Source organism: Anopheles nili, chromosome X, assembly GCF_943737925.1.
Source record: "Anopheles nili chromosome X, idAnoNiliSN_F5_01, whole genome shotgun sequence".
Lineage (NCBI taxonomy): Eukaryota > Metazoa > Arthropoda > Insecta > Diptera > Culicidae > Anopheles > Anopheles nili.
The window spans coordinates 2,936,606-3,072,297 of NC_071293.1; the positions used below are offsets into that span (position 1 = coordinate 2,936,606).

The following is a 135,692-nucleotide window of genomic DNA, read 5'->3' on the forward strand; positions in this document are numbered from 1 at the left end:
AAGGAAATAAAGCAGAAGAAAAACAAAACCGATCTGTGAGAGCAGGAAGCGTGTTCAGGAGCATGCGTTTCAGTGTATTCTACATTACTGTGTATATATGCATATGCGCCCCGGCATATGTATGTATAGACTAGTATATATATTAAAAAATACTATAAATATAATAATGCATTATGGTTTACACTGGCATGAGTTATCGATTATGCCCTCGTTCGTTGGCGGTTGGCTTTATATTATTTGCCTATATATTCGGATTACCTTTGCAGGTATATTAATGCTGATGCGAACTACTATTTCATGGCAAGATATTTTATTAAGGGCACCTTAGGTACCTCGTCTAATAGCAGCATTAATCTAATTTTCTCTGTCATAATTTAACATCTATATTATTCTGCTCTGTTGCGTTTGAATGCCTATGCTCTCTACAATTCCATCGAAATTCGGCCTAATCGAAATCGATTTGTCGAAAGAAAAACAAGTGAATTTACTGGAAGGAATAATAAGGTGTAGGCGCACGTGGAATTCATACGTCCTTTCCGTCGCTATCACGTGGTCTTTGGCTGTGAGGCAGGGCAAAAAAGTCCAGCTCACGCTCTACAATGGCGCTGATCTCTTTTTGAAGCAATTCGTGCAGCGTAACTCCATCGTGTCGATACAGCCAGTATCCTTCGTTGAGTGTGCGCTTGTCAGGGATGAAATCATACCGCTTTGGGCCGCTAGTTGGTGAGCTGAGCCAAATCTGGCGGTTCGGTGACTGTCGGTTAATCACATAGGTACCGTGTGGTTCTCCAAAGCTTACCGTCAACACGCCATCCTGAAAAATTGAACAGAGAAATCAGTGGTTCATGAACAGAAATCTAAGCTCCCATTTTCTTACGCTGTACGTCACGTCCGGATTGCGCAATGTGCTCGTTTCATCTACAATCTGCTCGAAATAGTCCACTAGCGATTCAAGTGTGTCGGAGCAAACTGTCACGAAAGTGACCGAGTCGATGAGTGAACTGGCGATAAAATCGTTCGGATTCATTGAACTGAATGTGCGTGAATTGGAGAATCGTCCTGGTTTCGTCGGTTCGGTAGAAGGAACTGTGGCTACAAATCGCGGCATCTGACTGTAGATGGGCTTTGCAGTACGTAATCGTTGTGGAATAACAAGATGACCACAACGGCCTGTCGCTCGGCTTATAAGACTCATTTTCTTCAGAAAGCCACACCAAAAATGATGAAAAATTGTTGTTCCAGGAATAGTTTTAAATTCCAACACCTGCAAAATTTGTCTAAAAGAAAATCGTTTTGTTTACATTATCACTATACTGTACCAAACAATTTATGCTTATATCATTTAGAGAGATATTACTCTCTTGTGTTGAGAGTTAAACACTTGTTATATGAAAAAAACTGCGGGAGACCGTGTTGAGTTTACCAGGATGCCCAATGATATAAATACTATCTTCTTGTTATTTTTGTAAGTAGTTAAGTTACACTATGAAACAAGGAACGAACCTTCTCGAGGCTATAAGAAAATCTATCGATAAACACATACAGTACCTGCACACTGTGTCCGCTCTATTGAAAACTTACTTGATGATACGAAAAGATCAACGTGCAAGCGTATTTAAAACTGGTATGTTTTGACAGTCATTAGGTAAACAATTCCGAGCTCTCAGTAGCATGCTGTGTTTATAGCTACACATTTTGTTACTCTTTTTTCATGAATATCATTGCCCAAAACATTCAATTTGGATTGAAAATCAAGCTACATAGATAAAACGATCAAATCTTAGAAAAATAAAGCAATATATTGCTCATATAGTAACATAATTTTAAACTTTATCTGGTACACGTTTTGGAATACTTCCGCTTAGAATGAGGATCATTAGATTATAGTTCTGCTATCAACTGTTGCATGGCGCTAGTGTTACAAAACGCTTGTTGCTTGGATGAATCATCCAGTACTGGTTTAACCCCTTGCGTGCCAAGCGTTTTTTTAGGAAAGTGCACAAAATGCCACGATTCAAGCGATTCTTGCTCATACGTCAGAGCCTCGGTAGCATTGGCTCTAATTCTTAACGTTCTACGTTTGTGATGAATTTTTGGTTTTCTTTGCATTCATTCGTATTTTTATTCGGTCACAAATGCGATAAGTGAGAATAATAGCTGTTCTAAATATTCAAAAATTGAATTTTAAAATGATGCGTTTTTGCCGTAACCCAAAAATGGGTGACATGGCGTTTTGTAAAAATTTACATCACCCACTTTTTGGGTGATGTGGCACTCAAGGTGTTAATGTATTACCATTAAATGGGCATTTATTTAATTTAAATCAATTTTATCTCATGTAACTAGCTCAAATGATGCGATGAAAAATTTAATACTCAACTGTCGGAAGGGCTGCCATCCTCGTGAGAGTGAGGGGTTTATTTCTTAGTAACGAAATCTCTCCCGTAAACTTGAAGTACGCTGTCACAAGGAAGCTGCTCAGCAACGCGTCAAAGTGCAGGCCTTTGCGTGGGGCATCACAATCGTTGTAATATTCTGTGTGAATTTAGGTTAATTGTAAGTTAAAATCTAGCGTTAGTCACACGGTGCGAACCACAGCGCGGTTGTGTCGTTGTTCCAGTGTTGCAGCTTTCCGGTCGCCCCAGTTACGTGGACATGTGCGCGGGTGGGTCCCGGAAGCTGAATTCCTGTACCGTATCGTGTTGTAACGCTGGAACGGTGTAAGAATAAGTAGAAGAGCGTGTAGGGTGTGCGTCTTGTTGGCGGGTGGAGTTATCGTAGGCGTTGGTGCGGTCAGGTGCGGTTATCTGCTGTCGGTTGTGCGTCGTTCCGGTTAAATCAGGTGCGTTTTAGACAGTTTAGTGGCAACAACTGCAGCTGGAAAACCCGCTGTGTCTTGTGCACCGAGTGCAATACGCCCTGTTGTAGGAGTCGACGGAGTGCATTAGGAAGAAAAGCGTGTCCACACACACACGCACCAACGTACAACACACAATAGGTGGTGGGTATTAATCGTAACAGCCCAGGGTTTTATAGCACCAATCAAAAAGGTGAAGCAAAATCACAAAAATTTGCAGCTATCAACACACAACCGGTTCTTCTACATTGGGCAACTCATCCTCCGGTGGGTTTGAAAATATGATTTATGCTCCGGTATCCGATCTCGACCCTCGGGACCGCCTCTTTGTATGGGGGTCCGTGCCATGGAGCATGATTTCGGGCGGATAAATCTTGGGAACGAAAAGCGTGGTTTATGGGCCCCCCGAAGGTTGTTTAAACAAGTTTTTTTTCTTCCCCTACTGCTGCCCCCTGGGAGGGTTGACGTTGGCGTGTGTATTGGTACGCACCCAATCCTCTGCTTGCGTACGCTTCGCGGAAACCCCCTTCATTTTTGGCCCTGCGCTGGTCAACGCCTTGTCTCATGCCGGTTCCGTTTCCTGCTTGGAGAAGCGGAAACAAAAGATGGATGAAAAAGGGCACAACCTTGCTTCTTCGTCATGGCACGCCGTTTGCGTTTGGAAAATCATCCCTCTCGATGGCGAAGAAAATTGTTGCTACTGCTCTCGGCGCAAATGGCGTACAAAGCCACCCTTTCCATTGCTTCCAGCCAGGCTGTAAAAGGGTCGTCGGTGGGTTGAAAGGAGTGTGCATCCAGGTGGAAGGGATGAGGGGGAAAATATGAAGGCGTTGGCGGCGTGCGTACACACTGCACAGCCGTAACAGCGAACGCACACCCGCACAATGAGTACGCGATGCGTATTCCGATGCTCTAGCCCAGGTATGTCAAACTGGCGGCAACCAGGCCCTTTATGCCTCCGTATGCAGCCCTTGGGTATTTCTAAACTCAACGCCCTGTTCTGCATTGAACTCCTCTCACATCCAGAAGGAAATCTTAATTAAAAAAAACACGCATATGTAGGAAATTTCTTCCATTTTTCGAGAGTAAATTTTAAAACATAGATGTCCTTTCGTGGGCGACAAAAAGCTGACAGGAACTCCCAAAAGGACCTGCCAGTGAGATGAGTTTGACATACCTGCCCTACCCGCATGCCAGCGGGCGTTTCGAGTGCAAGCGTGTGCGTGCATCGCTGAACGGCGGCCTCGCCATTACGCTAGACGCGCCGATGCTTTTCCCAGCGCCCTACGCCCAGCGGCTGCTGTACGCGCACGCACACACCATCGCCCAGCGCGAGCCCTTTGCAGGGCCGTGATGCACGAGATTCGTTTGGGCGACGATCCGCCTTTTGGGTCGCCGGGTTTGCTGGAGAAGGAGATTTTCTTGCGTTTTCTCTTCTCGTGCGCGCCCGAAAGGCCATCGAAGAGCACGCGCGAATCAGGCCGCTGGCGAACCAGTCCCGGCTGTGCTGTAAATGCGAATTTACATAAATTGTTACCCAACCACCCACCTCAACCCAACCGAAAAAAAACACCCCTGGGACTGGATTTTTTAACGGTAGATTCCATAATTGCGTCCCGCGAGCTCACGCCGCGATTTGCGGTTAATTTATTTTATTGCACTCCTGGTTTCGATTTGTGACGATCGATTTGTGCAACATTTACCGTAACCGAAGTCAATTGGCACGGGGCAGAAGGATAAAAATACATTTGCTCATGAGCGACTCGCCGTAGCGTTTGCCGTTTAAAATGATAGAGCAAAAATTGCTTGATTTTCCGTTCGTTGCGCTTATGCAAATGAAACATTTCAATTCAAATGGAGGGCGACACAGAAAGGGCATTTCCCGAGCATTCCCCTGCCCGTAGGAAGCAGAAATGCCTCATGCGCGCTTGTGTAAATGCAATATTCAGCGGCAAGGCTTTGATTCGAACTCACGTTTCCGGTTGCTGTGGCTCAAGCACCCCAAGAGACCTTTGGTAGGGGTTTCCAGAAACCCGCGAACCGATCCTTCCGTTAGGCCACACTTGTTGACGTACAGTTCGAACAGACCATCGTTCAAAAAAAGGGCCTCAAAACGAAAACCGCAACCAAAACGGCGTGGGCCGCGAACCTGGCGAGAAAAATCAGAGCATGCGAAAGAGGAACGAAAGCGCGCGTCTTCATCGTTAGCGGGTCTTTTTCTTCTTCGCTTTTCCCGAGCGGTACTTTTCTAACGGCTTGCCGCACGCATGCACACCCCCGTTTTGAAAGTAGGGTGGAAAGGTTTTCCTCGCGAGAGTTGGCGCGCATGCCACTGTCCGCGCTGCAGCAACGCGTGTGCGTACGGGTCTTCGGTGGAAAATTCATCCCGCCGGCTGGATGATGGAAAGAAAAACGCACCCGAAGCGGTCGTGTCGAGTCTGGGCGTGTTTTTCCCTTCGCTTTTGCTGCCATTCCAGAGGCCGTCTCTTTGGGATGATGAAAGTGAGGGAGAGGAGGTGCGGGGGTGGGCAGCCAAGGAGCAAAAAAGGACATCTCTCTACATGCACTAGCGGATATTTTTTTTGAATCCATCCTTGACTTTAGGTTGTGTAAAACTCGTTTTTATGATGCCGTTTTTGCGATTGCCGTCAGGTTTTGCTCTAACAATGCTAGCAAAAAAAAAACAACCGGTAAAAGTTTCAAACAAATCCAAAAAAAGGATCACGAACAAGAAGAAAAAGAAAACAAAAAAGAAATCCCTAACCAAGCGCAGCAATAAAGCGTGTAGCAAATCAAACCGTAAGACCGAGCCTGAATCCGGTTTTTTTTACGACTCCCGGCCGGACGAAGCCTCGAGATTTCGAAACCTGCGCTTGTATGTGGGTGCCGCTGGCGTGTGCGTGTGCATGTATGTGTGTGCATGTGCAGCTAGCAGGAAGTAATACCCACCCAGGGCGGCGAGTGTGCGCTCTCCTGCGGCGTCGTCATCGTTCCGCGGATCGTCATCGAAAGCGACGCCTCGCAGCATCAAAACCCAGGCAGTCTCTTCCCTCTCCCACCCTCCTGCAACTCACTGGTCCGCTTTTCAACCCTCAACCACCGCAGTGGTGGCATCGTTCCCTAAAATGACGGTGGGCTTGCGATGGTTCCGTCAGTCTGCGGCGGTCTTTGGCACAGAACGACAGTGACAGGTGACGCTTTCTCGTGCTTGAGGCCGTCTGTCTGTTCTGAGGCTGACTAAGTACTTCATCTCAACACCTTTAAGGTCCTCCCACCTGACTGAGCAAACTCCTCCAAACCGCTTGCATCGATTAATACCACGCAACCGCCCGGAAAGGTAATCACCTCGTAGATGCACACGGTTCATTTTGACAGCTAATCGCACCGAAATCATCACTTGTCATGATAAAGCAGTTACAACCGGCTGTGGGGGTGTTTGTCGCCAGCATCACGTGTGTTTTGGGTTGCGCCATCATCCATCGAGCCGGCTTGTGGCAGCTTTTTGAACGTCCTGCCCGACTCGATCCGCCTTTGTAAACCCCTCGCAAAGTGTGTTGTATAACCCGCCGATCGTCACTGTGACTGTGTGTGGGCGCGAGATCGAAGCGAGATGTGTGCAGGGGGTCAGCCTCCACTAGACTCTCCCCCAAAGCCGACCATCACCAAGCGTGTGTGTTTGTATTTGCTCTGTGCTCCTCTCGTCATGCGCCTCGTTTTCCCCTAGTTTTCATCCCACGGTCAGCTGCATCTTACTGTGTTTTGTTTCTATTTCTTTTGCAGAATTTAACCCACGTTCGTTGCTGACTGGGTGTATGTGTGCCTGTTGTTCCGACGTCAATAAAAATCGACATAGACGAGAAGACGAAAAAGAGAGAGAGAGAGAGAGAGAGAGAGAGAGAGAGAGAGAGAGAGCGAGCGAGCGAGCGAGAGAACCTGAACCTGATGTCCTACGTCGTGAAGGTTTAGGGAAGCCCTGCTGAGAAACCATCCAGGAGACATTCCCTCCGTGTGTGTTCCTGTCAATCCGGGTCTCACGTGGCCACAAAAAGAGCAGTTCATCAGCAGCAGGACCTCTCGAACAGCCACCGAGATCGGCACGTGTCGACGACGAGAGAACGCTAATTTGTCTCCGGATGGCTAATTTCTCCGGTGGAACCGGTGCAGGGTCCAGCGGAACCGGGAGTGGTGGCGGTGGAATTGAGGACACCGGTAGTGGAGGACCCCAGCCGTCTTCCTCCCTGTCGTCGGCGTCTTTACGGCGATTTGCGTTTGGCCAAGCTGGACCGATTTCGCTGGATGTCGCCACAACGACTGGTGGAAATTTTTCGCTCATCGTTGATAGCGAACAAACGGTCGAGCAGTTGAAGAAGATCATATCGAAAAAGCTGAAGGTGTCGAAGGATCGCATATGTCTGTTGCATCGTGAAAGGTAACAGGATTTTGAATCCTTCTTGACCCGAGACATCTTTCATCATTTTGAGCAATTTATTTCGATTTCAGAGAGCTTAACGATGGCACGCTTCGCGAAAATGGTCTTATCGACGGTTCCAAAATCATCCTCACGCCGAACGTCGAAACGGGTCTGCTGGTAAGTTAAGCTAAGGTTCCTTTTTTTTTGTTGCAGCATTACATGTGATTGTAGTCACCACATGCAACTGATAAACTGCGAACGATACACCATCGTACCTATCTATTTTCGTAACAATAAGCGTCTATAAGGAAAACCCTTGAACGTTCTTTTCGTTCATTTTCGTAGGCTCAACGGGCAGAAAACACGGTCATGCAGGCGCTGGAATCGCTGAATGACAATCAAGTGAATGATTTTTTGAGCGGCAAATGCCCGCTCAATCTGAACGTGCGCCTCGGTGATCACATGATGTTGATTCAGCTGCAGCTTAGCACACTCAATCCATCCGCCCAGGCAGCCACGACCGGCAACAGCAGCACCAGCACCAGCACCTCTTCCCACAACATCAGCAATAATCCCAACGTATCCACGAGCAACAACGCGAACGTAATGAACCTCAACACCGGCGGGATAGCAGGTGTACCCGGTGCGGTTCGCATAAAACCATCCACAACACACCAACTGCAGCAACAACCTCGTCAACATTTCCATCGCCATCATCGTCATCACCGTCATCATCATCATCAACACCATCATCCTGGGCAGCAGGTCGGTGCTACCGAGACAAATCGCGGGCAAAACGACGAGTCTGCGCTTCCAAGAGGTCTTAAGCTGATCAATGCTGGAATGCCTACCATCATCATTAGGAAGCCACCAGCAGCGAACGAGTGGGAGATCATTTATCCATCACAAGCTCAACAGCAGCAAACCGAATCACAGGCAACACCAGCTGCGTCAACATCAAGCAACGACAGGACCTCTAATCAACCGCAATCTACCGGTGCCGTGGCTGCGAAGATGAAAAAAACGGTCGTTATTGCGACCAACAACATTCCGCAGCAGTTATCATCAGCACCGGTTCCCGCTTCCCGGGCCGTCTTTTGTCAGGATAAACCTCCGCAACAACCACAGCCAACAGAGCCACAGCAATCGCTTCAGCAACAACAACCGACTTCGGCTGCCAGCACTTCGAAAACGTACGTCTTTACTATGGCGGATTGTAACAACCAAAGACCGTGGAAGTATCTCCGTAATGGGGCGCCTCTGAAGCGACCGCATTGGCATACGGAATCAACTCCAGAAGCCGCTAGCAATCCGGCTCCGAGCACCGCCGTAAATACCGAAACCGATGTTCAGAACAACGAGCCGGGGGCTCAGAACAGTAACCGTAGCGAAAACGGAGGTGGTGGAGATGCAGTGGTTGAAAATAAACCCGTACAATTCATTATAGGCGACAACGAAATGCTGCTAACACGCCGAGGCAAGATGGCACAGCTTATCGATTTGAAGCGGAAACCTGAATATATACGGAATATTACTCCCGGCGTTTACCGTGTGCCTGCGACGACTAAACCCGACGAGGCATCACCGATTTTATCCCTATCGAACATGGTGTCCACCCGGCTGGTCGCTGGTGGAACGGACACAGGTGCCAATGATGCAACGGAAGGATCGGATGAAAGTTCGGTAGCTGTGACGAGTGATGCCGCTGCCAGTTCCGGCTGTTCCGATCCTATATCAGCTAATCTTACGTCATGTCTCTGTCAGCGCTTTGATGGTGCAGATGCTGAGGTGGATGCTAATGGGGAGGCTAACAAAGCTACCGCTTCGGATGAAGCCAACGTAGCTACGAATATGGTTCTAAACGCCTGTCCGGAAGATACGGTAACAGGAGGATCAGCCGAGGCTAATCGGCTGCATTGCACGGCGCAGAATCCAATCACACGCCACAAAGCCAAAGCACACAACATCCGGAAGCTTATTGTTGGCGATGGAAAGATAAAAACTTCCCTCGAAACCATAGCCGGGTGTCCGTCAACCGGCGTTGTGCGGCCTTTAGTGCGTGTGGCATCCCAGAAGCTGGCTCAACAGCAAGCTCAGGGTCAGGAGCAGTCCTTGCAAGGGCAACCACGTCCGTTACAACCAAACCTTCCTGAAATGGTGGTTTTCCCGAGTGGTATAGCGATGCAGCGTGTGAACTTTGCGCTGGGTGATCAACAGCAAAAGCAGCAGCAGAAACAACAGCCGGCCACACAACCACAAGCTGGTGATCCGACTCCGATGGACATGGATAGCAATGTTAGCTCGCTGGAGAATCCTGCCCTCGCTGAGGCATCTCGCAACCTAACCCAGACGTTGCGTAAATTATCAAAGAGCGTGTTCACAAATAAAGTGATGCAGGATGTGGCAGCTTCATCCTCGTCTCAATCTCCACTTACCGAGCCAACGTCCTCCTCATCCAGTGGATCGACACCAAGCTCGGTGGCGTCATCCGGACGAGGTGTTAGTTCAGGCGCTATAATCGAATCGATGAAGCACCACGGTAAAGGTATATATTCGGGCACCTTCTCTGGTACGCTCAATCCCGCTCTGCAAGACAAATTCGGTCGTCCAAAGCGCGACATTTCGACCATCATACACATTTTGAACGATCTGCTTAGCGCAGCGCCTCAGTGTGCTCGCAACACATCGGAAGCCGTTGCTAAAGCCAGCGCAATGAATGCATCCACGGCTACAACCAGCACTGGAGCCAATCCTCCCGCAAATACGGTCGGATCTTCCGGTTCCGGTACGAAGATCTTTTTTCTGGAACCAACGGCGGCAGCTGCGGCGACGTCGTCTTCAAGTTCAGGAGGCAATGGTATTGCGCTCTTAGCAGGACCCACGGCTAATGCTCAGCAGTCGCAGCCGCAATCAAGCAATCAATCCGATCTGAATGCAGGTGACAGTCCACCAACACCAAATTTACAACAGACGGCCACGCCAACGATGTCGAAAAATGTAAGTTAAAACAATCATTAGCGATTGAAAATATTTGCGCTATGTGGTCAATGAACTACATCATTGTACACAGGAATATTCTACTCCATTTTGTCTGCTATATATTACAAATTTATTTATTCACTTAGTTGTGTATTTCGCATGAAATCCAGAAACCGCATTACATATCAATTTTTTAACATTTTCCATGTATTTCATATCATGTCCTTGTTGTTTTACCATGAACACTATCAGAAAACTTCTCTAAACCATTGCTTCCTTTTTTTCGCTTTAGATTGGCGGTCTGACACAGCTCAAGTACCCGATGGCGATGGTTTCCTGCGGCTGTAACGAATCCGTGCAAATCAATGACAACTCTGAATGCAAGGCACCAAACATAGGCATCACCACACATGGCCATGCAAAGGGTCCTCATTCCATGGCAAGCTGTAATGCAGCTGGAAGTCGTCGACCGTTACTGCTCTCATCAGGTGCTGGTTCCGCTGGTCAGAAAATCATTACTGTCGTCGCACCGACGGCGACTACTTCTGGATCTCCGGTAGTTCTATGCCAATGTGGTGCTGCCATGCTTGCCAGCGGTTCTTCATCTGCTGAGGAGCAACACCCACGGTGCAAGATGTGTGCGCTGAAAGCACTGGAGCTAGAGAACTCTAAAACCAAGCTGAAACTCGACAACTTGCGCAAGATTATGCAGAAAAAGAAGGAACGTCGTGAGGCGCGTCGTCAGCAAGCGGCACCGTACAACACTTCCACGGTGTTGATGCCGGTCAGCCAGAACTATAGCCCTGATCATGTGTCCCTCACTGCCGATGTCACGAATAACGGAAAAATTAGCATGCCCATCGGATCGACGCTGATCGATGGGGCACAAGAGTCACAGAGCTCAGAGCAGCCACAACCGTCGGCTATGCAGATAGAATCGGAAGTGGAACCTCACAGTCAACCACCGGTGACCACTACAGCGCAACCGCAAGTTCAGAATGGTGGTGCGAGCAGCGAATCATCAGTCTTGGAAGAAGTAGTTCAACAAAAGCTGCTCCAACAGCAGGAGATGGAAGTGATGGAATCAGACCAACCTGAAGCAGATACCGGTGATGTTTTGTGCCAAACCGAACGATCTTCTCCGACCGATCCGGTAGAGACAGATTCAGAGCCGGGTGGTGGAACGACTGCAGCTAATAGTTCTACATCCCCGTCGGCAACGGGAACCATTTGCACATCGTCGTCTGCCTCGGCGGCCGCATCATCCCCACCGACCGGAGCTTCCACCTCCGAAGCGACGACCAGCACTACTGCCCACCTGGTAGAGGAGGTGGACACCGTCGCTTAGAGCCACTGCCAACAACACCGGAAACAACAATGAGAGTAATGTAGGCTTGTAGCGTTCAAAGTGTAAAATAGGCTATACCAGCAGCACGTCGAAGGACGAAACAACATAATCGAAAGAGGGGAAAAACAAACTTTATTAAGGTTAGATCGCATTTGCGATGCTAGTGAGCAATATTGTGGTAACATTCATGGTTTGTACAAGATAGCGATATCAGCGATGTCACGATATGGTTTGGTTCTCCTTTGCGCGATAGACATCTCTTTGTAACGCGTATAAAAAAGCACACATTAATGGCACACATCCTTTGTTACATTTGTGTACGTAAGCTAAACATTTTTTGTTAGTGTCGTCTAGCTTAGTTTTCTGTTAAAATGATGTTGTTTTTATGGTTTGTTCTAAGTCTAATTGCTAAGATCAAAGAGTGCACTTTATGTGCCCGTGGTTTCTCGATCAAAAACAGCTCAGAAAAGGTGAATCGATCCGTTCATGTGTTGGGTTGATTGGATGTTCCCGATGTAACATTCTTAGGAAAAAATTTAAACACGTGACTTAGAGTATCCGTGTAAAGTTTAGCATTTGTAAAGATTTGTTAGTTGGTTCCATTCCAAGAAAGCCCTAAAATAGATCCCCAAATTATACAAAACAATCGCTATCGAGCAAAATAGGCAAATCGAACATTCAAATCATTATATTCAAGCTAATCACTTCCCAATTTAATCTAAATTGTTAATAGAACGGCGGTTCTTTGTTCTAATTTACTTATAGCCAATTTTTGTCAACTCGCAGCGCATTGAAACAAACATTAAATTGAAATGATAGATATAGGGTGATACGGATAGGGTGTGCAATAATAATTCATAGTAGTAACTTTTAGTAAATACGCACTAATAGATGATTACCATGAAAATATGGCCCCTTAAGCAGCTTGTCCACTGGGAGCGGGTTTTCGGCGAGTCGTAATGTTCTTTATTTGTTTGATTTGTTTATGTGTTTTTGTTTCATTCGCTCGAATCGTACTCGAGGTAAAAATAAGATAGAAATAAATGTTAACAGGCGGGAATAAGTAGGTACGATAATGTGTGTATGTGAGAGAAAACCAGTAAGGCAAATAGAAAGGGGTTTCATGCGAATAGAATACATTAGCGTTTTCGTTATTTTATTTTCGTTTCTTAAATCCTTTTGATACGCTGTTTAGTTTTAAGTCCCTATAAAAGCTAGTTCATAAGATGCTTTTCAATCAAAAGGACATTCGGCAACGGCCGCAGCGCTCCCATCCGAGTTTCCTTGCGTTAGACTGAGTCTGGACCAATTGTGCGCACATAACTTACACGTAATGAAGATCATCATCGATATTGGATAGCGGAGTACAGTTAGTAGATAGGTTATGCACTCTCCTGTGGCAGACTGCAGTAGCAATAGTTATTCCACATAGGCAATTTATTTACTTCTGTTTATACGAGAAATCAGAGACAGGCCTACATGGTGATGTTGGGCTGGAGATTTGATCATTTCAGCGAATCTTAAATTATTAGTTTCTTGCAGACGTTTAGCAGCGGCAAGTACAATATTCATTATATACGAGCCCAAGAGAGTGTAGCTATTAGCTAAAGGTTCCATTCATTATTTTTGGAGACTAAAAATCAGGCGCGTGGTCAATATGGCTTACCCTGGGTTACGACATTATTGCACTGATTTAAATATAATATAATAGAAAACCCGAGTAAACGCCCCAGGGATGCAAATAAACATTAAATATGGGAAAAATAGAAAAAATTATAGTAATTGCAAATAGAGAAAAAAAAGTCTTCAAGCGTAATAAATACCACATCAAAAATAAAACGCCATGATTTTTTTTCATTTATGTTTCGAACTTAAAACGGATTCTCATTCGCTTTTTATGGCTTCATATTGAATACTTATTAAATTACGCCTCTAAACCATGGAGATCTAAACTAATTCTCCCCTTACTATTTAATCAGTATAGCTTCAGCGTTGATTTCACTTATGAAGGTAGTAGTAAATGAGACTACGATTTTAACTACTGGGAACGATAAACACACTGCTAGAAATGCAGCTTTCGATGAACAAGATGCTATAAGAGATTTTCCGCGATTTCTCGAGCTCATTCGCTGTTTCTTTCATTCCTGTTGCTTATGTGCTTCGCCAGCTGGGGTGTTCGAACAGCACAGACATTTTTTTGTGCACAAGGACTGCTTATAAGCATCGCTAATCGTTCATGCACTTGTTTCGTTAAAAACAGGCGCTCGGCGCTTTCAGGCACTCGCAGTTTAGTGTGATATTACGTGTACTCCTCGTAATATCACCTCGATTGTGAGCATTATCCCTCAAACAAAAAGCCATCGCGCTATGGTGCAGCCATAGAGCGACTTGCAGCCGCTTGCGATCTGCATTGGCTGTTTTGATGCTGCAATACTATCCGTTCAGGAGATCGTTCTGCCGCTGGAAAATAATTTTTTTGTGTATTTTTAGAGAGACTTTGAGCCAGCGAAGCTACATTCGCCTCTAACTATGAATAACATGAAAAAATGTTAGCGAATCATGGTGTGTTTTATATATAGGAAAAAACATGCCACGCTAGCGATGTCTAGACACATCTGATGTGCAATACATTGTTTGTATTCTTTCCTCTCTTCTCTCAGTTATAAACCACGACATAAGCTGAAAGATGCACGCCTGGGATGCGTCATCATCTCATTGCCCTTCCATCGCTTTTGCGTGTTAAGCAAACTAACTGCGCGCTTCAAGTGTGCGTGAGCGCATCCAAATGCACTTTGTCTCTCTCTCTGCATCACGATTTCTCAACTGTTGTGCTTCATTTGAAAGCTTCTTTCGGTGTTTTGTTTGTAAAACTCCAGCGCTTCGTCCACTGCTGCACTCGCTGATTACGGTGGGTTTAAACGTCACAGTCGCGGCTCACAAACAAAGAGCCATAGTTCAACGTTACAACCAGCGAAAAGCAACATACTTCTCGAGTTCTGTATCGCATGTATTGTTTTTGCATTATGGCCTTTCAGGAGATCGTCACGATCGTTTAAACTCATGGATAAATCTAATAGCGACACAGCGAGTGTCTATTTCCCTATTTATTCATTCCTATATACAACTAACAATCACAATGAGAAGGAAGATACATTTGCTTACGTATGGAGCGGTAGTAAGGAAAAAAAATATATTTATCACTGAACTTGCATGCGCCTGCTAGATTATAAGCTACAGCTTTGTTCGTTACTGCACTCACAACTTGCCATAATCTTGGGTTGGGGTAATACTATGGCAGATGTGAGTCAAATTCAAAAACTAAAATATATACGGAGTGAATAGTAATTCATATTTTTATTAATCAAGAAAGCCTGTTTGATGAATGCCAAGCAGCAAAGATCGCAAGCGGCTGCAAGTCGCTCTATGGCTATACCACAGCGCGAATTGAAATGAATTTTTATAATTTAAGGCAAAAATAAGCAATGGTAAATGAATTTTTATAATTTAAGGCAAATTTTTTAATTTGCCTAAAATTATAGAAAATAATTTACAATAAAGGAAACAAATTTTATCAAAAATGATTTTTCATTTTCGATAATTTAACTTTTATATAAATGGCAAATTGTAGCAATGGAGACGCATGGTACCTGGTGGTATGTTGACATAATGAAATATCAATCGTGATTCATAAAAGCTTTGACTTGAATTTTATATTGTAAATACAAATAAATGTTGATACGTACAAAAATGCACATTATATATATATATATATATATATATATATATATATATATACATATAGATATATTAATATAGTTATATATAAATATATACATACATACATATATATATATATATATATATATATATATATATATATATATATAAATATATATATATTTATATTTTATATTTATAAATTTATAAACATTTATTATATTTATAAATATTTATATATTTAAATATTTATATATTTACATATAAATATATTTACATACATGCCATAAATAAACATGCCATATTCTTATCCCATGTAAATTGTGGGTCACAAACAACGAGCCATCGATCAACGTCACAACCAGCGAAAAGCAACATGCTTCTCGCGATCTGTATCGCATGTTTTGCATTATGGCCCTTCAGGAGATCGTCACGATCATGCAAACACATGGATGAATCTAATAGCGATACTATCTAATCTAATAGCGAAAAAATTCATCGCTAAATTTGCATGCGCCTCCTACATTTTAAGCTAGCTTATAGCGGGTTTCTACACTCGCATTTGTCTATGACTTTAGGTGCGCTAATGTCGAGGCAGATGCGAGTCTTTTCTAAAACACAAAAAGCCATTGTGCTATGGTGCAGCCACAGACAGCCATAGTGCGACTTGCGATCTGCATTGGCTGTTTTGATGCTGCAATACGATCGGTTCAGGAGATCGTTCTGCCGCTGGAAAACATTTTTTTGTGTATTTTTAGAGAGACTTTGAGCCAGCGAAGCTACATTCGCCTCTAACTTTGAAAAACATGGAAAAATGTCAGCGAAACATGGTGTGTTTTATATATGGGAAAAAGCATGCCACGCTAGCGATGTCTAGACACATCTGACGTGCAATACATCGTTTGTACTCTTTCCTCTCTTCTCTCAGTTATCAAGAACAACATGACTTGGAAGATGCACACCTGGGATGCGTCATCATCTCATTGCCCTTCCATCGCTTTTGTGTGTTGAGCAAACTAAGTGCATCGAATACATGCGCGCTTCAAGTGTGCGTGAGCGCATCCAAATGCACTTTGTCACTCTCTTCATCACGATATCTCAACTGTTGTGCATCATCTTAAAACTGCTTTCGGTGCTTTCAAAGCTGAAGCATCAATTGTACCCTTTTCCTTATACTCCCAGCTTTCAAGCACAAGTGCGTCATCTAAAAGCTCCTTTCAGTGTTTTAAAAGCTTGAAATCAAAGTTTTGTTTTATGGCACAGTTTTATGAAAATTCGGTGTATTGCTTATCATAGGTGTGATATATAAGGATCACACCAAATGCGAATATCAATTTCAAGATACTCAGAGAACTGCAACCAACGGTATTGATGCAACTGCATTCGAGTTGTAACTAAATATTTAACGTATAGCCGTATGTAGAATATAGAAATGGGTTATCCCTATAAACAATATGTGATATGATCATTTGAAAAACACTTTATGCCTGCTACATTTTATTACGAATGATAGACAATACAGCAAAAGGTATGCATCCCACAAAGTATTAACGGTTAGCTTGGTAAAAAAGTATACAAATTCCGTAAATGAAGCTCTCAACGCTAGAAATAAACGTAATAAGATCATTATAATATTATAGAACTTCGATAAACCACACAGTTTCTTATAACAACATTGATTTTTATTATTCATCTACCATATTCTGACTGTATTCACTCTTTCCTTAGATCATACTATTAGTCAGGCTATGAAAGTCGAAACAATCACTTGCATGTGCGCAAACACCTTTAGAATATTTATTATATCCTTGTCCCATCCTTGACGCACAAATATATGTAATGTGCACGTGAGAGGGAGCGTTGAAATGTATGTACATCTCCTCATGTGGCGTGAGCCTTACTAACTGTTACTTGTAGTTGCCCAGAGCGCTCGCATTATCCGGGGGATCTACTACTTCGGTGGCTGTGGTTGTGTGGTGGCTCCTTGCTCATCCCCCCATAGGGGGATTTCTACAAATGCCATGTGTGTAAAAAAAAATACAAAACCTGATCCGTTCGACCCGGGTCGATCGGTTGGTGTAGTGAAACATCGAACCGGTTCCTACAGATCCGACTCGACCCCACTGTCGAGAAAATCGCGCAACAGCGTGCCCACTTTCAGCGGGAACACCCTGATAATAGTGTTCAGGTACAGCAGGTACTTCGGGATCGATACGTCAACCAAACCACGTCGCTGGCCATCGATAATGGCGGCGGCTGCTTCCTCTGGCTTGACCAAACGCATCATGTTCGGGAAACGCATGTGTGGCTTTTTGCACAGTCCGGTGTCAACCATGTACGGGTAGACAGTGGTGAACTTGATGTTCGGTTTACGCGCATCCTGACGTAGTTCTTCTGCGAGCGCCTCCATGATTCCACGCACGGCAAACTTGCTACCACAGTACGGCACAAGATTGTTCAATCCGCACAACCCAGCCACAGATGACATGGCCACGATATAGCCACGGTTCTTCTCGAGCATTCCAGGCAGGTAACTCTGGAGCAGCTGCAAGCACACAGTAGAGAAGCCACAGTAAACGTTGAGTACAGGGTAATGAGTCCCGATCATTCTGGTTTCCCCCAGATGCTTACCCAGAAGTGCGCCATAACGTTGATCTCAAACGTTTTGCGAATCTCAGCCTCAGTCTGCTGCAATAGTGGATGAGTCGGCATGATACCGGCGTTGTTCACAAGGATCGTGACCGTGCCCACCTCCTGCTGGACTTTCTTCGCTGTTTCGTTGATTTGTTGCCGGTTCGTAACGTCACAGCTGTGGAGGTGAAAGAGGAAAATGTGAGACCACAAAAGAGCAAGTGATGATACTCGGTGCAACATCCTTGAACTAAAAGCTCCTTGAGCCAGAGAACACACTTACACGTAGCCGAATGCGTTGCCTTTCTGCTGCCGGATAGCGGCAACCGTTTCACCGTTCATCTTGTCATTGATGTCGACGCAAACGACTGTGGCTCCAAGTTGGGCATACTGTAGCGCCATACACCGGCCCATACCGTGGCCAGCGCCAGTGATGAGCACAATATCGTTGTGCACGGTGTCTGCCGCCGGTGGAACCACCAGCCGATACAGCGACTCAAGCGTGTGGAAAATCCATCGTACCAACATGGCGATGATGTCGATGATGAGGATCACGAGATTGTACATCTTCACGCCGGCATTCGGTGTTGCGTTTTGGCTACACGAGAGAAGGAACGATACATCATTGAACATGAGGTTGATGGTGGTTAGTGACGACCAAAAGTTGTCTGAGAAAGAGCTTTGTTTCATGGATTTATAAAACCCATATGATGCACTATAAAAGAGTTGTCAATATCAATCATCAAATAAGAAACGCAGCCCTCCCGTGATTTTGTTATTTCCCTTTGGTTTATTCCTCAACAACTATACTAAAACAGTAAGCAGAGCAGAAGTAGGAAGCTGTTCGATCCCATTCCTAGGCCCTTTACAAGTCCGACTGGAGACCGGTGTCGAGCAGATCGCCAAACTCCTGCCCAACGCGCAGTGGCAGGTTGCGGAACCAGGTGTTCAGGTATAGCAGGTACTTCGGAATGGACGCCTCAATAAGACCACGTCGCTGTGCGTCAATAATGGCAGCTGCCGCTTCGTCTGGCTTCACCATCTTCAGAAGGCTCGGGAAGCGTGTGTACGGTCGCTTGCACAAGCCCGTGTCAACCATGTACGGGTAGATGGTCGTGAACTTGATGTTCGGTTTGGCCGGATCCGCGCGCAACTCCTCGGACAGCGCCTCCATGATACCACGTACGGCAAACTTCGTGCCACAGTACGGCACCAGGTATTTGAATCCGATCATACCGGCGATCGACGACAACACCACAATATGGCCGCGGTTCTGCTTCAGCATGTCTGGCAGCAGCGATTGAATGAACTGGGCGTGTGCATGAGAATAGGTACGCATGTTAGTAAGTGACAAGAACGGCAGACTGACAGGTGACCTAACAGCTAACGCCATCGACCTACCCAGAAGTGCGCCAGCACGTTGATGTCAAACGTCTTACGGATCTCGTTCTCAGTCTGTTGCAGCAATGAGTGGGTCGGCATGATACCGGCATTGTTGATCAGAATGCTAACGATGCCGACCTGGTCGCGGATCTTCTTGCACGTATCGATCACCTGCTGACGGTTGGTGACGTCGCAGCTGAAAACATACACGCTGTAGAACCAGCTGCAAAGCTACTCACTCGTAACGTTCGCTTACGTGTAGCCAAAGGCCTTGCCACCTTTCGCCTTGATAGCAGCGACAGTGTCCCCGTTCATCTTCTCGTTGATATCGACACACACGACAGTGGTGCCGAGTTGGGCGTACTGGAGTGACAGATTCTTGCCCATACCGTGGCCGGCACCGGTGATGAGCACGATGTCACCGCTGACATCCCGGGCTGGAGGCAAAACCACCATCTCGATCAGACCACGAATGACCACGTAGATCGATTTGGCGAGGAACACCAGCACGTCGAACAGCACCAACACCGCGTTGTACGCCATCACCGCCGGGTTGCTCGACGATTCGCTGCGAGTGTGAGGAGAGCGTTCGGTTTTGGCTTTGGAAATGGTCCACCGGTTCTGTCACTAGGCAGGCGCAGGCCAGTTTTCCGGCTGGACGAGCTGAGATGAACGAGCACATGCTGGAGCGGAACGCAGGACATGCCACGGACAAGTAAGCACACCAGATTAAACACTAATGGGGTTCGCGATTGTAGACGAGCACAATTAAACGAACATTAATGAGCAATGAGGTACATGCACCTCACCTTCTCGCACAAGCACAAACACAAAACGTGTAATTAACAGCAAGTGAAGTTGAAGAAGTTTAATAGATCCCCTGCGAAATGCGATGAAAATGATGATGGGTGACTTGCATAAGATTAGCCCTCCCTATCCCCCATCCAGCCCAGAATCGCACCCTTCAAATCCGTCATCTGATATCGCACGGCATTAAGTACATTGAGCAGGTGCCCATTATCGGGTGGTCGTAATCTCCAACCCTGCCGCTTTTTAAACCTCAATCGCACGATAGCATATCTAGCACCGTTCCGATACTGCTGGTGCTGTAAACATGAACTTGAACCTTTGCTTCAAAATGCGACCTAGAGTCTGTAGAGTTGTTTGTCGTTAAGGGTGATACGGTAATCGGTGAATTTTGGGGGGATTTGTGGATATCTTCCGTGAGGACTAGAAGGTGTGGGATGTAATAAGCATCCATTGCACCAACTTCTAAAGGAAGTACAGACTTTGGGACGTGTGGGGGGCATTCCGGGACAACTCATGGAGCTAGGTTAAGCGATTGGACAAGCTGTTCTATATAATGAGCCCCAGAACGTTACAAGGAGCGACCCAGAACTCAATTGGGGCCTGATAAGAAATCGAGCACATTGTAGAGATGCAGTGTTTCGCTATCTCGACAACGTCCTTCGAACGCAGCATGCAATTTAGAGCACATTTAACATTTACACATTGACAGGATACATTTAAGCTTGACAGAAAGCACATAAACACGCACGTGGGAGAATACAGGTGACAGAACGGGACGTCTCGAGGTTTATTCACACTTACTCTTGCTGAGGCATCGTTGTTTCCGAGCTATTCGTGTTGATTTACAAACAGGGGGTTGAGAGCAGACCGTTCGGGTTTCGTTTGATTGAGCGGGGTCGGTTTTCCACAGCCGGAAATCCTCAGGACACAACGACACCGCACCGGAACAGGTTCAGAGTTCAACTGAGCACCGTCGACCGAGAGACGGGCACGTTTATTTGGCTCGTAAGGGTCCACGCCACCAACGGATTGCTGGTATCAGGTCGTCGATGCACGCTATCACTGTTCTGTCAATACCGACACATACACTGGCAAGCGGTCGATGCAAACACACACACACACGGTCCCACTCGGCACTTGGGCGATTAGAAGGTGGCTCTGACTGGCACTCACACGAGACAATCAGACACAGGCCACGGAGGTCTTATCAGTAGGCTTCGCGTTGATCCGCGTGTGCTTATCAGGGTTCTGATATATAGACCGCGCGTTACAAGGGCTTCGGGGCTTGGTGATGACCCAGCAGAAGGCAGCTCAAAATTTGACCGACAGTAAGAATTCGCGTCACGGTGCAAAGGTCATCGGGCGGATGGGCCACTCCCTTACAGGTCCTTTTGACCAGTTTACCAAGGATGGTTCCAATATGGCGTGTTCGTGTGCAATTCTGCCGTTGGGAAATGAAAAACCGGGTGTTGTGTTTTCGTGAGTTTTCCGTTCGGGATTTTTTTCCCCAAAGCTCGTTGCGATGCTTCGCTGAAAATCGCCACCCAAAACACTCGCTCGTTCGTCACGCTGGCCAACCGCACACTGAAGTCTAGCTGAACGAACCGGTGCGGTTTTAAGCTTCACCACACAGGTGCTCACCACAAAGCCGATCCGTGATAGCCGGTGGCCTTCCGTATGGGCCACACGAAAGCCAGAGGGAGATCGACCACCTCGAGATCGCCTCGAAGAGGCCGGCGGCTTTCGAGCAAGTACGCGTGGAGGGGGACTAGGAAATGAGCACAAGAACAGGACCGTCTACCTCCAGAACGGTGATCCCGTGGTGGGAATGAGAAGACCGCGAGGTGACCGAAGTCCCCCACCAGCAGTTCCAGACCTCTGTCCTGTTCAGATCCCCTGAGGGCGCACAAGACGTATCTCGTTCAGATCAGCGAGCGCAGGAGAAACGAGTTTTTGTGCTCAAGAAGAATCGCAATTATCATCGTCCATGCTCGTCTCCAAGTTGTCCAGGTTGTTGTTGTAGACCCCGCCTGAGGGCGTGCTGCCCCTCTTCGCACGTGGATGCCCCTACGCAAAAAACGCGGGAACTTTTGAACCTCAGTGGACTATTGAGTGTGCAAAAAATGAGTAGCTGGAAAAAAACAGTTCTAGAACGCGATGGTGGAGGTTTTTGTTTCCGCTCCGAAACGGGGTCGCAGAATCTCTCGATTATTCTGGAACGTGCAGAGGATGAAATGTAAAAAAAACGCAAGCAGCAAAAAGAACATCAATGCGAGATCTTGCCGTCCTGTCATGTGGTGGCGCAAAAACGATCTCTTCTTAAGCATGCTGTGGAAAGCACGCCAACACACACCTTCAACCTGCCAATCTGACAGTTGATTGACCTTTACCGGTGTCCCAAGGCCTTCGCCGAAGGTTAGGACGCAAATCGCACGGTTAGGTCAACAGCTCGAACCTCAGCGGTCGAACGAACGTAACAAACGGCAACTCCCGAAAGGTCACTCGCGTGGGCTCGAAACAAATCCCCAAGTCTCCAAAAAAGCGTTTCTTTTATCAACAAGGGTTGCGGCTGGTTATCGGCGAGACCTTCGACATACCTCCCCGGTTGAAGGTCGACGGTTTCGCGCCTCTACGGACATGATCGCTGTCACCGCGGTGACCTTGCGGTGGTTTCTGCACCACCCCAACGGCAAAGGATCGCGAGGGTCAAAGCGAAAACAAGCGAAAGTTGCATCGTCGACCACCGATCGGTGATATTGACCTAGGGCACTGGGCTGGGCGATGCAAATGCTGCCATGAGGGCCACGATTGTGGCCCTGTTTCGCATCAGTGAGGGCGCTGGCCATCTTTGAAACCGGTTTCAAACCAGTTCACCGGCCCCGAAATGGCTCGCAAATCCGCCGCGCGTGGTCGCTAAAGTGTGACCTGAGCCCAGACTGCCTCGAGGACGCGACTTTGCGCGCCCTGGTGGGCTTAACACACGCTGTTCATTATGGCGCTGTTTCGGTGGTCGTGTGAGTGCGTCAGTTGATGCCCCATTTTGCAGACGACTTGTGTCAAGTGTGCTCTCGCATTGATACCGATTTGATCAAAGATCTTTTTGCAGTTTTTTGACTGAGGATAATAAAGTTTAAGCCCTTCGCTAATGGCCTAATTAACAATCGGGCTAACAATCGGGGTTTTATACACCATCACGTCAATGTTAAAAACTGCTATTTACGCGAGATTACATGGATAACGCAACATCCAGTCCAGTCGCAAGTCACCGAATGAATGCTTAACATACCGGCTACGTAAAAAGGGCCATCAACTAGATATCAATGACGACCTACAGATAAATATAAAACCCCACAGATCATGGAGGGCACTCCGGCAGCTTTACGCTCTTTCGGTAACTTCATGATGTGTTAACGCTACCACTCGTTGTTGTTGGCATTCGCATTCCGTATCGTTCGTCCACCGAAACGGATGACGGACCAAAAAAAGCACACACGAAAAGACAAAGCAGAACACATCCCCTCAACACGCTCGGCCGGTGTTTCGATGGTTTGCCATCCAAATCCCCAGACAAGCTCCAGCAGGGAGCTCCAAGGGCAATGATCAAATAATTGACCGCCGGCGTTGCGCAAACGTGCGCATGTCGGTACCCTCTTTCGAAGGGTAGCTAGCGAACAGTGGGGGTGTGAGCATGTCGATTAATTTACCATATGACACTAGAACTTCCCCCCGTCAGCTGATGAACCAGCTCGATTTCGGGGTCACGATGCGGATCACGTCTCACTTGACAGCTGGTTTTGGGGTTCTGGATGGGTTTTGCCATGCCTCTACGCACGATGTTGCGGTGCTTCTGTGCTGTTGTGACTTCTTCAGTAGACAACTTGTTTGTGCTACCGGTTGTCAACTGCACGCACCACGTCCAACTGCCTGCTTGCTTGCAATTAACACCCCTTTGCGCGGGAAAATGTCAATGCCAGGCCGTTAACCGAACAACGCGCCGTCTTCCCGTCCTATCGGAGATCCATCAGCCCCTCCATTGGGGTGATTTGTTGACTTACCGTCGGTCGTCGGTGTTGGGGTGGCCACCGGTGGTGTCTCTCAGAGGCCGGGGAGGAATGCCAGTGCTTGAATTATCGATGAACTGCCTGTGAGGGTGCAAGACGGGAGAGGAAAATCAATAAAACTGAGCAGGGAAAAAATAAATGCAGCTGGCGGGCGTGTTGCACAAGATTGTTATGTTCGGAGTTCGAGTACCGTGGGACCTCCGACATATCGAAGGAGTCCGTAAACACCCAACATTGGTGTGTTCTTCATTCTGACAACGACACCTTTGCCGGATGACCTCGAGCTGGCGGCAGCGTGATTCCAGCGAGGTTTCAGAAGGCCTTGCGAGCTTCTTCGGAGCTCCGGAACGTCTCTCTACTTCGGACACGGAAGTCCAGAAGTCATTGGTCAGTACGTTGGGGTGGGGAGCGTACAAAAGAGTAGTAATAATAAACCGAAAGCAACTTCAAGCGCACGTGGTTGTTCGTTGTGTACATGCGTGCCGTTGGTAATTACAGTCCTTGAAGTTGTTTCACTCATTTCGTTTCGCTTTTTTTTTCTTGTTCAACTTTCATGCACACCAACATGTCGCGTTTTGTTCGGCACGATCCGTTTCAGACGGCTCGCCAGATTCTAGAGCTCTGCGTGCTTCAAAGTTAAGAGTATAGAACGTCCAAACATTCTAGAACTAGCCCTACCGATCTGTTTTGACACTAAAGCAGGTGAGCTTTACTGTGGAGAATGCTCTGGAGAAGGTCATCAGATCCCGAGGGCATTTCCGGGGAACGCATGGTGACTAGCTCCAGCCTAACACGACGTCTACTCGTGATGCTTATCGCACCTCGAACGCCTGCATGTCGCCTGCGAAACGTGCATGGGATGCACTCGTGGTGTTTCGTTTTAGTTTCATTAACAAACTAACGTCCACCCTCCGCTCCAATGGACCGGAACGTGTGTGCGGCGATGGACGACAAAAATGGCGAAAAAATAAAACTACACACATGCTAGATTGATTGCAGGTTACACAAGATCAGATCGACCTAGCGAGTGCACCTCGGAACTGGTGACACCCGGTTTAGGGGACATGAGACCTCATAGGGGGGTGTCTGAGCGAACTACCTGCTATTTCTGGTTGGTTCTAGTGTATCACCATCCCATCCCCAACGCACCTGTCACTCCGGAACACCGACAGCGCGTTGTCGATGTTGTCGTCCTGTAGCATGTTCATGTTTAGCTGTCTTAAGGCTGGTCGATGTTGCTGGCCAGGGTTTATAGACGTCTTCCTCGATGCACCTGGTTGATGGTCTGCAAAATTCCACTACTCGAATCTAACCCTGGAGTCTTTCTGGACCAATAGGTGGTTTGAAACCCGCGAGTTCGTGATTACCTACAACAACCCTACACAACAATCGGGCACGTTTTACTTCCACTCAAACTCAGTTTCCGTTCCACACCCGCTAGCGGCTCGATGGCGACTAAACTGACCGAGCTTCCAGTGGAAACCTCGCATGCGCACACACGCACACTCACACACACACACACACACACACACACACACACACACCTACTCGGAAAGCACACTCCGAAAGCACTTCGGAAAGCGCGTCGCGTCCTCGGCGTCGCAAGCGGATCGCCGGCGTGACCCTTCCACTCTGTACTCCTTCTCTTTCATGGTCTGTCTCCCCACTTCACGAACGGGAGCAATTTGTCCAAACAAAAAACCACCCCACTCGCCGACCTGGGAGGGTTCATTTTGTTGCCCTGTTTTTCCCACCACCCTCAGCTCGAGCCGCCATCAACGTGCAGCACTGACAACGGGGGTAATTAGATGGTAGATCACCAACAACTGCGTGCCAATTGGTGCACGTTTGCGAATGTCAACCCGAGCGTTTTGTAGGCCGCCTTTTTTCTGACCACGCTCACGACCTTTTCAGGCCCACTGTGCTATGGAAGTTGAGACCGTCGATGTACCACACCCACTCGCGATGCAGCTAGACAGAGTGAATCCAAAACGTCGGTTAGCCTTGGTGTTCAAAAAAAAAAAACGATCCCCAATTCATTCACATTTGGTCTCTCAACCGACCATAGTGATGCACGGCGTGAAATCATCAGCCAGTAATGACCACTGTCACTAGGGAGCAGCGAGGCAGTTAAAAAAAATGATACATTCCGACCATGAGACATACCCGGTCACTTCCATCTCGAAGCATAACGGGCTGACACGAGATTGTGGCGCCGATAGACAAACCTGACGATGGGGAGATGAAGCCACCGACAGAGAAAGAGAGAAGGGACCGAAACAATTTGCCGCACAACCTCTGGGGTGACCTCGGACCGGCGAGGCGTCGATAGGCCAAAACCGTTCGAGAGACACACGCGAGAGTCAAGAGAAAGAAAAAAAATTAATAAAACACCAGCTAACCAGTGTTGACCTCTAAAAGCACGTCCACGAGGTGTGCAAGCCGCCATTAAGTGGTTCGCACGATACGTTACAATTCGCTTCCAGTGTTGATGTTGTTTTTGAATTTTTTTAATTTCTTTTTTTTCTGTTTTGTTTTCGTCCACCTTCACTCAGCTGTTCAGCAGGCAGGCCGGTGGGTCATTTATATGTACGCATTTCAGGGTTACCATCTCTCAACCCCTTTTGCAAGGAGAACCGAATGCGAGAAGACCTCGAATCGGTTCACGTTCGAGTGGATTTCAAATGCCTAAGCCGGAGCTGGCTGATCTGGAATTTGGACAATGTATGCAAACCGGCTAGCATCCGGTGTCTCATCACATGTTGGGAATCAACCGACTCGAACATGATGGATTGAGTTTTGACGTCTTTTGGCCCAGCTCCAACACAGGATAGAACATCTGACCCGCTTCTGGACGAGATCCCCAAAACGTCAAAGCATTGTTTCTCTGAACGACTTCAGCTTGGACATAGCCACTCGATTTCAACCGATCCAGTCATCTAATTACGACCACCTGGATCCCGGTCATGGTCCTAACCATGGTAGGAATGGCACGGTTCCGAGACCGTAAAATTTCCACCTCCACGCAAGAAGTTATCAATCCACGCTGTAGCTCAGAAAATGGGGTCATCGTGACATGGTACATGCGGGGGGCCGAGTTTGCCGATTCCAAACCGGTGTAGACGTCGCAGATAAGTGAAGGAGTCGACAACCAAAGCGAGGTGAGATGGAACGACAACAAGCAATCATACTAAAAAGGGGGCCATTAGCACGTCGATCAAGCCATCGATTTATGCTGAATGGGCAGGCGCTAATGGGAAGCTAGACGCAGATGGAAACCCTTTAGAGTGATGGTAGGTAAAAAGCTGAGGAAGGTACATTTACCACAATATTTATGATACATTTGTTTCTTCAAATTAAACAGGACTGCTGCTGCTACTACTCCAAAAAGGAGATGAAACTATGCTACGTAGAAATAGAAGAAACTCCTGCACGCAAACTCGTACACGCCATTGACGACCCTTGATGTAATCTTCAACTTCACTAATGCTAATGCTCGTAGAAATCTGATATGGATTTTCCGGTTCTCTTTCTTCGCTATTTCACAGCCTTTTAGCGTGAGCTGTATGCATAATCGTGGATTAAAACCAAGCATGAGTAGATGGTGGGTTTATCTTCAGATATAATCTAAGAACCATAACATGCACGAAAAAAGAAAGCCTTAAAACAAAGCGTAGCGTATGTAGTAGTTTTTTAGGTACTGAATTGTGCTATATTTTACGGAGCAGATTTATTAGGGCACATTTGCTAGCAGGCGCTCGATTCATAATAATGTACAAACAGTGTGTAAAAGCCCTTTTCCATTGCCGCTACAGTATTGCTGTACAGGTGTCCTCTATTTTGACTGTTCGCAAAGCTTGCAAAATGGACGAAAAATGGAAGAAAAAAAACGCCATTCCTTCCCTGCTTTGGCTGCCACTAATTGCTAACTGCTAATTCTTATCCGGTCCAAAACGTCCCACGGCTGACTGGCGCTGGTGTTAGAAATCAGCCCCTTATGCCTAGACCGAACCACCCCACGAAGGGTTCACGCTTTCCCACCCCCTAGTAGCAGCTTTTCCTTTTTCGGTGGCATCCGATATGCGTTGCGTCGTTTCGCTAGTTTACCGCGCGTGGAAATTGCGCCACACCCGGCCGGAAATGGATCCCGGCCACGTGCGGCCTTCGATTCCGGCCGCGCGACGCAATAGCCCACTGATGGCAAGGCCGGCTTGTACCGGTATTGGAGGCGCCCCCGCAGGGCTTTCGTTCGATTTTCCGCGGTTCAGCTTTCCTGGGCATTCGCACCTCCCTCGTGAACCAAAACCGGTTTCTGTTCGATTGATAACGCGAAGGTGACAATTGGCTGCAGGAGAAAGCGAGCAGCTTGAATGAATAAGCATGAACTAGAAGTCCAATGTTCGTCTGTGGAGAGCTTACCTTGTTGTTTTTCATCTCTCTGGCAGCCATTTTCGTTCGACTTCCGGTGACCCGAAACCACTTCCTGCTCCTATCACAGCGCACAGTCCGTTGGTTGTTTGCTTTATAAACCTTCGATTTCTCAGTTGGAATCCTCTTGCCTACGGTTATCAGACGACACACGGTCGCGATAGAAGCAAAGAAGAGCAATTAGTAACGACTTCTGCCTTGGGCAGCTCTTGATCTGCTGGTGGTGATGTGTGGGTGTGCATGCCCATGTCACCGCAGTGGTTGAGATGGGTGACCTGGGGGCAGATGGTTTTGACAGCTACTCAACAGATTGCGATAATTAGTGTCACATTCAGCAAACAGAGCGAGGAAGAGCGACAGTCAGTGAGAGAGAGAGAAAGAAACAGACAGACAGGAAGCGATCTTTAAGCGACGGTATCGTTAAAAGCGATCGCAGAGCGACCGATCGAGAATCGATCAGCAGTGTTCAGCAAATTCGTTATCGAGTACTTCGAGTGCACGTGTGCGTGGGATCTTCGAAATGTCACCGAAATGCGTTATCAGAGTACAGGCGGCCATGATCTATCGTTTAGTTCGGGCCAGGCTCGCTAGTGGTGGATGGGAATTATTTACAAAATGATAGCTAAGCCAAGACACGATCACTCGATATTAGCTTCTCTCCCGCGGGCTATTTACAGAGGCTCTAGATCAAGCAAACAACGCGTCGTACACCTGATCTTGAGCTGGGAGGGTGCTGAACGATTCATTAGCGTGCCACAAACGGGTCGGCCGAAGCATGAAAAAAAAACTCCGAACGAACATCGAAAATTCCCAAAGTAGGAGCAAAACATGACTCGCTAAAGCCAAGGTGTATGCAACACGCAACAAGTCACCCCATCCTAAGAGGCAACCTGGACCTCGAGCAGCACGAGGGTGGAGGACAAAAAAAAGCCCTTTTTTGCGCACCGTAAACCTCCACGGCTGCCTCGTGACCCGTGGAAACGTCTTTCCACACGTTTTATAGCGCCAATATAGCGTCGTGAAAACGGTAATGACAGAAGGCCCCCCGTAATGGGTGCATTGAGCGGGTTTTAGGGTGGCAGGATCGGCGAATGGGCACAGCTAGTGTGTGGCAAGCGGCAGCACAGTACGTGGCGGGACGAAACATTCGCATGCAAAAGAGCTGGAACCGAAGCCGGTCGATACTTTGTACATGCTGGAAAAGAGGGTAGTGGCTGGCAGCAGGCAGCAGGCAGCAAAAAGGTTGTCATAATGTATGCTCGACGAGCTGGTTTTACCTCGATCCTTGCGAGAGTAGGTGGGGTTTTGGGATGCCACCGTGAAAAGGGCTCGCATCCCTCGTTCAGCGTTTCAGCGCGAATGGAAATGGTTCGGAATGGGTGGGAATGCTGGAAAGGATGAAATGAATGACATGGTAGTGACATTTACGCTTGCAGTGTTGACAGAAAGGACATCGTGGCACGATCCGACGGCAAGCACTGCCCGAAGGCCTCCAGGAGCAGTGGTTCTTCTGCGATCGCCTCCTGATAGTCCTGAAACGAGATCTTTTGCACAAAAGTCATCGGTCAGCCTGAAAGTCATGCGGTCACATCAAATCATTCACCCCAACTACTCACCTTCCCATCCTTGTCCATGTCTAGCTTACGAAGAGCGATCTCGACCAGATCCTTGACGCCCTCATCAGGATCTTCATCCTGTGGCTGCTTGATCAGACAATTGCGCAACAACGCGAACATCTCGTCCTTGGTAATAAACCCGTCGCTGTTGAGGTCATACACACGGAAACAGAACGCAGTTTTCTCCGCCTGAGAACCCTTCAGAAAGGTAGACAACCCCATCAACCAGCCCTCGAGCCGGATCGGTAAACCTTCGTAGCCCTTTTCCCACGCACAGAAGATGCGTTCCATCAACGTTTCCTCCGTCACGATATCGAAGGTGCTGTGGAGTAGCTCACGGAACACCGACCGGTCGATTCCATCCATTGAAGAACCAGCCTTCGCTATCACACCCGGGTTGCTCGCGGCTAGTGCCTTCGAATTTAAACTCGCGTTGGCGACCAGCTTGCGGTAGATCTTGCATAGTGCCTCCACTTCGACCCTGTTCGAAAGACACACACAGGTGGTGATGATCAGTTTTGGGCAACAGCGCTCAAGGACGTCTACTTTTTGCAGGTCCCATCCACCTCTGAATGGGCACGATTAGGATCGCATTGTGCTTCGCTTACGGCGCCAAAGTTGCGCTAATGTCGCTAACGACACTTACCACGCAATAAAATGCACATTAATTTGCACGACATGCAGCAACATGCGTCTCAGAGCACATCGAGCGAGCCGTTTTTGATTGAACTCCAATCACGTAAGCCTGACACGGCAGGGCAAAACACCCGACCAGAGCCAGTAACGGGCCTGAACCTGGACGATATAAACGACCGCAATGGGCCACTGAGGCCGCGATGTATCGCATGTCAGGCGCCGGTCTTCACGTAGCGATAAAAAGGACATCGATGTTGTATCGAATCATAAATGATAAACAAATCAATAACATGAAAATTTATGCATTCCACCCTCAGGGTGGAGCAACCCTCAGGTCGACGATCTGATGTACTACACGTTTGACGACGGAGGCTATGGGAACAAAACATCTGAATCAACTGAGAGTGGTTTGGGATCCGTCAGGAGTGGCAGTAAATCATGTGACGAAAGTGTGTCCCAACTTACTCGAACGTTGGGCAAAGGAACAGGCTGCTGTTAGTGTTTTCTAAAACCAATTAAAACACCCCCAACCCAGCGGACGACCTGCGATAGAACATCGCTTTCTTCAGGGTTGGCTCAGTTTGCTTCGTTTACATTAGTTTGGTGCTGGAACAGTTACACTAGAGTAAGAAATCTAGAGTAGAAATAGTAACCCTTCTTAATAGGTGTAGCTCAAACATCCTTCTTAGATCTCATTGCTTAAGATGACTTAATGTTCCTGAGTAAAGTCAGTTATAACCTAATCTGAAATGGGCTGGCTAAATTTGGGAACTCCAATATATACTCCTACATGAGCAACTTAAGGTATCTGAAAGTACTGATTGCAGGAATTGATCAGGGATTGGCTTAGCTCACACAAGAGAAGCTGCAATCGATGCACTTAGCACTTGAGATCCACGCGCTAGAACGCGTCCAGTCACACTGCCTTTACCCAAAATATCAACCTAACATCTGCAACATCCACTCCACTTACTTGGAAAAGTGCGTCCGCCGTTTGTACATCTCCAGCATCTTCGGGTTAAGCTTCCCGTTGAGTTCGTCCATCCTGGCAAGGATTCTTCGGTTGTCTCGCGAGATCGCAGTACGTGACGTGCCCGTTTGGTCCTTCGCGTTTGAATCGGACGTCCCACGTGGCTGAGCACTACCAGGACCGTTCCCAGCCTGATCTCTCGACTGGGCCGAGGCTCGCCTGCCACTGGCCAGAAAGATGGAAACGCTTTTCATTATCATCGCCCCACCCTTCGTGTTGTTGTCGAACGCGGCCACGAGACCCTTCCCGGTGGCTCCGTCCTTCGCGGGTTTCCTGTTCATCATGCCGTCAGGGTGGTGGGTCCTTTCGTCCTTCGTTCGGCAATATTCGGCTCGCTAGCAACCTGCGGCTAGCAACTGGCAAAGGGCGGTAGCGATAACACACAGCTTGGTGTGCGTGTGTGTGGTTTTATTTTTCGTTTACGGCCAATTTCGGGAGTCGTAGCCGGGTGTCCTAGGTGGAGCCAGTGAAGCAGGTAGTTGGTTGGGGGCGTTGGATTGGAGAGTGACTCTGCAACACGTACCGCCGATGGAGGCATTCTGTTTGGAAATGCGGGCGTCAATATTGGACAAATAAAACCCCCTTCCATCGTTCCCAATGGGTGGTGCTTTTTTTTTTGTTCATAACGTTGCAGAAGTTCGTGCAAAGTCGGTATTATTAAAAGCACATCAAACAACTCACGTGCATACGTGTATTTCGAACCCAAAACCAATCGAAAGAAAATGGTGTAGTGAAAAGTAAATATATCACGTAACAAACGCTGAAATGGCACACATTACACAAGTTACACGTTAAAGCGAATAAATTAAAATGCTTATAAAAATCCTTAAAATGTTCTTAAACAGATAAATACCATAAAAAAAGAAACATAAAAACTAAACCAATTGACCATTAAATGAAATTGAAAGGAAAAAGTAAACAGCACGAGTTAGAGCATTTGAGAACAAACGAGCGCAAATCCTGAAATTTAATCAATAGAACGAGAAGCAAACGACGTAAAGCCGGTTTCGAGGAGACGTTTTGTCAATGTTTCGTTTGTTTAAATACTTAAATCTTCCGGCATAAATTAAAACCCCAACATCGCAGCCCTGCGCGCGCCATTTCTACACGCACCAAGGCAGTTTGTAAGAAAAGTTGCTCAGTTTATTTGTTTTCTTTTAAGAATCCTTCCACCGGAGCTCGTGGCAGTTCAGCTCGCATGTCGGCGTAGTGTTCCTTATTGTGATGTCGACCGAAAACCCAGCGAACGACCTCTTCCGAGGCACATCATGACCTTCGAAGCACGCCAGAAACAACGAAAAAAAAAACAAGTTCCCAAAAGCACCTCCCAAACAGGGGTGATTATAATTGCCTCGAGCGGGAGACGTTTTCAGCCCGCCAAACTCGGTGTCAATCAATAGCCGGCGGTGTCGAAGCTGGCCTCTGGGGTTGGGGCGAGTGATAAAGCAGGTTTGGGTGGAAAATTCGAAACACCCAGCGGAAAAACGCCACCCAGCACGTCAAACTTTTCACCAACTTCGCCCGGTGGGGAGGGCGCCTTATCAACGCATGGGCATCGCATTTTGCAGCCCTACAACGAGCGTTGGTTGAAAGAAAAAACAGCCCTTTTTCGCGGGCCGCTCGTAACACGAAACAAACAAACAATCACCCAAGAAATCCGTGGCGAATTCGCGCGCCAAACCACCGTTCGAGCCCTTCGCAATCGACGAAAACTTGCACGGAAAATTAGCACCACCCAAGGGCGGCACCCTTCGACAGGGCCGATGTGAAGGCTAATTTGCATTTGCTTGCTGGTGTGGCGCTCAACGACAGTGGTTTCCATTCAGCATAATTGTCACCACACACAGTTACACAGGTGGGTTCGTTGCGGTGCAGGTGTAGGCCAGCTAGCACAAGAAACTCAAAACACGAGGTCCTTCGCGACAGGAGTTGGGGCATTCTACGGAAACCCTAATGAATGGACGGTAACCTACCAACCCCGAGCCAGGATGCAGCCGGCACAGGTGAACCTGGAGGGTTTCAGAAGTTTCACACTCTCGGACGTACGGTACCGAACTTTGCACGATTGTGGCAGCTGATGGCCAGGCCGTTCGTGTTGGCCATTACTAGTGACTGGTAAGCTCCACCCGTGACCATCCCGGGTGATTGATTTTTTTGTTTGTTACCCTTTTTTTCCTCTACATCGACCCTGTTCTCGTTTTTTTTTTTCACCATCCAGAACGTCCTCAAGGCGTTAGCCTGCAGAGGGCGCACAAGCCGGAAGCTTGTTTATTTGCCGTTGTCCTTGGTGATGCGGCGTAACACCTGCAAACGCAACCCACACCAGAGGAGGCGTGATTGATTTTTCCTCGCGACCCAGAATTTTCCTTCGCGAGCCAAAACCCACGCCCAACGGTGGCACGAGCGGTTGATAGCAGAACAGCGGTTGTTTGCGTTTTTGGGAAAGGTTTACTTTATTCGAGTCCGAAGCAGCGCCCCCTGGTGGTGCGCGTGTTTGCGTGGGTGTACGGTTGCGGTGATTCCGCACTACCATTTGACGCTTAGTCCTTCTTCACGCTAGCCTTGATCAGCGACAGGTTGTTCTGCTGGAAGCACTGGAATCCACGGAACGCCCAGTGGCACACGTTACCATCGGTGTTGGTACCAGCGCACTTGACGATCTCCGTACGGACTTCATCAGCGTCCCGACCGTGCGCCAACTGCACTACCAGGTTGTCGACGAGCGGACCGGTGGTGTCATCGAACAACTGCATCTTGTTGAAGATGCACTTAATATAGCACTGCGTGGTGTCGTCCTCCGGGAAGTTCCACGACTTGTACTTCTCCACCAGGTCGTCCGACACGCCCAGTGACTGGACGCACTCCGCACGGTACTTCAGCAGGTCGTCGCGCGTCTGCACCACGAACTCTGCGCTTACCTGGTAGAGTAGAGTATAGTGGGTTGATCATCACCGCCATCATCGTCTGGGTCTTTGCTTTTTTGATCAACTTACCACAGCGCTGAGCGCCACCATTGCGATCACGAACAACTTCAGCATCTTCAGACCTACGGTGTTTACTACTGGACGTTCGGTTTTGTTCTGACTCTGGTTACCTTTCCCGGTTGGACACGCGCGTACGGAATGGTTTCGTTGCGACCGTACCGGCTGCTTTTATAACGCCCAACAGGACGGTCAATCAGATCTCCCCCAGAGCGTAGGTGCAATGGGGTGGAGGACGAGGGACTGATTTGCTCCACTTATTTACTTGATAGCACGCAGGATGGTGCGGGAGCTGTACGTTGACCCGTCCATATCCACACGGGTCGAGAGATGCGCATTGTGTGTCTCCCAACGAGGAGCAGAAGCTGGAGGAGCAGTACCAGTGATAGTGCCCTCGGAACAGAGCGATTGGACACATTTCCATTGATTGTGATTGCAGCGGAGTGGAGAGCAAATTGACGGTCCCGGGTCAGGTCCCGATCCCAGGAAGGCGAACTACGGACCAGCAGATAAGCGGCTCTTCCAGACTGGATCAGCTGATCCAGACCCAAACCGGGCTCGCTGATAATGAACCTGAAGCCAGCGTTCATTTCCATCCTTGGCCAGCCGGGATCGGTATGAGATAATCGTGAGTAAGCAAACTCTGGGTGTGCTCTGTCATCCCGAACCAGCGTTTATTATATTCTATAAATATATGCTCTTCTTTTAAGGTCTATTGGGATTGGGGCTCACATTTACACTGGGTGATAGGAAGCAGGAGACCTACGCTGTCAAAACAGATCGTACTCCGTGCTCTGGATGCAGGCGAAGAAAGTGTACGCTCGTTGGCAGGCTCCACCGTCGGTATCTGCAGCAGGTTCACGTAGACATCGCTCTGTCTCACTGCGAATGTCGTCCGGGTCCTCAACGATTGCGTTGCTGTACTGCATCTGCTCGTGCACGTGTGCCTCAATCAGCTCATCCCTGATCGTATCCATCAAGTCTGACTTCTGCAGGATACATCGGATCACACACCAACGTCCATCATCATCCGGTGCGTCCATCGGAACTCTACGCATGTAATCGATTAACGAGCTTCCCCGGGCGGCGTGTTGTCGCACGCACTCGTCCTTATACATAGCAGCGTCCCCGAATGTTCGAATCTCATACACTCCTTGAGCCTAAAGTCGAAGAAGACCGGGTAACTTCTGCAAGCTCCCAACGCAACCCTAACATCAGGCAAGCGCTTACCACAGAGAACAGCGTGACGGACACCAGCAGCACCCTCATGTTTGTATTTCGGATTCCTGGGTATATCTGCAGCTCAGGCTTCCAGGTTCTCAGGTCGGCGAAAATGTTGCACTCGGATGTCACTCTAGCCACTGGCCGGGACCCGCCAGGATCAGCGCCGTTTTATATCCGCGTGAGAAAAAATCGGTTAAAACGGCGTCGCTGCGGCGAAATGGGCTCAAGGTCTGGGGCAGTCACTGCCGCACGATCGGTCCAATCGTTTCCGGCTTGTTTGCGGAATTACACTCACAGGATGGCGGAACGTGGAACAGGGGGCAAACTCTGACGTGTTTCACTGCCACTACGTTCTGCACCGCCGAACGAGTAACAAACAGCATCTATAAGAGGTTGCATCGTGGGTTGATAGCTCTATTTATCGTCTTTTCAACATTGTGAGTATTGCTATAGGGATATCCCTACTCATCAAGAACTATTTCCCGGTTTCCATTTTGTCTGAGAGACAGCCTAATCCACAAAGAAGTAGAGATGAGCAGGGGAATGACCCTATCTCCAGGTTGCCAGTGGAACGCGTATCCAAAATAGATGATGCTCTTGTCATCCGGTAGATCATGGAGTAGCCCGGTTCATTTTGTCAGCTGCACAGACTAGCTCTGTTGCACTTTGGATACCCTCCCATTATTCTCCCATCAGCACAAGCTGCTCAATGAAATAGCGAACAGCTCACGCATACCCGGCTGTGTATCAGGTTTGAGTCCCATTAGGGGTTGATTAAATTAAATCGTGCATCTGCGCATCGCTTCTCCCGAGACTCACTCACCCCCAGAACATCGCCCCGGACGCTAATCAACTGAAATGTCACCCTAACGATCGCCCATCTGGCGAATAAATTCAATTAGTCTGGAACAAGCGCAAGGAAAAGGCAAAACTCTCCACGGGGAAAAGAAAAACTGAAGCAGAACGCACACACGGGTGCGCTTGCATGTTCGCGCTTATCTTCAAGACAGCGTTCCTCCTGTTACGCGATACGCAAGAATGATCGACCACGCTGAAGGTCAGGTCGAGTCCGGGGTCTTTCTCCGGCAATCACTCTACCAAGCAATCCACAAACCATGGAAGGGGAATATTATATTCTTATACTATGTGCTCGCCAGAACTGAGCCAGAATGGTGGCTGGAGGAATGGTGCCAGCAGTACTAGCCGTAATTGATGGCTCTATTGGCACTCGAGAGATGCATAAAAACGTAGCTGATTACGACTTGACAGTTTACGAGCGTAAAAGCACTCTAATAAACGAAGAGCACGAGTTGATAGTAAAGGTCCGCGATATTAAAGGACGTTACGCGGACTCAAGCGAACAAAATAGTGCCATTCTGGTGGTATTTCTCCAATCCGCACAACCCGATATACACATCGCTCTAGAGAGTACGATTTATTCGCTTTATTAGCTGTTACCATTTTGGTTTCTTGGTTTGTTGGCATTGGTCTAGAGAGTGTGGTTAGAAACGGTACATAATAGTTCATGTTTAGACAGCCGAAACGGTTAAACATCTACTAAACATCAATACATGACGCCCCACGCTCAGAAAAGCCGTCGTCATCGCTTTTCCGACGTGAAGCCTACATCATCCATCGAGAACACCTTCACCGAGGGTATTCTACTGACCGACCTCGAGTGTCTCGGCCGCCTCCTGCAACGTCTGACGCATCGCCTCCTCGATGTGCTCCTGGAGTGGCCGTTCGTTTCCAAGCGTCGGGTGTTTGTACCCTTCGAGGAAGTAACACGTCAGGCCCTTCGAGTCAGTGAACTCCTTTGGCATGCAGGAGGCGTCACGTGCGTCCATCTGGAAGCCATATCCCGGGTGTTTCACCAGCCAATCCCGCGTCGTCGGGCTGATGTTGATCTTGCACGCCTCGCTGCCGGACTCAAACTTGTTCGCGATAGTCACGTTGTGCCCGAACAGGCAGTACCGGGGCATCTTGCGGCCCACAACACCTGCCAGCACGGTTCCGGTGTGAAGACCAATGCGCATCTAGATATTGGGAGACAGAGAATCGGTAGAATGTTAGCGACTAGACGCACCAGGTAACGTCTAGACTCTCACCTTAATGTGCTGGCCATCGTGCGTGTTGTAGAGCGTGCAAGTTTCAATCATGCGCAAAGCCATCCAGGCGACCTTATGTGCATCGTAGATGCTGGCTCGGTGGAGTCCACTCGCGACGCAGTACGCATCTCCAATGGTCTCCACCTTGTAGACGTCGAAAAAGCCGCACAACTCGTCAAAGTGCTTGTACAAGTTTTCCAGCATGTTGATCACCATAAAGGGAGTTGCACGCGAGCAGATACTGGTGAAACCGACGATGTCACTGAACAACATCGTCACGGCCGGGTACGTCTTAGCGTCGATTTGAGCTCCAAGCCAGAGCCGCTCCGCAATCTCGGCCGGGAAGATCAACTGCAGCAGGCTGACGTTCTTCTTTCGCTCCTTGATGACGGCCGAGTTTGCCTCCTCGATCGAGCTTTTCAGCTTATCCATGCGGCGTCGTAACCCATCCTGGGCACGAGCTTGCTCACCAACAAGGATGACTTCACGTGTCGCATCGTGCAGCGGAATGTCGGAGATGAACAACCCATTGCAGGTGAGTCCCTCGAGTCCGTCGAGAAATGGTGAGCCAACAAAGAGGAGCGCGTTCGACTCCGGACAGAACACCATCTGGCCCTTGATCTCAAGACCTTTGGCAAAGAAGTCGGGCCGACCAGGTGGAGCCCGTAGCGAGATCATGAACGGTGTGTTGGTGCGTCGCACGATCTCGCGGAAGTGCAACGGGAGGCCACGTGGTCGTTTGAAGCGAAACAAAGTGCTGGCAGTGAGGCCAACTCCGGTACCAGTCCCACTTCCGACGTGTCCCTTGAACAGCCGACTGAACGCCGACCCGAGCTGAACCAACCGCAACTGCTCATCCATGATGAAGTGCCAAGGGAATGCATCGCAAAAGAACCGATTGCTCACCTTCAGGTCTCGAGCATCTCCTGAAACGGCGTCAACTGAGACAGCGTCTCCTGGAATAGGTGTCGGTTCGTCTACCCGCAGTAGATAGCGATAGCGAGGCGTATCTCCCGCCAACGGTTCCAACTCAATCTCCGGTTCGCAGTTGAACAACAGTCTGCTGAGGGCTCGAAGACACCCTAGCAGTAACCAAGCCAACACTGGACGCTCAGATGTGAAGATCAGCTCACCTTCGCCCGCGCAGACAAATCCGGTGTCAGAGATCTCCTCTTCCTGCAGCTTCAATACGTCGTACACACCGTCCAGCGAGCCGAGGAACTCCTGCAGATCCGAGCCGAGACACTTGAACGCCCGTTCGATCACGCCCACGCACGCCGTCTGGATCAGCTCCTCGCCCAGGTGCACCAGAATCTCCGACACGGCCGATTCTGTGAAGTAAAGTTATGGTTAGCGGTATCCCCCTTGTGAAATCCCGTTTACTCACCATCGATCTGAGTCAGATTGTCCTGGATGTCGGCGAGGTAGTCGTAGTGTGGATAAATGGACAACTCCGACCGCTCGGTCTTCCTGAGAAAGGTCGAGAGATCCTATCAAACGTAATACCCAGAGAAACATCCCCAGAAAGGACACTTACAATTTTGACAGGCCCGGCCACCTGTTGCTGTACTTGGCGATCAACGACATCAACGCTTCGTGTACGTTCTCGATCTGGACGCAATTTAAAGAGAGTGTTTCGCCTGATTGGCCTGGCATTACTCAACCCCTACCAGAAACTTACCGACGGTGCTGTCAGCAGCTGTATCGCTGCGTTCAGGTGCGTCAGTGTCAACGCATCCCCCGGGATCTCGCTCAGATCCTCGTCCAGGTTCCAGTTGTGCGCCTCAGCTATTGAAGGCTGTCGCTGGAACTGCTCACTGGAGGCATGCTTTGCGAAAGGGCAGGCCATGATGGAGCTGAGGAAATGAATAGTATTTTTTACACTCAATCAAGCACCTTCAGTGTCAAGACACCAGCTTCCAAATCTCCAAAGCGCGCTTTGTGCGTGTGTTCGTGCGCGCGCGCACGTGTGTGCTTGTATATTTTCAAACACGCAATAAAAAAACTATCGATTTTTGCGACCGATAATTTGACAAGGACAATAACGTCCAGCAGGGGTGTGTTCTGGTACGTCTTCCTGGTTGTTTTAGTCGACCATTTTCCCTTGAGCCGGTTACAGTAAAAGCTGACTGATGTAAATAGGCGCACTAATGGGCTCACACCAGAAAAGATAACCTTCTAGGTAATTTTTGCTCTTGGGAAAGCTGTACGCGTGCGCTCGCTTATGGCAATTGGAACCTTTCTATCTTTTGTGAAAGGATGAATAAAAAATACAATGCACGAAAAATTTCACTGCCTCTATCGGATGCTGGTAGTCAGGCGGCAGTAGTTTTCCCACACAACTTTAAGCTTTAAGTTTTGCGAGAAATAACCTTATAAGTTTGCTCGAGCATAGTTGATTGATGGTGAAAATTTCCCCATTTACTCGCTCTGGTTGATGGACGAAAATTGACCCCAGATTCAGGTGTAATTGAACTAAACAACACTATCATTACTCACCTGCTGCAGTAGCCCGCTTTTCACCAACCACCGAGGAAAATATGTGGTCTCAAATTCAAGCGGAAAATAAAAGAGCAAGAAACCGAACTAACCACGAATGCCGAGCCAAAATTGGTCCAAACACCAGCACCAGCGCTCTGGACGCTCCGAGCGCACACTGTTTATGTTCTGCTGCGCCGACCACAGGCGAAGGACAGTCGACAGCACTATCGCGTTATGCAACCTCCCAATATCCTCCCTTTCGCGAGCTATGCTGGGTGGTTTGGCCAGCATTAGCGCGCCTGCTCCGGACGAACTCGAACCCGAACGGGACACGAAGCATCAGAAGATGAAAGAATATGGCAGAGGTGGAGTCGATCCCGGTCCTGGACGAGTATCCTGGAGGTATGGCGCTTCGTAATTAAATTATCACACAATAGCGGCGAAATTATTGAAGAGTCAATTACGTTCTGTCACTCTCGAAATTAAATTCCAATGGTTGCTTGATCGAAGGAAAACGGTCGGACCTATTTTCGGACGAGGGCGCGATGTTGTAGCTCGAAGCATTATTAAACGCAGTTCAGATCCATGATCATTAAGGCCATACTCTCTGATGAAATTTGAAATGCAATCGAATGTGATCCATGGCTGGACATATTTGAAAAATTAAGCTTTCCTTTAAATTATAAATTGCTGCTGTGAAACAAACGTGAAATCGAGCCACTTTACTTCGAAACGAACGTTCTATCAGGTTTTATATGAAGCATTTCCCTTCCTGATGGAATATTAGACAAATTGTTTGTCGGTTTCATCATGTAAAAGCTCCACACTGAGATGTACTTAATTTTCTTCATTCTTTCAATATATCCCGTGAAGTTTTCTTTCCCACTTTCGTGCCATGTCATCGGTTTGAATCTTTCCAAATCTTCTTACGGCCATGCGACACTTCACGACCGTTCCGGGGTCGTTCGGTATCACTTTCGTGACCAGACTGGGGTCAAATATAACCCTCTCCGTTCAACCGGACCTATACTTACCTCGTTGTTACCCTTTAGTTTAAATTATCATGTCTTCCTTATCACGCGGAGGCTATTGAACTCACGCCCAACTAGTCGCTCGATAATCATTCTCACGTAATCGATGAGAATAAAGGGATTTTCGGCTTTATGAAAGTTACAGCTTTACATACTTTAGACTAACTGCAATCAAACACAAACCACGAGCAGGAACATATGAGAATGTGTCTTTTTATTGTTGTTATACCATGTGTTTTCTGTAGGTGTGTAGGTTGTGCTAGCAAAAGAGAAAAGGACGAGAGGGCGCGATACACCGCAGCGTTATCCGAATCAGGAAATAGTACACCTTCTTGAAATGACAATGAGAAAAAGAAAATAAACTTTTCACGTTTCGAAGTAAAATAAGAAACTGGAAAGTGCGGGTAATCAGTGACTGTTTGATTTGATTATGGTGTAATATAACCAGCACGAATTGAGTAACTTTCATCGATCGTTTTGAAATTCTAAACCAGTGTATAATAAAAAAAGAAATAAATCCAACGCTGCTCACGTTTCGCGCTCTCTCATGCTACACCTGTTCCAACATTGAAGTGGTCCTTTTTTTGGCTTTCTTTACAAACACTCTCTATCCTATTTTCTTTCTCTTTCGGCCACTATGTCCTGCTCGATGTGTGCATCCATCACACCGAGTGGACCAACAAAACAACCGGAACCATATGCCGCGCGTTCCGGGGCGCTTCTGCTTTTCTTCGCCTAATCGTGGCAGGATCTTCCTACCCCTAGCGTACGGTTTCCACGATGCCTACACGCAGTTTACCGATGTAATCCGGCCCAACACGGGTTCATATTTCACAGAAAGGAAAAGTCAACAATAAAACACACCTATAGAGACGTCTTACATCCTCGCGCGCATCCCTAATGTATTGTATGTCTTAACGTAATATTTAAGCCTAGCAGAATGATACACAATAATTAACCCCCTGCAATTTGTACAGACCCTGCGACGCTAAATGTCTGCGTATGCGAACACGGTCCCCTTCCTAATCGTTTTTTGGCCGGGCAATTTCTAAACATCCTGCTCTCTGCTGTAAATTGAGTCCTTGCCTGTCATTTGTGAACTAAACGCGATAAAAATATAATGATTGCCGATTATCTACTCGCTTCCACAGAGAGTAGACGGAAAAGGACGTGAATTTGCGTGTGTGAGATACTATTAGAATGGCTTTCCTATCTAGCTAGAAGCTCCACAAACAGCACGCTGACAAATTTCTTGATCGAGATACAAATGAGGATGAGAAAGGCTGTTAACTGGAAATTTTATCTGTATTTTAATTTTAATAAAACGAACGAATAGTCCCTCAACGTTCTTTGAAGAGACGTTCTCTTCATTCTCTGCTCTTCATTCTATTACCTGGATAAAATTTCTTAAACAAATCTTAATTTTCTTTTCGGTTACTGTTACGCTGAACCCTATCCATCGATTCGCTGCTTTAGCTAGCTAGCGAATACATATATAACCAAGTAATGGTACAAGCGCACAGGCTGCGCAGGGTCAGCCCGCATCTTCAGGGATAGAATTTATACCGGGGGGGTAATTATGTTTTATTTTTTCATTGTAATTTCAATGATACCACACCGACAAATATACACCGTCCATACTCGTAAGTTCGCTTCTGAGGGACCGGGTGGAGGATAGGCTTTTTTATTTCACGGTTGAAAAGGACTGTTGCTGTGGCGCTACATTACCCTGAGAGCAGTCCTTTTGGAAACTGGCAAACACGGCCCTGCGAGATAGAAAGACAGAGAGAGAGAAGATTTAGTTCCAGGTTTTGTAGCAATTCTTTGATCAAATTGACCTACCGACAGTGCGAGATAACGCATTCCTGGCTGCAGTATTCATCCTCCCAGTCAGGATTTTCGATGGCAACGTTGTTGCATCCGATTCGGATGCACTTTTGACTTGCAACAAATTGCGCCGTTGGTGCGTACTTCACCTGGCTTCGGGGCATTGTATTTTGGGCAAGTTGCTGCTGCTGCTGTTGTTGCTGCTGCTGTTGGTGTTGTTGCTGTTGCTGGCCCATCATTTCGTCTCCGACGACTCCCTGCGAGTGCATTCCGGAATGCTGATGGTGCAGGTGTTGCTGCTGATCTTGATCCGGCTGGAGCAGATGCTGTTGCTGCTGTTCTTGGTGCTGCAGCTGTTGATCCTGTTGCTGCTGTTGCAGCTGCATGTGCTGATGTTGCAGATGCTGTTGCTGTTGCATGTGTTGCTGCTGCTGCTGCTGTTGCTGCATCTGTTGCATCTGCTGGTGGGACATCTGAAACGGAGTCGGGGCAAACAGAGCGGGCATATAGCGTAGGGTTTACACCACGATTCCGGCCGGTGTTTGCACAAGATGTTCCCGCGGCCAGGATGTGTATGTGCGTGAAGATGGTGTATGTGTATGTGTGTGTGTGTAACTTTGGGTGCAATTGTGAGCGAGTGCGCGCTGGAACAATCGAAAGCGAAACAAAATAGGATCGGGAGACAGTTAAAATAAACCACACAAACACACACACACACATTTGGGGAAGGATCCAGGACAGAAATTAATTCCCACGCACACTCACACCACATTTTCTCACATCGATTGCATTATCATCCCTTACAAAGCAGCACACATATGGGAGAGGAATGTGTAAATGCCATGGGTGCACCGGAAAGGGGCAACTTAAACTGAGCGCATAGTCGAATGAACCCATACGCTCACATATTGTCTGACCATTGAACGCACAACGCTTTGTTTGTACACTATGTATTTCTTCAACATTAATCATGAACAGATATAAAATTTTGCACTGAATCCGCACTAGAAAACAAATAGGATCGTACCGCTGTTGCTAAGTTTAAAAAGAAAATGTAAATAGATTCGTTTCGTTCCTCTCTTCTTCCGCCACGCGGCGGGGTGCTGGCTGGGAACCAAGGGGAGGAGGGAGAAAGGGGGCGAGCTAATCCCTCACTTCTACTCCAATCCCCAACCTCCCCATCTGCTAGCTATCTATCATCGTTTCACTTATTTTTCTTGCGCCTTTATGCCCTCCTCCCCCTTGCATTTTTCTGAGGGTGGGAAATTTCAAAATTAACAGTATTCCTGGAATCACCTCTCGTTTCCGTATTTCTCCTTTCTTACTTCTGGCAAATTTTGTTTTGTTTATTTTTTTTTACTTTGTTTCGCCCCATCCTCATTTCCTTCTCCTTTTCGCTTAGGGCGGTGAGAAAGGATACATGGGAAAACAAATGACACCGTTGATTGAGAAGGAGAGGCAAAGGTGTGGGAAGAGGGGAGAGACAGGTGGAGTTTACAACATTCTCTATTCTAAAGGGTTATATTTTTGTTCATCCCCCATTCGCCACAAGTAGTATTCGGGGTTTGGCTTTATTCTGCAAAAGGGCATATTATTTATTTTAAAAATGTGTATAATCTGTGGTAAATGTATGTGACCGTATGCGATTATGTGAACGGTATTTAGCCCAACCACCGGACGGTTGTTCTAAGAAACCACACACATCCAAACGTCTCCACTTGCCGGTTTTGCGGCAGGACATCTTGTAGCAGGGATTGTAGTTATGAGAAGGGATGATTAAAATATATACATGGACACTTCTGGTCTCTTTTCGACGGAAGAATGCTCTACCTATTGGTCTCTTCCTCTTCCTCTCTTCCCTTCACCTCTCCTCTTCTCGCTTAATCCTTCTCATCCGTTGGCTTTTTATCAATCAATCAATAACTCATATCTACCGAAGTATTGTTTACAGTGCCTTTTACAAAGTCTTAACTACTTTTGCAATTGGTTACATTATAATTACTTTTATTATTATATATGTATGGGGATCTTTATTCTTCTCCGCTGTAATCATGATTACATGAAACGAACGCTCCTTCTTCTTCCCCTTCAACGCACTTTAATTATCTCGTTATGAGAGCGCTTGTTACGTTCTCTCTTATGGTAATTTCGTCTTCCCTTCTAGTTTGCTTATATTTTCTTATTTTTCATACACGTTCGAATACCCCGATCCGTGTAGTTACTTTGATACTATCAACAGTACGAATTTTCTGAAGCGAACCAGCGTGACATAGAGCGCGAACATGAACTCCTACACATGCCTACACATGTCCATTCGGATCGCTCTAGCTCGCTACTCTCTATATCCTACGCTTCTGTTCCCTCACTACATCGAGCTCCGTTAGGACACTGGGGCTCAGCGGATCTCAAAAATCCAAGGGCCAAAATTAACGCACCTGCTTAGAGAACCTTGTTTTCTTTGTCACTCTCTTCTATACCTGCCCCTGTGGCGCTAGACTCCTCCCCTGATGGAGCGGTTCTTTTCCCTGTGGATACTTGACCTGTAGCACCGACTTCGTCGGCTACTGGAGATCAAGAGCCTCCACTGCACGATCCCTAATATATCTTGCTATATACACGATGGTTTATGTTTCTAGTTTCCAACCTTTTGAAAGCAGCTCGCGTAACCTTTCCCTTCAGCCACTCTTTCTCACGACGCACTTTAATAAACTTCACTGGCTGTCAAATGAAAGCAGGCATGTCAAACATACAGCCCCCCCCCCCCCCTCCCCCTCCAATCCAGCGAGGTCCACCAATCTGGCCATCCGCAAAGGAATCGAAAAATCAGTAGGGGTTTGGTTATTGGTTTGTTTAAAAGGATAAAAATGTGTGCTTCATAAGTTTGCCGGTTATCGCTCAAATCAAATCGAATAGAATGGCGATAGCGCAACCAAATGCAACATGTTATGAGGGATTCTAGATGCAATCCGACCTGTCAGCCGGTTGACACCACTGAATTAAAGTATACTTATATCGATATCCTCATTATCCGTTTATATGATCATCCCTCTCGCTCTCCTCTCAATCAAAACAAATCCAACCCCCTCAAGACCGAGGAAGTCAAATAGGGAACATGGAACTAATCTTTTTTTTGTTTAAAACTACAAATTATCTGTATACGGTAGTAGTTTTCATGTACATTCATTACACAATACATGTTGTGTGTATGTTTTTTCTTTTTTCATTTTAATCATGTTAAATTTAGTTTGGCTACAAACCGACGATACGATCATTTATATCCTATTAGCTTTATGTATGTAGTTTTTTCTCCTTTTTTCCACTCTACTCCTTTGTTATATATTTAACGTCTCTAGCTTTTCTTTTTTATCTCTACCCCTTTCTATCTGTCCCTGTCTTTACTTCTCTAACCAGTTTCTCATTTTATTGGGTGCGAATCAACGGGAATATGTCGCAACTCTATGGGACGCTGTTCGGCTCCGAATGTCAATGTGGGCAGCATCTGTGCCATATGTGCCCTAAAATATGTTGAAGCTTAATGGAAAGTGCTGCAATGGTAAGCAAAAGAATACTGATTGCGTTATTTATCACCACACAAAAGTCTATTCACGAGAGGCAGAGGATTTTTGTTTGGTTATATTGCTTGAATTAAAAAATTTCAACACAAATGGTAGGTAAGGATGTGGGAAAGAAGAAAAACCAACCGAAGACAAAATTAGAACATTTAAAACATATAGAATACATATAATATAATACATAAAATTTATAGTTACAAAAGTATTAGTATATCTATTTATTTATTCGTTTATTCATTGATTATAACTGTAAGTAGTATGTATTATGTTATATATAAGTGATGTTTGCATATTTTTACTTAAACTGGGATTGTATGCCTTCCCTGCGGTCCAAATGCATGACAATCTAAATTCATGATGTGAATTTGTTGAATGACAAGTGATAAGAAAACAGCAACACCAAGCTTGAAGCTGTAGGATTATATTTGGATGTGCTCGAAGCTAGGATCGTGCCAGTGCACAGGGATGCCAAAGAGTGCTACGGTGTTAAGTGCGCTATGAACGCGTTCTTTGACCATGGGCAATGGAACTTGCACAAATATGAGAGAATATGCGACATAATTTGAAACACAAACTCGCAATCCCTGCATTATGAAGAAAAATAAAAAATCACGAAATAAAAGGAATACAATGAACCGTCAACATTTGAAAAAAAAGATGGTCGATAACTTTAAATAATGAACATAAAAACAAACGGCAACCAAATCACACCGAGAGCAAAAAGCCGAAGCATTCCGGTGAAGCCATGGCACAGTTTAGGTAGGCCTGCCCTGGCTAGAAACTAACCTGCTGGTTCATCATGTAGTGCGGCTGTTGGGCCATCGGTAAATTCATCATCGACTGGTGGCCGACGCTCGAGGCGTTGTGCGTCGCACTTAGCCCGTGCTGCTGCTGAGCCATGCTCATGTGCGATTGTTGCTGCTGCTGTTGCTGTTGTTGCTGCTGCTGGTGGTGTGTTAGCATCTGCTGTTGCGAGTTCATCGGTATCATTTGGCCGTGCAGATGGGAAGTTGCGGTTTGGTGTTGCTGCTGTTGCGACGAGACCGATACTTGTCCGGGATGAAGATTTTGATGCTGATGGGACATTTGCATCATAGCCTGCGTAAAGGTGCAACAGAGGGCGGAAGATACGAGGAAGTAAATTAGTGGACGAGGCATTACTATCGGAATAGCGAGTGCACGCGGGGAGCGGGCGAAAGAAAGACGATAATTCGAGGAACGCCGTGACAGGAATCTAGGAGGTTGATCGTTGGCTGGTGTAGCGATTGGGAAAAAATGTAATGGTTGATGGTGTTTGTTTTAGTGTTGATATACCGCGTGAATTGAGGGCTTCTCTCCCACAAGCTAAACAAAACAAGCACACAACGTGCTCTGATTTCAAAAGATACAACTGGCTGCGTACCTACATTTCGCGGATGCATTGAAAAGACCGCAACCCAAAACACACAGCTGCTGTCAATGTGACAGCCGCAGCCATGATAGATGAACGCTGAGTGAATTCAACCAACAAGTTGAACGTCAAATATCACGCGACGCACTCTCATGGTCATCTGACAACAACCGGCCATCGATGCGTTTGAAAGAGCGAGAAGGCACCATTTGTTGCCTTGAATGTTCTGTACAACATACACGCACACATACACATGCAGGCCGGTAGCGGCTGATGCCGCTTTCGAAGAATAACACGCATAGCGAGCGCCAGAGGGGCAAAAAAGAGAAAGACACCATAAAATCCGTTGGCCGGATCCATCGAAGAATGCCATGCGAAACACACAAAGCAGCCAATTAAGAAAAAAAAAAGGTTCTTGCATCCCTCGAGAGACTAAGCCGACAGACGCGATTTTTGAAACAACCTTCAAACCGCAAGCGAATGAGTATTCATGTAGCTTGACCCTCATACCTTCCTCAATCAAATTTCAGCCTTTTCTTGAAGATGAACTTTCCCCTAGCACGTGAGAACGCGTCCCTCAATACAAGGCCCCAGCACGTCAACCCGTCACACAACCGAAAGCAAGGGAACACATACATGCAAATTCAAAAGCCGCTTGAAGGCCCACGCGACCTACCAGGGCCCGAATAGCGTCCTTCCGGGTTCTCCCCACAGGAGTTTGAAGTTTGATGGTCGTTCCTCCCACGATTGATGCTAAACCGGTGAAACTTTTCACTTTAATAAACCCGCGCGACGCTTCGAATCATGCACTTGCAGTATTCTGTCCGAAATCACCGGAAAATGAGGCGAACACTCAACACGCGACTGCCGCAACACACAAAAGGGCAACTGGACACACTACCCAACCGTGTAAGCGCACAAATTTCGTTTGCGGCGTGTGGAAAGCAAGAAAAACAAAAGGACAAACGCCGCTAAAACACGGGCCCGCGTTCCTAGTGACGGCCACGACACTTCTGCCGGGTACGATTTTCGCTCGAAATCAAACGGCTCACGAATACTAGCACGTGCAAGGTTCGAGCCTACAGCAAATTGGCCCACTGAGTGCGAGAGTTCACGCGTGCTTGCGTGTGTATATATACATATGTGTGTGTATATGGTTGCATGTGTACGAAGTGTGTGTGTGTGTGTGTTAAAAAGCAGCATACCACTGAACCAGCGCTACCCAAAATCCCAGCCAGTACTTAAAATACACACAAAATACACATTAAACACTCAACCAAAGGCCCAAGCAGCCAGCCTATGTATACGAATGACGGCCCGCAGGCACGCTATGCCTTTACGATGAAGATAACTCTCACGCACACCACCGCAACAGCCAACGTGTGCCGGGTCGGCGCTCTTGCATACATCTGTCTCACTCCGAGCACTCACTCTCTGTTCCTCGCTCTCTCTCTCTCTTGCTTGTGCGCGCGCCCTGTAGTGTGAGTGCGCAAGGCCTTCTTCTATATAGAACGTAATTTTATATCATGTGCTCGGAAATTAAATGGAATCCATTTAAAGACGGCATACACAAACAGTAATACATAAGGTAGCAAGCGCGGGAATCGGACGCGAGAAGGGTAGCTGCTGGAGCGGGAGGGAGGGGAACGAGAGAAACATCTCACAAACAACGTTTTCAATTTTACTTCCAATTTCAACCTTCAACATGGCGCTCTTTCTCGCTCACTCGTTCGCTTGCTGTCATAGCACTGTCTCTTTCTCTCTTTCTCTCTCTCTTTTTCTCTCTGGCGTGCGCGCGCGCTTCCCCCACCAACCATGTCACTCTCTTGTACTAAGCTACCCGCGCTCTTCGCACACTCCCCTCGTGCTGTCTCACCCTCTCCGTCATCGTTCTACACAAATAACCACTTTATCCTTATATCTCTGTTTCCCCTCGCCTGCCGTCACCCTCCCAGCTTACCCTTCCGCCCTTCCACTCCACACAACAATATAATGTCATTCCGGGATCTTCCATACCATCAAAGAATGTATTTTGATTTATTTAATCTGCTGTTTTATTACTATTTGAATTCATTCGGTAATTCTAAAATATTACGTTTTTGATGCCGCGTGTGAGCTGGAGGGAACACCAACACTAAGTGGAAGGGGGACGGGTAGGGCGCAGGCAGCAAGCGAGGAAAGAGCAGGAGAAGGGGGGGAGGGCATGTGTATTCGAAAGACATCCATTGTGTTGCCCTTTGGTACAGAATGGCGCGTTTCGTGCGCAGAGGCTGCCATACCGAAGGTTGCTAGACAAAAGTACGTCCTCTCCCTTCTCACCCACCCCTTGCTCAACCCACCCTCCACAACCGGGTCACTCTCCCACCCGCACCCTACCGCACTTAAATAGGGTGAAAGGGAACGATTGTGCAGCAGTAAAGTGGAAAGGGCAGCCCGGCTTGGGAGGACACGAGAGGTAGTATTGTTGAGTGGAGGAAAATGGTCGTTTCTTATCTGCTTCTTATGTCAAATTGAAGACGGCTACCCCACCACCGGTTCGCCCTTCGCCCTTCGTCCTTCGCCCTCCCACCCACAGAAGGAAGAGATGATCCGACCAAGGTTGCTAGAGACGAGAGGCCGCCTCACTTATGTAACCCCCAAAACCTGCCTCCCTTCCATCGGCACCGGGTGGTGTGTGTGTGTGTACCTTCGCGGGGGGGGGGGGGGGGGTGTACGTTCCCACCCATCCCACCCATGATACCTCCTCCTTCACCCCCTCCACCCCCCACCCCCACGATCCACGCACATATCGAGCATAACGCGCGTGTAACGAGCATTTCGGAAACGCACACGGACGGGTGAGGGAGGGTGTTCGCGAGGGATATTATTTATTCGTGCTATTGAGAAAACAACAATCTCCGCCAGACCCCTAGCAGGTATTGCCATCCCTTCGATCCCACCGCTCCTGGTCGGCCAACGGCACAGAATTCGAACCCACGGGCATCGGTTCGGTAACGGAGAGGTATAAAAATATAAATAGATATGGGGCCCCCATCATCATTACGCTCATATCTGTTATTCAAATATTGACACACAGTGATGCGCAATAGTATGGCAGCAGCAGGCCTCCGCGCGCTAACTGAGGGAGAGAAAGAGCGAGAGAGCACGCGAAATAACCTTGGCTGCGTAATACACACGCCGCTGCGAAAGGAGGAAAACCCTGCCCGGCTGCTCACGGACGAATCCTTGACAACTCAGTGTGGACTCACACAAACGCAGCGTTTACAGGTGGTGTGCTACAGTATCGAACAGTTCTTTTTTCCCACCACCACCAGCCCAGCCCTCCTGTCCCTCAATCCCCCGCCAATCAACACATGAATGCGCAAAATAATTCCATCCCATCTCCTATTCCCTTTAATGACGCGGGGCTTCATTAAATTATTTACGACAAAAAAGTGCGCGATTTTCGCGAAATGCGATTCACTTTCACCCCCCAACAAGCGTGCGAGGACGAGCTGAACGCGCTAAGGACGCGAGAAGCGAGCATGTCCTCTCGATATCACACGCGCGCACACATACACTCCCACACACGCGTTCCCGATACGGCGAACTGACAGGGATTTGTTTTGCTCCGCTCGAGCAGTAAATGAATTGACAAATGATACTCGATCGCGTGGCGTACGCCGGCAGAGGTACGAGAGAGGTGCCCTGATTCCACACAAAAAAGGGACTGCGCAATGCTGGGACGTTCTAAGGACATTCATGGTAGAATGCACAACCGAAGAAAAACACCTTGCCGATACGCTGAGAACTTCTAGCAGTGCGCGTTGTTGACGCACATTGGGCGAGCTACCCTGCAGGGGTCTAATCCTCTCGAAGGATTAAGCGATCAGGGTACTTTGTACGTGTGCGTGTACACGATCAGGCCGCAAGATGGAGTGAAACACGCCATGACACAAATTGGTGCGTCCACTTCGGAAGTCAGTTCCCGTGTCGATGTTATCGGGATCGAGAAAAACGGCACGGAAAACTGGAGGAAAAACAGGAGCCACGGAAAATAGATAGTGTCAGCTACATTCGAAGGCTCTCTAAATCGCACGCGGCAACTCGCAAGGCTTCGCTGACGGCCAGGGAACGACAAAAATGTATTGATTTCTCTTCCACGGGGCGCAGAATTTCGCTCGTTCGTAAGCTGACGAGCGACATCGCGCGTTATCATTAATCATCTCTCTGGCGCCGGGAACTCAGGAAACGGACGGATAAGCTCTTCATTGTGTAAACGCAAATAAAACAACGCGCAACACACTGGCCATAATGGCCGCAGCACGCCGAGGTCGAATGTGTGTTTGATCTTCTTGATGAAAAATAAAGTCGATAGATAAGTCGGGGGTGGAAAGAAAGAAGAATCTCTCTCAACTAGGGCAACGGCCCCTGCTATATAAGGGGCAACAACCAGTTGCCCGGAAATTTTCATGTTGCTGGCAGCCTACAGTCGTAGCCGGGGCACAAATGTTTCTTAAGGGAGCCATTTGACGCAAACGACTACGGCGATCACGTAATGCTTGATAAAAGTGTAAAAAATGACTCACAAAATCTTAAACAGGTTTTTCACAGTCGTTAGGTCAAGAGAAACCGCTCTACTAACGGCATACCATACCACACACCGTGGAGTTGTTGAACTATTTGCGCTCTTTTGTTTTTGCTTTAGAAGTGGCTGGAAATGGGAGTCGGGACATTTAGAAAAGGGTGTTGTTTAATAAGACTACTCCTCCTACTTTTCCCCGTGCTTTTCTCTTATTTTCACGATTTCATACCCGCAAGATAGGATTTAGAAAATGAGAAGAGCAAAACGAACATTCGACGCAGGATTCGATCCCATTCCTTTGCCGTTATAAAGACCCTCGTTGGTGCGTTTACGCACTGCGCCACTGGGCATTACGCTCGAGAGGAATGTTCAAATTGTATACGATTCATTACCAAATCTTTCCATAGAAAAACAGAAGCTTGCGGTAGGGAAAACAATATCCCAAACCTATCCAACCTATCAGATAGGCTGATTAGCCATCGTACACCGCTTTGATCAACCTGCAACATGACAAAAAAGGACCAAGGAGTACGTACCTGCTGGGATGGTTTGTACGACGATGCGTACGACGGCGCATAGTTTGAGTGTTGTTGTTGCTGCTGCTGTTGCAGCCCTTGCATGTGCTGCAGGTGACCGGGGGCTTGCGCAACGGACGGTCCGTTCTGCGGCGAATGCTTCGAGTGGTTCACCAGGTGATTGTTCTGCTGCTGTTGGTGCGGATGCGACTGGTGTGAGTGTTGTTGCTGCTGCTGCAGCGGATGCTGCTGGCCGGCCGAGGGCTGTTGCTGCTGCTGGTGGTGATGCTGCGGCTGCTGTGGTTGCTGCTGCGGCTGCGTTTGTTGTTGAATCGTTGGTTGTGGTGGTGGGGAATAGATTGATTGTTGCGGTGATTGTTGCTGCTCTCCTTCGGTTCCCTGTGGTCGATGGATGCGTTGATAGTTGCGTGGGTGGCGTAGTTGATGTCGTGTTGCCGTGACGGTGGTGGCGAGAAATAAAAGAACAAAACGCACATGGTTTAACGACGCATTCGAGCGGGATTGGGCTGGTGGGGCAGGACAAGTCATCCTGGCGGCTTACCTTTGACACTAAACTCGCCCGGTAGGCGGCGAGCGCCTTCAAGTAGTCCTTCTTGGCGGCTTCCGTTTTCTTTTTATACACCTGCGTACGGGAGGCAACGAAAGTGGCAGTAGAAGAAAACAGAAAAATACGATGAAATAAAAGAAAACTCAAACGACCCTGCGACCTGGTCGCCTGCGAAACAACCGAAACTCCACAGCTTCCAGACGGGCGTAGAGCCCCAGGCGGACGAGAGGAGCGAACAACGGGCCCTTCCACCCTCGACCACGAAGGGATTCACATGAAAGGCACGCGAGCAGAAAACCAATACGCCATACATTACATCGGAATTGGATGAACGAAGGAAGGAGGATGAACGAACGGCAGCAGCAGGCGGGGGAGCAGAGGAAAAGGGAAGCATATCTCGCAACAACATCGCACATTGGAGTTCCCCCGAAAAAGGATGACACACCAACCAGACCGATGGGGCGCAGGAATGGCTGCCGTGGGGGTGTGTGAAATGTCATTAAAGAAGAACAAAAACAAAATAATGACAGCAGTGACAGAAACGAAACGAGACGCAAGATAAAACCCACGGGCAGCATGTGAAGAAAGGAGCATGCGAGAGAAAGAGAGAGAGAGAGAGAGAGAGAGAGAGAGAGAGAGAACGTGTGTGTGTGTAAGGGGGGGGAGGAGATGAAAGAAGAAAAAGACGAAAAAGCACACGAGCCATGAAACGAAACGCGCGCGCACGAAATGATGAGGAAGTAAAAGAGTGATTCTCATCTTGAAAATTAAATTGAAAAACTTTGCAAATGTTTCCACTCTCCCCGCTACTACCCGCACCACACTCCACCCTCTCGCCCCCACCCCTCTCCCCCCATAAGCCCATCGTCAAAAACGCTGGTGTATGTCTATCTCGTGCCGTCTTTTCTCTTTTTGCCCGGCCTCTGCTCGCCCGGCTGCATACATAATGGTTCGGGGCGTACGAAGAGAAGAGCTCTCAAGCAGCAGAAGTAGAGACTAACAGAGGAGGTTCGAGGCTCCATCTGACGACAGAAGCGAGGGGGGCTTCTCGTTGGAGAGGTAGAGTTGAGATGAAATGGAATCCCTCCTAAAAGGGTGGGACAAGCGTTTGTACACACTGTGACACTGCTGGCCGTGCTGCGTGTTTGAAGGGATGGAAAGGGCTTTGAGGAAGAGTGGGAGAGGGGGGAGGACGAATGGGGTTTGGGGGGGGGGGAGTAAAGGGACAGAGCTGGGACGGGGAAGGGTGGAGCAATAGCATTTTCTCCTCCTGGCGCATGGATGGAGCAGTGCGGGATGATTCCCTACGATTCCTGTGCCGTGCGTGTGCGTGTGTGTGTGTGTCTGTTTCTCTGTACTTTACTACCACCAGCCTCCTGCGTTTCCCCCCCCCCCCACCCCTCTCTCTCCCCCATGGTACAATCCTACCCGGACAGCAGCACATTCATTTCGCAAGGATAAGAACAGATCTCGCCGATTCTCGAGGATGGGGAGGACGACTAGCTGTGAGAGGACGACCGGGACGAAGAGACATGTGTAACTGGAAAAGGGCGCATGCCCCAGGCTTCAGTGGGGGGGGGGGGGGAGGACGAGAACCAGGGGAGGATGCGAGCTGGAGGCGCTGCTGTTCCGTTTCGTTTCGCTGCGAACATGATGTAAGACTTTTTCGACGGCCATAGGGGAGAGAGCCGGTTGTTTAAACGAAAATTTCACAATATAAAGCTCATCATAAAGAACCGGCAACACACCACAATCGCGCACACACACGCACACATATACACATGAATACTTGCACACATACGCCATCTTCTCCAGGAGGAGTTGGGTTGGAGATGAATCGTTATGTTATATAGGTACGAAACGACATACGAACAGAGCAAATAAAATTGCATACACTGTTCACTAACGTTCGGTTTGGGTGGGTGGTAGGGGGTGGGTTGGGGTGGGGGAGGAGGTTGCTCGGGAGGAGTGAAGTGGGATGGAAGACGGGCGGGGAGTGCAGTTTGGGTTATTTGTTTTCCTCTTCATCTCGACGTGTATGTGTGACCAAATTCGTGTGCTGCCTTGTTAGTTGTTGTTTTACTCTTCTATCTCGCTCACTCGCTCACTCTCTATTGCATCAAAGATCTCTCTCTTTATCTCTCTCTCTCTCTCTCTCTCTGTCTCTCACATTTTCTCCCTCTCGCTCTATTATTACTTTCTATTGCGTTTGAGTTGTTTCCTCGAAACAGAATAATTGAACGTGAGAGACGAATGTTAGCAGGGAGGGAGGGAATGTGTATCGGTGGGTGGTGGGAACGGAAAGGGATACTTTGTTCCCATAACGGTGCCGGAGTCCACCACCCCCACCACCCACCCAACCAACCCCCACGATGAGATGAGTGTTGTTTGTTTTGTTTGGAACATCGCCGGAATATCGCGCTCACTTCCCTTTGAGCTGGCCGGAACCGTCGTTAGGTAATCGGATTCCGATTGCAGGCCCTCTCTGCCCCTTCCCTGTTTTTCCCATAACACAACACTCCCTCCCCACGCCTCCTCCCGCCCCCTGCGGTGGCCGTAATGAGACGCTCTTGTGCAGAAGATTATTGCAGATTCAATTGAATTTCGTTTCCTTTAGAAAAGGATTCCCCGGGGATGCGGGATTGTGGCGAGGCCGGGGGTGGGTGGCTGCGAGAGAACGAGTGAGCAAGAGAGAGAGAAAGAGAGGGGTTGAGGGCACACGTCTTTGTACTTCTTAGTGATGCCAACTCGGGCAGGAAGGCAGAGGATCAATATTTGCTCCAAGAACAGCTCGACGACGACGCAGCGCTAGAAATTCGAGCTTCGAGAGGAAAACAGAGAGCGAGAGAGAGAGCGGTAGAGACAGAGAGAGAGAGAGAAAGAATGTGTGTGAGTGTGTATGAGGGGGAGCTTTCGTCATCGTGTGTGCCCGTTGGAACGCGGAAAAGGTACGCCCAACCAAAGCCCACCCACTCAACATCACCCCCTCTCTTCTCTTTTATCTACCAACCCCTCCCACCTGGCTCCTCTTCTCCTACCACCCACTCCCACCCACCCCCTTGTTTCCTTCTACTCACTCGGAGTGTGGCTCGAGACAAACGGAGCATGTTTTCGATTCGCTCTCGCGTCCATGTTTGGTAATGTTTTCGTGTGTCGTGTAGCCTCCCCCTCCTTCCCCCACGACCACCCTGAACCACCCTTAAACTCCTCATCACCCAAAACAACCCCACTTGCCTAGCAATGGGTTTCAGGGAAGAAAAAAAAACACCAAACGATTCCGACTGGTTTAGATAAAAATTAGCAGCGAAACCAATGGAAAACAAACCCCTCTAAGGAAAACTGTCCGCACACACACACACACACCCTTTGGACCAGGGAGATGGTTCGGGTCGCGGTGAAGATGAAGGCGAGTCGCCAAAGGAATATAAAAGCTTAAAAGACGTTCTGTTTTTTTTTTCTCCTCAAGACAAACTTTTGCGCAACAAAGTTCAAGACGTAGCCCTCCTGCTCTCGCTTGCACAGTAGTAACAAGAAGGATGACTTCGAACGTAACGAATCCCTGACGTCTGATGGGATGGAAGTCGCACAAAAAAAAGCGTCTCACTTAATCTTTAAGTTGGCGACAAAAGTGAAGAAATACGAGAACAATCAACTTAGCTGGCGCTCCCAGGCTACTAAGTTTGTTGAATCTCGCCTCAAGAAAAAATAATAAACGAAGACTAGCACAGCACAGCCTCGATTTTTAATATAAGAAACGCGAAGAACAAAAATCGCAACAAAAATTTGATTACCTTCAACCATCGAGAGCAAGGGGCCACAAGAAGGGAGATGGAATGGGGGGGAGGCAAAGAAAAAAAGGGCGCAAATTCAGCGAAACGACAGGGAAGGTAGGAAAAAGCACACGAACATCCACACACACAAATAAAGAAACGCAAGAATTCCAATTCCGTTCGTTCCGTATCATATAAAAATGAATATGAATTTGACAGCAGAGGGAAAAACGATAGAGCGAGAGAGAGAGAGAGAGAGAGAGAGAGAGCTAGAGAGAAAAGAGCAGAAGAAAAACCCAATCCATATCCATCGCGCATGGGGTGAGGACTACGGGTGGATGAGCTGGGTGAGGGAGCGGGGAATTGAAAAAAAAACAGTTGGATAGCCAAAAACGGAAACTAGATTTCTCGTAAAATTGCCCATAAAACATCATCACAACTAGCGAGCGGTGGTGGAAAAGCGAGGAAGGGAGCAAGGGAAGGGGGAGGGGGTGGAGATTTTTTGATAGATAATGTTGATGGATTTCGAAAACTGGATCTAACGAAGCATGCTAAGGGGTTTGAAAGGGGGTGAGAGGGGAAGCCAAAAACAAACCCCCGACCAAATAAAAAAAAAGAAAGTACACCCCAAAAATGGCGCCCAGAAAAGAGCGCGCGTGGAAGAGAAAACTAACAATCGAGCGAACGGAACCACGCACAGTTGTTCGTTGAATCTTTGAACAGACCTAAGATGGACACAGGCACACATACACACGCACACAGAGCCACACAATCACTAGCGGGAGGACAAACAAACAATAGGGCACCGAAATCGGGTGGTTTGGGTGGTTGATTAGAAATTTAAAAGCACCCCTAATAGCGGGAGCACATGGTGGCGGTGTGGTCAGATGGGAGAGGCTGGGTGAAAGGTGGTACCACACTTTCACCCTCCACCACCTTCCCCCACTTCGCCCGTGACCCCCTGGCGCCGGTCGTTGGGAAAATTGTACGTACATTTTTATGCTCCGTTGCCAGCACGTCCCACATGGAGGCGACGATTTTGGACACCTCGCCGAAGGATGCGTTCGGGTTTTGGCCCTTGATAGCTGCCTGCGTGTCGCGGAAAAACAGTGCATAGGCTGAGACGGGTCTGGAAAATGAGACAAGCGAGAAGAAGGCAAAAAGAAACGGAAATGAATTACGAGCGACACGAATGGGCGTTTTTCCGCACCCGGGAAAACCGCGTGTTGGTAGGGGAGAGGAAGGCGCGGAAGGGGCAGGCTCGATTTGATTGTGGTCCAGCCTGCTCCCTTCCAACCCGCACCACTCTCCCTCCCCTCCCCCCCCCTCCCCCCATACCACCGGCGGAATCACCCCTTTTTTTTGCCCGTGCTACTTACTTCTGCGGTTCGTTGGGATCTCGCTTTTTCTTCTTCTTCGTGACCTTCGGCTTCTTGGCGGCGGCGGCGGCAGCAGCGGCGGCAGCGGCGGCAGCAGCCGCAGCCGATGCCTTCATCCCAGGTGGCCCTCCGCCCACCAGGGCCTCCTCTCCGTACGAGGGCTCGGACGATGGGCGCTTCAGTGAATTCGCCTGTGCACGTGTACGGGTGTGTGCGTGTATGTGTGTGGGGGGAAAAGTGAAACGAAAAATAGGTCAAAAATCGGCCAAAAGCTAAGGGCTCGTTTAAGGGTGCGCAGGCGCGCAGGGGGCGGCGGGAGAAACACTCCCCGCACCCTCGAGTGCGAGTATCCTTTTTCTTTTCTTTTTTTTTGTTCTTCTTTTGCTGCTCCTGCTATCCTTTCCGCCCTCGGGTGTGATGCACACGAAAGGGCAGTCAGGCAAGGGGATGGACGACCTCCCACACTCTACCCCACCCCCACCCGCCCAGAGAGGGTGTTTTCATCCCCCGAGGGAAGGTCGTCGTCGTTGTCGTCGTCGTTGAGCGCGCCCTCGCGAAGGGCAATTATTTATCGAGCCCTTTTCTCGCCCAAAGCCACAGGTTTCAGCCCGCCATCCCGCCACCCACGCCACCCACGCCACCTACCGGAATCGTGTCGTCGCTGTCGTCGCTGGTGGTGCCATTCTCCGTACCCTGCCCGACACCGTTCTGGGGTGGCGAACGTCCTATGAAGCTGTGCGCGTTTCCGGCGACGAGTTGTTGCTGGTGTTGCTGCTGCTGCTGCTGCTGGGGCGACAGCTGTTGCTGCTGCTGGGTGGGGGGCACCATCGAGGGGGACTGCTGGGGGGGCTGCATCACGTGCAGCGTGGGGTTGTTGTTCGGACTAGCGTTCAGCTGGTGGTACGTCGGTTGGTTGGGCGACTGTAGCGTGTACGGGCTGAAAAGGGAGGATGGAAAAGAGCAGAGAGGAGGCACACGAAGGCGCGTGAGTAACGAAAATCGCGAACGCGAAAGGATGAATAAAAAAAACAGGGCACAGCACACACACACGCAAAAAGGGATCGGAGGCTTCAACGAGAAAATGCTGGCGCGAAAAAAAAAGAGCGCAAAAAACTCGTGGCGCGCGCGTGTTCTCGCGTGTGCGCACACACACACACGCACACGCACGTGTTCACGCCTCCGGAAGAAAGGGTCGGAGCGCAAAGGGTGCGCACGGGTGGTGGTGGTGGAGAGGAGCAAGGGCACGAAAAACCGCAGGGCATCGGTTGCGATCAGCTGGGCTGTCTCGCGCGCGTACTCGCACCTTCTCTTCTCTTCTCTCTCTCTCTCTCTCTCTCTCTCACACACACTGACGGTCTCTCTCACTCACTCCTGGGGTTTGGGGCCTTTTTTCCTTCCTTCCTTTTTTTTTTTGCTTTGTTTTTCGGAATTTCATTCACACGCCGGCACCCTTTTTTTTTCGTCGTTGTTGTTGCGCCTCCCTTTTTTGCCACCACCTAACCGCCCGGCTAGACGCCGGTCGAACAGGAGGGCGTGTGGCGTAGCGGGGGGTCCACCCCCGGGGGAAGTGTTTATGGTGTGATGGTGGTTGGGGCGGGTTTGTCTCGTCTCGGAGGGCTGCTCGCGTTCGCGCGCCACCCCGCGGTCAAATGCGCGGAGCAAAACAAAATAGTAAAAAAGGCGCGCACGCTACGGGATCCCCCTCGCAGGGTGTTCCCCTCCCCCCCTTCCGCACTCCCCGCTTCCCTTCCTTTCCCTTTCAACGCACCCTTACGGAAGGGTTCCACGTGGGCAAACCCTCCGTCGGTCTGACACCTGAGACGAGGGAGGCGGGAACCAGGGAAGCAGTGGAAGGGGAGGGGACCCTAACCGCGATGTCCTTACGATGGGGCAAGGTTACGCCTGTTGCGTAATCGGTGACACATCGGGTCGAGTTCATCGGTGTGTGTGTGTGTGTGCGAGAGAGAGGAAAATCCCACCCACGATAGTGGAGAAAAGGGCGCTTTTTTTTTCGACGCTGTGCCACCGAACCCGTGTAGGGGAGGCAATAAATCTGCCGCTGAGCTTCTGAAAACTACAAACAACCGGTTGCGGGTCCAAAAAAATAACCACCAGTTGCAGGGGCTTCGATGTTGTTCGGTGGGCAGTTATTATTAGACGTGAGATGTCAGGTTTTGAAGGGGGCGTTACAACCACCTGACAGATGTGCGTGTCAATTAATGCGATCCAAAAAACGCACCAGAAAGCACCTGCAGCAAACAGGTCTAATAACAGGTGTTCTATCAACAAGCTCTTGAGAGATATCACAAGACAAGTCACCTGTCAAGTTATCCAAAACGTCAAAGTCTATCTCAGAATCTGTCTCCTGAGCAAGGCCTGAATGTTCTGGGAATTAAAAGGCTTTCTACTAGCTTATTATCGCGCGTGTTATATTCCGTGTCACAAAAGCGTCCAAAAACCTATCGATATATTCTCGACAAACTACTCGTCGGGTAGTACCTGTGATGGTTCAAATCCTGATGCCACTGGCCGTAACTCGACTGCTGCTGTTGCTGTTGCTGCTGATCCTGCAGCATTCCTACCATATGGCCCGACTGTTGCTGAGAGCTGCTGTGCATCTGATACTGCTGCTGATGTTGATGATGCTGCTGCTGTTGCTGCTGCTGCGGTTGCTGCTGCTGTTGCGGTTGCTGCAGGTGATTGTTCATCGACTGGATATCGAACTCATCGTCCCCGAACGAGGGCGTATGAAATGTCTGCGAATGAGTGAAAGATCCCAAAGGAAATTGAAAGTTAGCGTCAGGTGTTCTGCTCTGAAGTGACGTCCACGTCATAACAAATCCCTTGTCCCTGTTTCTGGTCCATTTTCTCACGTCTATATCCTCAAAAAGCCGCAACTCCTTCGTACGCACACCTGCAGCTGTAGCACAGAAGGAGCTGCACCCTGAGCCCGCTGATAAAGCCGGTTATTTATTTGTTTGCCTTGCGGTAGTGTTGTGAGTGGCGCCGTAAATCATCCCACGGTTCGAGCTTATGCAAATGTGCCGCCACTCGCTTCTGGTCCGGGAGGTAGGGCAATTGAATTTTAATCTGGCGTTAATTTTTAATTGAATAAAGCCATCAAATCGAATGGCACCACGCTACCGGACGGCGGGATATGCGAGGCCATAGCGATGACATTAGCCGCGATGACGGAGACGTCACCCGGAGAAACACACCTCGGTGCTTCGGCCAACAGGCACGCCCAGTCATCAAGAAAGTCGGTTACAGACAGGGTGCATTTTGTTTTTCTCGCCCCCCTTACCCGCGTTGTTTCCCCCGTTTTATGGACAGGACAATAAATGCAAGCAGTGGAAGTTTTTTTACGAGCTCAATCGACTTGACAAGGCGCGTAACCGACGCCTTCGGGAAGCTTTAGACGTCTCGCTCGGATGCATGGAGAAGCAGTAAAAATTCGTACCCAACTACGCAAATAAATATTCCCTTCTCCCACCGACACCCCACTCAACGAGATGTTGCTGACGCCCCCTGTTAGCCAACCCCTTTGCTGCACATTACTTCTGCATCAAGGCGCGCATCGGAGTTTTGTTATTATTCTCCGCCCCATTCATTTTACGACCGCCACCGGAGATGCATTTTTGCACTCAGTGCAAAGTGTTTTGCCGGTCTGCGGTCCGGAACCGGGGGGAGAGAGGCTGGTACCGGGATGTCCGTAAAACTGAGGTGGAAAACCCCGGAAGCTGATGCACCGCCGTTATGATAGCTCCAGATACGTCCGGACGTTGTTAAACCTGCTCGCGTCTGTGCTTTGCTCGCCTGCTAACCACACCGAGCCTTTCTAGTACGAGCGATAAACTGTGCGAAACTTAATCCAATCGGAAATTTTATTTAAATGCGCTATTTTATTCCGTTCAATGTCTGATTGAGGGTGGGCTACTCTGCTTGCATCTAGCCAGCTGTCTATGCATATTTTCTACGCGAGTCTTGTTCCACATCTTCGTCACACACTGGATGAGATGCAATGTGCAAGCTTGCATGATGAACGTAACGAGCCCTGGGAATCGATTCGATACGTGGTTCAATGTGAGCATTCGCAGAACTCGTAAAAAAACCCATGAGTAAGTGGTTCGCACAGTTTCCGACGTTGGAGTTTCGTGTCTGGTTTGGCTATCAAAATGATGATCTGTCAGTCTGACAGAACAACGCCAATGTCCAGACACGGTGTACGCGGTGAACTCTCAAATTTTATGTCCGATTTCGTAACACCAGCCCGGATATTCCAAAGAAGCGATTTTCGAGACATTTGAAGAGATCCTCCATATACTAGGCGTACGGCTGATGAAGTTCAAACCCGCAAAACCTTCCCCGTAAATGACCAGATTCAAAGGTGTTTTAATGCTCCCGAGGACGTGGTTATACCATCCACGCATGGAAGCAGAAAGAAATCAACTCCACTAGACATAAAAGCAGATGGCACGGCACTATGTTGAAAGTAACACGAAATGTTACTTCTGTTCGCACTTTACGGGCACATTAAGGGCAATGCTTCCCGGGATACACGTTGGTCGGGAAGAACCGCATCAAGCATGTACTGCTGATACCCTTTCCGCACTCGCGAACCCTTCCTCTCTCTATCCTGCTAATGTTTTCTCCGTAATCGGATTAAACAATAATATCTGATAATTCCGCTGCGCTAACCAGAGTGGAGTGTAACGTTTGTCAAGCTAAACCCGTTCATGCGACCGGTTTAAGGAGTTCAGAGGAATTGAGAGTGAGTAGAGTGGCAAAAGGAGGAACACACAATCGCAATCCACAACGCAAAGTAGGTCACAGCAAACGACGTATTCGAGGGAATACTGAGCAGAACCATTTCTTCTTGCTAGTCGCTCGCAACCTTCCTCCCCATCGGGGAAAAGCGATGAGTTTGAAGAACAAAGCTGATAGCTAAGACCAGAACCAGACCAGAAACATTACTCGACAACCCAACTGGGGCGCACTTGTGCAAATGGTTCCAAGATTTACCGAGTGGGCGAGCGCGATGAGACAAGAAGGGGCCGCATCTGAAGCTCCCATTTTTTTTTCCGAAACAACGATATAAAAGCAAGATCATTTTGAGTTGTTCGAAAAAGTAATCCGATATCGATGCACATTTCCACAAGCGTTCTGCTGCAGGAAAACCTCCGGCAAATGTTGGTGAGTGAGCTCTCCTCCATCTTTATGCCAACTTCAGGGAGTTGTCCGAAGAATCGCAACGTACGCAAAATGCCAAGAGTCTGCAGTAGAATTAATGGACGTAAAAAAAGCTCCCCAAGCCTGCGTTCCTGCCGAGCTAAGCAGAAGATAACGCCGCATGCGGATGACAATTTTATCAACGCGATCAACGGAGCACAGTTTTCCCGCTCGCAAGGGACAGGAATAAGGACACGAGGACGCTAGACGATCGCAGGCCCACACAGAGCACCAGCCGCATTAATGTAACGTCCTCTTAGTTGCCATGTAACGTCATTTCCAGCAAACAAACAAACGACCGAAAGAAAAACGCCCATCGCTGGGGTCGTTTCGCAAGAATCGTTCGATTAAAACCACGATTAAGTCAGCTATCGTGATGCGAAGCGAAAGAGGAAAGAAAGCCAAACATAACATGTAACTGCTGGTAGTTTCATTTACATTTTTTAAATCGAATCATTCGTGTGGCCTCTTTTTTTAGGTCGCAAACTGATTGGAGCTAGCTAGTGGCTTGAGGACGAACGGACGAGCAAACACCACCATCAAATATGTAGTGCCGGAATCGATTTTAAAACCTTCCCAACTCCCGTGTCCTGGGCGAGGCAAACGGTTCTCGGGTAAGTTGCAATATACCGTCGTGAAGGTATCATTACCAACAAATCGGTGTTCGGCCGCGTGTGGATTACGGCGCAATAAACGGGCCATGGCTAGCGAAACGTTTCCACGGAACCCTGCAGCCGTATTTCCAGGTACCATTCGCTACGAACCTGACTGTCAACCTCAAACAAGCTCTTTAAGCACGAATTTGACCTCCCCTTTTTGTCAGTCAGGGGGAACCCGATGACAGATTGAGTTCCGTCAGTTCGATCGTCGAGAGTTGGTGGGAGGGCGCGAATATTTCCGCGATGCCATTGTCCTCGGAAAAACGCAACACCATTTAGCAGCTCTTTTCAGCTCACTAAGGAGCAGCTAATTATCACCCCCTTACACAACTACCGCACGGATCGGTTAATGAAGTGAGCCGGCTCAAGGAAGGAGTTGTTGGGTGGTGGGATGGGAGGAGTGGGAGGAGGGGGCGAGTACAAAATGAGCACACTCGTAGTATTTTCTGGCTCACTCTCACCAAGGCGGCCTTTTACCGGTGTTCTCTTTTCCTCGCTTGCTGTTGTACGTGAAATCATTCTTATGATTGCCAGGCAAGTACATATTATGATTGTATCTTTATTTCAACTGCCCCCCCCCTCCCCCATCACCTCAACCAACCCACCTCCCTCCCTCCCCTAAAACACCCTACAAAACCCCCTTCACCACGGTAACTTCTCGGAACCCGTTCGGATGGAAACACAAATAAATATTTATGCACCACCAGCCAACCTTGGATGGCAGAGTGCGCGAAGGAAAACGAACGAACGGGTGCTGCACATATGCTCCCAGCCACACAGAGAGAGAGAGGGATAGAAGAGAAACAATAGTGGCCCATTGTGTCACGTCATTAGGTTGCAACAGGCTGGCATACAAAATCCCGCGCGCTCCAAAGTCCAAAACACCCATTTGCACTCCCACTCCCAGCAAGGTTTCCGCATATGCCCACACTTGCACCCGCGTGTGTGTGTGTGCATGTTTGTGCACGTGTGCTCCTCATGTGGGGCTGTCGGTGGGTTTTTCTGCTCGGAAACAAAGCACAGAAATATGCTGCATGTGCAGCATGCATAAATGCAATTCCATCACCCAACCACCGGTTCTCGCGCAATAGACGATGCAAGGGAGTGGGAAAAACGGGGCACGCGAGTGGAGGGGGGAAGGCGGCGGGGGGGTGCAAAAAAACTCAAACACACATACATAGAAGGTGAAGTAAGGCAATTGAAGCCTGACGTAGTGAGCAGGCGAGTGACGCGGGCGCGAGGAAACCGATACAGAGTTGGAAAACTCGGTGCGGTGAGAATATCATTTTCCGTTTCCTTCCCCACCCCCCCCCCCACCCCCAATCCCCCAATAAATTCCCCTTCCTCCCTGCTCCCTTCCCCCTCCGCCAAGCAACCGCCTTCAACCAAAGTAGCACGACGGGGGCCCTCGCGATTGAGGTCAATCATGTTTCGAGGAACCGATACGTATGCGGATAAGAAGAAAGAAAACTAGTGTACCAAAAGCCTTCGCTGTATGTGTGTGTGTGTGTGTACGTGTACGTGTACGGTTTGTATTCCGTATTGCACAGACACACAGGGGGGGGGGACACCCACACACACATATATATATATAGGAGAGGAGAACTGATGCAACAACGATCAAAATTGTTTGGTGGAAATTGCAATCGTTCAAAAAAAAAATCAAACCATCTCTGGGATGGTGAAGGAGGTGGCGCGTTTTTTTTTTCCCTTCCAAGGACAAACTTTCGGGCATCCTTCGTGTCACACATACGGCATAAACACACACACACACATTGCCAACGCGTTTGAGTCCTCAAACAAAACTACTTTTGCAATACCCAGGACACACACACAATTGGGGTCGCAAAAAGCAAAAGAAAACCAAAAGGGCTCCACTTCTTCTTCCCGTCGTCCCCCACAGACACACGCACACACCCACACACACAGAGAGTGCCGTGTCGTGACTGTTAATATTGCACACAGCTGCCCTCTTATCGCGGATGGATTTCTGCGCACCAGAGCACCGAGAAAAAGGCGAATGTAAATAGCACGGCAATGATGTGTAAGCACACTCTCGCTAAGTGCACCGTGCTTAAGATCTTGGAGGGATGGGGGGGGGGGGGTGGTTTGGAGGTGGAAAGTGGACGAAGGGGAGGGCGATTTCGGATCGGTATTGAGGCGCAGGATGGGCGAAGGGCGGCACAAGGAACGACAAGTAGATAGCGGAGACGATAAGATGGATAGGAAACGTGTCCCTCCCCCCCTCCCCCCCCTTCTCACCCTCCTGCGGGTGGCAGGAGTGGACCGGGGGAGGTGGTTCGGGGTTAGTAAGAAAATTATTTAGAAAGTGCTTGTTCGCCTCGTAGATAAAGCAAATAAATAAAAAATAAATAACAAAACGCAAAACGAAATAAAACACAGCACACAGAGTCGCCCTTCTGCCAGCGAGATAACGAGCTGTGGTGTATACATTTTATATACGTAATCAGACGATTGAGAGCTGGTGTTTCTCCTCGTCGTTCCCCCGGCCGTGCTCCTTCCCTTTCTTCCCCATCCCCACCCCCCCCCCTGGTCCTTCATCGTGACGGGATTCTCGGAATTGTGTTTTTGCTTGTTGCGTTTTTTTTCTCGTCCTTCATTTGTGTGTGTGTGTGTGTGTGTGTGTGTCTGTGTGTGTGCAGGGAAACGTGAACGATATCAACATAGAAAAAAAACAAGCACCATGAACAGAAGAAAATGGAAGGCGATGCGCGCTGGTTTTCCATTTCCATGGCTCGCGCCTGGATCGATTTTTCTTCGCACGGCTATTATCCTTGCGAAACAAGCGACAAACAAGCTGCGACGGAGGGCACGGTGCGGCGCCGGGGAGAGGGCATGGGAAGGGCGAAGGAGTCGGCTCACGAAAAAGGACAAAAAATCATCCCCCCCCCCACACACACACACAACACAATCGAAAACAATAATGAAACATTACCAGAGCGGATTTTGCTGCTCATGTTTGAAGTCGATTTCGACTGAAGTCGACTCTGCACAGTGTGTGTGTGTGTGTGTGTGTGTGTGCATGTGCGTGTGTCAGGGAGCGCTAACAGAACGACAAAGAAGGGAACACACAAAAACAATAGATACAATCTACAACAAAATCGAAACGACCGGACGACCGGCGGAACAGACGAGCGAACTGCTGTAAAGGGATAAAAAAGCAAGGATGAGGTCAGTCCAGGAGATGAGAGGGAAAAGTGGGGTGGAAAAGCGGGTTGGTGAATGGTGCAGAGTGTTCCCTCACTTCTCCTCTCCCCCCTCCATCCCCCCGCTCACCCCATTGCACCATCAAAACCCTTCCACTTGGATGTCTGGGCATGTCTTTCTTTCTTTTTCTCTCTCCCATCATCGCATCTTCATCTTCGACGGGGAAACCTCTTCTTGAGTGCGGCACAAACGGTGGAAATCGAAACGGGACGCTGGGCAGAACGGAGGGGATTGAGCGGGAGAAAATAAAAAAAAAGACGTGAAAAAGAACAGAAACACACATACAGAAAATCCATCCTCCCGGAGAAGAGAAGTCTTCTTTCTTGTCCGATTTATCGGAGACTAGAGCTCGGTGATATGATTGGGGGAAACAGGCGGGTTAAAAGGGCTCAAGGGGAGAGTTGGGGATAGAGCCAGTTGGGGATCCCGAGAGAGCTGCATACATATACGAACAAAACGGCGTACGGTGGAGGCAACAAAAAAAACATGAAACATTTCCCGATGCTTCACGATTTCCAGGAAATCGAGCACCAACAGCAATGTGTAACGAGTGTAGAAGAATTTCCCAAACGCACGAAATCTATGTTATGTTGGTTCGAGTTTAGGAGAGTATTTTTTTTATATTCCTCTTACATTTCGACTAATATTGTTTCCCTCGCTCGCTCTCGCCAGCTCTTTCCCCCTCGGAGCCATCCGCTAGGTTTCTCTCTTTCTCGCGCCTTACCGTGGCCTTTATCGCCGGCATTGGTTGATAAGATATCACGAGGCCATGAGAGCGAAGATTAGATTGTTGTTATTTAAATTTTTAATGCCCACTTTCGCAACCAACCGGGCGCTACGATCGATCGAGAGACGAGCGCGAGAGATAGCGATAGCGAGCAAGCGAGTGGGCGCGAATTGGGGAAAAATTAAAGAAAAAAAAAGCAACGAAACATGCTAATCCATAACGAAGATCGAGAAATGCAACCTCGTCAGCGCCACCAATAAAAACGGAACCATCGGAAGGAAAAAAAGGGCTCTTTTCCCTGCATTTCGGATCCTGCAGCTGCGGATTAGAAAGGAGCTCCGGATGACGTTTGCTGGCTGACGAGAAAGAATGTGACGCAATTTTCGTGCAAACAGCTTCGTTTGGAATGACAGCGCGCCAGCAAAACACCGTCAATGCGCCTTGAGAGCTGTGTTTATACATATGGTGTGCGCGGACGTTGTGTTGGCGGCATTAACATGCACATTCTGCTTCCCAGCCGCCGATAACCTTCCGATTGCATGCGGTTTTGATGACGCTGCTATCTAAATTGTAGTTTCATCTTAATGGTACGGTTTTATCGTTTTGCGATTGGAATTGAAAATTCAAATGTAGACACAGGCGGTTATGACGTAAGATTAAATATGTGTGTGAACATCGAATAACATATGCATAGCCAGCCAGTGGCTATCGATTTTTATCACTAACGCACCACAGGGTTGTTCGTTTATTCGCTTTCTGTGCCTGATCAAAGGCAATGACAGTTGGAAAGATGTTTGTGTACAAAATTATACTACATCGATTTTGATTCCGCTGCTGGAATGCATTACCTCCAAAGTGACCGTATCGAATGTGGCTGATTCTTGCCAACAAAGACTGTTGATTCAAATGAGGCCCCGAAGAAAGCTTGGGCCATGAGTATTCATATCGCGCCGAGTGCGTGCTGAAAGGGCTTACCGAAATTCGACAGCGTGGTTCAATAAAGTACGCCCATTGCTTACGCATTCAAATATTGATTTAATATGCAAAGACAAGCAGTAGGCAAGGGAAGGAAAAGCCCAAATTTACACGACAAGCCAGAACGAAATTGCGTTCTTGCCGTCAATCCTGGGCCTCCTCGCCAGCGTTGGTGCCCTTATCGTCGGTGGGCATCTTGTACGCTGTGTTTGCGTTCGCGGAACGGAAGACGTTATCAAACACTAACCCAAGCAGGAAGCGCGATCGGTTGTGGTCGAAGCGATCTCCGTTTGTCTAGTGCGATAGTTCACTGCACTAGTTGGCCCGATTGCGCAGCAGGATTATACTTGTACCCATTCACTGTGGCCCGGTTGTTACGAATACTGCCAGCGTTCCGGATAGCAGCAGCAGAACGCACACAAAAGAGAGAGCCCCTGCTTTATAGCTTTGTTTTGCAACTGCTCTAATTTGATATTCAGTTGCAAGCAATCTAGGGTAAACATTATGAAATTATTATCTTTCTCTCTAGCTCTTTTTCTTTCTCTCTTTTTTTTGTGGCATTTTATAGTGCAATGGAAAATTGGAAATTGCATTTTTCACCAGGAAACGGGAAGCATACATTCGAGCTCACTAGACAGTTTTGTTTGTCGCAGGAAATTTGCTGAAAAGAAAGTTACGAAGAATGCCCCGTTACCGCCAACTCTTTACAGCTTTGCAGCGCCAAATTGAAATTACGGACGTCTGTAGCTTGACAGTTGGTTGGACAACTTGACAAGCCGTGAGGTGTAAGCGAAACTTTGTGATAAGTTCCTCGTAACTGCGTGCAATATCTGTCCTAGCTTTGATTCTCGATTCTATGTGTCTAGTTACGTTGTGGAAAAGCCACCAAATGACTAAGAAAACCGGTACTTTGTTCCCTGTGGTGAAGTACCGTCACTTCAGCCTCGTTCGCTCGTAGAGCATAGGATATTTTTGGTGGCAGCGATAAGTGAAAGTTGCGTCACTACGTCCACAAAACCACGACTCTCTTCCTCCTCAGCTCCACGCTACCTTCAAGGTGCATGTGCTCTGCGTTCGAGTACAACCTACAACATCGGTGCTACGCATTAGGTAACCTCACTATCCGTGGTGTGACGGAAAAGAAGCAGGAAGAAATAAAAAAAAAGCTTGTGGCCCAACAACTGCACCGTAGGGCCCCGCACTGGAAGCTGTCGAGTAAAGTCCGAAGAAGGCGAGTTGAATGTAGGTCGCCTTCAAACAGGGGAGCGCAAGTCGTCACCTCTTGAGGTCGGAATATCATTATCCCATAGAACAAACTGTCAATTCGGACCAGATCATACGGGTTTACCCAGTGCAAATTCGAGTGACAAGTATTCATACAGAATAGGAGAAAATGGAGACAACATGCGTTGGAGAAGATGAAAAGGGAGGGGTTTTCAATCGTAAATTAAAGTTGAGGACGGGGAAGCATGACTCCTTAAGCCATAAAGCGGGACATTATTTAAGAGTCGTAAATAATGTAGCACATATTTATTGCGATGTACTTAATCGCAGCGAATTGCTTCAAACAGGAAATATTTGTACGCCACAGCTTGGGTACCAGTTTTTTTCTGTTTTATTGCACACAAGAAAATTGTGGTCCATAAAATGTACTTGGTCTCGGTAGTAAAACGATGAATGGACGTTTCACCAGCAAGCAAATCATCTCTCGACGTCTTTAACCTCATCGAATTGACCGAACATCGAACTCGACCAGCTTCAGAAGAAGCCCGGCTGGTAGCGTTGAACGTAAATATGGTAGTACTTCATACACCATAACTCTTAGCCTCGTCCGAGAATGCCCTGCCGTGGGATATGCTTCCGTAAGTTTTTAACAGCTAGAACTGAGGTGTTGAGTGCTGAAACACGGAAGCAAAATCACCGGAAGCAATGGCGAAGAATGTCTGAAGGTTTACGATCAAAGGCGCAACCTCACAGGTACTTGCTCGATCGTCGAACCAGCCTCTGCCTACAACTGCATAAAGTTGACATAAAAGAGCGAGGTAGAAGCGCGCACAAAACAACCCTGTCAGTGTTTATGTACAAGGGATGATGGCGAGATTACCTAGTAATGCTAGGCTAAACGTTGTTGATCTTCTCCGTCTAGTCGTTGTTTGAAGGTACGTTGAGATCAATCACATCTGGCTGCATACCGCGGAAGAATGTTTTGGAACCTCAAATGAAATCGAAGCGTAGACCCTCCGTGAAGTAGACAAACAAGGTATGCATGGTATATTTTCGTTTAGCCTTTTGAAGATCCCTATTTCCATATGCTACACCGTTGAAATGACTCATTGGACTATTTTTGCCAGTACTTCCACACTATAGTTTTCCAGTTTTAGTTTTCAGTCATATATTCAAGAGCACTGATCCATTCTGAGTGAATTTAATGATACGAAAACTTATCCTAAAACCCATCGTATTTAGAGCTCGACAAACCAAAAATAGACTTGATTTATCTTTCACAACTCTAGAGTAGTTCATAAGAGCGATCATGCTTTGAGTTCTCGTCACATAAGTAAGGTCATTGTAGGACTTTATTTTAAACACTATACTACGCCTGTTAGCTGTTACCTCAGCAACCAAGATCATTTGAATTCGTCCTCCAGCTGGCATTGGAGCACGTTGAAACGACAACCAGAAGTATTCAACAGGGATGCACGCACATTCCAGCACTTGCATACGCGATCGATGATAAGACGGTTGCGATCGTTGTTCTCTTCCGCGCATATTGGCGTAACTTCCTACGCACACGGGTGTTGGTGGGGGGGCCCGGAAGTAGGAACACGTTGTTGCGTGCAAAACCGAGCCCTCCACATCCCACTACGTCGAGCCAGATGCAACACAATCGGGCACACAAGGCAACAACAAAAAAAGACGTAAGAAAGCAAAAAGAAACACACAAAAAAAAAGAGAACACACAGAAAACAATTCAACAAAAGCTCAAACCACAGGCAAACGTAACGAAACTATCTCGCACGCCCGGTTACGTCGTTAGGTGGTGTGGTGCGCTACCCACAATCACCTGCCCGTGGCGCAATAGAATGAGAAGGCGCGTGTACGCAACGCCCGAGAAAAGTAGAGAAGAAAAAAAAGCTGCTAAACGAACACAACCACTCGCAGGGCGCGCCCTTTTGTAGCGCAAGAATTATGCACTCGTTAGTAGGAGGGCTGCGAGGACGCGTAACAGTGCGGCGTTGCAGATGTAATTTCCCGTTGCTGCTTACAGCTGCTACCCGGAGGTGAGATGCAACAGTTTGGGGTCCTAATTATGTGACTGATCATACAACAACACACCACCATCAGGAAATATCCGGGAAGACCCTGATTTCTGGACGTGAGCTCTACCCAACAGCTTGGACTGTTTATGGAGGTCAAACATCAAACCTCCTAAATCTTCGGAGCGCTCTTGTGTAACACCGGTGGAGAGCATGCTCATCTTGGCTTCTAATGCTCTACTGGGAGGTAATGCATTCACATAACAACAACACATCAGCATCAGGAAATATCCAGGAAGATCAAATTCTGGACGTGAGCTTCTCCCAACAACTTGGTCTGTTTAGGGAGCTCAAACAAAAAAAATCCCCCGAAGATCTCTGACGCGCTGTTGTGTAACACCGGTGAAGATGTACACACGGGTATGGGGAGAGCATGCTCATCTTGCCTTGCAATATTCTACCCGGAGGTGATGCATTCACATGTGAGCACTAAATAAACCTTCGCTCGAAGGAAAGTCTCGTCACAGGGAGGGCATTTATTTTCATCTCTGAGCAGCAAACTAGCACCCGGCAAACAACCACACTATGCACACATCGACGTTCTCCATCTGTTTGCGTTTGTTTGCGCGCTGTCACTTCTAAAAACAATCCACGCGCGTTTCGCGACACGCAATTCGCCTTCTAGAAGCGATCGAAACACAGAGGGTGCAGCAATATATCTTGATCCTGCACTTTTCTCTTGCGCTCCAGTTGTCACCGTTTCACCGGACTTGGCGTTCGGCAGACGCACTTGACTTTGTTTGGTTTCTTGAAAGAAAAAGTACATTAAACCCCTGGTACCGATAGCACACTCTGACGGTGAGATCCCTTGCGAACACCCTCCACCAAACGGACTGCTTTCCAAACTCCAAATTGGAACAAGTGCTTATGTATCGCTTGTTAAGATTTCGCTTTTCAGATGGGAAGAAGGCACACCCGGAGACATCCCGGGACTTCCACACGAGGCGGGTGTACAAACCCCGTCAGTAGATTGTGTTATTTCGTTCTTTGATTTATGGTACAACTTCGGGCATTAGTGTAATGATTTGCATTATGTCACGAAGATCCATTTCGAGATTCGATGCCAAAGTAACTCCCACCCTCTCTCGCCGTTGGACCCTCTCGGGATGCGGAAGCGGCAATAAAAACCCCGCGGAAATCTATCGTACAGTGAAAATGCGAATACGTTGTGTTCGTTTCCCTTCGCAACTGGCACGGCATTCTCGAAGGGTCGGCGGTGAATGGGAAGCTGCTGACAGTCGCGACTCCTCCCTGCTGTCGGCTTTTTGGCCGGAATGTGCTTACTTTAGAAAAGTTCACCCCATTTCGGAGGAAAAACGGTTTCGCGCGTTCGTCACGAGGGGAACGCGCGATTTCCACGGGTTTCCTCAGCACAATCTCTAGGAGGTCCCGTGTCGCCCTAACGACGTACTTCGTTGTACGCGGAAGCGCGCATGTTCGCCTTCTTCGGCTTTCGTTACCAGCCCATGTTCCGCACCGTTCGGTGGAGGAAAGCGATCAAAAACACAATCAGAAAATGCAAAGCATAATAAAGGCGCAACGAAGCGAATAGAGCTTGTGTTCTTTATTGAGAATGAAACCAGAACATGCGTTAGCGATAGGATGTTGTAAACAGTTCAATTTATGAGCTGCAGTTCGCTTCTGCATGACGTGACTGCTTCTTGCCGAGCAGCGCGCTTCTATACTACCCTGCCAGGCTCACAATTGAGGCTAATGTGTCAAATAGACACGCGCGAGCAGGGGAGAGAAAGGCATTAATATTTTTTGTAGCAACAGAAATGTTCCTTGGTATGTAATAAATTCTCTTCCACACTTTTTGAGCTGGGAGGGTGGGGTGTAGTTTTTATTCCACCACCCCTCTCCCTCCCTCTCCTTTCCATTGCTGTTTGTGATTAATGATTGACATCTGTCATGTTAGCTAATGTGCGGTGCGCTAACACAGAGAACAGTGAAAGAGGAAAAAAAAGGCGCTGTTTATGAAATCACAAGAAACACATACTGCACACCGTCGTTTCCGACGAGAGGAAAGATTGAGAGTGAGAGAGAGAGAGAGAGAGAGAAAGAAGCGCGATCGAGCGGGGATTCGAACCGATATTAACTTCGACATGCTACCTTCAAGCACTTACACTGTGCGCTGTCATTAGCGCTGTGGAAAGTGACGATAGAAAGCAAATAAAACGGACATAAACGCCGGTGTGTGGAGCTTTCTTCCAGCGCGTGGACCCAATGCAACGTGACGGAAGGTACGATATGGTAAATTCCGCACCATCCCCTCCTTTCGCTTCGTCAATCAGGGATGTTGGATGTGATACCAATATCTTGCCCCCCAAAAAAAAGGGGGGCGCAACACACAACGGAGAGAAACGGAACCAGGCGAAGCAACGAATTAGCTTCCACACCGCGGAAGCGGAACCGGAACCGGTGGGAGGAAATCGAGTAACAAACACAACAAATCGACGCACACCACAATTGCACGCACTACCCTCGCTACCTCGCTACCTCGCTACCCCAAGCGCCGTGGTGGAGAGCGGGATGGAAAAACGGTGAAAATACACATGCACAGCAACGGCCATATTAACCTCTTTAATAATGGAGGTGAATTTGAAAATAAAACGCTATCATACATGGGTGATGGCGACCGCGCGGGGAGAAACATGGAGGAGATCAGGGGGGGGGGGGGGTGGGGATTGCAGAAGAAAACATAAAACAAAAAGCACACGCACATACGCGGGGGAAGGAATGTGAAAACAAAACCCTTTAACGAGGACACATCGAAATGTGTCATCGAATGTGCGTGTCCACTGTGAAGGTAGGTGTAGTTGTGGTGGAGTACGTGGAGGGGATTCAAGGGTTGTTAAGGGCTGTCGAGAAGGTGAGGGGGGGGGGGGGGCGGGTGGGAGGGAGAAAAAAGGGTCGATAGGTAGCGGCAATTGTTTGTAAGCAACTGAGCAAGAGGAGGGCATTTATTATTGTGTAGTGTGTGGTTTTGTATTATTCTCTGCTTTTTTTTTGTTTTATTTGTTTTATTCATGCTGCTGCTCCACCCTTTCTCGTGGCTCCAAACCAGCCTCCTCTCTCCCCCCCCCCTCCTTCCCTAGCCGCTAAGAGAGTGAAAGAGACAGAAGACAGGCCATTTGGGGTTCGTCGAGGGGCGACTATAAATTGTTCCTTCTTCACGTCAAGAAAAGCAAGCAAGTTGAAACGGTTGTTGCGTCAGTCCAGCGAGGTTTAGGTCATGGGAGGAGTGGGTAAAGGGTAGGAGGCTACGACCACTGAGGCATAATAACTGGATCCCCTTCCCATCCACCCCCCCCCCCCACCCCTCTCCCCTCATTCCTCACCCACCGTCTGTTCTTCATGCTCAATTGAAGCTCATAAACTTTTGCTCATGCTAATCACATTGACCTTCAGCTCCTTTTGAGATCATTTCTAGCGCGCGACATCGCGCTCCTCGCGTCCCCCAGCACCGTGCTCGTGTGTCACCATCACTTCGCAACAACCAACCCCGCGCAGATCTCTGCAAGATCTGACGAACCCCTGTTCGGGCGGGTTGCAGCGTAATACGGCGCGTAAACGCATCCTTCACAAAAGCTGCGCCCTAAAGACTCCGGTGTTGTTTCTTCTTCTTCTTTCTTCTACCATCAACATCCTTAAGGGCAACCCCTCCTTGCTTATAGTCACCCCCCGAAAGGGAGTTAAGAAGGCTAAGGTATCGAAGTACAAGTATTTCAATATTTCAATGTTTCCCCTTCACGAAAGTGCCTCGCGGAACACTAAATCCGTGGAAAGGGGGGGAGAGAGAGGGGGGAGGGGATGGTGGTAGACAGCTAGGAGGGTGGAGGGAGGAAACGAAGGGAAAGGGCGGGAGTGAGGAGCTGGCGGGGATTGATGAGGAATATATATTTATATACATATATATCTATCATGAAGTAACATAATTAATTCCTGTTTCAATTTCTATCCCATCTCTATTCCTCGATTCCCCCCCTCCCTCCCCACTCCTCCCCACTCCTCCCCCCGTACCACCACTGCTCAGCCCTTCTCTTCTCTTCCGCCTACCCCTCCCCACGGCATCCATGCATTCGATCCCCCGAATTGCCAACCGGAATCGTTATCTGATGTTCGGTTGCATGTTTTCCTTTTTCCTCTCCATATTTAACAACCTCGTGTCGTTCGCATTTTCCACCTGCCCCCCCTCCTACACGCTGATTGACGCTGCAAGCAGCATCTCACATCTCGGTTTCTCTTCCTCTCGGTTTCTCTCTTTCACTCTCCTTTCTTTCCGTGCGGCTCTTTCACCGCGTGCGCCGCCTTGTTGCCTTGTCCTCACTACATTTCTTTAATTGAGTTTCTATTTCGAAACTCTGGTTTTCTTTCCTACCTTCCCCTACTAACCGCCCCTCTTCCCTTGCACTATAGACACCCGGTTTATCTTTGCATTGCATTTCCCACCAAAGCATTCTGATACAATTCATTCCACTTTTCTTTTTCGCTGGAAATCGAGGGATTGCAAACCAGGAGAGAAACAGTGAAAGAGGAGGGAGAGGGGGCGATGGGAAGCAGGAAACCTCTTCCTTGATGGGTGGGGGGTTAGGGGGTTAGAGAGGGTTGTAACTTGCCTCCTCCCCCCCCCCATCCCTCCCACCCGTTCCTCTCTCTCTCCTTCCCTACCACGTTTCACCACCGTGTACCAGCTGCATCCACAAGCGTGCTCTGTCGTATTTGTTTTTAAAAACGTTACATTATGTATGTAGCCGGTGTGCTAAGGCTGTGTGGTGTAGGCCAAATCGGTTGCAATATGCAGGGAAGGGGGGGGGGGGGGGGAGAAGGGGAGGCAGCAAAAGAGAGCAACAGCAGCAGAAGCATAAAAATACGAATGTGCGCCGAATGAGGCGAACGAAATGAAATCCGGAACGCGCGAAACGGCACCGAGGGTAAGTGCAAACAGGGGGCTTTTCGATGTTGTGGGATGGTGCGGGAGGTGGTGGAGAGCGAGAGAGAGAGAGAGAGAGAGAGAGAGAGAGGAAGAGAAAACATTCCCACACACACACACACACGCGCACACGCACGCGGAGTAACGCAGAGAAAAAGCAGTAGTAGGGAATAAGGGTTGATGTGTGAGACATGCACGCATCCACCACCCGCCACCACCCGCCACCACCCTTACGATCCTTAAGGAAGGGAGAGGGAGGGTGGGTTGAAAAAAGGGATCATGTAAGGGAGGGTGAGGTGCGCAACTCGGCCAAACAATGGCCTCACAGCCGCGGTGGGGGTAAGCCAGCCTAGAAAGGACGAATGGCGTTCGAGCGCGCGCGCGCGCGCCAGTCCGCTTAGCAACAAACAAAAACCACTCGAATGGGGAAGACGAGTGAGGGGGGGGGGGGGAAAGGGTGGCAAAAAGGGCCGAGGGAGCTCGGGCGCGCGCGCGCGCGCGCGAAGAAACCGCGGGCCCGTAAAAACGAGGCCGATAATAATAACGACCAAGTGCCGGATGAGTGGTGCCTTCCTGAGAGGAAGGCAAGGAAGCGGGGTGGTGATGCAGGGGAGGGTGGTTTAGAGGGTGGTGTTGTAAAAGGGCTCTTTGCGAAAAAAAAGAAGAAAAAATCGCAACCAAAGGCTCGGAACGCGCGGGGTAATCAAACAGAACAGGAACGAGGAAGCATTGCAGCAGCGAGAGGGTTGCAGGGTGGCAGGAAAGGGGTGGAGAGAAGGGCTCAAAAAAGGGATGGGTGTGCGGACGAGGGAAGAGGGTGCATGCTGGGTCGAAGGGGAAGAGGGAGGGGGGGATGGGGGAACAGATGCAATTCCAAACAGACGTAGATTGTAAAATGCCATCTTTATCTAGTCATCGCTTCCACTCTCCCTATCTCTTTCTCTCTTTCCCTTGCCCTTTCTCTTTTCCTCTCTTTCTCTTTTTCTGTTTGCCATCCATCTTTCGTTTTCGTTTCTCAGCATCATTGTCCTCCCTTCGCTATCCTTGTCTCCTTTCCACCCTGTGTTGTGTGCGTGCGGGTTTCTTCTCGTTTTCTTTTTTCCTCCTTCCTTTTCCATTTTTTTTATTACTCTCCTTCTCCCCCTCCGGGCAACATGCGGGGCTCTCTCGTTTGCCCATTTTCCCATTCTCCTCATTTCTCGACACACATATACATAACCTGTTTAACAACATTTTCTTCCCTTCCCTGCCTCCCTACCCTACCCCTCACTCGTCCATCAACAGTTCGCATCAATCCACCGTTCGGTTCGTTCGCTTCCTACATTGCTTTCATTCTCATTCGCTCCATCTCATTCTCTCTCTCTCTCTCTCTCCCTCTCGCTCTTGCTTCTCTTCATCTCTCTTTCTTTGTGCCGTTGACGGTAGTCTCGAGGACCGCAACATCTCGGCAATGAAAAGAAAACAGAAAAAAAACACAGAAAAGCACAGACACACACACGTGAAGCAACGCGAAAGGCATGCCAAGAAACATTAATGAACAAGGAAAAAAAGCACTCAAAAGAGGAGAAAAAAAGAGGAATAAAATAAAACAACGAGATGAGGAAAAACATAAAAACACACAGCATACATTCATCCCTGGACCGGCCAAGCGGGGGGTGTGGGGCTGACAGGGGCATAAGAGAACGAGCTAGAGATGTGGACAAGCGAGGGTGAGTGGCGAGGCGAGGGGGGAAACATTTAAACCTCTACACATATTGGAATTGCCTTCGCAAAGGTGGACCGTGGGTGGAGCGGGTGGCGGGAAAGGAAGGAATGGGTAAGCGAGGAAGGCAAAGCTGTCCGCGAGGCGAAGCATAAAAGCGCAACAGGGAAAAGAAAGAAGAAGAAGAAGAAGAAAAAAACAGTCGCAGTCTCGATTTAGAGCGAAATAAACAACAACAACAAAAACAAATCATCGAATGAAAAAAGAAACGCCCTAAAGGGGCCGCAGGGGAAGGGCAAGGAAGGGTGAGGAGGGAGGGAGGGGGGGAAGGGTTGGAAAACAAAAGGGAGAAACACGAAAGAGGTAGCAAAACGCACCGGGAGGAAACCGAAATCGAGAAACAAACTAAAGAGGCTCTAAAATAAATGGAAAACAATAAAAAAAAACGACGCACTTCGAAAGGCTCTCAAGAAGCATGCCAAGGTGAACGAAATAAAATAAAAAATCGGGACTGCGCTGTAACTGCCGCCTTAGGTATGTACCGCTGTGCGTGTGCGTGCGTGTGCACATGCATGTTTCGCAGTTTGCATACCTTTAAGCGTGAAGGACATCCGGCCCTGAGGGAAGGAGAATGAGAAGGATAATGCGAAATGCAACAGGCGCTCGCGGGAGCATTTACATTCCGTTCAATTGCCTCCGTCTGTTGATCGATGGTTGTGAAAGGGTTGTGAGGAAGTAGTGGGGGAGGGGATTGCAGTAGTTGATCAATCAGTGCCGTATATATGCGATGAGACAAGCGACATGAGCGAGACTCCGCAAGCACCTTCATACGAGAGCGATTCGGAGAAAGACGTCAGACCATTGGAGGTAGTAATTAAATATGCTTCATCTTCTTCGAGGCTGCAGGAGCGGGACCGATTTCGGTTGTCTCGTCTTAGGTGGGAGACTATATTTGGACCGACTGTTCCTGCGAGTTAACTTAATTACTTCCTTGATATCCAGATATCCAAAAATAGGCCCTACGAAAGATTCCGGCCATTAGCTGGCAATAATCGCGCCATCTCACGGCTAGAGGGGATTGTAGAACGAAAGCAGGTTATGGAACAAGCGTTCACATCTACCATCCCTGAGACATTAACAGGAATTGAGGGAATGGCTTATGGGCGCCTGGTTCTACAAGGTCAACGACGTCCACGAATATCGAGCTACTTTAGCAATATAGTACCGCCTAATCGTTTTCCTGTTCTCCTTTAGTTTTGTTCCGAAATCCTATTCTTGCTCTGGGAGGATAATTTCCTCTAAGCTCGAGGACCAACCGCCAAACTTATCGGAACCAGGTTTCCAACAACACCGTCGAGATGATCAGGAATTCTCCGGACAACAACGTGTCCATGTCCTTCAAAAAGAGCCTGAACTCCGGTCCGGATACGCTTTTGTCAAGCATTTCTGAGACATTCTGAGGGATGACAAACAAACCACTCGAAGCTCTTACTGGCTCATTTCCAGAAAAGGCGCCCGGACTACGCCGGAATGCAGTAAGGACACGCGTATTGCACTTGCGTAAGGACACACCGTGTTGGAAGTTGGCACGGCAAGTCATCGTCTGCTAGGCATGAAGCCCCAATTGGTGATGACGTTGGTGCGCTTGGTGGCCTCGCTCAGGGCTTCTCCAACAAGCTGTGCCACCTATTCCCATCTTCCAGCTGGCCGCCCAAAAGTGCGCCTCCAACGGCAAAGGCACCAACCCACGCCCCAATTTGTGCGTTCGCAAAAGACGCTGGAAACTTAATCAACTTTAGTCAACTCAAACACTTTCCCCCATTTTCGGAGTACCGGAAGCGCGTTTGCGTGGAGGCCGTTCCTGCGCAAGAGCCGAGTTTTGCATGCGGCACGTATCGAAATGGATGCTGAAACTGAGCACACTTTGGGTGAAGTTTTGAGGAACCCAACAAACGGCCCAACCGTGTGTGTGTGTGTGTCGAGGAAGTCATCCTTTCGCTTCCTGCTGCACACAACTCGCATCCTCAAAGAACCTTTATGCGACGCAATTTTGTTGAGTTTCACAAACGGCATCAGTGGGTTTTCTGATGCATCAGGAACTATTGGGAACGTCCAAAAGCGTACCGGAAGTTATCTAAAAGAAGTGACCGATCAACGAAGTCGTTTGATGAGGTGCTGTAAGAATTCAATTCATGAGGATTTCAGAGACTTCTATGAATCGATTGGAGCTGCATTGGGAGCGCCAGGAAGAAGCATTTTTCAAAGATATGCCCAGGGTACGAAAAAGATCTAATCCCTCTTCAGGTCGCTGTCGTTTGATGTAAACTTTTCGTCAGTGTCAGTCGTTTCGCAACATCCCAATAAAACACAAACAACGCGCCGCTTCTCCAAAATGTAATCTAAAGTTAGGAATAATCAAATTCCCAAAAAATTAGCTCCATCATCAGAGCACGAACCTGGTCTACGTTATACGTTATCCACAGCTCCAACAACTTGAGCAGGTTTATTATACAGAAGTTAAATTGAAGCAATTACACCCAAAAATGTGCCAGACTTAGAACATGCGCAAAAAGAAGTAACAAAGAGAGATCCCCCTGAGGCTTGCACAGTTCATCGTGCGTTGTTGGCTCAGCTGTTACCTGGTACCAGGGTTGATACCTCCTTTTATTGCGATAGAAAATCAGCCGGAAAATGTTCAACCCTTATCAGTGAGAGGAAAAGCGAACCAGCATAGATTGTTTGCTTTGAATCGGGCACTCGAGGGTGCACTCCCTCGTCGTCCTAGCGCCCACACATACGCCCACAAACGGAGGCATTGTACTAACCTTGTACACGTACTGGTCGAACATGTTGATGTCGAACTCGCTGCCACCAGCACCGATCGGTGCGGTGTTGTAGCTGGTTTCCATGGCGCTTTTCCGCAACTCCTGTTGTCAGTTGTTGTTTTTGTTGTGCCTGTTGTTGGATTGGCGGCCCCCTTTTTGGCGGGCACACACACACACGCACACACACGCACACCGGGGCGGTGTGGTTGAGTTTAAGGGCTCGAGAACACACTCACATGCGAGCTAGGTCCGGCAGGACGACACAATTCCAGCTAGCCCTAGACCGGCACTGACACACGCGGCACATACACACCCACCCAACAATGGAACACACCCGCGCGGGGTGGTGGTTGCCTTCCACTCCTCTCCTCGCCCTCTTCCGGCGAGTGGGCTACGGTGAGGGAAGGATATGCAGTACAGGATGAAGGATGGAGCAGTTTTGAGCTCTCTCCTATTGGGTTTGTTTTTTGTTGGTGCTTCTGTTGGGTTGGGGTTTTTGGAGATGTTTTTTTTTCTTTTTCAAGAACACATACACACACGCACGCACGCACACGTTTGCACGTTGGTTTGGGGTTTCCTTGCCCCCTTCTTCACACCGCCTTCCTTATCGTTCTTGGCCACACTGGGTGGGGGAAAAAAACACGTGCGAAAGGATTTTACACACTTGCTGTAAACAACGGTTTTGGGAACAGTGAGATTATTATGCATATCGACACAGGGTGAGAGGTGGTAGAGGGAAAGGCGAAGAGTATGGTGGGTGGTGGATGGTGGAGAGATAGAGAGAGAGAGAGCGAGAAAGAGAAACCAGAGAGATAGAGTGAAAAGAAGAAGGCTAACAAAAAGGGCACGGCAAAGCAGCACTTTCAGGCCTTCTCCTCCACCTCGCTCACTGCAAATCCTCGCACAACCCCAACCTGCTTCCCCCCCCTCCCTCCCTTTCACCACCTCTTTCATTCCCCTTTCCCACACCACCCACGCGCGTGCCGCTCTAGGCGTTCTGTCCTGCTCCTGAGGCACATTCGTGATGCTGTTCCTCTGGCTTCAATCCATCCAACATCCATCTCTCGACCGGTTTTATTTACTCTTTTCTCTTCCACCCTACCCACTTCCTTGTTCCCCCCCCCCTTCTCCTCCCTCCTCTACTCTACGTCTATTGCTCTGCACTTTCTTCTACTTCGATTTGATTGTTCAATTCTCGTTGGCCGTTTTTGGACTGTAACCAATTTTGTTTCTCCGCTTCTATTGCTCTCCACTTAATGTTTACTATTTATTCCCTCTCCCCCCCCGCAACACCCCTCAACCCCCTTTTCCTTTCTCCGTTCCTCTAGTTTCCTACGGAGCGTTTCTCTTGCTCGCTCTATTTCCCCCATTTCGCTCTGACACACATAAAACACACTCAATCTCACAGCCCATTATTTCCTTCGGCTTTCCACCCCTTCTTCCCCCTGCCCCCTTTGCCGTCGTACCCACCCTCACTCTCTCCCCCTCCCCATCTCCCCCCTTAACCGAACCATCGAACGCACGCAAGGAATTCTTTTCCCCCTGTCGCTGCGCACTGCATCTCTTGTGCCCCCTCGAGAGAGGATTTTTTTCCCTCTTTTCTCCGCTTCACTCATCCCCGCGCGTCCTTCCGTCCCGTCTCCCACCCGGAGGCTACAACTCCTATTCATCCCTCGTCATTCCATTACTCATTTCATCTGTTTTCATTTCGCTTGTTATTTTCTCTTCCGCCTCCCTTCCTTCCCAAAGCCCTCTCCTCTCGTCCACGCGCTCGACATTGTTGCTGCGTCGCTGGTGAGGAGGTTGTTGTCGCTGCTGTTGCTGCTGTTAGGCATGTTTTTCCTTCTTTTCTTTTCACGCGCGTTAACATTTATGCGTGTGCGAGCGTGTGTGCGTGAGTGTGTGCGCGTGTGTGTGTGCGTTTCTCTCCCTTTCTTTGCCTTCCTCATTCGCTCGCGATGCTGCGTTGGAGCTGCGGTGATGCGACCGGCCGAAGAGGTGAAGGAAGGACCTCGCAAGAAAGGATAGGTTGTGCATCCCCCTTGGCCGATGCATGTTTTGATTGTGGTTGATTGTGAGAATGTGTTCCGGGCGCACGACGCAGAAAGGGCGAAAAGGGATCGGGAGGGAGTCTGCTCGATGCAGCTCCTTTTATCCTTCCCTTTCTCGCGCTGGCAGGCTGAGGATGGCTTTGGCTAAAATATGTTTTTCCACCATCTCCTGTTTCGTTGCATGACTTACTTAACTGCACTCGAGCCGTCGAAAGCAGTGTCGCTGTTTCCGTCTGTATTGGTTCGCGATTTTAAGGACCCTAAGGTCCTTGTGAAAGAGGTTCCAACCTTCAGGCGCCTCTCACAACCACCCGAAACACGTGTTCCTAGTTCGCGGAAAAGTTAGCGCCAGTGAGCCAGACATGGACATTTATTTGAACAGCCCGGCAGCCAACGAAGCCCGTTGGTCGGGAAAATAATAAAAATGCGCTTCTCGCGGGAGGCTAGAACAAATCGACAATCGTTTAGCCTTCAACCAAAACGCGTGGATTATGTTTTAGAACGCAAACACACACTTCTTCTTCGGAAGAAGAGGATTGACAGGCTGGAGAGGATGACAGGCCGAGCTGAGGGTTTAGAGCATGGATCGAATGATCGTACGCGCGAATTCTAGCCCGAACGGTTCCCCCGGTTCGATGATCGACCCAAGCGTCATCGGGACAGTCCGTGACGGAAAAGGATGGAAGGACGAGAGATAGAAAAAAACGGCATCCATGTGTCAAAGATGCTGTTGACGGGCGAAGGGAATGTTGAAGTAATAAAAAGGAACGAAGCGATCCACTCAGCCATCGTAAGGATCGTGGAGAGGCTTCCCTTTTTGCGTAAATAATCTGCCCTCGTCAAGCGGGTTTGGGGCTAACGATGCTTAAGGGCAGCTGTGGCAGACGACAAGCCAATGCTCGGGGAACAGCGGCAGCACTTTGACGGAAACAAGCAGCGTGGGGAGGTAGGAAAAAAAGCAAACAGAGCAACGAAACTGAAAATGGGGGGAAAAAACAAGACACCACTCTGATGATTGAACGAAGCGCATTGTCACAGCCAGCGCGCGTTTAACGAGGCTTGAATGTTTGATTGTTGTTGCGTTTCGCGGTCTCCGTACTCCTCCTCTTCGATCTTTGCGCAGCTTAGAAACGACGAGATCCTTCTCCATCACGCGATCGTGCAGTTCATCGCGCCCCATTTGCGTTCATTTTCAGGCCGAAGGGGGCATTTGTTTACTTTGTGGGGCGCGCGAACCGACCCAGTTGACAACCGCGTGAACCAGCGGGTTTTGATGCCGGTGGGTGACATCTCGCTCACCGAATCGCACTCACACACGCACACGGAACATTACACCGGCGCAAGGCGCTTGAAGCGCGCGCGTTATCCTGCGCCTCTCCCCTAAAAAGGTCCAAGAGCACCTGTCAACATCTGCGGCCCAGTTAACAGCGCCGATCGGGGGGAGTTTTGGCTCGATTCGTTCTGTTTGTTAGCTGATTTGACACGTAGCACACACTGAATTCGATTTTAGCACGCGGTTACACAGCTTGCACACACGCGCACACATTCGCGACACAGTGATAATACAGGTGCGACCTGCCATCCTCGTGAGCGCACACACTAGCTCCCCCAGGGGGGGAGGGGGGGGGTACGTTTAAACCAGTCAAGTCAAATAAGCGCTGATCAGTTCCATTTCCTATCGCGATCGCTACCGGTCCCTCTCCCGCTCTCTTCGCTTTCGTAAGCGCGTTCATCCAGTGTTATGTCACATGCTGTGTGTGTCCATGCAAATGACTTTAGAAGAGGGGGAGGAGAGGGGGTGGAAAGGGGTACGAAAAGGAGAGTAAACGCAAAATAAATGCAACTCAAGTGACATTCACGCCTGGAAGTAGGCACGCGTTTTCATTCACATTCTTGGCTCACCGAACCGACCTTATGGTGTTTTGATTTCGTCCCTTTTTCCCGCTTCCAACAAGCCCCCCCGCTCCCCCTCCCTTCCAAGGGTTCGCTCATCCTTATCCCCCTTCGTTATCACACACGCAATTGTAAATGTTTACACACGTCCGGGCAGATGCGTCCCGGTGAAACTAGAGCTCTGTTGAAGGCCCGTTTTTTGGGGGTTGAATTTTTGCAACGGCTTGGCGGGCGAAAATTTGGGTGGAAAGAAAACCACCGAAATAAAAACAATAACAACAAACACCACAACTGCTACGGCACGCACAAAAATTCCGCTATTCTGCGATCGGTTGATGGAGGAAAAAAAGGGGTTGCAGGGAAGGTTATAACGGACGAAGTAGATCGGCGGATTCTACTGACGTACAGAATGTTGCAGTTGTGTGTTCGTCGCTTTTCCGAGAAAAAGCGACGTCCCGATCGCGTACAGGATCACGCGGTTTTATCCGTATCCTGCCTCTATCTGGGCCCCCCATCCCACTCGATCCCTGTTGATCCCCATATGCAGTAAAACACGACGCACGAGTCCCTAAAAATCCCCAGGCACCCAATGTGTTAGGGCCCGTTCTCGACAGCGACCTGTCGTATCACTCCTTAGTATACACGCACCAGTACGTAGTAGACGGCCGAATGCTCCCACGGTCGCAAAATGAATGAAAGAAGGAAGCAAAAAGTTTCGATTTCTTCGCTCCGGAGCCCAACGTCGTCGTTTGGTGCGGCCGAAGGAGGAAAGGAGCGAGCGGGGATGGCCTGGGTGGCGGGGAGAGGGATCGAGATGATGGTGTGGTGGCGGTGGTATGCGGACGCGAGACGCGAGCGCACGCCGAATGATGTTCATCGGTGGCGAGAGGGAGAGCAACGAGAACGGGGTTGTTTGTGTGGCGAGAGGAAGGCAATACGATGAAACGAAACGTACACACAAACACACGTGTGCAGATGCCCTTCCCTGTGTGGAGTGGTGCTGTAGAAATGTGTGCTCGGGCGCTTCTCTTGTTCATGCCTTCAGCAGCGATCTCACTCACACTACCGGCGGCTCGCCATGCGCAGAAGAGAGACAGGGAACATGCGAGTGCAGGAGAGTGGCCGGAGTGAAAAGGATCGTGGTGAAGGAGAGTGGCCGGAGTGAAGAGGATGGGATGTGCAGTGATCGGTTACGTTCCACCCGGCTCTTGTATCTTACACACCTCTCGCTCACTCATCCCTCTCAGGAACACACACTCTCTAGTTCTGTTGTTCTCACTCGCTCGCTCATGCGTTCTCCATCTCTGTCTGGCGAGTGAATACTCTTTGATTTGTTCCTGCACCGTTCTCGTCCACTCCACCACCACTACTCAATCATTCCCAATGACATCACATCGCATTCAACTCTACCTCTACATGCCGCGTGCGCGCTCTCATACACTTGACGCTCGGTGGTGTAGTGGTTTGAGTAGTGTGCATGCTTGCTTGGGATACCTTTCTTAACTGGGTTCGCGCGTTCGTGAAAAGTGCTGCATTCGTATCGGTATACCTCACTAGAGCCACCTTGGAAATTCTTGTTTACTTCATCGTCCTTCTTGCTCGGTAGCTGTCAAACGTCCTGGCAAACTTTATTATTGCTCCTGGAGAATATGGGGACCTACAAAACAACGTTCTCAAACGGTATTATGCTCTATCCAATAGTATATTAGCATTCGTGCAATCGTACTTTTTCGATGCAGAGATGGCTATGGGCTAAAGGGCTAAAACAAATCAAAGGAAGAGGAATAAATGAGAGTATAAAAGCAAATCCCACAAATCTAGCTCGTTCCATACAAATATGAGAAAGCAGCAAAAAATGCGAAATATCATTGAAGCATAAATTCCAATTTAGACAAACGGCAACGCTATCGCACGGATGGAATTGAATGCCGCTCTCAAGCAGCCTGTGAAGAAACGAGCTTAACCATCTTCCCTTAGCTAAATTGACAGGGAGAAAAACACACATCGAACGCACGCATGGGCTAGAAGAGAAGGCGGAGGGGCAGAGCGAGAAGAAAGAAAAACACATTCGCTTAACAAAATCGGTCAAACCGGTATTTGTTCGCAGCACACGATCATACGGTTTTTCTTCGCATTTGAAATTTTGAAGGATTTCTGCCAGGGCGAATCAAGACGCTATTCATTTCCCTGTATGCTTATGTACAGGTGCGGCTGTGTGCGCGCGTGTGTACACCACCGTACGCACACAAGCACACAAGCACCCATACACATGCGCATGGTGCGAGGTTCGGCTCCAAATTCTACTTGAACGCTCGTTCGCTAAGACGATGCCAAAGAAAAATAGAAAGCACACGTGATTATGCAAACACAGCACAAATTATCAAACATAGCGAAACACACGCACACACGCGCGCGAGCAAACACTAGTGTGCGATGCAGCCGCTTTATGTACATGGCACGGTAGCATATAGAGCCCGCACTGCCTTGTCGTTGGTGTGGTAGTGCGGCTCGACTTGACGTTCAAAGCACAGCACACCACCACCACCACAGCGCACACCAACACACCTAAAGCTGGCGATGATGTGGACCGCGTAAGATCGTATGCCTAAGTGTGTTGCTGTCAGGCGGTAGGAGCAGCGACCTGGTTGGTGTGGTGGCCACGGGAAGGGGCCTTTGAAGCGAGGCCAAGACAACGGCATTAAGGAAACGTAGAAAATCGTAACATAACCTAGAAAGCGAGCTATAACATGGCACGAAATTTGCTCCCCGCTATATTTCATCTTCATAATGAACCGCTTGTTGTTATTGTTCGCGCTGCTCGCATTGTTGTGTGTGAGCTCCGCTGAGCTGCCTTTATTGCCCTATTGGATTGCCTTATCTCGGGCAGTTTACTGCTTCGTTTCATTTTTCCCTCTCTTTTTCCATCACCGTTTATGTGGTGCGCCGGAGGTAATGGGGAAGGGAATTGGGAAGCGCAGTGATTAGTTAAAAACCAACCTTCGCGGGGTTGACAGTTGCCGTACGCTCCACAATACGGAAGCGCCAAGAGGAGGAAGAAGGACAAACAGGGAAACAACCGAAAACAACAGGCAATTTGACAACCCCCCAACAACGCCCCCCCTTTACCAGTTTGACAACCGCATCAGCCAAGCGGTACGACACGCTTCTGTAGGGTTATTTCGCTTCGTTTTGTTTGATTTGTTTATTTGTTTGTTTTCTTTGCGTTTCATTTTTACTCAATCAGGGGCAAGGATTTTGGCATTATGGTTATTTTTTTGTTTTGACCATTAATACCAATGTAGGAAGGGGTAGGAAGAGGGTAGGGGGAACGGTTGGCTTACGAAGGGGGGAGGGGAATTCTTTGACATGAGTTTTTGGCAAATCCAAAACCCCTAGGGTACCACTTCGGCATGTGAAACCGGTGGTAGTTTACTCCAGTGCAGTCGGTTTCGTGCCTTCTGCTTTATTTCAGACGAACCATCCAAAAACGGATGCCCTTTTCTTTTATTGCTGCAACAAGGAAAATCCTGAATTGAATTATTCTGCTTTATGCTTGCTATGCCATGCTTCTCGTTCCATTATGGCTCCGTCCTGCTCACTCTCAATTACGATGGAATGTTTATGTGAAACGATGCTTAGATTGGTGGTTGTTTAAGGAAACGAGAAATGTACCATCTAATCTAAACCTTTCAAACTACTTCGTCCCTGCACCTACCGCGCTTCTCACCCTGCTCCAAATGCTTTAGAGAGCTGTTTCATTCGCTTGCTCTGTCTCGCTCTGACTCTCGCTCGTGCTCATTCTCGCACACTGGCGTACTCTTTCTATGTAGAATACACGCCTTGCCCCATACACATCTGTCTATTTTCATCTATGACACACTCTCAGATGCTAACAATACACCCAGCCATTGTGTGCATGCGCCCCTGTAAATGTATGGGTGGTTTGTTAGTTAAAATAGGAACAAGAGCCAACAGGAGGGGGTTAGAGGAGAATGATGTCAAGATACATTCACATACAACCACAAGATAACCTCCTCGCGTCCTACCGGCATCCCTTCCGCTGACAGCACCCTGATGACGTTTTGAGTGTATTTTTTTTTCTCGACTTAGAAACGATATACACGTTCCCATATTACTTCGCATTAAAGTTTTCCCTTGAAAGACATATTCGTAAACTGTTACACGAGGACAGTAAGCCCCCACCATGAAAAGTACCCTCTTCTGTCAATAGATTGTTTTGTTTTGTTGTTCCATCTCCCTTGCACGCTTGGCTAGGATTGTCTCTTCCTTCCCTTACTAGCTTAGTGCATTAAACCTTCGTACAGATATCCTTTCGGGGTTTACCTGCTGCTCCAACCTGTAGCAAATTACAACAACGATAAAAAATAATGCACAGCTAGCGCAGGGCAGTCGTCATCGCCGTCGCTTATCTACGCCAACCATCGCTGAGGATCATTCGTTCATATTTCTTATTAAAAGTTTAATGAAACAAATTGAACTCCTCCCACGTGTAATCAACTGCTAGCCCGCGCATATATATCGTTCCCAAGCACACAAGCTGTTTAGAAAGTGGATTAACTGCTCGTTTTTCTGTAGCAGAGGAGCTATCTCGCTTGTCCTCGCGCAGTGGTATCTATTGAAGGTATAGGAATGGTTGGGAGTGGGGCATGAAGGGAAAGCATACATGCGTACCGCTTGTTCGAACATGCTGCCATACACAGGCATACATGCTGCAAACACGCGTCCAACCCCACCACCTCCTAAAACCATCCCTTATACCATACCACCTCCAACACCAACATCTTCCTTCTAGCACCACGTGTGTGCGTGCGTGCGCGTGTGTGTGTGTAGCGCTCACTTAGTAACGAAATAAATTAATTCATGTACGAAACGCGCAACACAAACAATTGTCCCGTCTCTTTCGCGCTTGCGTTATGATGCAAAGCGCTCTCTCACTCAGCTGCTGGTTTGGGTATTCCTTCTCTCTTTTTATCTCGCGTTCTCGCTCGCACACTCATGCTCTTTTCCACTCAGGCCCGCGCTCCTCCCGTTCCCACTCGTTCGGCCTACTTGCTATTGAGTGTTCGATATCAAAGCAAGCGGGGATAATGGGAAGGAGAAGAGAGTATGGCAATAAAGGCGAATGAGATGGTGGAAGGGAGAGCAAGCGAGAGAGAGTGAGGGGGTACCGGGACGGGCGAGAGCGGGACGAGAAGCCTCTTGAGCTAACAACTTGAAGGGAACTAACTCAAACTGAAAGTGAAATATCAAATAATCAACTTGAAAAACGGGAAAAGATAACACAATACGTAATGAACGGATTATTTCTACATGTACAAGGGATGAGAGGAGTTTTGTCTGAAATGGGATCAGATGTTGGGTCGGGTAGAGGGGAGCGAGGTGTGTAGAGAGGGGCAGAGAGTGAGTGGTGCAGAAGGTATGGAGGGAGGTTGTATCTGGGAAGCAGGTTTGAGTGAGTGCGAGCGAGTAGGGAAGTAAGCGGGTTGCCTAACGTCAACGATGAACACGATGAACACCCGAGCTATTAGCGCGCGCGAATGCTGCTCCTCAGATGCGTGTGCATTCATCGCAAAATAACGAAAAAGTAATCCAACGTAATAAAAGGCTACAATTGTAGCGGCGCACATGGAAAAACTATAGCCAACGTGCTAGTCGGCGACGGCGAATAAGATGACGATGGTTTACAGATGCTTTGACAACTGCGCGCTGGGTTTGGAATGATGCGGAATGGGATGTATTTAAAATTGTTCTACTATTCGATGTTATCTGCCACGTTTTATATCAGCAAACATTGTTGCAATACGAAGTGATTCAACATTATATTTGGACTATAAGCTTACAGTTATTCTACTCACCGATACTCGCTTTTGATAATAATTACTTAACATTACCCTATTTAAACTATTGAAGCGTAATACAGTTTTAATGCATATAGATTTATCAATATATAAGTTTTTAAAATTTAGAACATGAAAGTTATTTGAAGTCTAATAATAACGTACATACAATCGAAAATGATACAAATGTTCATTAACTTAACTAACTTCAACAACAATAAAAACAAGAATACTTAAAAAAAACTATGTACAAACAACTACATATTAATTAATGATAGTAATTAATTATACAACTAAATATTAATAAATAACCAAAAACAAAACAAATTAAACATGACAGTTTGGACATGATAAATTATTATGCTTTTACAATACTATATATAAATTGTCTAAAGTGTTGGCATTCAACATAAATCAAATGCGATCGATCTATTTTGAACATAAAATATATATAGACTTTCACATGTTATCGAACATCTACTAGACTAGTTGTATAATAGTCGTAGTTTTATATCTTAGCATAGCTATTTCAATTTTCATTATATAAATGTTTGTTATGTTTTGATGCTTTTTTACATTAGTTTTTGATTATTTTTTTGTTGCATGTAATATGTTTTCTATTAGTTTTTGATTATAACATTGTTACATGTTACATGTATAGTAATTTAGTTTAGAGATCTAGTTTTAGAATTGTTTACATTTAAATTGAAAGTTGTCTAACTAACACAGCTTGTTTCCCTTTGATTTGTACTAACTATTAACTTTTCTTCATTAAACATTTGCCAAAAATAACTCAACTCCAAACGATGCATCGACGGAGATAGAGCTGGGCATTTGAAAAATAATCATGCTTTCGAATGGCAAACAAACTGTGCTTCAACATGCCACTCACAGTCGTCTTTAATATTTATGCTTTTATTCCATCGCGACGGCGCGGTGCCAAGCGGGAGCCCGCGGAAAGCAGGGGGGAAGAAAACGATGTAGAAAACATCCAGTCCGTAATGTGAATGATAAACTCGTTTCCTATCAATTCTTGTGAAATTCAACGTATCAAATCATTTCAACGACAGTTTTCCTCTCCACCCGCGTCAGTGAGCCGTCCACGATCCATCTCGAGACCCCGCGCGCCAGAGCGAGAGCGCACGAGTGCGAGCGAAAGAGAGGGCCGCCTCTGCCGCGACCCTCTTCCAGGGACCGCTCTTGAGATTTATGTTATTTTTAATGCTCTGTTTTCCTGTTTTATGTATCTTTGTTTTCAAGAATTTATGTCAGCTCTTCCGAACTTCCCCGCTGCCCGGCGTGCGCCCCTAGCCCACAATCCGGTGGCCCTTCGCTTGGCACACGCTCTCGCGCCATCTCGTTCGCACGCGATGCACCATCCTGCTCGCACCATGTCCTATTATGGGCACGCTGTCTCTGTCGAATTCGGTTCACTCTCTCGTTTATACTCGTGCAGCCGAGATCGCCGCTGATAGCGAAACCGAGCGCGCGCGCACGCACACATCGAACCATGGCCATAGGTAATATGGCGCACCCACACGTGCGCACCTGCACGCGAGCGCACAAGGTGTATATAGTGCGCCACGCTTGGTATACATCAGTGGCTCGGTGGTGTTAGTGCGTAGTCTGACGCAATAAATGCAACACGCGCGCACACCAGCGCAATCGGTGGGTGTGTGTGTGTGTGTGCGTGCGCGAGTGCGCTTGTTTGCATGCGATTACTAAGCTCTTTTCCTTCACCACTCCTCACCAACCCACGTTCTTCTTCCACTCCACCTCGTTTCACTCTTCCCGGCACAACCCCACCCCCACCTCATGAACCTAGCCCACCAATTCATCCATCCCATCATCGCCCGCTCTTACCCCTCACCCCCATAACTTGGCGTGTAACATAATATTCCATTCGTCTCCCCCCCCTCCCCCTCCCCCTCCCACCGATCGACACTCCTGCCTCTTTGCCAACAACCCCTCCCTCTACCTCTCCGGTGTTCCTCCTGCTGCTGCCGATCCATCGAAGCCCTTATATACGATGGCAACGTGCATTACACACCGATACATAATTTAATAACAGCAAAAGAGCGAAAGAAAGACGTGAAGTAATCATAAATTCCTGAAAAATTGAATTATTTGTTATGTGTGCGAAATAATTCAATCTGCTTTCTAATGAAAAGGGACTTCAGCATTCAACAACAACAAAAAAAGTTGCAAAATATTTCAACTTTATGTACAGATACTGCCAGCCGAATGCAGTGAATGGATTGTTTTTTGTTCTACTGGTGTACGTTTCGTGTGGCCCTAAATCGACGGGGCGGGTTCTAGGGCGCCCAGGCACGTGAGGGAGACATTCGGGGTGGGAAAGGGCCGTTGTGTTTGATTACATCAATGCATATCAAGCACGAGCGCGATGTTTCAAGAAACGTAAATATTGCGCGCAAATGGGGAGAGAACCAAAACCGTCTCCCACAACGCGCGTTTGTGTCCTTACCAGCCTTCGAAGGCATCGCGGTAGTCCTTTCCGAAGTGCAATGTAACGGTCATCCACACCAGCACGAATGGGTGTGTGGGTTATCGTTGGTCATATTTGGGAGGCTCTCAGCTGTGGATCCTGGAGGTTCGGGTTGACCAGAACGTCCGGACGATGTCAGCTTTAAGCGTGCCGTTGAATATTGCCGCTTTAATTCGCAGCCGATGATGTTCCGACGTCGGCTCTAATAAGATTACTCCAGCATCCTTCAGGCCTGAAGTGCGCCCTATTATGAGACCACATATTAAAAAGAAATGATGACTTCGTTCGACTTCGAGAGTCCTGGCAGATTGGTGGAGCGTTGGAGAGTTCGTTTCGCCGACTGGTGAGGATTTTTTCCTGCCTTCGTAGCGCGAGGTCAAACGAACAGCCTAGTCTGGGCTAGGTGGAAGTTCTCGGCTTTTGCCCAAGGGCATCGCGAGCACGAATCCTTACCAGTCGGTAAAATATCATCACTCTCTCGGCCAGCAAATGGTTTATTTCTAACTAAAGCTTCGAACTACACCTTTAAATCGAGGACGGGGAATTACTGCACGTTCACAAAAAAGGATGAATTGGACGTAACGTGACTAACTCGGACGTACGTCGCATGAAATTGGGGAACTAGAGAACCAAACCAACCCAACGTCTGCTCCAAAGAAGATGCTCGATTGCCGCACGGACATTACTGCTCCTAATAAGCAAGCGAGCAAATCATACTCAATTAAACGACGTCCGACCAGAAGAACCCCGGTCCCGGTTGTGTACCAGAGGGTTGGCATTCCACACGTTCGCTGGATGTAAGCGATATCAATTCAATTTGTTTTACAAGCCACTTAAGACGGCTCTCATCTTCAACCGGGCAGCCTCGCAGGCAGCAAAGTACATGACCTACATTAAGATTAGTGGTTCAAATCTCCCTCCCAGCACCGAGCGCGAGGTGGTGGTGTGTTGATGATGAAAACCACCGTACCAACGCACGAACGGAGATTGGCTCGAGCTGCTAATGATTAGCTTCATATTGTGAGCCGAACGATGGGTGATTGGAGCTGAAAACCCAACCGCTATGCGCTTGATTCGACGTCATTCATTCGGGAGGTTGTCTGCCAAGTAGAATCGATTTTTGGACCGACTCTCCGCCTGTGCTCGAGGAGCAGTGCTTTCATGGAGCACACAAGACTGGTTACAACGTTTCGCGGGCATTTGCGCGACATTCAAATTCAAACGCCCTTAAGTAACGAACTTTCAACCGGCGCAAAAGTCAAACAAGCTTACTTTTTCTTTTTATAGCAGCTGTTGCGCGAACGGGTATTTGAAAAAGCCCACTCGTTGTCAACTTTGGAACGAATTTTCAACCAATCAGCGTGCAGTGTACCGTTCGCTTTACTACCTTCAAAATGCAAATACCAACCGCGACGAAAAACTCCATTTTATTGCGGTAGATAAACCGGTTCAGAAAGTTCCCAAGAACACGCACCTACACGCGGCTGAGTTGGTGTGTTTGGTTAGGAAAGTTTGCTTTTTTATTGGTGCCATAAACAGGCACGTTTTTTAAGGCATCGTTGTTGGCTTATTTGTACCACAACCGATAAGCGCTGGTCAAACGATCGCAGCTAGATTGTAAAAGTCGCCAGAAGAGCCTGCGTGGGTTGCGTGTGTTTTTTTAACAGTTCTCTGTGCGGGTGGCGAATGCAGGCAGAAAGCGTTGCAGCTGTTGAGCAAATTTTTCACCTCAACTTCCGGTACATTATGCATCTGATTCTCTCTTCAGATAAGTGCACAATAGGCGTATTTCGTGTTTGAATTTCGCGCTCGACCGTCAGCTAGCAGACGAAGTTTGAACGCTCGCCGACATTGCGTGCGATAAGTGTTCACTCGTTTTATAGCAAACTGACAGCTGCGCAGTGATAACGCGCCATGACATGTGCGGTGGTGTACGAGGGCGGTAAAATGTTTACAAATAATCGATAATTCAAGCTGCTGTGTGGCACGCGACGGGTCGTATCTCGCTCAAACCAGCTGCATCTATGGCAGCAGAGGTCACTTCGGGTGACACGATGGAGGAACCGGTGGAAAAGTGCAGCTGCTCGTCGCAGCAGGCGGACACCCTTGCCCAGCTGAGTATCCTTGAACAGGCCAACGAAACCGTAAGTAACTAATGCACTAAAAAATAGCGATTTCACTAGCGTTATCCTTTTGCTTTTTCGACCACGCTACAACCCCACGTTTCACATCATATTTTTTAGCTACAAAAAAAGCTCGACGGGTACGTGCGGGACAACGAGAATCTGGTTATTAAGTACGCGTTCGTCGAAAAGAAGGTACTCGACCTGAAGGCAGTGGTCGAGGAGAAGGAATCAAAGATCAAAAAGCTCGACCATGAAGCCAGCGGTCTGCAGCGCCAGATTGGCACGCTCAAAGCGGAAAAGGCTAAGCTGCAGAAAAACATCGAATCGAAGGTAATCCCTGATGGATGGCTGTGAGGGATTAGGGCTATCCCCAATAGTAATAGTGTTGTGGAGTATACTCAGCTTGTGATATGACTCGTTCCTTCTTGGTACTTGCTAGCTCCTTCTTCCAAAATCGTGCTTTTATTGGCTTGCTTGTATGGCTTTACAGAACGCTTCTGAAAAATTAATTCGTTGCCATAAGAAGCCACGTGGCATGGGGTATTATTTACGAACGCGTTTTTAATTTCTCTTTACGTTGACGAAACTCGTGGGATACATCGCAAGCATCGGGATGTTATACGCCTTGGCAAGGACCTCGAGGGGAGTCGGCAATACGCGGGTCAGGTTGAGATTCGGCACAGTAACGTCACCTGCCGGCTGCGCCAGGAAATGACGAATCGAACGGTAGTTACCGGTTGGCACTTGGTGCCCTTTTATTAAGGTCTTTTTCGTATCCGCAACCAAATAATACAGATTATTGATAATTTTCGAAGCACCTCGAGACGGAAGTGGCTAATTTGCGTCAACAGTTATTGCAGCACGTTATCGCGGAGGAGACGCACCAAGCGAGCGAGCAGGTGGCGGAGATGGAGCGAAAGGTGATGGAACTGCAGGCCCGGGAAATCATGCTGAAGCACGCGAACGATGAGCAGACGACTAGAATTGGAGCCTTACAACGGGCAAATGCTGAACAGCGAGATGCAGCCGACCGACAGGAGAAAAAGTACCAAACAGCAATCCAGGCGGTAAGTTTTCCGAAAAATGATAGTTCACTAGAGTCCTCTACTAATGTTTCCATTTCATCTGTCTGCTTATGGTAAAGTTGAAGGATGGTGAAGTGACAAACGGACAGCTAAGCCAACAAATAAACCAATTGCGGGAGGACTTCCAACGGCAGGTGGATCGGATCCGCGAGTTAGAGCAGCAAGTTGAAACAGCCGCTCAAGCCGCGCAGGAGTCAGTTCGGTAAGATCCATCGTATGGTGTCCATGCACAGCCTTCGCTTATTAATGTGTTTCGCATTCGAAATAGGATGGAACGGCTTGTGGCCGATCAGCAGGTCGAACTGGAGCAGATTGGTGCCACACTTGACGAACACCGAAAAGAGCTAGAGGGACTGAAAGCACGTGAGCTCGAACTTCTGGCCCTGAACAAGGACCTCAGCGGTGTCAACTGCCTGTTGCAGCAGGAGATCGCTTCCCAAGAAGCGAAGACTATCGCGATAACGCTCGAGTACGGCAAATTTGTCACCGTTTGTCAGGAATACGATACACAAATCGCCAGCCTGGCCGGATCACTTGCTGTTGAACGTCAGAATCGAGCAGAGGAGCGTCTACTAATGGCGAAACATATCGCTGATCGAACAAGGAAGCTAGAACAAGCCGAGGGTTCCCTACAGCAGACGCTGAATGAATTGGAGGCCAATCGGAAGAAGTACTTTGCGCTCGCGAAGGTAAGCAATTTTCTGGTTCAATTGACTGGCGAATTTCTGAAGTTTTGTTTTGTTGCAGGACTTTAAGCGCGAAATGAAAAACGTTCGCCATGTTGTGGACGCTAATATTGGACAGCAGCAGTAAAGAAAAGAAATGCTATTTTTGCCTTCGGGAATGTATTTATTTATTTAAATGAGAAGTTAATACAACGTGAGTACACGTATCAGATCTCTGAGCTTCCGAGGGCGATATTGCGAAGCAAACAAACCTATCATTATTCTATAGGGATTTTCTGATGCAATGGCATGAGGAAAACATAAAATATAACAATGAACAACATTAAAAAAACCCATGGCTTATACGAATCATACGTATCGAACGGGTGGTAACAATTAAAAGCGTGCTACTAATGCTTGTACGTGAGGTATATATGTGCTTAGGTAAAAAGTCTAAATTTCTGCGCAATACTTAAAAAACGATAGTCGAATAAGGCATTTCACTTTGTGGGTAATAGAAGTGGAGTGAACTGAACCTTCACCGGTTTGTTCGGCACTGTGATGAGCTTTAAGATCGGTTTGATCGACTTCTGCACCTTCTGCTCGTCTTGTTTGCCATCAGGGGTGAGCTCAAATTTCGTCAAAATCTGTGGAAAGCCCAATTTTTAATGCACAGAATACGTCAGCCTCAGTAGATGCGCACTTACCATTGATAGCAGGTAATGCATCTGCAGCTGAGCGATCTTCTGTCCGATGCACGATCGAGCCCCGATCGCGAATGGAAGCGAGGCAGACGGTGTACTATCCGGGCTGTTGGAGGAGTTGGCATCTCCAGTCTCTTTAACCCGCTGCCAACGATACGGATTGAAATGTGTCGGATCGCGGAAGTACCGGTTGTCTCGACCGGCACTGTACAGTGACAGCAGCACCAAAGTCTGAAAAAAAAATAAATTGTTAGTACTTCCGATCGACCACTAGATGACGCCAGTGTCATCCACTCACATCCTTCGCTAATGTGTAACCACCGAACGTTGACTCTTTCTCAATGAACCGCCCAATAAAGGGTGCCACCGGATACAGACGCAGTGTCTCACGGACGACACCTTTGATTGCAGTACTCTCGAGCCCGCCCGACTCTACCACGTCAGCTCGTACCAACTCCTGCATTTTCGGGTTACCCGCGAGAAGATGCAACGCCCAAACGGTTGCGAACGCGGTCTGCAAACATAAATCAGATTTAGCAACCAGATCATTCAAACATGTAAAAATGTACCGTATCCCCGGCAGCAATGATAAAATCAGTGAAAACACGCATCATCATTGATCTGGTTAGCTTCTCGGCCATCAGCGTGAGCAACCCTTGTCCTTTGGAGGAGTTTGTCAAGCCAATCTCGATGATAGCGTTTGCTGAGATAAAGAAGGAAGGAAGTTGAGCGTGTTAGTCGAAAATAGCTCAAACATGGGATCATTTGTGCTACCTAAGCGTATTGTTTCCGGTACAACTCGCTCGAATTTCTGCCAAGCTTGCACGTTCAACCGGTCCGCGATAGCCGGTGGGATGTTCATCAACTCCGAGCTACAGCGGAAGATATCATATACCACTCTTGAAAAGCGCTCCACTAGCACGCGGAAGTCAGTGGATTCCTGACATCGCTTAAAAGACTCCCCCAGCATCACGGCCAACACCACTGCCGGAAGAAAGATAATGCGCAACGAATGTATTAATTTACTATTGCATAGGTGTGGCAAACTGTCTGGAATATGCCACGTTTGACGTGCTACCTACCCTCGACCGACCACTTGTACAGGAAGGACTCGATGCCCTCGAACGGGGCGGCCGTGAGCCTTTGGTCGGCCCGTTGTTGGATGGCCGCCACCTTAGCCTCACATACACCACGAATCGGTTGCTCCATCCAATCGAACTCCTTCAGCATCGGTTTGTTCAAAATCTGGCGAGACTGCAGCCATTCTGAGCCATCCCTGGAGGTGTTTGGAATGCGAGGAATGAGAAATCGGTCCCAAAGCCCGGTGTTTTTGTAAACAATTGATCAACCCAATCGCGATAAAGCTCGCACACACCCACCCTCACACTTACATGAAAAACAGACCACGCTGATAGGCGTGTTTACGGTTGAAGTACGTCCAAGATTCTGGTAGCGGATGGCGCGGATATGGCCCTTCCAGCTGGAATGTCCGGCGCATTAGGATCGGGTCCCGAACGAATACGGCCTGCTGAGTGCCGATCTGTATCCGGAACAAGTCCCCATACCGGTCGTGGTACTCAGAGATGCGCCGATGTAACCTGTGAACAAGGTAGCGGTGGATAACGTTACCGGTTTAAATCGGTTACCGTTCAAATAGCGAATTAAATTCTACAACGCAACGCAAACGGTTAAAGGCTAGTAATCTACCCTAGACCACAACGAATGGGGCTGGCCTAATCGCGAGTCGTTGCACGTTGCGCTATGCGTTAGTAGTTCGATTTGCAACGGAATGCACTTACTCAGCAGGTTTTCCAAGGTGGATGATGTCGTTGAGCATACCGAGCAGCGGGATTCGCCGGGGACCCGGCATTTCTCGGTACGGCCTGGGTTTCCCAGAAAAGGGTGCACGCTGCAGCATCGGGAACCGGCTCGGACCGGGCCACGACGATGGCCGGAACATCTGCGGAACACTGACACAACGGGTCAACATTTGTGTTGGAACAAACGGGAACGGCACAAATAAACACTACAACACGCACCGGTAAGACTGAGACTGAGATCGGTGGAATGAAACCGAAACCGGGTCCCCGGGTGTAGATAAGGTATGTGCATGGTTTTATTTTTGTTCGTTTTTCTCTTTGGTATCCGCTATGGAGAGAAACGATCAATCTTGACAGCTGCGGGTCACGCATGATCAAGCGGAACAATCAAGATCTTGATTATTTGCATTAGTTACTACCGAAATTTTTTTAATTGTGTAGCTACATTGAAATGCAAACGTGCTCTACTTTATGTAGCATTCGAATGATTCAGATCTTTAAATGAAACAAGTAATATTTGATATAACACATGCTTTGATCGTTACAAATCATATGAAGATCATTTTTGACCCGTAAACGTCAAACCAAAGTTTGTTTACCTATATGTCTCACCGCAACCATATCGATTTTAAATGCGTATGCTCTACGATTAAGAGCATAAAGCGCTGATCGTGCTTGAAGGATTTAGCCGTTAACGCAATTTCGTTAACGATTAAAAAGTGAGAGATGCTAAACACATTCCAATTTTAAATTTATACCGGAATGGATGCGAAAGTTTATATTATTTACATATATTCCGTATAATCTTGCATTTCTCGCATTGAAGCACCTTTACGCCAATCTTCAGTTGATTTTTCGGAAGTAGGCCAATGCAGTTGATAGGCGCAGAAAAGATCGATTTAGAAGCAATATCGCGACTTTATTCATATAATTTTGATAAATATACACTAGCGGCGTCCAACTTCGTAACAAATTTACTTGGATTTCACAGAATCTACAGTACGGTCTGCTTTGGCAGACGACTCGCTTTCATCCTTCGTTGGTTGCTGCAGAAAAAAGGAGGATAAGGATGCAATTGAGGAATCAAACTATCTACAACGGCCTTATCCATCACCTACCCGCCCTGTCGTTTGTCTTTTCGATGCGATCAAACTCATCAATCGGTATCGGTTCTCTGTTCGCTCGCTCTGCTTCTGCAGTATAACAAGCAGCGTGGTAGCGGTGTTGCCAACGAACAGTATCAGAAACAGAATGCTTAGCACGGGTATCTGCGGAATGCGAGAGAAGGTTACTATCGAGCGGACTGATTGCAAAGGAATGGAGCCCCACAAAGGACCTCCTACCTGCCAGGTCGCGTCCGAGTGCTGCGTCAGATGGTAGAGCGTCCAGGCGTTATAGAACTGAAACAGATATCCGGCAAACAGGAACGGGAAGAGAAACTTGAGCCCGCGCCACATCCACGAGTGGAAGCCCTCGATCGTGATGTCCATATTATGCCGCTCACCAAGGGCTTTCAGCCGGTACAGCACTCCTTTCTGGTAGCGGAACTGCATGTACTGCACCAGGCTGATGTACACGTTGAAGTACATGAATTGGGAGCGGAACAGCTGCCAGGGTTCACCCTGCGGCCACACGAGCAGCACGCCGGCACAAACGGTTGAAATGAAGTGGTGCAGCCTCCACCAGCCCTTTATCCGCGACCCGTTCACCTGGTGGAGGAGTAAGGTGTGTCATTCGTCGCGCCCTCCAAGGTGAGAATTTGAATGATGTCGGCTTCGTCATACGGCCTTTCGGGTTTACCTTTAGTATGGACTCCCGTATCGTGAGCGTGCAGTAGTACCACACCAGCAGGAAGAGAAACACCAACTCCAAAGCTCTGTGGGAAAGAAACGTTACTGAAGCTGTCCTTCACGTGCTCCTCCCTATACACCTGAGACGTACCGGTAGTTGAACAGAATGTTCAGAAACGACAGCAGCAACCCGATCACGTTTAGGATCAGCTTGAACTTTTCATACTCATCCTTGTACCGGATCTTGTCGTTGCGGTTCAGGATAGACACATTCACGTCCCCCAGGATGATCTTCAGATACTGGCTGTTCTGTTGTGGCAGGCCCTGTTCAATCTCGTGGATCTGCGCTTTGCGCTTCATCATATTTTTCTGCAACAACGTCGACATTTCCCGCTCTTCCGGTGTTTTGTCCTCTTTCGCCAGGTATCTGTGTGCAGCGAGGTATGGTGCGTAAGCGATCGGTTAATTTGGCTCAAAACATCATTAGGCATTTGTCTTTTTTTTTGTTTTGTTTCGTGCAAATTAGCTGCTTTCGATCACGTCACATAGTTGTAATTATGGTTACGCAAACCAGTTGGTGCGTCCTTGTCGCGCAAGCAGCACGCGGTTGATGGCGTAAAAGTCATACAAGTACGTTCGGCGCAGGCACTACAGCCCCGTCCGTTAATTATCGTATGGTTTTCGTTTTGCATTGACATTGAAAAAAGAAAACAGCTTTATCATGGGCGCTGTGGCAATGATTAGAGTGGCTCAGCCGATCATTAAAAAGTGGCCTATAATGCTGCCGCGATTGATATCGAAAATATTTACAATTGCACGGAGCATCCCTCGCCCAATCGCTTAAACGATACCAAAAACGGGCGATAAGCAGAGTTCAATTTAATCGATACACCTCGGTTAGAGTCCAAAGTTTATCTTATCGCCCACCTGTTGTTTTTGTGCATACTATTAGCATAGCTCGCATTGGGGGTTCGAGCGCGCGAGGTGCTGGGAAGGAAACGGGTGGGATATTCGGGGACAAAATTGCTTACGCTTTTAGGTTTTTCGTAATTTGCCGCATCCGGTAGCGTTGGTGCTGGATCTGTTTTGTGCATTTTTCTTGCATTTCCTCGAGGCGCTCGTGCAGCTCCTGGTATGATTGATGGGCGGCCTGCAAACGTGCAAGAGTATCGATTAGGGTACCGCAAACTATTACATGAAAAAGCAGTCGACCAGACACCACCAACAACAACAACAACAAACTAAACGATTCGGTTTACCTCCAGGCTCCGGAATTCGTCCGATAGCTCAGACCATTCTTTATCCAGCTCACCGAACTCCGCCGACACCGACATTATTACTTCAATATAACCGACAGCGGTTCGCTGTTTACGGGACGCGAGTGCAAAACCACTTGTTATCCTTTAGCTGGAAACACGTATTAAAGGGTGCAAAAGTGGGGCCTTAGGAAGCGATTATGGCTACCGCAGTACGAAACCGGCCAGGTTAGACCATGGCCCGGCTTGGGTGACCATATTGGATTGCAAATCGGACAGTAGCGGGTATGGTTGTTGGTCACGTGCTAGTGGCGGTTGATGGGCTTTTCTTTGCTGCACAAGCCGCGTCCTGTCACACATTTTGTGCCTTGTTCTGTGGACTGAAAGTCAGCTTGGTGCAACCTTCTCAACTCAATATCTAAAGTGTATTTACAACTGATTGGGAAAGGTTAGCTGAACCAGCAATGATGCTTATTTAGCTTGGCAGAACAAGACGCTTCCCAATGCGTACGATGCGGTATTATTTTTTCACAAGCGTACATGGGCTCTGAACATCAAATTGAAAACACTGAATCACGTCGTGAAACCTAATAGTCCTGTGAAGATGTCAAATGGTGTTTTGCCGTTATTAGTGTGCTGTCAACCGTCGCAACCAGTGACGCACGGATTTGACTCCCCCGCTAGCCTTGGAATGCGAGCAAAGCGAGTGTGCTTTTAGGTGTGTTGATAAACAAGCAGGTACGTGAAAGTATGTCCAGCTCGTGTTGCGGCCACATTCAACCGACCGCGATGGAAATCTAGACCATCGAGTGTCTGCCAACGCGAATGGTGGTGAAAACATTCACGTGGAGCATGAACCATCAGAGTTATGGGTGTGTCACAGGTATGGCGAAACGATCGTGCAGTGAGGAGTGTATGGCTACGACCCCGTCGAGCCCACTGTCAACCCGTCGATCCTCAAGTGCCCCCAGTCTGATAGATCACGAATCCGAGATGGCCCTTGTAATACATCGTCACACCAACGCCACACGCATCCCATCCTTCAACTACCACGACGGTATCAATCAACCTGCTCCATCAACAACGCCCCAAGCGGTGAGTCGCGCAGTGTCACCCTCGGGACCGGTGGAGTACGGTGAGCTCCAACACCAGGTGACGCCACCGTGCAAGACCCCATTCCGAACCGTGCCGATGGGCTTTCTAGATGATCTCGTCCCACAGAAGGGGCGTCGATTGCGCAAACACTGCCACGAGTTCGAACCTTACGAAGGACACTGTCGAGCGGATTCACCACTCGAGCGTATCCACCCAGAGCAGGGCTGTATGCCTATACTGCGTGCGGTTTACTTCTCGCGCAATAATAACGATCTGGATAAGGAGAACGCCCACTTTAAGCTGGCTGAGGCGCTAATTTCGACGTTTGAGCTGCTTAAGTGGAAGAGCTACTTGAGCCGATCGTCGAGCGAGGTGTCCCACTTAGATTGGGAGGTGGGAACGGCAGCGGTAGAGCAGCAGCTTCCAGGATCTGACGAAGGACGCGTTGACGAACAGGATCGGTCGGATGAAAGCAGCGAAGCGATCGAGGCGAAGGAGAACACCTGCGATTTGCGCACGTACTCAGCGGAGGAAATCGCGATCGGGCTTTTGAACAAGTTCCAGGATCGTCAACTGCCTTCAGCGGGTGACTTCCTGTGGTTGGTGTCGGAACAGGACGCTCCACAGAAGCTGCTACCGGTACCGAGCGGTGGTGTCGTCGATCCGGACGATACACAATCGCCTGATGCCGGAACGCTTATCCGTGGTACGCAAGAATGGGCACCTCCAAGACCGCAAGCCATCTTCACGTACAAACCACCACCACTCGAGTAAGGTTTTTTGGCGTCCCGGACTCTCCAAGATTCATAATCGTTCACTTTCTCCCACAGACGCCGCGTGCAGATAGCCCGTCAGGGTAACCGATGCGAAGGATGTGGCACCAAGGTGAACCTGGCGTACCTGAGCCGCTACCGTTACTGTCATTACACGGGCAAGTATAACTGCTCCGGTTGTCACAAGAACCAGATGGCCATTGTGCCGGCACGCGTCATTCAACGGTGGGACTTTACCGTACTTCCGGTGAGCGTGTTCGCGTACCGGGTGCTGGGTGACATCTGGAGTACGCCTCTCTACCTCGTGAACCACCTCTATCCGGAGCTGTACGGTTTGGTCAAGAGCCTACGGTTGGTGCGCCAGGCGAGAGTGAACCTGAAGTTCGCGAAGGACTTCATTCTGAACTGCCGCTACTCGGAGAGGTTTGTTGGGCACTTCCAGACATTCACGCAAACCACGTGCGTTCGTTCATGATTGCATTGTATTTCCACAGCACGCGTCACGTCTTCCAGGAAGTGCCTGAATACTTTACGTCCGATTTCGACAAGTGGTCGATGGCGGACTTCCTTGCGGTGAAAAGTGGTGCCCTTCAGCGACTGCTCGCATCGATCGAGTCCCGTTGCGAAGCGCACATCCTGTCGTGTGAGGTACGACACGCGTGACGTTTCCTTCTACCGTGCTTTTTTTAATCCTGTTTTGCTTCTCCATTCTCACTCCTACGCAGCTCTGCCTCGGACGTGGGTTCGTGTGCGAAAAGTGCATTGGTGGTCGTGCGGGGAGGAATGTTTTGTTCCCGTGGCAACCGAAGGTGGTCCGATGTGAGGAATGCGGGAACTGCTATCATGGTGCGTGCTGGCGCAAGGATAAGAGCTGCGATCGATGTGACCGGATCCGGCGACGGCAGACTACTGCTGCAGAGGGGCCGCCACCATGACCGGGTCAGCGACCTTTGCGAGTTGTGAGGAGATCGACTTTAGAAGCTTACGGAGCGCGTGATGGGGAAGGAGGAGTAATTTTGGAAATTTTTAAACAAACCACACAGCCTACCCATGACCGGAATGGCAGTTATTTACATGCTTGAAATATATATACACCCTTATTTACATAGCACGAACGCCGGTGTATATCGCAATTCATTGCGCGGTGGGTTCTGCACGCCGTGAAGGGAGTGGATGGGAGGGGATGAACAAGAGCGAGACTGAGAGAGAGAGAGAGGGAGAGCGAGAACGAATCGAGATGTATGTGACCTTCTCTAGCGATGGTCGGTGACGGTAAGTTAGGATGGTCTGATGGCTTTTGCAGTAGGCTTCATGGAGTCAGTCGTTCGTGCACGATAGACGGAATCAAACGGAACTACTGCACCCGGATAGGATGAAGCTGCTTAGTGCTAAAGGAGACAGGAGACCGCAGGATACAGCTAGCAGGATTATGGTGAGCAGGGAATAGGGGCTTTATTTCAACATCAGCATTCAATCCACCTGTCAGGGAGTGAGAACGACGACATCTTGAGCTTCCCAGTGAAGTGACACGTGCGTCAAGTTCATCCTTGAAGTCCCGAGAAGCATCTCCATGAAGTGACCGTTTAAGTTTGAAAGTCAAGAATGTTCCAAAAATCACAAGTGTCTTCAAACGTCACATCAAATCAGTTCCAAAACCAGTAACCGAGAGAACAATACGCCTTTTTCGGTTCTTATTCGCGTACATCTTCAATCATTCTCGAGCCCCTCGTGATCAAGAACATGACGAATCGTTCATCTCTGATCGCACGTTCTCGCAAGTTTACCTCCACGAATTCCACACGGACTGACTCATGAAACTCGTGCGCTTCCGCAAACCATCCATCGCAGCACGCTCGCGGTCTCAACCACACAAGGTCAACCGGATTGCATCGCGGCTTCGAGACGTGATTTATGAAGTGCTGATGATGAGGAGGCTTGTTCGTGGATTGTGCTTCTCACATCTCAGGAATGGAACAGACAACCGTCGATAGAGGGGGGCCTCTCGGACCGCTATTTATTAATGTTTCTCCTTCCTTCGGGTTTTTTTCACCCCAAATCTCCCATCCCTAAGGCATCATCGACCCTTGCCGGTTTGATCGTGCTGTACGCGCTCACGACCCTGCTGCCCATTTCCGATGGGGCTCTTCTTCCGGCTGCGCTAGGTAACTAGGGGTTATGTAAAGCATGGTGGGATGTATGGAAATCTGAACGCTCCAGTAATGACGGATTGACTGCGCGAGGAGTTAATGCTAATGTTATCGTACATAATAGAACAAAGCGGGGCATACAATATAATAAAACAAAATTCAACAATTTCCGAGCAACTGTACAGTAGATCCCTTACAGAGGGCGCTTAAGTGTGTTGGCCGCGTCAACCGTCTTGCTGGCAGCTTGCACACCTACTCTCTGGCTCACAGACATACACGCGCTTGCCTTCTCAATCTATTCCACCCAGCGGACAGTCCCGTGTACTTCGGTGGCATCGTGATGGCAAACGGACGCTTCGGGAAGCAGATCCAACACTTCCCGAACGAGGACCCACAGCGACCTGCGGTGCACGGTCGGTCTCTCGAACCTCTGCAGCATCCTTACTTGTCGTACTCTCGTGCCATGACGGGATGGCGAAATTCGCCCAACTCCCTCTTGACGCCGAACTCCACCAGGCAGAATGAGACGGTACCGACGATGCCCAGCACTACCAGGATGAGCAGCTGAACGTGCAGCCCGCAGTAGGACGAGTAGACGAAGCTGGCCGCGGCTGCTACCGACTGGTGGGACCAAACGGGGGAAAAAATCGAGGTTAGAAACGCACGTGGAAGCAAGTTTTGTGATGTAGGAGAAGAAGAGTGGCCTCTAGACCACAAGGACGGAACAAATGTGTGTGTGTGTGTTTTTGTTGCCTTAAAGAAGAGAAAGCTCGAAATAGCTCATACCTGCGTGAACTTGAAGATAGAGAACGCTTCGGCCGGTTGATTCTTAAAGACGCCACCCAACATCGAGTAACACTGGGTGTTGAAGCAGGCGTCACCGAGACCAAGCAAAAAGGAACAGAACATCGCTGCGCCCGCACTCGGTGGCTGAATGTAGGAGAGTGCGTCTGTACTTCCGAATGGTGCCGAATTGGGCAGATTGAGGTAGATCAGGAAGTATGCGCCCAGGTGCAGGATACCACCTGTGATGACGATCGGATCACGACCACACCGAGTGGTCGTCCGGGTGCCAAGAAGTCCGAATGCGACTCCACCTAGCACCTCGCCAACACCGATGAAGACACCATTCAGACCTACGTACTGTTTAGGTGATGAACCGATCGCATTCGTGAAACCAATGCTTGAGCCGTACACGCCACTGAAGAACGACAGCGAAAGACCTAGTGGAAGAGTCGACATTTCAGTAAAAGGGGCTAACTAGCGAATGGAGACGTTCGATCAGTCTTACCGGTGTAGATGAACGTGATGCAGAGTAGCATCATGCGAGGTGTCCGGAATAGCCGAACAGCGTTAAGGAACGCCTCCATTGGACGAACTGACGAATTCTGCTCGATGGAAGCATCCTCGTTGTTGGTCGGTCGACGGAGACATCCCAACATGACGAGTCCTACGATTGCTACACCGATCAGCACGGTGAACACGATGTTGCGAGTCGTCTCATCGATGTGCGTTTTGCCCTGGAACTTGAAGAACACTAGCAAGTTGCCAAAGAACATGCTACAAGGAACAGGATGTTGTTTCATTAGATTTTTCCGATGTATGTACGACCTGTTATACGTACCTCATCTGCAGCATCGCCCAGAAGACGCCCGAGTTGCGAGAAATCGTCTCTCCGGTGCTGCACTGGGACAGATACATGCCCTGGCCGGTCCAGATAAGGGCAGCACCAGCGCCCAAAATGATGCTACATCCGTACAGGAGAATCACGTGGGGCAGGAAAAAGCTTGCCATGAAAAGGCTGCCAGAGTGCGAAAGAAAGGAAAGTAACGTGGTGTAACTGAGGGTTTTGCATTCCAATGGGCATATCTGGACTATTCTTTCTTAATTATCGAGTCTAGAAAGTCCCACTGTTTGAGTCATTCTGAATATGCGATTTTCAGAGTTTACGTTCGTCATAAAAGTTCATTTCGAGTGTAAATTATCCTCGTATTTTGCAATCACATAACAAGCATCGAACTAAAACTTATAGGCTATGACATAATAGTGTCATCTGCAGTACAGCTTGCTCAATGCCTTCTGTTACAACCCGTCTGGCTCCCTCATGTTACTCATGTTGAGATGCACGATGAGCTCGGTTTTATGGGTCGTGAATCATCTCACTGTAATGTATTGACACGATTGTTAAGATGCGTGAAACAAAGCTGGTTACATGGCAAACAAACGATATAAAGAGCGCCGTTTTGTTGGCGTCTCTTTGACACCCTTTTGTTCGAAATCAGTAACTAAACAACGAAGAGGGTACATGATGTCAGGCATTTGTTGGGTGAAAGGAAAAGGAACCTCACTGTCAAAGGGGTCCATTTCTCGATCGTCAAAGCTTTTGTGTGCCTGTTAACGTCGAAGCTAATGGATTAGTTCCTTTATCAGCTGGCTTACTCTCTGCAGGAGTTCAGCTTTCAACAGTTGAATTGCATTCGTCGAGTGAGCCATTCCTCTTGACCGTTCCCTGCGATTGAAAGTGTCTGAGGTCCATCCAAATTTTACGACCTGCGCTCAACAACTAGTTTAGCGTTCCCTTTCGACAAACTTGGGACCTTCACGATTGAATCCACAGTCGCCAGGCTCATTTGTGCCGGTTGATTGTGCCGATTGATTGCGTCTGATTGTCGCCCGAGTCGTCCTCCAGTGTCTTGGCTTACCAGTAGGTGATAGCTCCGATGGCCATCGCCAGCCGCGGTCCGATGGCGGACAGGACCGATGGCGTGACCCAGTTTGATAAAGAGAGGGCAGCATAGATAATGGCCAGGCTCGTGTATCCGTCGCCGGTGAATGAGGGCAGGTCGATCTTGATGCTGTCGATGATAGTTTGCTAGAAGAGGATGATTTGCGGAGAAGGAGGCACGATTAGTGATCGCCTGAGAAGAGGGCCCAGCGAAAAAGGATCATGCTTGGGGGATACCCAGATCCTCAAAGCAGCTTCAGTTTCAGCCGTATTTTAATCATTCCTGGGTTGTCGATTTTTGCTTACAACTAAGCTATATTGAAGTTCCTCTAGCGAGCTAAGATTCCCTATTTGTGTGCCCAGATTACGCGTAGAATTATTGCGAATTTTCTTCGCCTCGCGTAGTACGTCGACGTAATGTTTACGCATTAATGAGCGTCCCCGAATTCTGTCCCACTTCCAAGCATGAAAGGTCATCCACTTTCGGACACACCGATTAATCAACCAGCCTGACCTTGACCGCCGAAACGGGTTGAATCCGGATCTGGCAAGGTCCCGATCAACCCCACCCAACCCGGCAACCCCTGCCGCGTGGTTTTGCGCATATTAATGAGGCAACTCCAAAGAATCTCCGAACCGCGCTCAATGAAGCGTTTTTATAATCGCACCTTCTGCTCAGCCGTGACCTCAAAAACGAGTTTTCGACAAACCGTAAGTGCCGGATGCGCGTAGGTGTGCGAGGGGACTGGACTGAGATGCGGTAACATCGCAGTTGTAATCTCCCGCATGTCGACTTTCGATGTTGCATAAATCGACATCGATCGGGGTGAGGCCGCGACATCGATCGAGATTTTGCAACTGTTGTCGGACTCGCTGGGAATACTGGTCCGGGTGTCCTTGGACCTTACATTCTTTAGGGTATTTCTCCTCCTGAAACCAGTTCCACCACCGTCAAGACAGGGCGTGGGTAGAACGAGAACAATTCACCTACTTCTCGGGCGCCCACACGCTAAATCGTAGTGGGAAAGGTCCTTGAGGTCCGAATGCACCCGATCTGGAGCCGCTTATCACGCGTTGGCATTCAAAAGACTTATCGGGTACGCGATAGCTTGAGATCGATGGCCATCGGATCGATGGTCGAGTGGTGCCAGTATTTTCAGGTGGATTTATAAAACGTATGAAGTAGGTCTTTGTGATGCCGGGTTTTTTCCCGTTCTTCAAACCGCCCAAACTCGAGGGCATTAAATAAGACTTGTATTTTTTTCAGTTTAATCCGTTGTTAATTCGAACGAAGGGGTTGAAATAGTCTTCTTCTACCCTGTCAAAGCCCCCCCTCCCTCTTTCTTTCCTCTTCATTCTACCCTTTGTTGGACTTAAAGTTTTCCACCCTTTCGCGCGCACCGTGTGCATTTCCACGTGCACGACGGTTTTCCCGGCAGATCGGGACGAGCCCCTCGATTTGATCATATTTAAACAGTGGGTGCATTTCCTCCATTCCAGAGGGCGCAGGAGTTCAAGGCAATCTCCCAACGCCTATCGGTGTTATCTTGCATCAAAACAATGCATTATACACAACTGCCAGATGTCAACACGTTGTTTACAAATGGTATAAAAGTCGTGGTTTGAAAACCCCTGCCCACCGTTAGATGCCAACAACCTTTCCCTTTTGACAAGGGGGTTAGGGGGGCGTAATTGTGTTTCCTGGGTTTCTTCCCCCCTCCCTTCTTTCACCCACGCACGCAAATTACTCACCTCAATGTTGCCAAGCGTTTGAAAGGAGGTAAAGATCAGCATAAAACCGCCGCCAAGCAGCAGCACGTTCACTAAGTTCCGCTCGACCATCGTTTCCGCACGATCGCCCGCCGATTCGAAATGGAACACAAGAAAAAACAACAGCCGACAATCACCAAAACAACACGCCGCTCGAACAACAGCCCGCTGGAGAAAAGGGCGAAAACAATCAACTTCGCGCGCTCGCTCGGCTAACTGACACAACTTACTAACACCACTAGCGAGTTCGCGCGCCACGTCCGCGATCGTCGTCGGTAGGATTGCAATTGACGGCAGTCGGATCGGCCATCGGAGGGCGAACTCGAAGAGAAAGGCCTGCACGCATCACTTTCATATCTCGCGATTGGTGGCTCCCCTCTTCCGTGTGCCAGCGCCCCCTACCGGTCGGGCCATCGACGGGCTTTTGGGCAGGGTTTGGCAGCTCGCCATGTAAGCATGCGTCTAACACCTGGAAATGGCTCGTGGACGTGATCCACCGTCGTTTGAGCAAGGACATATGGCGATCCTTCCTTCCTTATTGATCATTTATTATTTGAGATTATGAAGAGATACTCGTCCTCATGGGTTGCTGAAAAAGAGCCCTAGAAGTCGGTCCATCAGTCGACATTGATTATTTAAACTCGCCAGCCTCAAACCTTTGTGAAGGCTCGCTTTTCAGGTGTTGATTACTGCACACTTTTAACCGGCAGTTGCGTGCTCGAAAACCCCTGTAATGATCAGTCACTCGCTAAAAGCGCGCCGCATAGTGGGCCGGTTAAGGGTGCGGGTGCGGACATTGCGCATTCTAGCCACTTATCACCGATTAGTGTGAAATTATGATTTCGCTAATGACGGAGTGTCTCGTGGATAAAGCTGGGGTCCATTTTAAGGCACGAGCGACATCGAGTAGGCGGGAATGAGTTTAAATTTCTGACCCTGACATAGGGCAGCGTGCGCTAAAACGGTTAACGACAAGTTGTTTGGGTTTTAACACGTTTTAACCTCAAATTTGTTATGAATTTCGAGCCAACATTGGACGAGTTCCTTCACCTGACGTTTGAATTAGTTCTAAAATAGATATTTGCGTAACTTCTGTTTCTCTATGCTAATATATTTTGCATTTAGGGTGTTTTAGTATTTTATACCTCCAAAATTTCATCTTTTTTGAGTACCGAAAAGAACCCCCTAAATTAAAGCCCATTTTCCGAGCCATGCTTATTAACGATAGGTAATTACGGTCGCGCGACTGTTGCCCGCAGTGTTTGGATTAAAAAAAAAGGTAAAACTGCACCGAAAGTGCACTTCCCCCCCAACCAACTGTTACGTTCGCGTGGGCATACCCACACATCGATTGCACCTTCGTAATCGTAGAAGCTGCATCATGCGGGTGAGTGAAACGGCATCATCGTTTCCTTTCCGTCACGATAATGTGCAACCTTTTCCAATAAAGAGGGGACGGTGGGAGAGTGTTCGAACTGCCGAAACCCGATATTACGCGCTCAAAAACTGGCTGCCTGTAACGCCACACCTGAGCCGAGCCTTTTTCTTGCGGGATGGAAATTAGCCCGCCACCCGCTCCACCGGATGCTCATTACAATTACCTACCGGTTTGCTTTTAAAGCTCCAAATAGCGCTTTCGAATCGAGCCTCCATAACGATCCGGAGAGCCACTGACAGGTATCCGGTGCAACCGGTCGAATGAACCAAGCGAATTCGATTCGAAATTTACGATCTTCGGTTCGATCGACGGGTAGTGAAGTGAGAGAAACGTCCCATGCCGCCTTCCCCGGAGGCCGTTCGACGTTTAGTCACGGCCGCCCTTTTAAACGACAGGTCACCAGATACGTTAGGATTTAATTATCTCCTGCCTGCGCTCGCGTGACGCTGGGCGACACAAGAGAAAATAATTGATGTTGTATGTTTTGAGAGCGCTGTGTTCATGCCCTTCCGCCCAACTATCTGACTCGCGCGTTTCCGACCTGACCCTACTGCCCTTCCGTTTCGCAAAAAAATAATTCTACGATACATAAACAAGCATGATGGTGATAAAACAAATCGCAATTAGCCTGAGCTGGGGGTTTCGGTGCGATACGGAGCACGTGTTTATTACTGTTATGCTTGTAATTTTAAATTAAGTAACAATGAAAACCATCCACGTCCGACGTAATAAGCCGAACGGGGCCCCGCACTACGTGTATGTGTGTGTGTTGAAACGGTCATGTGATTTTATGTTTTGTTTAACGTATGTACCTTTTTTTTTTGTTCAATATTTCCCTAACTTTATTTGTTATCCTTGCAAAAAAAAAGAAACTGTTATTTACAACTTATTCGCCCACACTCCCACCACCGTCACCGGCCAGGACACCATCCCGCTCGTCCAGTATCGCGCAGACGTATTCGGCCATATCACTGGTTTCGACCAGCTCATCCCCGGCATCGTAACGTCTAAGGAAGTCGGATGCGAGCAGCTGGTCGTAGTTGGCACGTTGCTGGTACTGCTTCTGAAGGCAGCTATTGATGAAGGCGTGTAGTTCGGCGCTAAACTCCTCCGAACCGGGGGCAGCTGCGGCTGGCAGACGGGGTGGTTCGTCCTTCACCACCTGCTTCAGCTGCTCGAAGGGCGTCCGCCAGCTCGCGTACGGAAAACGCCCAGTCGCGATCTCAACCATCGTGATGCCAAGCGACCAAACATCCGACTTGATGTCGTAGCCCGCAGTCCTGCTGCCGGATGTTGGATCGATGCGTTCCGGCGCCATGTACGGCTTGCAGCCGGCATCGATCGTTTTGGCCACCGAATCCACGAGGTAACCTACGAAGGAACGGTGATGAGCAATGAGAGTGGAAGGAGTGGACACACCCGGAACCAGACGCTTACCTGAGATGCCGAAATCGCACATTTTCACCTCCCCACGGCGATTCATCAGCACGTTGGACGGTTTCACGTCCCGGTGGATGACGCGTAGTTGCGTGTGTAGGTAATGAAGGGCACGCACGATGGCAAGGGCGATCCGGCCGAGGATGCGTTCCGGGATGGTACGGCTGGGTCGTTTATACACGACCGGGTAGAATTTGTCGACACTCGTGTCCATTACCTCCATGCAGATCCAGACATCTCCCTCACGGAAAAGCGCACCATAGAATTGGACCGTGTGCCGGCAATCGCTCGCTCGCATCGACACGTCCAGGTCCATCAGCAGCCGCTTCTGTTCCTGGGATTGCACGCCAGCCGCTCCACCACCGCCTCCGCCAGCCCCACCACCCATGCCACTCGTGACCGTTATGCGCTTGACCGCCATCACGGTGCCGGACGGTTGGTGCAACATTTTCTCCACGATACCATACGCCCCGCGGCCCAAATCAGCCAGCTTCCGAAGGTGATCCGCTTCGACGACGAACGATCGCTCGCCTACCGTGAGTGTGCCGCGCTTGTCGAGGTTACGCGGGGTGGCGCTTTCGGCGCTGTCCGGTAGGGTGCTGCTGCCGCCATTTCCACCGCCTAGCTTCACCTTCAGCCCTGTCGGTCGCCGGGAGGACATGCTGCATGCAATGGGAGGAGCGCACCGAGGAACCACTCGACGTTTTTAATTGATAGGGAGAGGAAAACCGCACCACCGCAACTGTCTCGTACTGTCTTCTTCTTCACCGTCCTGGTGGAGTGGATTGAAGCCTTCTATGCGCGGGCTGCACGTCGTTTGCTGAGGGGCATATGCCGAGGCATACCACTTGCTGTCGCGGCCACGGTAACGGCAGGAGAACTCAAATCAAATTTTAAATTAACAAATTACAGCACTCTGCACCATCAACAATACCGACCCGCACAGTTGCACACCCACACAAGCACGCGCACACTTTGGCACAGCAAACGTCAGGGTTCGTCTGCAGGAGACGAGATCGCGAGCGCGAATGGTCTGTCAGATTTTGGATTTGGTGACACTTTTCGCGCGATCTGAAAGGATCGTGATCGTGTATCGCTATCTAGGCGCTTGCTGGTGGCCTAGGGTGTCATATGAACGATTTTTCTGTGCTTGAATGCTTAATTTCACCAACATAAATAGTTATCTGACCACTTTTATCAACGTTCTCACCTCGAGCATCAACAAACTGATTTGACAGTGCTGACAGTGCTTCATATTGCACCCATGGATGCATCACTGGAGGGCTTGTGATCTCGGTAAAAAGTGAGAGCATAGGTTTAGGTAGTGAGAAATTATGCTACTAAAGTATTCATTTCTTTCTATGATGCTCAAACATGTGTATTTTTGCCGAAATTTTTTCTCCGTTTCCATTTAGCGTACAAAAGCCGATGTCGAATTATTTAAGAAAGTATCAGCATTATAGAATGTTAATTAACATCATAGAGGAGACACAACACGGCAAACATACAATCCAAAAATGTTTCAATTTTATGTTTAGTTGCATGCTGCATACAATGTTCTTCATGACTGCTTTTATTTACAAACATCGCAAAAGCCGTCATAGCTTTGGCAGACTTGAACTGTCACTGGCATAACTGCACACTCTATTGCAAAGTAGCATTTTATAGCATGACCGTTGATGAAGGAATAGTAGGCAGATATTGGGATCAAGATTAGAGCAAAAGTGAAATGTAAAGGAAATATCATAGTCTAGCGGTTCCGAGAGCAATGCTGCGTTTTATGCTCATCATTGAATTGATTTGAACTGAATGGTTATAACAGAAAAGCTCCGCAAAGCTCACTTCGTCATCAAGATGGATGAGGACAGGTGGATGCCGTTTGATAATTGATTATTCAATAGATAAACTATCACAAAAAAAGTTCGTATTGTAGATAAAATAGTTGAATTCAGTTGAAAGTCCTGGATCTGGCAACCCAACATCAAATACGTCAAATAAAATACTGTCAAAATGCTCTGCGTTCCTTCATTGCAACCTATTACAAACTTGGTGCTTTCCCTTCATTAATCTTCTTGCTGGATCCATAAACAATGAACTGACCTACCTCTGTCCCAACAGAAAGCGTCGCTTATGCTTTTTTGCTCGCGCTAATGTATACGGCAGCTGTTTGGGAGTTTCTTTCATTAATTGCCATATCCCATGGGAGGAGAGGTTTTTCACCATTCACCAGGATTTTCACCATTTTCATCGACCCCCCTGTAGCAAGCTACAGCCGCAGTTGGGCAAAAATCCAATAATTCAAAAAGCTCGATGACCCATTTTTTTGTTAGCCGACGTAAATGCAAGGGCGAGCTTTCGCTGCACCACCCTTTCCCTTGGCAGCTGTAGCGGGTGCAAAAGCGAATAGAAGGGGACGAAAGCTTGCGCCCCACCGCCCAAGTTGACGTTCGTCGCCTGTGCGCGCGTTGGCATCTTTCGCAGCAACTAAAAGCGCCTCGCGATCACGGAGCCAGCTGGGCCAAGGGTGTGCTCGCCAATCCGTGGCAGTTCAGTGTTTTCCCAGGCCTTTATGCAACCGCGTGCAGGTACGGGCGCGCGCGTTCGGAAGCCGCCACGGCTTGACGTGCTCGAAGACGGTGTACTTTCATTCGGACGAAACTTTGCCAACTCCGGACGCCAACCTGCAGGTGCGGTAACCGCTGGCCGTTTTGTTGACGAGGAGTGAAGCGTGGAAAGGGAGGGGAGGGAAATATACCGTTGTGCCGTTGTGTTGATGGGTCGGTTGTAGACCACCCTCCAATGTTGACGGGCGTTCAGTTTCAGTTTGGTCATGCCACCTCGATCGGTCCGTCGTGCGAAGTGAAAGCTCTCTTTCTTTCTCTCTCCTTCTCTTCCTCGTAAACGCCCCATACACCCACCCACCTTCCATCTTCGTGTGCATGCCCGTCACGGGCCGGGGTGCCGGAGTGCAAACATCTTTCACCTGAATCACGCGAACATCATGCCAATGTGAATGTCCTTCGGTGGCTGCGCGATCGCGCGCATGTCTGTGGGTGTCGTTTCTTTCCTGGTTTTTTGTTTTTAAGTGCAATTTTCCGTCGCACGGAAGCGATCGTGCCTTAACGCAGTGCCCTCTCCGTGTTGTGGCAAAAGGAAAAGCCACCATTATAACGGTAACGGATCGGGAAAAAGGGTTCGGATCACCAGCTGAGCAGCACGATCAGCAGCTGTGGTACTTTGGGCTCACCGCTTGCTGCAGATCGCCGTAGAAAGTACGAACGGATCCAGCACAATCAACCCAACGGCTAGCGGTGGTCCGGTCTTGTGTTTTTGTTGGAAAGAAAACGGTGCAGAGGAGAAAACCGAATCAGAAGAAGGCGTAAAAAAGCCACCCCTCTCCCCTGCCCTCCCCGTTGCTGCTTGGGGTGCTACTAGCCGAATCCCGGACGGGGCATAGGCGCGATCGTACGAAAAGTGCAACCACCGTAGGCTCAGCGTGAAAATCAACCAATCGAAAGCACAACGACACGGTGTAGGGTGGCTTGCGGAACGGTGAATTCGCTGTGTTGTGTAGAACTAGCTTAGGGGTTGTGTTTTTTTCTGCTTTGTTGCTTTCCCACCAATCAGCAGGGTAATCGAACTGTGGCACTAACGGTCGAAAACAGTGACAAAAACCACCCGCAATCGCAACGTTTACAGGTTGACAAGTTTAAAAGCTATGCACCACCATCGTAAATGCTGAAGTCCTTGGTTTTTAATGATTCGCTCGTGTGTTTGTGCGCGTTTGTATGTGTTTTTTTTCTTCTCCCACCCTTAAGCGTGCTGCATATTACAGGTGCAATCGAAAGTGCGAAAATTCCCTCGGTAAACAATCCACCGTCAGTGACATCAACGCAATCAACAGCAATTTGACAGTACAGGTGTTAACACCGGGTAAACGCATCCAGAGCGACCCGTGGGGGCGCGAATGAGCCCAGAAGAGCCCCGTTCTGGGACTCCCTTGGTGTTAAGGGCGCAGTTCAACCACCCGGAAGTTAGACAACGGAAGCGATGTTGACAGTTCGACCGTTATTGTGCGCGCTGGTGTTGATTGGTTGCGTTGGTGGTCTACTGGGACGGGATGGAGTAAATCCCAGCCCGGATGTGGTGCAACGCCAGCAGCTGTCCGTCCAGGATGCCCTCGAGTTGGCTCAGGAGCGCGAGCAGGTGTTGGCCGCCCAGCAATCGATTGCGAATTGGCGCAAAAGTTTGTACGAGCATGGTCGGACGGGACCAGATGAAGAATCACCGGCAAGGCGGCGAGAAAAGCGAGCTGATCGGAACGATCTGTACGTCCCCGAGCCAACACCTACACCAGTGGCCAGCAACGGGACGGATGTCAGCCCAGGTCCGGAAGATGATCCTGACGATCCGGAGGCTTCCGTCGTGTGTTACGGTCCGTTGGGCTGTTTCCACGAGACGGATCACCTGCCGGAGATGTTACCTTCTTCACCAGCTGAAGTGAACACGAGGTTCCTCGTCTATACCACCACGCACCGGTAAGTCCTACTCCTGTAGGTGTTAGAGACAATCACACAAGCTTACTGGATTTTTCTTCCTTGTAGAAGCGAGAAACCCTTGATTGAATTTTCTTACGAGGAGCTCGTAGTGGCTGGGTTTGGTGCGGCCTATTGGGCTAATGGAACGAACGACACCGCCTCAATCCCGGTGTCCACTGGCGCGTCCTCATCGCTCCTGCAGACATTCGGCGATCTCAGCAACCGAACGGTTCGTGCCATCGTTCACGGATTTGGCGCCAACTGCGGGTTGGTTTGGATCTATGAAATGCGAACCGCTCTCATGGCTGTGGTGAGTAGAATCCTTCTTTTTTTTCATGCCTCGTCGAATCACTCTCACGTGCTCTAACGCCACGTGCTTCCGCCATTTGTAGGAAAACTGCACCGTGATTTGCGTGGATTGGGAAAACGGTGCCAAGCTGCCAAACTACGTACGAGCTGCGGCCAACACCCGGCTTGTAGGTCGCCAATTAGCGCTACTGCTCCGTCTACTGCGCACCCACAACGGACTCCGGTTGTCCCGGGTGCACCTGATCGGGTTTAGTCTCGGATCTCACGTGGCCGGATTCGCAGGTGCCGAATTCTCCAATCCGGATGTGAGTGATCCTCCAACTGGGGAGACGCCAGCTACAACACCGCCAGTGCCAACAGAACGGCCAGCTAGTGCTGCCGGATTGTGGCGAATTACCGGACTCGACCCAGCCGGTCCTCTTTTTGAGGCACAACCGGCTGAAGTGCGACTGGACGCCGGTGATGCCCGGTATGTGGACGTAATTCATTCGAACGGCGAGAATCTCATCCTGGGAGGACTCGGATCCTGGCAACCCATGGGTACGGTCGATTACTACCCCAATGGAGGGCGAGTTCAACATGGCTGCACCAACCTGTTCGTCGGGGCCGTCACCGATATCATCTGGGGTAGGTTCTCTTAGTTAACGCGCTGGCGCCAGCGAGTCGCAGCTTCACGCCACTAATTACTCCTCGCGATCGAGGGCGGTGCGAATTCCAGTCAGAGGGGTTAGAGGGGGGAGGGGGAGAGGGAGAGTTCGGGTAAAAACACCTAACACCCGCCCACCCCCTTTGAGGTGTGAGCTAAGAACTGGATCTGATGTTATCTCCGCGCGACCTCGCGCTTAATTCGTAACGCCTGCGTCGTAACGTTTCATAATCGCCCCCTTCCCTTCCCTTTCTCTTGTGCCCTTCCCTGTAGCACCACCAACGACGGTCGAGGGCAGGTCGCTGTGCAACCACCGAAGGGCGTACAAATTCTTCATCGATTCCGTCGCACCCCGGTGCCACTTTCCGGCGTTTCCCTGCGAAAGCTACGACCAGTTCGCGGCCGGTGCTTGCTTCGAGTGCGCACGAACCGGCAACGGATCGGCCGGATCAGCCTGCGGCCATATGGGTTATTACGCGGCAAGCCGGGACGTGGGCGGGTTTGGCCAGTTGTACCTGCGTACGCGCGATGAGGAACCATACTGCGCGAACCAGTTCCGGTTGCGACTGCGTAACGCACCCGATGAGTTGCCGTTACGTACGGTGGGTCGGTTTGAGTTGACCCTCGAGGGTGGCGACACCGGGAATGGTATCGAGGATGGCCCTGGAGGTCCTGGTGCACCTTTGCTCACCTTTAACGAGACGTTTCATTTGGACGAGGCGCGTGAGGATCGTGAATTCCACGCCGGGCAGTGGCTCACCACGATCCTGGTACCACATCCAGCTCTTGGGCACCGGCCGCGTGCCCTTACTATCACTTACCGCCCTTACCGAGGTGGTTGGTGGCAACGTTCGAGTGTAGGTAAGCAGCGGTGGCGTATTGGCCCCATTCTGCTCACAGCGGACGATCAAAAGACGTACGGATCCTGTGAGACGCTCGTCCTGCAAGCTGACGTACCTGTGCGGCTGGAATTACAACCGGTTCGGTTACACGTGCCGTCTTCCGGTGATGAGGACGATGAAGATGCTACGGAGTGCTTCCCCGCAGAGGATGCCATTCAAACTACGGCCACGACGGCACCACTTCCGGAAACACTTCCAGGTAGCGCTTCCGGATCATCCGAGGGCGTATCTAACCCTCCCAAGGGTTCGGGAGATGAACCGACCGGTTCGAAGCATCCCGGACATGACCATTTCTCCTGGACACCGGTCGCAATCAGCATCCCACGCCACGTGGCCCCACTTCCGGTGCATGTCAACGAAAAGCGCTCCTTCTCGGACGCGCTCGCAGGAGATCCGATGGCGGGAGACCCTTCCCAAGGGGCACCTCCAACCACGGCCACCGCACAAACCGTGCAATTGTTCCCTTCGCGGCTCGTGTCCTTTTTCGAGCGTGCTGAGCGATACGCTCGCCGCACGTGGGACGCGTTATTCGCCGGAAATGGAACCGGACCTCCGGGCCCGGATGGCGCAGGATCATCCGGTTCCGTTGAGCTGCCAATGGAAGGTGGAACCCTATCCGGGACGGTAACGACGACAACGGGAGTACCGGTGACAGCCAGCACGCCTTCCACGAGTGAACCTAGCTCAACTGAGATCCGGATCGCTTTGCCAACGTTCCGGCCAATGGTTCGCCCGGTAGATGGACCAGTTGGGAGCGGTCGGCAGCACCACACCCGTTTCATTCCGCTCGTGTACGAGGAGCAGCCTGCTGAAGGAAGCGGACCGCGGACACCCGCCCGTACCACCCGGTAGAACCAACCCCGCCGGCGGCACCATGATGTGATAGCATTTTCCTTTACTGTCGTGGAGGCGCAGAAGAAGGCGTTCTTTTTCTCTAGATTTTTTTTGTATCCATTAAGGCTCCACTCGCTCACCCGCGCACATACTCACAAGCACACGTCCACTGCCCAATAAGTGAACTTTTTTCTTCTTTACATTCGTACGCTAGGGACTAGAATTACGCACGGTGGTGTTAGAGCCCTTTGGGCGCGCCTCCCCGTGGGCATCTTCGTTGTTATGCATTATGCTTTGTCAACAATAACGTGAATAAACCGATTTATATACATATGAGAGTGGCCTTTTTTTTCCTCCCGGCTAATCTTCAATCCGTGTCCTGGAGGCAGTGCGCGTTTTTGACTAAATATGTTCCAAGGAAGGCTTTCTCCTGGCACCTGTAACGATATTTCGGAAACGCTTTCTTGTAGTTACACCAGAGAGAAAGTTTATTTTGTGTACACGAAAATTTTATTACCACGCAACGCGGGTTTACATGCATGCGCGAAAGGACCGAATTAAAACACTCTCATTTTGAGACAATGCTAAATTATAAACTGACCCGTAATGGGCGACCTCGTTCGTGATTGGGAGGGCAGTAACGTTGAGGTTGGAATATTGCTGGAGTCGCCTGGTTCACTGACGGCCTCAAAGCCGCACGGGAATCATGTTTTGGCGGCAAATAATCATCGCTCCTTTGGGTCAAAATAGGGTGGGTGTAGCTGGATCGTTCCAGTGTCGGAACTAGGACATTCCAAAACATATGCCTATCGCGCGAACGCTGCACCGGATGTTGGGTGCGCAATGCTTCAGGGCTCGATTATTTGACTGTGAGCTGTTTCTATCTCATATGTTTGCCGAAGCTCGTCTAATCTGCGTAGTGATTGTAGAGCTCGGTAAGTATATACAATTCAAATAGCGTATGTTGTAGATTCTATGGTAGAGAACTAAAGAAGGGCAAACTGGATGTTGCGGCGTCTCGAGTCACGTGTGGCATCATTCCGGTGCTAGATGGAAACGGCGAGGTACCAGGATGAGCAGTGAATTTGAATTTCGCATGACCTGGAACAGGACACAGCTGTTCGCGGGATGTGCAAGCTCGCCTTAGAGTGTCATTTAGTGCAGATGCGCGTGGCGTCCTGTGCTGTCGTAATAACGAGAAGTTGCCTTCTGCTGGCATACGAAGTGACGTGAATTCTCCCGTAGACACCCGCTCAATCGAGCCATCCGTAGAGTGCAAAAATATCCGTAAAGTTAAGTGAAGAAAATGAAAGAAAGTAGTGCAGGCTTCGCTGCACCACACAGGACGCGCGCTTCAACGTATCGCAACGCCTAGTACAGGCTGTCCGTGTTGGAGGAGCGCGGTTTTTTCAGCTTCTCCATGTTCTTGATGACGATGTCGTGCAGCGAGCAGTAGCGGTTCCGGATTTCGCTCAGCACCAGCCACAAGCTGAGGTACTCCTTTTCGTCTAGCTCGGCCACCGCCCGCCGGTAGTCCTCAATGTGCGGGTACTTCGCCACCTTCGAGACGACCTTGGCCCGAGACACGAAATACCGCGAGATCTGGTCGAAAAACGCGGCCGCCTCCGTCTCGACCGACTGAATCTCGGCGAGCGTGTCCTCCTGGATCGACACGCCAAAATTGTTGCCATCCTCGATCTTCGGTATCATGAACGAGATCCACATCTTGAGCAGGTTCGAGTCCTCCACCAGGGCACGGATGATGGGCTTCACGATGCAGACAAGCTCACCGATCGGTCTGTTACACTCGACGCGCCCGGACGGAAGCGCGTGGACCTTCGTACCGATTCCAGTTCCATTACCATCGACCGGCGACATTGGCGTAACGGAACTGAGCCGCGGACGTTTGCTACTAATCTCACCGTCCATCAGGATCGGCTCCGGGATGGGAATGTTCAGCTCCTTCAATGGAAAGGGCGAAAAGGACATCATTAAGCTGCCCGAAAGCTTCCCCGCTGCCGCTCGCACTCACCTGGTACACGTCGGTGAAGGATCGCTCGGAAAACTGTGGCGTCTCTAGTAGCGTGTTCAGCCGCACGATGCGTTCGGGAAACTCCTTGACGATGAGCGTTTCCGCGCGGTTGATGAGGTTATCTTTGTACTGCTGCACCTTGCGAGCGTTGTCATCGGCGCTGGAGGAAGCGGACGTCGTCGCGGTTGACGCGCTTTCGCTCATGGTGGCCGGTTGATTGTGTACGATGTCGCGGGTTGATTGGCAACGGACGAGGCTGCTCCACGTTCCTGTTCGCTTGCGCAATTACGGTGGAAATTACGTCAGTGCTTAGAGGGGTTCCAGTGCCTGCAATGCGATTAACTACGGCAGCGAGTTGTCTCACAACCAAGCCTCTAGACTCGATGCTTTCCGACGCGACCCGCACTCAGCAACATCCGGTGTTTTGCGAAACAGCAGCAAGCTGGAACGTTGGCCGTAACCCGGACCAGAAGGAAGTTGCACCGTTGTCGGGAAACACACGAAACGCCGAAAGAACAGGATTGACACCACGGCAGCTTGCTGTAGTAGTTGGTGAATGAAAAAGCCGCACGGAAAATGTGTCGCCTCTCAGCCTGCTTAAACTCAGCGTGAAAGAACAGGATTTTGACAGTTGATGCGGTTGCAGCCGAAACCATGTGCCACCGTATGCCGCAAAAAAAACACACACACACATTTATGAGCAACATAGCGCGTGTCGGATTTTAAGGACGACGCTTGCGAGGGAAGCAACTTTCCAGCGACCGGTGTTTGGTGCAGATTTTCCAAAACCACACGCTTATTTACCATTTTTCATAAATCATTTGCCGAAAATCATTTGAATGAACATATTTTTTTTGCGTCAATATTTTGGAGGTAACCAGCGGTGCTATTATAAACGCGATAGGAGCGTTTAAATTACCGCCACTGACGTTCAGAATGGTCATCCAACTCAGAGCTTGATTTAAACTATGGGTGAAGCAAAGCGGCAAAGAAGCCAAAATGGAGGCGCAACACGTTGTTCAAATTTCCAGGTTGAATAATTTGCTGCAACTTATCTGTCAGGCGAAACTTTGAGCAAAGCACGCATGCATGTCGAGCGCAACATTTTCCCCGAGCATATTTCGCTGGAATGTTGACATAAAACTACCTGCTTCATCGGCTGCATGCGGTTGTAAGGATGCTGCAGCACATCGATGCAGTGAATTTTGCTTCCAGCACCATACGCCTCATCACACTTGAGTTCAGTGTGCCACCTTTACGAGGGACGCATTTATGTGCCTGGCCAATGGCCTTTAACGCCCGATAACAAATGTTTGATCCCTTGCTGCAGGCGATAAATTTAGGTACTCGGATAAAGTGGGCTTACCCGTCACAGCCAGCAGGTTTCGAGCCCAGCAAGCGGCTTGGGAAAAACAACCCGAAATCGAGCGCGTGGTATTTACCCCGGCTGATACGGAAAGGCACACATACACACGCTCCTCGCCCAAAGCCTGCCGTTTGTCTCGTTCTAGCTGCTCCGCTTTCAGTTCCTGTTATCCCACACACTTGGTCTCCTACACACACACACACCACGCATCATAAACTGCGGAATGAGCAGAGGGTGCCAGGGCAGCAGTAAGTTGATCAGCTTCATCTGACACAGGAGTGCCATTGTTACGAAAGCGCAGTTGCGTACTGTTTTGAACAGTGAATGAAAGTCATGGTGCGGTGCTAGGGTGGTGCGCTTTTCATTGATAGTTTTCCGAACGTCCACACCCCCTCGCTACACGCCGTTCGGTGGAAAGCGCGCCCCGCCACCCCGTGTGTGTAAAGAGTGGAAAGCCCAGCAGTGTGAACCGGAATTACGCGTGCAAATGAGGCTACCTCATCTGGGCGTGCTCATCGCGGTCCTGAGCGAGGTGATCTCGTTTAACCTCGAGACGCGCCACTGGCTGGACAAACGAGGCCAACCCGGTTCCTACTTCGGTTACGCTGTTGCCGGCCACATGCAGCGAACCGTTGGCCATGGTGCGGTGGAAAACGTCACCCACTGGTAAGTGTAAAGTGTTGTTGGCCTCCGCCGGTATGGGCAGGTAGTAACATCCTCTCGTTTTGGTTTCGTTTCCGCAACCGTGATGGAAAAGGATGCTGGTGGGAGCACCGTTAGGGCAAAACCTTCAGCCAGGTTCCAACCACTCGGGGGCACTTTTCCGGTGCCCGATTACGGTTGCTGCCGATGACTGCGAGCAGGTTGTCACCGATGGTCGACGGAGTAAGTTTCTAACCGACGCAATTAATCGAAGGATAACGGGCTCGGTGATGGTGCCGTACAAAAGGACATTCATCTCGTGGTGGTGGTGGTGGTGGTAACAAAACGAAAAGGTGGCAGGTTTTGTTGGGGTCGCGATACGTAGCCGTAGTTTTGCTTTATGTTCCTGGTTTCTATCCCTCGTAAAATTGCACCACATCGGCTTGGTTTCCTGCCCCGCTCCCTCACTTCAGTGCAGTGATTCAGTGGAGAAAAATGTGCTCTAAAAATAGTCCAATAGACGGTTTTGTCCAGCGATCAAACCCCACGCGTGGTCTCAATCATCCAAGCCAGACACAATCAACCTTCTTCTCGACGTTTCGAGGGTCTCAAGCTGGCGGAGCAGAACACCAGAGCCCTTCCAAAGGCACGTGGAAGCACGGTGATTTTCCACTTGAGCGTACGATGCCTCATATCCAGCCATTCACCACTACCGGCACACGTTTCGATCAATTCCAGATGTCTGGCGAGGAATGTCGGTTTTTTGATCGCATTTTAATATCCCGCATCGTGAGCAAATCTGCCAGCGTAAGGCGGTTGATTCATTTTATTGTTATTGAAACGAACCCCCTCCCTCGAGCGCACGCTCAGCTTCGTCCTTTCCACCCCGCGAGTGCAGCTAGAACGTGTTCGTTTCGTCTTCGCTAGCTGGCCAAGGAGAAGGGCTCATCTGCAGCGCAAAATGATCGCACGTGTAACTGGATGCTCTATAATCCAACCTTGCGAAGGGATCGAGGGAGAAAACCCCGCGAAGATCGTGGGAGACGACACAAAGAATTTCCACGATCGAACCAAACGGAGGCTGGGGGATGGTCTTCGAAGATCATAGGGGCGCAGTTTAGGCGGGTGGGGAAGAGCGAGGGCAAAGAAACCACCCTACTCGTGTTAATAAGCTAATCATATAATCCATTGTATTATCTACCACCCTTATACAAAGCTTCTACTGGAGTCTACGAACCTAACACTACCAAGAAAACTTTACGCAACGCGTACAATAAGTGTAAGTAGTCCCCAGTGCCGGGACGGCTTGTTTCTTTTCTTTTTTCGCTCTCTCTCTCTCTCTCTCTCTCTTCCTCTCTCTTACTCTCTCTTCATCTCACTCTATCTCCTATCTATCTTAGTCTTGTTTGCATTTTCATACACACATCCACAAACACCTTGATCTCGAGGCACACGTACATGCATTCAACAACAACAACAACAACAAAACCCCATAAAAACCCTTTCCATTCCCATCGCAAAAAAACGAAGAAGAAGAAGAAGAAGAAGCTACCATCTTCACGGGGCGTAAACTGAAAACACTCCCCTTCCCACTCTCCTCCCACCTCACACGCCCATATCAGCATATGCAACGATCAGGAAATTCAAAAACATAATGAATGCATTGGTGTCCGTTAGACGCCGCATGGTTCGTTCAAATTGTCTCACAAAAATTTGAAAAAAAAAAACAGCCACAACAACAACAACATGAAAACAAAACAACCCGTATTTCTTAGCCGCTCTTCTATCCTTTAGTAATGGGAATGCTGCAAAAACAAAAAAAACTGTAGGTGTATTTGTTTGTTGCAAGAGCTCGTATGTGTCTCCACGCTAAGTGCACATTTTTTGCGCGTGAGTAGGCTGTTAGCTCGTTTTCTCCCGTACGTGCTTGCCATTTTTCTTCTGCCTGCTATTTCCCTAGTTTCCGTCCTCCCCTTGCATCCACCACCCTACCTTCCACCTCTCCCACTCTCTCTCTCTCATTCTTTCTGTCTCGCGTCCAAAAGTGCATGCCGGCTCGCGAAGTGCATCATTTACATTTTTACAGTGCCCTCCCGTTGCAACGCGCCATCCCTTTCGAATGCCTTCTGAGGTGCGAAGTCCCACGTGGGCAGGGAGGGCTGTCGAGTGGTATGTAACTGTGTTGGCACCCTTTTCACCCTTACTGCATCCATTGGAAATTTGCTCATTGCGCGCCCGTGTGTGTGTGTGCTGGTCTGTGCGTGTGTACGCCCGTTTTGTTTACTAAATTATTCATCTCCAGCTGTTGTGTCAGCTTTCTTGCTTGGTTTTGCTCAAACAAAGATATCGTTTCAGTTCCCCCCCCCCACCTACCCCCTTCTTCTTTCCTCTATGTACAGGCCGCCCTCCCAAGGTGTGGTTCTCGCTTGACGAAAGCGTTTGCGCAAAGCAAGCGCGAAAAAGAAAAAAAAATTGAAACTTCCACATCGATCCGCCCTCCATTTCGCAACTCGGTTCCTGTCGAAATGGCGTTAAATACCGAAGGTATTATGTGAGACAGAACGCTCTCCTCCAGCACACCCACAGAGTCCCGGTGGGGAGCAAATATGCAGCATCCAGCATGGAGCTAACTCAGCTAATCTTAAGCGCTCTAACAGCATCGTTGAACGCAGCTCGTACGGTCGGAGTCACGCCATATTTCGCGAAAAAGCAGTTACCACAAATAGTCGGGGCGCATGTTTACTTTGAACTCGAGCGTAGCGAAGCATATCGTTTACCCGTTTGGTTGCTATTTCATTCCCGTAACTGCGCCTGATGCACTGTTTCTTCATCCCAGCGCAGTAACGAATGCCTGCCGTTATCGTGCTGTGTCATATGTTAGTTTGTTTGTTCTGTACATTGGTAGTGCTTGTTTGTTTTGTGATTGGGTAGAAAAGAAGAAAAAAAAAGAGAGTACTTTTGCGTTTGTTTGCAATTCTCACTAATCCTGCATCCCGTCCAACCGGACGAGCCGATCGCAGTAACTTTCTTTCCTAACCTCTAACACGTCTTTCAACTGCAGCTGATGACATCGACGATGATGTGGCGGTTGGGTCGGACAGATTGCCGGAAATCCTGCAACCGCCTGGGGATGATGAAATCAAGTCCAATCAGTGGCTGGGTGTGACGGTGGAGACGGGTGGTCAACAGCACAAGGTACTTGAAGGTTAACTGTCGGAAGGATAACGTCACTAAAGCTAGCTTCTATATCTTGCGTTCTCCAACTGGCAGATCTTCGTGTGCGCCCATCGGTACATCAAGATCAACAATCCCCAGCAGTCGTACAGCACAGGTCCTACCGGGACGAGCTCAGCCGGTCTGTACCTCGGTCAAGGTGTCTGCTACGTGCTGTATGAGGACTTCACGTTTGATTTCGCGGTCGAAGTGTGCCGTGGACGAGCGATCGAGCGTGAACATCAGCAGTACGCGTTCTGTCAGTCTGGCACGTCCGGTGCAGTCTTACCGGATGGAACTGCCCTCATCGGAACGCCTGGTGCTATGACCTGGAAGGGCACGTTGTTTAATGTTGCGATTGAGGGCGACTTTCTGTCCCGCGATAAGTCTCATTATTTCGCGCCACATGACAACGTGCACACGCCGGTACCGAACTATAGTTACCTTGGGATGGCGGTGACCGGTGGTCGGTTCTTTAACGGACAGATGGCGTACGCAGGAGGGGCACCAAGGGCTGCTCAGGGCAACGGTGAGGTTGTCATCTTCATGAACCGCGAACGGAATAGTCCCTTTGACCCGGTCGGTTCGCTGCGAGGTGAACAGTTTGGGTCCGGGTTCGGGAGCACCCTCGCGTCGGCTGATGTCAATGGAGATGGGTAAGTTGGATTGGGGAAAGACACATGGACATCTGCGACGTTCTTTTGACAGCTTGTGTAAGCTTACGACACGCTGAGTGGGATGAGTAGCAGAGGGTTTTTGGTTACTTCGTGCTATTGTTAACCTTTTCCAGGGCATTTCTAATCCGAGAATTCCATTCACTTTTTTTATCGAAACGCAAAAATGCCAATTATTTATGGTGGAAATGGGAACGCCAAAGGCACAACAATCGATTGCATGACTTCGGTTAGTTTGTACTTTTTTCACAACGGCGAGTTCGATTACGTAAATAGCACAGCGAATATACCGAAATCACTGCTTATCGGAGATGTTGTAACAAGTAAGCAGAATGTGCATGTTTTTTTATCAACCTTTTCTGATAATGGACGACCGCATTCTGATGCTGTTGCCCATATCTTTGGATGGCAATAATTCCGTTAAATATTAGCGTAAGCTTTTCCGTCGCGCTCAGATAATATCTTTTTCTAAAGGTAGGAAACGAATACCTCGAACATTTTTGTTAAAGAATGTCTTTTATGCTAACGTGGGGAAAGTAATTGGACTCTCTAATCCAATTTTCAAGAACTCAATCACTTGATTTACTGCGTTTTTTCTTCTCGCAGCCTACTAGACCTGCTCGTTGGTGCTCCGAACTACTTCAACCGCACCGATGGTGGCGCCGTGTACGTCTACCTTAACCTAGGTTCCAGCTTCGACCAGAAGTACAAGCAACGACTAACGGGACGGCTGGAGTCACGCTTTGGCACCTCCATCACTAATTGCGGAGACCTTAATCATGACGGTCTGGATGATGTCGCCATTGGAGCACCGTACGAGTCGAATGGTCGAGGTTGCGTTTACATCCATTTCGGTGTAAAGGATGGTGCCTTATCACCGGAACCAGTGCAAACAATTGACCCAAGCGACCTGTTTCCGACCGGTGCCCGCACTTTCGGTAGCTCGTTGGCAGGTGGACACGATCTGGATGGTAACTCGTATCCAGATCTGATCATCGGTTCGTATGGAAGTGACCGAGTAACCGCCTTATTTGCTCGACCCATCATCAACATTCGCACGTACGAGGAACCTAGTGAACCGAGTTGGATCGATCCGACCCGATTCGGGTGCCCTGCTGATCCGACCGCAAATGCTACTTGGTAAGTGTCCCTTGGAAGTACGTCTGCTCAGCCATCCAAAATCTATAACTTCATTTCTCTTCTTACAGCTTCACCTTCCAGGCGTGCAGTGCGGTAGATGATGCGTCGCTGAGCGATGGCGAAGAAATAGCTGACACATCGCTTCCATTGCGTTGCAACATCCAAGCGGAAACGTTCTTCCTTGAGCGCAAATTTTCGCGAGTGTACTTTGACGCTGGAGTAAATGCTAGTACCAATAGTAGCGAATCCACCGTACCACGCACCAATATACTTCCATGGCGGTTCCGGCTGCCAGTGAACGGGAAACCCATCTGCCATCAGGTGACGGCCTATCTGAAAGAGGGTACTCGCGACATCCAGAACCCGATTCAGTTCCGCATCACCTACACGCTAGATGAAGAGCGTAGGCAGCAGTCGGCAAGAGCCCGCGGACGGAAGGAACGAGCCTTACCCCGGCTAGAACCGATCCTGAATCGGACCGCGGCTGAACGAACATTCGAAGTCCCATTCCAGAAGGACTGCGGCACGGATGACATCTGCCGGTCGGCACTTAACATCCAGAGTGCACAGGTAGTTGGCTTGAGTGAGGGACGTACCGGTGATGATTATCTGCTTGTGCTGGGGCGAGACCGCACACTGACGCTGGCACTGAACATACAAAATCAGGCCGATTCGGCATACGAAACGCATCTGTACGTACGACATGATTCCTCGCTAAAATACGCAGGCTCCAAGGTGAGTAAAGGGAGGCTTTAATCTAGAATTTACGTCAACCATGCTTCCCTCAACCTTAGAGAGGCATTCGGACCAATAAGGTCCTACCAAATGACATCATCGTTCGACCAAATGAATGCTTCCATTCGTTATCTAAAACGCCTGAATACACACTTGAATAGAAGAAAAGCAGAGATTGCTTATGTTAGACAACACGTGTAGTAAGGGGAACAAAAATCAATACGTGCCACATGGCTACACATGGCCATTGAGCGATAATACACTGCTTATCTTCGTTCCAATGCACATGAGGTACATTGTCTGTTTGAACGTTTGACATTGGCATACTCTCTTCTTACCGGACCGTGGCCTAACAATCATCGTGGACCTTGCTATTAGTCGTTCAACGTTAAATGCACTGATCTCCAATCAATGTTTTCATTTGCTTCACCCTAGGGTTCATCGGTTTGTTCACCGCACAACACCACGGTGGTCGACTGCAGCATTGGCAACCCTCTGAAGCGTAACGGTGAGGTGCAGCTGTCACTTCGCTTCGATGCCAGATCGCTGGAGGAGTACGGATTTAGCAGTGGTCCAAATGGTGCTACACAACGGATCGCACTGGCGGTGTTCGTCAACAGCACGTCGCAGGATGCTGGTTTAAAAACGCACGCCCAGCTTAACCTGCAGGTCCAACGTATGGCGAAGCTGACATTGGCCGGTGTCGCTCAACCTGAGCAGGTATTCTATGGTGGTGGTGGCACCCCAATTCTTGGTGAGAGTGCGATCCGTACACTGGACGAGATCGGTATGTTGGTTAGACACACGTATCAGGTATGGCTGTTTGCCTCTTCCAATGTTAAACACCTCACTAATAATTGCTCTTTCGGTAGATCTACAACGATGGTCCGTGGCGAGCGCCATTCGTGAAGCTAATGATCGACTGGCCACTGCAGGTGTCGAACAACAAACCGCAGGGCAAGTGGCTGCTATATCTAGACGCGCAGCCTATGCTAGACATGTCGACCAACGGCATCACAGGTGATGGTCTCAGTCCGTGCGAAGTACTGCACAAGGACGAACCTGACGGTGCAGTTGTGGCAGGTGGCAAAATGGTGTCTCTGGTCAATCCGCTCGGCCTGCCGGAACGTGTCCCTGGTACGACTGGAACTGGCCCCAACAGTCGCTCTTTCGAAGGAGTCAAGCGTGCCCAACGCATCCGGCGTGACCGGGCTATGGTGTTACGTCCGACGAGCGCTGACGGTGCGGTACAGATGGACTGCGCCACCAAGACGGCCAAGTGCGTGCGGATCGTCTGCAACATCCACGATCTCGGTCCCAAGGCGCACGCTCTGGTTACGATCACGGCTCGTCTCTGGAACGCGACACTTGTCGGTGACTATGCATCCGTCGATGTCGTGCGGATTGGGTCAAATGCCCGTTTCACTGTGGAGGGGCTAGACAGACATACGGAGACGGAACAACCGCAGGTGTTGACCGTACGCACTGAGGCGTTCCCCGAAATGGGACCTCCGATTGTGGCGATGGATATACCGTGGTGGATTATAGCAGTTGCCGTCACTGTCGGTGTGCTGGTGTTATCCGGCCTCATCTACGGGCTGTCTCGGTGTGGGTTCTTCCGCCGGAAGCGCCATCTTGGCGAGGATCCTACGCTCAGCGGTAATCTTGAACGGTGCCGAGGTCCTACCGGTGCCACGTACTACGAGCTAAACGACGCGAACGTTAGTGGTGGAACAGCCGAACGAGTTCCATTTGTCGACCGGTACTCCAAATCTTGAGTACTCTTGAATTACTACTTAACAGCTACTTAACTACTACTTGGAGGATTGAACGATGAGCAGTAGATAGAGAGAAGGAGGATTACGGAAGGAGGGCAGAAAGAGACACCAGACTGTAGACTATTTTTGTGCCATTTTCGTAAATCCTTACCGCTAGAACGGCGCCATCCTTTTTGTTACTTAAGCGCACAGAACGCCCTCTTCGGAATCAGAGGTTGGCCAGCTGACGCACGGTTTTTCACACTTTAGGGTGCTTTCAGGTCGAAAAAAGGCGCAACCTTATAAACGAACGAACGAACGAACGGCTTGTGTGCCGTGGCTGTAGAATTGTTATTCTCGCCCCATGGTGCTAATAGTCGTACTAGCCAATAGTCATGTTTTTATACAGACACTTTTTTATATCGGGTTGTTTAACAACTACATCTTTTATCGTACTACATTGTAGTAAAAAGATAGGCAGCTAACTATCTTGAATAGTAGTTGTAATCAATTTTTAAATTCCAGAGTCACTACAGTCAGAGGAAACTTTTCTACTTAATCTGCTTGTTGCGATAGTAGCATCTTGAGTTGCACAAGACTTTTATGGTTCCAGTACTCATATATATTTTGTGAGACACGTGTTATGTCTGACGAAACCCTCTTAGCCGCATTCGAAAGGAAATTGGCTTTGAAGTTGCTATTAGTAAAAACAAAAATTTAAGTCGTACCATTCACGCCACATGACCCATTAGGAAAACTGCCAACAAGGTTCATTTCAACAAGTAGACCAACTCCTTTTTATTAAGCAATATTCATAGATACAGGTGTTATTTTGTACACAAAATCTTTTAGA

General features: G+C 48.9%; 18 protein-coding genes and 1 long non-coding RNA gene across 20 annotated transcripts; 6 read left to right on the forward strand and 13 right to left on the reverse strand.

Annotated features, from left to right (window-relative positions):
* Nucleotides 1–400: 400 nt before the first annotated feature.
* LOC128728835 (frataxin homolog, mitochondrial) lies at nucleotides 401–1,058 on the reverse strand. Its single transcript, XM_053822483.1, has 2 exons — nucleotides 878–1,058; nucleotides 401–814 (listed from the first exon to the last, which is right to left on the reverse strand). Exons 1-2 carry the CDS (start codon nucleotides 1,025–1,027, stop codon nucleotides 524–526), a joined length of 441 nt encoding a protein of 146 aa, XP_053678458.1. The 5' UTR covers nucleotides 1,028–1,058; the 3' UTR covers nucleotides 401–523.
* Nucleotides 1,059–6,990: 5,932 nt separating this feature from the next.
* Nucleotides 6,991–11,595, forward strand: LOC128728437 (midnolin homolog). The gene is made up of 5 exons (XM_053822064.1): nucleotides 6,991–7,286; nucleotides 7,358–7,445; nucleotides 7,614–7,911; nucleotides 8,089–10,265; nucleotides 10,540–11,595. The coding sequence occupies exons 1-5, from the start codon at nucleotides 6,991–6,993 to the stop codon at nucleotides 11,593–11,595; spliced, it is 3,915 nt and encodes a 1,304-aa protein (XP_053678039.1).
* A 5,496-nt stretch (nucleotides 11,596–17,091) lies between these two features.
* On the reverse strand, nucleotides 17,092–25,405 carry LOC128728660 (17-beta-hydroxysteroid dehydrogenase 13-like). The gene is made up of 5 exons (XM_053822294.1): nucleotides 25,347–25,405; nucleotides 24,192–24,278; nucleotides 18,227–18,541; nucleotides 17,944–18,121; nucleotides 17,092–17,857 (listed from the first exon to the last, which is right to left on the reverse strand). Exons 1-5 carry the CDS (start codon nucleotides 25,403–25,405, stop codon nucleotides 17,414–17,416), a joined length of 1,083 nt encoding a protein of 360 aa, XP_053678269.1. The 3' UTR covers nucleotides 17,092–17,413.
* LOC128728661 (epidermal retinol dehydrogenase 2-like) lies at nucleotides 18,775–21,106 on the reverse strand. Its single transcript, XM_053822295.1, has 4 exons — nucleotides 20,938–21,106; nucleotides 19,583–19,894; nucleotides 19,345–19,522; nucleotides 18,775–19,252 (listed from the first exon to the last, which is right to left on the reverse strand). Exons 1-4 carry the CDS (start codon nucleotides 20,949–20,951, stop codon nucleotides 18,809–18,811), a joined length of 948 nt encoding a protein of 315 aa, XP_053678270.1. The 5' UTR covers nucleotides 20,952–21,106; the 3' UTR covers nucleotides 18,775–18,808.
* Nucleotides 25,406–27,368: 1,963 nt separating the features above from the next.
* LOC128729238 (uncharacterized) lies at nucleotides 27,369–27,805 on the forward strand. The gene is made up of 3 exons (XR_008411062.1): nucleotides 27,369–27,490; nucleotides 27,562–27,664; nucleotides 27,746–27,805. It is a non-coding gene; the product is annotated as an uncharacterized LOC128729238 (long non-coding RNA).
* Nucleotides 27,806–28,737: 932 nt separating this feature from the next.
* Nucleotides 28,738–32,188, reverse strand: LOC128729115 (calaxin-like). The gene is made up of 4 exons (XM_053822764.1): nucleotides 31,851–32,188; nucleotides 30,242–30,722; nucleotides 30,054–30,169; nucleotides 28,738–28,756 (listed from the first exon to the last, which is right to left on the reverse strand). Exons 1-4 carry the CDS (start codon nucleotides 32,186–32,188, stop codon nucleotides 28,738–28,740), a joined length of 954 nt encoding a protein of 317 aa, XP_053678739.1.
* A 2,127-nt stretch (nucleotides 32,189–34,315) lies between these two features.
* On the reverse strand, nucleotides 34,316–35,020 carry LOC128729236 (general odorant-binding protein 99a-like). Its single transcript, XM_053822898.1, has 2 exons — nucleotides 34,901–35,020; nucleotides 34,316–34,825 (listed from the first exon to the last, which is right to left on the reverse strand). Exons 1-2 carry the CDS (start codon nucleotides 34,943–34,945, stop codon nucleotides 34,448–34,450), a joined length of 423 nt encoding a protein of 140 aa, XP_053678873.1. The 5' UTR covers nucleotides 34,946–35,020; the 3' UTR covers nucleotides 34,316–34,447.
* A 638-nt stretch (nucleotides 35,021–35,658) lies between these two features.
* Nucleotides 35,659–36,157, reverse strand: LOC128729198 (uncharacterized). Its single transcript, XM_053822854.1, has 2 exons — nucleotides 36,119–36,157; nucleotides 35,659–36,048 (listed from the first exon to the last, which is right to left on the reverse strand). Exons 1-2 carry the CDS (start codon nucleotides 36,155–36,157, stop codon nucleotides 35,659–35,661), a joined length of 429 nt encoding a protein of 142 aa, XP_053678829.1.
* A 1,385-nt stretch (nucleotides 36,158–37,542) lies between these two features.
* On the reverse strand, nucleotides 37,543–40,769 carry LOC128728245 (head-specific guanylate cyclase). Its single transcript, XM_053821865.1, has 6 exons — nucleotides 40,720–40,769; nucleotides 39,902–40,076; nucleotides 39,758–39,831; nucleotides 39,608–39,690; nucleotides 38,221–39,551; nucleotides 37,543–38,148 (listed from the first exon to the last, which is right to left on the reverse strand). The coding sequence occupies exons 2-6, from the start codon at nucleotides 40,067–40,069 to the stop codon at nucleotides 37,774–37,776; spliced, it is 2,031 nt and encodes a 676-aa protein (XP_053677840.1). The 5' UTR covers nucleotides 40,070–40,076; nucleotides 40,720–40,769; the 3' UTR covers nucleotides 37,543–37,773.
* A 2,647-nt stretch (nucleotides 40,770–43,416) lies between these two features.
* Nucleotides 43,417–82,996, reverse strand: LOC128728439 (TOX high mobility group box family member 3-like). The gene is made up of 10 exons (XM_053822065.1): nucleotides 82,913–82,996; nucleotides 61,817–62,073; nucleotides 59,954–60,254; nucleotides 59,318–59,508; nucleotides 58,932–59,067; nucleotides 54,163–54,243; nucleotides 53,622–53,999; nucleotides 47,918–48,229; nucleotides 43,575–44,032; nucleotides 43,417–43,498 (listed from the first exon to the last, which is right to left on the reverse strand). Exons 1-10 carry the CDS (start codon nucleotides 82,994–82,996, stop codon nucleotides 43,417–43,419), a joined length of 2,280 nt encoding a protein of 759 aa, XP_053678040.1.
* Nucleotides 82,997–97,244: 14,248 nt separating this feature from the next.
* LOC128729289 (uncharacterized) lies at nucleotides 97,245–99,366 on the forward strand. Its single transcript, XM_053822955.1, has 7 exons — nucleotides 97,245–97,364; nucleotides 97,464–97,676; nucleotides 97,953–98,072; nucleotides 98,162–98,413; nucleotides 98,491–98,633; nucleotides 98,700–99,120; nucleotides 99,179–99,366. Exons 1-7 carry the CDS (start codon nucleotides 97,245–97,247, stop codon nucleotides 99,242–99,244), a joined length of 1,335 nt encoding a protein of 444 aa, XP_053678930.1. The 3' UTR covers nucleotides 99,245–99,366.
* Nucleotides 99,269–101,726, reverse strand: LOC128729288 (cytochrome P450 315a1, mitochondrial). The gene is made up of 8 exons (XM_053822954.1): nucleotides 101,600–101,726; nucleotides 101,192–101,398; nucleotides 100,883–101,076; nucleotides 100,575–100,784; nucleotides 100,370–100,503; nucleotides 100,099–100,314; nucleotides 99,804–100,031; nucleotides 99,269–99,743 (listed from the first exon to the last, which is right to left on the reverse strand). The coding sequence occupies exons 1-8, from the start codon at nucleotides 101,716–101,718 to the stop codon at nucleotides 99,597–99,599; spliced, it is 1,455 nt and encodes a 484-aa protein (XP_053678929.1). The 5' UTR covers nucleotides 101,719–101,726; the 3' UTR covers nucleotides 99,269–99,596.
* Nucleotides 101,727–102,531: 805 nt separating this feature from the next.
* LOC128728647 (transmembrane protein 120 homolog) lies at nucleotides 102,532–104,778 on the reverse strand. Of its 2 annotated transcripts, XM_053822278.1 has the most exons (7): nucleotides 104,670–104,778; nucleotides 104,442–104,560; nucleotides 103,562–103,837; nucleotides 103,421–103,496; nucleotides 102,964–103,329; nucleotides 102,739–102,888; nucleotides 102,532–102,666 (listed from the first exon to the last, which is right to left on the reverse strand). In XM_053822278.1, exons 1-7 carry the CDS (start codon nucleotides 104,742–104,744, stop codon nucleotides 102,595–102,597), a joined length of 1,134 nt encoding a protein of 377 aa, XP_053678253.1. In that variant the 5' UTR covers nucleotides 104,745–104,778; the 3' UTR covers nucleotides 102,532–102,594. The 2 variants fall into 2 exon arrangements, with proteins under 2 accessions (XP_053678253.1, XP_053678252.1); XM_053822277.1 differs by having other exon boundaries at nucleotides 102,739–103,329.
* A 773-nt stretch (nucleotides 104,779–105,551) lies between these two features.
* Nucleotides 105,552–107,594, forward strand: LOC128728440 (run domain Beclin-1-interacting and cysteine-rich domain-containing protein-like). The gene is made up of 4 exons (XM_053822066.1): nucleotides 105,552–106,531; nucleotides 106,592–106,957; nucleotides 107,029–107,182; nucleotides 107,260–107,594. The coding sequence occupies exons 1-4, from the start codon at nucleotides 105,552–105,554 to the stop codon at nucleotides 107,467–107,469; spliced, it is 1,710 nt and encodes a 569-aa protein (XP_053678041.1). The 3' UTR covers nucleotides 107,470–107,594.
* Nucleotides 107,595–109,122: 1,528 nt separating this feature from the next.
* LOC128728441 (UNC93-like protein MFSD11) lies at nucleotides 109,123–113,265 on the reverse strand. Its single transcript, XM_053822067.1, has 6 exons — nucleotides 113,159–113,265; nucleotides 111,384–111,553; nucleotides 110,306–110,482; nucleotides 109,973–110,241; nucleotides 109,468–109,904; nucleotides 109,123–109,302 (listed from the first exon to the last, which is right to left on the reverse strand). The coding sequence occupies exons 1-6, from the start codon at nucleotides 113,246–113,248 to the stop codon at nucleotides 109,123–109,125; spliced, it is 1,323 nt and encodes a 440-aa protein (XP_053678042.1). The 5' UTR covers nucleotides 113,249–113,265.
* Nucleotides 113,266–115,373: 2,108 nt separating this feature from the next.
* On the reverse strand, nucleotides 115,374–116,712 carry LOC128728443 (dual specificity mitogen-activated protein kinase kinase 6). The gene is made up of 2 exons (XM_053822071.1): nucleotides 116,052–116,712; nucleotides 115,374–115,985 (listed from the first exon to the last, which is right to left on the reverse strand). The coding sequence occupies exons 1-2, from the start codon at nucleotides 116,710–116,712 to the stop codon at nucleotides 115,501–115,503; spliced, it is 1,146 nt and encodes a 381-aa protein (XP_053678046.1). The 3' UTR covers nucleotides 115,374–115,500.
* Nucleotides 116,713–120,101: 3,389 nt separating this feature from the next.
* LOC128728444 (uncharacterized) lies at nucleotides 120,102–123,298 on the forward strand. Its single transcript, XM_053822072.1, has 4 exons — nucleotides 120,102–120,589; nucleotides 120,656–120,899; nucleotides 120,982–121,525; nucleotides 121,818–123,298. The coding sequence occupies exons 1-4, from the start codon at nucleotides 120,102–120,104 to the stop codon at nucleotides 123,296–123,298; spliced, it is 2,757 nt and encodes a 918-aa protein (XP_053678047.1).
* A 1,353-nt stretch (nucleotides 123,299–124,651) lies between these two features.
* On the reverse strand, nucleotides 124,652–125,653 carry LOC128728868 (proteasome activator complex subunit 3). Its single transcript, XM_053822518.1, has 2 exons — nucleotides 125,313–125,653; nucleotides 124,652–125,242 (listed from the first exon to the last, which is right to left on the reverse strand). Exons 1-2 carry the CDS (start codon nucleotides 125,514–125,516, stop codon nucleotides 124,652–124,654), a joined length of 795 nt encoding a protein of 264 aa, XP_053678493.1. The 5' UTR covers nucleotides 125,517–125,653.
* Nucleotides 125,654–127,165: 1,512 nt separating this feature from the next.
* Nucleotides 127,166–134,860, forward strand: LOC128728446 (integrin alpha-PS1). The gene is made up of 8 exons (XM_053822074.1): nucleotides 127,166–127,344; nucleotides 127,436–127,563; nucleotides 130,382–130,515; nucleotides 130,591–131,189; nucleotides 131,814–132,347; nucleotides 132,416–133,082; nucleotides 133,518–133,895; nucleotides 133,955–134,860. Exons 1-8 carry the CDS (start codon nucleotides 127,166–127,168, stop codon nucleotides 134,858–134,860), a joined length of 3,525 nt encoding a protein of 1,174 aa, XP_053678049.1.
* The last annotated feature ends 832 nt before the right edge of the window (nucleotides 134,861–135,692 follow it).

Bases quoted from the DNA above. Each gene is read 5' to 3' on its own strand.
- LOC128728439 (XM_053822065.1), bottom strand. From the start codon at position 82,996: ATGGAAACCAGCTACAACACCGCACCGATCGGTGCTGGTGGCAGCGAG. The intron at 59,068-59,317 runs GTAAGTAGCACG...CTCATTTTCCAG, and splicing joins GATCCCAACGAACCGCAGAA to ACCCGTCTCAGCCTATGCAC. The intron at 54,244-58,931 runs GTACGTACAATT...TCCCGTACGCAG, and splicing joins TGGCAACGGAGCATAAAAAT to GTGTATAAAAAGAAAACGGA.
- LOC128728443 (XM_053822071.1), bottom strand. From the start codon at position 116,712: ATGTCCTCCCGGCGACCGACAGGGCTGAAGGTGAAGCTAGGCGGTGGA. The intron at 115,986-116,051 runs GTAAGCGTCTGG...GTTCCTTCGTAG, and splicing joins GTGCGATTTCGGCATCTCAG to GTTACCTCGTGGATTCGGTG.
- LOC128729198 (XM_053822854.1), bottom strand. From the start codon at position 36,157: ATGAGGGTGCTGCTGGTGTCCGTCACGCTGTTCTCTGTG. The intron at 36,049-36,118 runs GTAAGCGCTTGC...CTTCGACTTTAG, and splicing joins CCGTCACGCTGTTCTCTGTG to GCTCAAGGAGTGTATGAGAT.
- LOC128728444 (XM_053822072.1), top strand. From the start codon at position 120,102: ATGTTGACAGTTCGACCGTTATTGTGCGCGCTGGTGTTGATTGGTTGC. The intron at 120,590-120,655 runs GTAAGTCCTACT...TCTTCCTTGTAG, and splicing joins GTCTATACCACCACGCACCG to AAGCGAGAAACCCTTGATTG. The intron at 120,900-120,981 runs GTGAGTAGAATC...CGCCATTTGTAG, and splicing joins GAACCGCTCTCATGGCTGTG to GAAAACTGCACCGTGATTTG.
- LOC128729288 (XM_053822954.1), bottom strand. From the start codon at position 101,718: ATGCTGCAGCGTGCACCCTTTTCTGGGAAACCCAGGCCGTACCGAGAA. The intron at 100,315-100,369 runs GTACATTTTTAC...TTATGTTTGCAG, and splicing joins TCATTGCTGCCGGGGATACG to ACCGCGTTCGCAACCGTTTG. The intron at 100,032-100,098 runs GTGAGTGGATGA...TTTTTTTTTCAG, and splicing joins GTTACACATTAGCGAAGGAT to ACTTTGGTGCTGCTGTCACT.
- LOC128728440 (XM_053822066.1), top strand. From the start codon at position 105,552: ATGGCGAAACGATCGTGCAGTGAGGAGTGTATGGCTACGACCCCGTCG. The intron at 106,532-106,591 runs GTAAGGTTTTTT...TTTCTCCCACAG, and splicing joins TACAAACCACCACCACTCGA to ACGCCGCGTGCAGATAGCCC. The intron at 106,958-107,028 runs GTTTGTTGGGCA...GTATTTCCACAG, and splicing joins AACTGCCGCTACTCGGAGAG to CACGCGTCACGTCTTCCAGG.
- LOC128728647 (XM_053822277.1), bottom strand. From the start codon at position 104,744: ATGTCGGTGTCGGCGGAGTTCGGTGAGCTGGATAAAGAATGGTCTGAG. The intron at 103,497-103,561 runs GTACGTCTCAGG...TCTTTCCCACAG, and splicing joins AACATTCTGTTCAACTACCG to AGCTTTGGAGTTGGTGTTTC. The intron at 103,330-103,420 runs GTAAACCCGAAA...CTCCTCCACCAG, and splicing joins TACGGGAGTCCATACTAAAG to GTGAACGGGTCGCGGATAAA.
- LOC128728437 (XM_053822064.1), top strand. From the start codon at position 6,991: ATGGCTAATTTCTCCGGTGGAACCGGTGCAGGGTCCAGCGGAACCGGG. The intron at 7,287-7,357 runs GTAACAGGATTT...TTTCGATTTCAG, and splicing joins TGTCTGTTGCATCGTGAAAG to AGAGCTTAACGATGGCACGC. The intron at 7,446-7,613 runs GTAAGTTAAGCT...TCATTTTCGTAG, and splicing joins ACGTCGAAACGGGTCTGCTG to GCTCAACGGGCAGAAAACAC.
- LOC128728441 (XM_053822067.1), bottom strand. From the start codon at position 113,248: ATGGTCGAGCGGAACTTAGTGAACGTGCTGCTGCTTGGCGGCGGTTTT. The intron at 111,554-113,158 runs GTGAGTAATTTG...ATCCTCTTCTAG, and splicing joins AAACGCTTGGCAACATTGAG to CAAACTATCATCGACAGCAT. The intron at 109,905-109,972 runs GTAAGACTGATC...CTCTTCCACTAG, and splicing joins CATCACGTTCATCTACACCG to GTCTTTCGCTGTCGTTCTTC.
- LOC128728245 (XM_053821865.1), bottom strand. From the start codon at position 40,069: ATGGCCTGCCCTTTCGCAAAGCATGCCTCCAGTGAGCAGTTCCAGCGA. The intron at 39,691-39,757 runs GTAAGTGTCCTT...GACCTTTCTCAG, and splicing joins TGGCCGGGCCTGTCAAAATT to GAAGACCGAGCGGTCGGAGT. The intron at 38,149-38,220 runs GTGAGAGTCTAG...CCCAATATCTAG, and splicing joins ACGATGGCCAGCACATTAAG to ATGCGCATTGGTCTTCACAC.
- LOC128728835 (XM_053822483.1), bottom strand. From the start codon at position 1,027: ATGAATCCGAACGATTTTATCGCCAGTTCACTCATCGACTCGGTCACT. The intron at 815-877 runs GTAAGAAAATGG...TCAATTTTTCAG, and splicing joins ATCCGGACGTGACGTACAGC to GATGGCGTGTTGACGGTAAG.
- LOC128728661 (XM_053822295.1), bottom strand. The intron at 19,523-19,582 runs GTAAGCGAACGT...GTATGTTTTCAG, and splicing joins GGCAAGGCCTTTGGCTACAC to CTGCGACGTCACCAACCGTC. The intron at 19,253-19,344 runs GTAGGTCGATGG...GCACACGCCCAG, and splicing joins ACGTGCTGGCGCACTTCTGG to TTCATTCAATCGCTGCTGCC.
- LOC128728446 (XM_053822074.1), top strand. From the start codon at position 127,166: ATGAGGCTACCTCATCTGGGCGTGCTCATCGCGGTCCTGAGCGAGGTG. The intron at 133,083-133,517 runs GTGAGTAAAGGG...GCTTCACCCTAG, and splicing joins TAAAATACGCAGGCTCCAAG to GGTTCATCGGTTTGTTCACC. The intron at 133,896-133,954 runs GTATGGCTGTTT...CTCTTTCGGTAG, and splicing joins TGGTTAGACACACGTATCAG to ATCTACAACGATGGTCCGTG.
- LOC128729289 (XM_053822955.1), top strand. From the start codon at position 97,245: ATGGCAGCAGAGGTCACTTCGGGTGACACGATGGAGGAACCGGTGGAA. The intron at 97,365-97,463 runs GTAAGTAACTAA...CATATTTTTTAG, and splicing joins TTGAACAGGCCAACGAAACC to CTACAAAAAAAGCTCGACGG. The intron at 99,121-99,178 runs GTAAGCAATTTT...GTTTTGTTGCAG, and splicing joins AGTACTTTGCGCTCGCGAAG to GACTTTAAGCGCGAAATGAA.
- LOC128729115 (XM_053822764.1), bottom strand. From the start codon at position 32,188: ATGAACAGGAAACCCGCGAAGGACGGAGCCACCGGGAAGGGTCTCGTG. The intron at 30,723-31,850 runs GTAAGTGGAGTG...TCTTTCGAACAG, and splicing joins CGGCGGACGCACTTTTCCAA to GGTCGAAGTGGAGGCACTAT. The intron at 30,170-30,241 runs GTGAGTAGTTGG...TTTGTGCAAAAG, and splicing joins ACATGGACAAGGATGGGAAG to ATCTCGTTTCAGGACTATCA.
- LOC128728868 (XM_053822518.1), bottom strand. From the start codon at position 125,516: ATGAGCGAAAGCGCGTCAACCGCGACGACGTCCGCTTCCTCCAGCGCC. The intron at 125,243-125,312 runs GTGAGTGCGAGC...TTTCCATTGAAG, and splicing joins CCTTCACCGACGTGTACCAG to GAGCTGAACATTCCCATCCC.
- LOC128729236 (XM_053822898.1), bottom strand. From the start codon at position 34,945: ATGCTGAAGTTGTTCGTGATCGCAATGGTGGCGCTCAGCGCTGTG. The intron at 34,826-34,900 runs GTAAGTTGATCA...CTACTCTACCAG, and splicing joins TGGTGGCGCTCAGCGCTGTG to GTAAGCGCAGAGTTCGTGGT.
- LOC128728660 (XM_053822294.1), bottom strand. From the start codon at position 25,405: ATGAACATGCTACAGGACGACAACATCGACAACGCGCTGTCGGTGTTC. The intron at 18,542-24,191 runs GTAAGTCAACAA...TCTCTCGTGTAG, and splicing joins CCCAACACCGACGACCGACG to CCAAAACGCAACACCGAATG. The intron at 18,122-18,226 runs GTAAGTGTGTTC...TCACCTCCACAG, and splicing joins GGCAACGCATTCGGCTACGT to CTGTGACGTTACGAACCGGC.